General features: G+C 39.4%; 4 protein-coding genes across 10 annotated transcripts; 1 reads left to right on the top strand and 3 right to left on the bottom strand.

Moving 5' to 3' along the window:
• Positions 1-784: 784 nt before the first annotated feature.
• Positions 785-42,733, bottom strand: DDX58 (DExD/H-box helicase 58). 4 transcript variants are annotated; one of them, XM_027614409.2, is made up of 18 exons: positions 42,563-42,733; positions 31,016-31,150; positions 26,156-26,337; positions 25,028-25,175; positions 23,873-23,995; positions 22,307-22,405; positions 21,753-21,906; positions 20,941-21,199; positions 19,069-19,231; positions 17,476-17,595; positions 14,244-14,401; positions 12,884-13,019; positions 11,737-11,885; positions 9,460-9,550; positions 7,002-7,172; positions 5,648-5,799; positions 2,983-3,126; positions 785-1,357 (listed from the first exon to the last, which is right to left on the bottom strand). In XM_027614409.2, the coding sequence occupies exons 1-18, from the start codon at positions 42,603-42,605 to the stop codon at positions 1,040-1,042; spliced, it is 2,745 nt and encodes a 914-aa protein (XP_027470210.2). In that variant the 5' UTR covers positions 42,606-42,733; the 3' UTR covers positions 785-1,039. The 4 variants fall into 4 exon arrangements, 3 of the variants coding, with proteins under 3 accessions (XP_027470210.2, XP_027470209.2, XP_027470208.2); XM_027614408.2 differs by lacking the exons at positions 14,244-14,401; positions 42,563-42,733 and adding exons at positions 17,329-17,393; positions 36,348-37,771; XM_027614407.2 differs by lacking the exon at positions 42,563-42,733 and adding an exon at positions 36,348-37,766.
• A 4,031-nt stretch (positions 42,734-46,764) lies between these two features.
• TOPORS (TOP1 binding arginine/serine rich protein, E3 ubiquitin ligase) lies at positions 46,765-57,409 on the bottom strand. 3 transcript variants are annotated; one of them, XM_035723456.1, is made up of 4 exons: positions 57,122-57,409; positions 56,784-56,849; positions 55,409-55,603; positions 46,765-50,306 (listed from the first exon to the last, which is right to left on the bottom strand). In XM_035723456.1, exons 1-4 carry the CDS (start codon positions 57,122-57,124, stop codon positions 47,373-47,375), a joined length of 3,198 nt encoding a protein of 1,065 aa, XP_035579349.1. In that variant the 5' UTR covers positions 57,125-57,409; the 3' UTR covers positions 46,765-47,372. The 3 variants fall into 3 exon arrangements, with proteins under 3 accessions (XP_035579349.1, XP_035579350.1, XP_035579351.1); XM_035723457.1 differs by lacking the exon at positions 56,784-56,849 and having other exon boundaries at positions 46,766-50,306; XM_035723458.1 differs by lacking the exons at positions 55,409-55,603; positions 56,784-56,849 and having other exon boundaries at positions 46,766-50,306.
• SMIM27 (small integral membrane protein 27) lies at positions 56,917-57,722 on the top strand. The gene is made up of 2 exons (XM_027614417.1): positions 56,917-57,167; positions 57,507-57,722. Exons 1-2 carry the CDS (start codon positions 57,123-57,125, stop codon positions 57,618-57,620), a joined length of 159 nt encoding a protein of 52 aa, XP_027470218.1. The 5' UTR covers positions 56,917-57,122; the 3' UTR covers positions 57,621-57,722.
• A 456-nt stretch (positions 57,723-58,178) lies between these two features.
• Positions 58,179-70,614, bottom strand: NDUFB6 (NADH:ubiquinone oxidoreductase subunit B6). 2 transcript variants are annotated; one of them, XM_027614414.1, is made up of 4 exons: positions 70,203-70,530; positions 67,831-67,923; positions 62,030-62,074; positions 58,179-58,358 (listed from the first exon to the last, which is right to left on the bottom strand). In XM_027614414.1, the coding sequence occupies exons 1-4, from the start codon at positions 70,380-70,382 to the stop codon at positions 58,290-58,292; spliced, it is 387 nt and encodes a 128-aa protein (XP_027470215.1). In that variant the 5' UTR covers positions 70,383-70,530; the 3' UTR covers positions 58,179-58,289. The 2 variants fall into 2 exon arrangements, with proteins under 2 accessions (XP_027470215.1, XP_027470216.1); XM_027614415.2 differs by lacking the exon at positions 67,831-67,923 and having other exon boundaries at positions 70,203-70,614.
• Positions 70,615-116,096: the final 45,482 nt, after the last annotated feature.

The raw sequence follows: 116,096 nt of genomic DNA, 5'->3' as shown, positions 1-116,096 counted from the left end.
GATTGTGATTTATATAATAAATACATATTTGCCTTTCATCCCCATTTCTGGCACTGGGCTCCTACAACCCTTGGAATTTCCTAAGTGACACAAGGGACAAAGGTATCTCTTGTTACGCTAATGACATGACTTTTGGAGGGCACCTAAGGATGGGGCTGGTTGCCAGAACAACCAACTCTGATTCTAGGGCTGGTACTCTCAGTCCCACCCCCTGACAACTGGGGAGTGGAGCTGGAGGTTGAATCAATCACCAATGGCCAATGATTTGATCAGTCATGCTTATATAATAAAGCCACCATAAAAACCCAAAGGATAGGGTTTGGAGAGCTTCTACCTGGTGAACAGGTGGAGATTTGGAGAGGCTGTGGGAACTCCTTGTCCTTCCCCACACCTTGCCCTATGCATGTCTTCCATCTGGCTGTTCCTTAGTTATATCCTTTTCTAATAAACCGGTGATTAAGAAAATACAATGTTTCTCTGAGTTCTGTGAGCTACTCTAGCAGATTAATCAAATTCAAGGAGGAGGTCATGGGAACCTCTGACCTACAGCCTGTCAGTGAGAGGCACAGGTGATTACCTGGATCTGCAACTGATGCCTGAAGTGGGACGGGGTGGGGCAGTCTTACAGGACTTAAGAACAATTTCAGTATATTAAGGGCAAAAGTCAGTTTATGGTGGAAACACTTTCAACATTTCATTCGTTCATTCATTCATTCATTCCAGTGTGTACTGAATGGCTACTGGGTGTACACTGGCAGTCAGTTGTGAAATGAAGGATAGGAAAAGAAGTTAAGGCTTTTTAATTTCTCCCAAGTACTTAGAGCTCCACTGGCCTACAGAGTATTAGTGCTTTGATTCACTTGTGCTTTACATATGTGATACAGTTCAAACTGCTGAAAACAATAAACAGAGGGTGAAGGTAAGTGACATACTCAGTTTGATACAAGCTTGCGTAAAGTATCTTCACAGGGGTACATACAATCCATGACTGTACCCACTGGGGCTAATTTCTTCAGTCAAGGTCATCCATTCCCTGTAGCTAAAGACTGAGGTCCTGAGGTCCTTTGGACATTTCTGTAGCATCAAAGGATCTCTTCTCAAAAGGAAAATCCCTCCACTTGGCATATAGTTTCTGAGCTCCAGTTGTAATATCCTCCACCACAAAGCCTTCTATTTTTATAACTGGAATTTCAAATGTCTTATACTTCACATGGATTCCCCAGTCATGGCTGCAGTTCTGTCTGGCACAGAAGATCTTTGCTCTCTTCTCAAAATGCCCAAAGCTCTTTGGTTTGGGGTGTAATTTACTCACATAGCACTTCCTGAAAGCATCTCCCACCACAGTGTAATGGCAGTCCTACAGATGAAGGGATTGAATAACACACAAAACACAACATTAGAACTAGGACAGAACTGTGATTTTAAAAAACTCCACCACAATCTGAGATCCAGAGCAGGTAGGATCCCACTTATTTTACAGATGGGGTAGGAAGGAAATAATGCATTCACCTGAAGGCCACACTAGAATCCATACAACCGGACTCCCGGTTACAAGGGTGGGGGTGAGGATGCAAGTGAGGTGATAGGGGCCGTCTCGTGAAGAGGAGGACTAAAGTTTACAGGCAACTGAGCTTCTGAAAGTAGATACTCTTTATTAATTCAGAAACAAAAGGAGGTATTTGTTGAAGATCTCCAAAGCCTCAGTTCACCTGACAGACAATCCAAAGGATACAGAGAACAATGAAGGGTCAATGTGGATCTGCAGAGGGTCACAGACTAATGTGTCCAGAAACTCCACCTACAGCCAACTTTAGAGTCCCGAGAAAGGCCACTCTGTACAGAACAAATGCAGACCCAACGTACCAGCCCCTCAGGAAAACAGTCACAGAGGGCCATTTCAGTAGAAAAATCACTCAAATTGGAGCTGAAAGGACCTTTTCTAGATAAGCAGATTCATAAAGGCATGGGAATTTGCTAGTCCACCCTTAATATTCCGCGTCTCGCTCAAACAGATGGACTGATTAGAGACTTCAGCTTTCCAAAGACCAAGGAGAATCCTAGTAACTCATCATCTGAACCAGCCTCCCCTCTATCAGCAGCAATGGAGTTATAGCCCATTTTTGTCTCTGCAGATTTTTCTATCCAAAATTTTTAAGGAAAAAAAAAAATAGAGAAAACTAACCAGCGGATGTTTTTAAAATAAGGGGAGATATTTTGTTTTATTAATAAAAGTGATCCATATCCCAAAAGGAAAGTTTAGAAAACATAAAATAGAGAAAATCATGGAGACTCACTGTAAAATAGTAATACATTTTAATATATTTCCTCTAGTCTTTTTTTCTGAACAAAGATAGTTTTTTGATGTTTTTGTTGTTGATGGTGATGGTGGTTTTGTCGCTATTATTTCACACTCCTAAAGTCCCAGCATATTTACAACCTTGTACCCTTGTTATTTTTTCTACTTCACCATCGTTTGTAAGAAGTTTTTCATTATACATAAGCTTCATGATCATTTCGTTTAATAAACTTTACTTTGGCATCACTTTAGATTTATAGATAAAGTGCAAAATTGTCCAGACATTTCCTGTATCCCCTTCACCCAGCTTCCCTGAATGCTAACATCTAACATACCACAGTGTGTTTGTCAAAACTAAGAAATTAGGATTGGAACCTTACTGTTAACTGCAGATTTTTACCACTTTTTCTAATTAATATTCTTTATCTGTTCTAGGATCTAACAGGATACCCTATTCATTTAGCATGACCATTATTTTTAGTGGCTACATAATATTTAATTAAGTAGCTTCTTTTTTCTTCTTCATTGTTAAGGGTTTCCTTTCAGAAATTTTTTGGCTTTTTAAAAGATCATGGCCATGATAACAAAAATAATAATATTCTTACTGTAAATATCTCACCGATAGAGAGTAAGCTTTGATTAGTGCTAAAAAATGACCCAGTGCTCTTTGCTCAAAGGCTGCTTACCTCCACCACTCTGATGTCAGATGTATAACATGCAAAGCCCTTGCACTTTCTGCAGAGCAGCTTCTTATTTTCCTTATCGGGTACAGGTTCTACTTTTCCTTGACTATCCCTGATTAATTTTTCTTGAATCTGTATCTGGAGAACCTATATGCAAAAACCCAAAAACCAAAAACAAAATCCACTTCGTCAGTATAACGGGATAACTAGGAGGTATTTACACACACGCACATACACACACATGTATGTTATCATTCATTCATGTACAGCTTCCATGAACATACAGTGCCTGGCTTTGTTTATAAAAATCCCATAGGTAATTTTATTGGGTTCTCCTAATTCTTTGTTAGTCAGTGTTTACCTGTGACCTCCAATGAGCCTTTTTAATTTTTGAATCAAAGATGCCCATAAAGGGAGTGCCTGGGTGGCTCAGTCGGTTAAGCAGCTGGCTCTTGGTTTCAGCTCAGGTCATGCTCCCAGGGTCCTGGGATCAAGCCCCACAATGGGCTCCCTGCTCAACAGGGAGTCTGCTTCTCCCTCTCCCTCTGCCCCTCACCCCACTTGTGCTCTCTCTCTCTCTCGCTCACTCTTTCTTTCAAATAAATAAATAAAATATAAAAAAAAAAGAACCTGGACATTATAGATAAAATAAACCTAAGAAGATTCAGAAGGGTGAAGAGAGGAAGGCAGAGAGCTAGAAAACACAAAACCCTTAAGAACAAAATGGTGGTGAGCAACCTGGGTTTTCTTTTCCTCATATATCCCAGATATAGGGCTGAAGGAACTGGCAACCAGAAATGTCTACGGACACAGATAAAATAAGTGTCTCAACAGAAGCCTACTACTCTCTCTAGTCATAGGACCAGGAAAGGGGCAGCCTAGCAAGACAAGAAACTTTTAGACAATAGCTGTTCTACTCCTGCCAAACATCACAGAATAAAAAAAACAACTGTGGCCTAACTCCAACCCATGCCAGCAAAGACTGAAGGGGTACCTAGATTTCCACCTTAACGAAGCATCTCAACACTCCCACCTAATGGTGTCAGAGAAGGCCAAGCAGGGAGCCATGCTCTCAGCCCTGCCACACGGTAGTGGCCCTTGCCTGTGATGTCAGTGGAGATCCTGCAGGGAGCAAGACTGCCCACCCCCACCCACGGAATGACCAGCCAACAGGTCCCGGCTACACTGGTTCTGGGCTCCCGCCCATCCTTTACCACCTCTGCCCGTTTTCTATGGCTGTTAGGGGAGTACCAGATGCTATTCAACAGATGTTTAACCTGTGTTTTCCACTCCTTGTCCTGGTGAGCTGGCTACAAGAGAGTCTGTGTCTGGCTGAGCCTCTGTCTCCCTCAAAAGGCTTTTACTCTTTTTATCCTGCCACACGAGTCTACGTAGTTGGTCACCCAGTGGAAGAGACAAAAATTATGGCATGGATATTAAAGCTATCATGGTTTTAAAGACTTTACTGCCAACATCAACATACGCTACAAAACGGGAAGATGACTCTGTGAAAAGCCTCTGTTCTCAGTAAAATTCAGGAGGAAAATTAAGAGGAACTAAAAAATTTCCCTGCGGTTCTTCTCAATGAAAATGTGGAAGTATTTTTAAATATTTCAGTCTCTAAACTTTAGGAAGAAATGTTTCTAAAAACGAGTAAATACTGACATAAAGTTGTCATTTTATGTCCTAAAATAAGTGTTAATTTGCTTTAGACCACTGTTTCTCAAAACTTTTTGGAGCAAAGAGATTATGACTTTTTAAAATTATGGACACTATGGAGTTGGTCTAGTGAATTGTAAGGTTCATCTTTGTGAAGTTAAAGTCTGCCTCATGCCTCTGTCCATCACAATACTCATTTTTTGAGCATTTACTTTATTCCAGGCACTGTGCTGAGCAATGTATATACCCCATTTTATCCTCAAAATTGCCCTGTGAATTAAATACCATTACTTTCCCAACTTTACTAATGAGGAGACGGATGATTTAACAGTCAGTGTTAAGTACCCAAGGTCATACATCTTCCAAGTGGCAGAGATCCCAAGACGAAAGTCTCTGCAGAGGGTCTGGAGAAGGTCTGGAGAAGGTATGCGGTGCATGTGCGCCTGTGTGTGCATGTAGGTGCGTGTTTGTGTTTCTTGACTTTCCCCAATCTGGTTCCAAGCTTCTGTGTTATAAAGGAAATTACAGTAAAATGAAGGTCACTACCAAGAGGCTGAACTAAACAGATACACCACCCCACAGCATGCATTCATACCAATACCTACAAGCAGGCATTCTAACACATGCGCCGTGCACGGGGAGCTTTTCTCTGAGGACTCTGGGTGTTAGAGAGAGACAGATTTGAGGGAAAGACCGAGAAGGGCTGTGTTTTGCCATGTTAGGGTGCAGTCATCAAGATGAGCTGCCGACTTGAGGGTCATCTAACTCAGTTTGCCCTTTTATAACTAAAAACCTCACTTCAAGTATTAGCACTAATAACATATATTTTAATCTCATTGAGACCTAAAGCAGAATGAATCTGACGTTCACTGCAGGACAAAATTTTAAGCATAAACTTATTGTTCTCATGCAACACTCAGCAATATGATAAAAGGCACCAGCTATCCTCATATTCTGTTTGTTACTCATGGTCAGATTCTGCGTCAGTGACACAGATTAAAAGACTTACCTTTTCTTTAAATACTGCTTCATCCCACGTCTGAAGCCTTAAAATGGAATCATTCATCATGTTTTCTTTGTATATATTTATTTTTTCTTTTTCAATTACATCAGCATTGCTGGTCAGAAGGAAGCACTTGCTACCTCTTGCTCTTCCTCTGCCTATCAGAAAATAAATACCTTATTTGGTGTCTTTGACTTAAAACTGATAAATCTGAGAAGAGGTAAACAAAGGAGTACTCCTAAAATTCAACTTTCATAAGAAAGCTGAGCTGTTAGAGCATGGACTCCAATGCAAGTGTGCACCTCCATATTAAACTACATGTTAAACTAGGAGCCCACCTTAGACTGGCTTCCTTGGCGGGTCGGTCTCCAGACGGTATAACTGAACAGCTACATTATCAGAGAGACTGCCTTAAAGACAATCCAACATGAATACTCAGGAGGACACTGTGAGCACTGTAAGATGAATAATGAACAGATCTTCCCTCAAGAGCCTTCAAGGAGGTGGGGAAATAGATATGTTCACAGCCACCAGAATATAGGTGGAAATAATAAGTGCGATAAGGAAGATAAATGTGAAGGACTATGGGCATTGGAGAATTTTTTGCCAGCTGAGGGAGTCAGGGACAGGTGGGGATGAGAGGGAAGACGTAAAACAAGGATTATCAGTAGCAGTACATGAGCGCTTTCTTCAACAAGGAGAAAATGATGAAGGCAGGTCGGCAGAAGTGGATAATGAATAAAGAGGAAGAATGAGAAATAGGTTGGAAAGATAAGCTGGTGCTGGACTGTGAGCTTTTTACCACCACATAAATTGGGAATGACTAGAGACTCTATATAGGGAAGTGACATGCCCACAGCTGTTTTTCAGGAAGTAAAATGGGGCTGTTGTTATGGAAATTGGAAAAAGTAAGAGAGGCTAGTTAGGAGATCACCTAGTTCAAGTGAGACAGGAGAATTCCATGGAGTATCTCTTCCCGAATACAGGGGGCCCATCATTACCACAAGCACAACCATGAAAGGGCCACACCTTGGCTGCCAGAGTCTCAATGCAAGTGGGAATTATCTTTCCATAAATATGTCCATCAATGTTGGTCAAGTGAACCGTATTCATCATAAACAAGAATCAAAATAGGGTATATATTAGTGGGCAAAACTGTACCGACACAATCCTGATCAAATAGGCCACCGTCAGGGCCAAGGACACCAGAGTCCCCTATGCCAACGGTCATACAGCCACTATTGCTCGGTCAAGGCCAGAAGCACAATGACTGGGACAGAGTACGTTTCTAAATGACAGACACGCTCACGTATCAGACAAATTGGCAGCCATTTCGTCATGGCATCAAAGCTTTTCTCACCTCTGGTTTGGATCATTCTGATGACATTGCCCACATACTCATACAGGATGACCAAATTACACTGAGCAATGTCGATGCCTTCATCAGCAACTGAGGTGGCAATCAGGATCTTTTTATCTCCATCGGTTCTGAACGCATCCAGTGCACACTTCTGTGCTGGGAGCGTCATTCCTGTATCAGAGTTGGAGGGCATTCATTATACAACTCACCAAAGACGGAACTTTGCCCTCGAAAAATAACCAATAATTATGGAATGCTTACTATGTGCCCAATACCGTGATAAGTGCTTTATATTCATGACGTCAAAACAACCCTAGGCAGTAAGGCCTATTCCTAGCCTTGTTTTAGAGAGGACATTATGATGGTGTTCAACAATTTGGACTCTGCCACAAGACTACCTGAGTTCAAATCCCAGCTGTGGTACTAACCAGCTGTGTGACTTCAGTCATGTTATCTCAAAACAGATACTGATTTTTAAAAAAAAAAACTATCAACAACTATCAACAATTAATAGTTTCTTTGCAAAACTATTCATCACAATGCCTTTGCATGTGTATAGGACTTTATAGCTGGCAAAACAGTTTCACAACTACTTACTGGAACTTCACAAAGCCCTTTTAGGCTGATGTGGCAAGTGTTATAGTCCCCCTTTACAGATGAAGAACTTGAGGTTTTGAAAGTATGATAAACTGACAGGCTAGTTAGTGGGAGAACCAGGCCTTGAATTTAAGTCTGAGACCCTAACAGTGTGCAGTTCTCAGCCAGTGATACACTGAGAAGAGAAAAGAATTTCAGTGGTTTCCACCTCCAAGTTAATAGACTTTATAAAAGTTCTAATTTTTTCCAGTACACTGGCAGCCAAAATCTTCAGGTATATTTTGTTAAGGCCAAAACAATTTCTTTTTACCATCCTCTTCAACTGAACGATGGCATGCCCAAGACAGACACCATACTTCATGAATTTCTAAACTTACTCATCCACTTGTTCATCAAACATTTATTCAGCAATTATAGTTTGTCAGATAAAAATACATGGTTAAAAGGTCCATTTTTATCTACAAGGATCTCATGGAAGAAGGATATCAATAGGAAGCTATAATCCAAGGTGATGAGCAATGGGATGGAGGCAGAATTGCATCTATGGGACAGGGAGGAGAGACACCTCTACCAGTCTTGGGAGGTTGGGGAAGGCTCTTTTGCAGAAACTCAATAACTGGTAAGTTTCTAAATAAATGTGGATGGATGGATGGATGATGGATGGATAGGTGATGGATGGATGGATGGATAAATGAACAAACAAGAAAATGTCTTGAGTGCTGAGTTGTAAAGAAATAACAAAGTTTGAAAATCAACTCATGTTAGAGTCAGACTGCAGAGAAGTTTGAATCCCAACTACAATAATGTGGCATTGGACTTCATTTGGTAAGCTAAATTTTCGAAATCTGAATATACCTTTTAGATTCATGAAGTTTAAAATTTGCATAAGGGGAAAGTGCAAGAGTGATGACTGAGGACTGACAGGATGGAGACTGCTTATTCTACACAAACTAAACAGGAGGAGCAGAGTGAGGATCTGTCCCGGCTGGTCCCTGAGGGGTGGGGGGCACAGCTCTGAGAATGTCAGCTGGGGGCCGGCCACCCAGGGGTCCTGCTGGAGGATTACAGAGACAGCCCTTCATGCTTCAGCCGCTGTAGCTGGATTTCAGGACTGTGTGCTTGAACTTTTTTTTTAATTAAAAATATATATATTACACATAAAAGCATCTATAGCTTAAAAAAAAATAAAATGGAAACAGAACAGTTTTATTTCCAGCTAATCTTAATCTACTGATTGAGAATTGGAGAAAAAGAGTGACGTGCTCAAACAATATTTTTAAAAATAACTTTGGTTTTGTCTGTAGGACCTATGGGAAGAGATGTCTACAAGTTTTTGTCTTCGAACATTGTGATGGCTTTCGGATGTGTCAATGTGGCTAGGCTGAACTACAGTACCCAGTTATTGATCTAGGTGCTTCTGTGAAGGGAATTCGCAGATGTAATTGAAGTTCCTAATCACTAAACATTTAAGTTACAAAAGGGATTTCATCCTCAGTTGACCTGACATAATCAATTGACCCTCTGAAAGAAGGCTTAGGCATTAGTCCCCGAGCTCAGAGACTCCAAACAGCTCATGCCTGTGAGGTTCAGGCCTGCTCCTGACCACCTGCCCTATGGATTTCAGATTCACTTTGCCAGTCCAGTTGTGCATGCTAATTCCCAAATCCCTATGAGTTTGTGTGTGTTTGTGTACACACACACATAAACAACATATAGGTATATATGTATGTGTGTATAATCTCTTACTGGTTTTACTTCTCTAGTTGAGCCTGACTGACACAAGCATTAAAAAAGAGCTTGAATATATTATAAATATTCTTATAGATACAGTATCCTAACTCTAATTCACTATATATAGTACCTGTGTTGTGACTTGTTTTGCCACGTCCAGTCAATATGCCAGGTTTTAGAAAGCTGAGTTCAGAACTTTCTTCAATCCATTTCTTCAAAGCCTGAAAGTCAAAAGCAATTATCAGTTGGACACTATCTGTAGAACACATTTGTGTAACTATTAATTCAATGCTGATATATTGCAAGAAGAAAAAAAAACTTTAAGTTAGTAAACAGTTCAGTCAGTTGTCTGACTGACAAACCTGAGAATAAAAGCTTTTTGGAATTGAATTCTATGCAATAATTAACTATAATGGTTCAGATCTTTGTGATCTGATACAATTTAATCTCTAAGACATTATTTAAATGAAAAAAGCAACGTTCGGAATAGTGAGTGTATAGAACTAATAAGTGAGTTTTAGCAAGATCTCAGGACATAAGATCAATATACAGAAATCAATTGTATTTCTATTCACCAGCAACAAGCAACTGCAAGTACAATTTATAATAGCATTAAAAAATTGACACTTAGGTATAAGCCTAATAAAATATGTGCAGAATCTGTACGCCAAAACGACAAAACAGTGATAAAAGAAACCAAAGATTGTTAGGTGGCCTCTCGGTTGGCTCCCAGTAATCTCCACCTGCTGGTCTTCAGATCCCTGTGTAATCCCCTCCCTTCAAGTGTGACCTGCTTCTAATGAATAAAAAATGGAAGACATGCTCACTTCCAAGTCGAAGTTACGAAATGACTTTGACCTCTATATTAGGCATACTCTCTCAATCTCTCTTGAATCACTCACTCTAGAGGAGGCCGGCTGCCATGCTCTGAGGCAGCCCTGTGAAGAGGCCCACATGAGTGAGCTCAGAAGCACATCTTCTGAGGCCTGCAAATAGCCAGGGAGGTATGGTTGGAAGTTAAACCTTTCAAGTAGAGTCCGAGATGACTAGAGCCTGGGGAGAGATCCTGAGTCAGAAACATCCAGCTAAGTTGTTTCCAGATTCCTGATCCAGAGATATTGCAAGAGAAGAGTTTGTTGTTTCCAGCCACTAAGTTTTGAGGTAATTTGTTATCAGCAATAGGTAACTTATACAGAAACTATATAAATGAAAAGAGAGAGATATACTATGGTCATGGATTGGAAGACTCCATATTGTTAAGATGTCACTTTTCCCCAGTTTTATCTATTGATTCAATGCAATCCCAAACAAAATCCCAGCAGAATTTTTCATATATGTGAGTGAGCTGATTCTAAAATATAAATGGAAAGGCAAAGGAGGATAGCTAAAATAATTTTGAAAAAAGGAAAAAAGTTAGAGGACTCACACCATAAAGCTAATCAAGACAGTATGGGAAGGGTGAAAGGGTGGATGGATAGAGATGAATAGAACAGAAGAGAGAATCCAGAAATAGACCTCCATAAATAGAGCCAACTGATTTTTCAAAAAGTTACAAAGGCAATTCAATGGAGAAAGGACATTCTTTTCAACATATAGTCCTGCAGCAACTGGATATCCACATACAAAAAGAAAAAAAAGCATCTTAATTCGTAACTCAAAATGGATTGTAGACCTAATTATAAATTGCAGAACTATAAAACTTCGAGAAGATAACAAAGAAAATCTTGGTGATCTTGGGTAAGCAAAGGGTTCTTATATACAATACCAAAAGCACAATCCCCCAAAAGAAAAAATTGTTAAAATAGACTTTATGAAAAGTTAAAATTTTTAATCAGTAAAAGATACTGTTCAGAGAATTAAAAAACCAGAAGAAAATATTTACAAGTCACATTTCGGACAGAGGACTTTTGTCAGACTATATAAAAAACTTTTTAAACACTCAACAATAACATGGTAAACAACTCAATCAAATCCTATTTTAAAATGGGCAAAAGATGTGAACGGACACTTCACCAAAGAAGATATATGGATGGCTACTAAGTTTATGAAAAATGCTCAACTGCACTAGCTGAAATGCAAATATAGTAAAATGAATTTTCAAACCCTAGGGAGATACCATTACTTGCTCAGAGAATGGCTAAAATTTTTTTCAATTGACAAAAAAATTTTAAAAGTATGAAGTCCTTGTTCTACAGGTACAAAGACTTGCTATAAACCAGAGTGATGAAAACAGTGAAGTATTTGTATAAAGATAAACCAAGAGATAATCAGAACAGAATAAACAGCCTAGAAATAGACCCACACATATTTGGGTTGGTGCCTGACTGCAGAGCAGTGAGGAAAGGGCAGTCTTTTCAGTAAAATGGTACTGGGTCGATTTGGTATCCACAAGAAGGAAGAAGCTTACATCCACAAGTGCTCTGGTTTTCACAAAGAGGATGGTTCTACTCTCTGGGTTTAAGTGGTACTCCTCTTGCAAGATGAAGGAGAGATCTTGGAGTTTAGGGTTCTCATTGCTGGGATCCATGGAAACACTTTCCAGTTCCTCCAGCCTTTCTGCAAAAGAGGAACATTCTATAAATGGCTTATAAATTCTACAAATTTAGAACACACTGTGACCTTTAGCTATACTTCAGTTAATCTCTCAATCTTTGACCAGAATTCCAAGAGTAATAACCACTGCTTTAATGCATACATTAAATGCAGCAATAAATGCATACTTATTTTTCCCCAAACAGTTGGGTGCTCAATGCATAGCAGCACACCACTGGGCTACATTTATGTATACTAAATACTTTGATATAGTCCAAATCAATTTATTAGCAGTAATTACCTTTGGGAAAAGAATTTTGAGAGAGGTAGAAGGACTTACTTTTTATTTCAAATCTTCCTATATACTTCTTGATACAAGAGCAGTAGGATTATGGGCCAACTTGGTTTTCTTCTATATATAAATTTATATATAGTATATATAAATTATAATCTCTCTAAATCATTAAAACACTTTTTTTATACCTTTAAAGCATGGGAAAATTACTAAAAGTTGAACCAAAAAAAATGCCACTAGCTCTCAACCATGAGAGACTCCGGACTTCGGGAAACAAACTGAGGGTTGCAGAAGGGATACAGGGGGGCGAGGAGGGGGGCAGGGTAACTGAGTGATGGGCATTAAGGAGGGCACATGATCTGATGAGCACTCGGTGTTATACGCAACTAATGAATCAAAAACTAATGATGTACTATATGTTGGCTAACTGAACTTTAAAAAGTCTCTTATAGATTAAAAAAAAATGCCACTACCTATTATAATTTCTATGGGATGTATCCTTTGCAAATCTTGTTTTTCCTTTTTCAAAATAAGAAATAGTGTAAATAGCATATTTTTTCCATAAGTACCAGATTTCACTGAAGCTTAATAGTCCTGCTGTCTATAATTATCTTCTTAAGCCCATGACAACTCCCTGAGCATCACCGTACACTAAATATAATATGAGTCTCCTGCCACTGGAGTCACCAGGGTTCCAGTGGCTTCTTCCTCTAGAAACACCACCCACCTTCGAATCTCTGAGTGAGATGCTGCTCAATCTCATCAAATCCTGCAGCTCGGACATCAGTGAAGAAGTCTTTCAAGTAATCCAGAGCATCTTTCATCCGTGCATGCTCATTGATAATGAGGGCATCATTATATTTCTGTTTAGAATGAAAACTGAGTTTCAGTGTTTCCAAGGTCTAATGCACCTGCTGTACTGAAATTCAACTAGCTGTACATAGCATGGAATTAATTTTTAAAATAAGCTCTTCTTAAATCTATCCCAACTTAGTTTTTTAAGATGAGTGGTTTCTAATGGTACTGCAATAAAACCTTTGAACTAAATACTATTTAAAAAATCTTAATTAGCTAGAATCATTAATTAATTAGGATCATTTTGGAGTCTAGAATTACACCTCAGAAGAGAAAGAGAAAATTACAAGAAAAATGCATGTCAAAGATTAAAAAGCAAAAAACAAAAGCAAATCAACATCCGCATCAACTTGCCTCGTGATTCAGACATTCGACTTAATCTCCTCATACATCCAGAGCCATCAGTGAATTGCAGTGGCACCTGTTCAGAATGATGGCACTGACCACCTACCCCAAATATGCAACTAAGTTCATTAAAATTCTTTTTTTTAAAGATTTTATTTATTTATTTGAGAAAGAGAGAATGAGAGATGGAGAGCATGAGAGGGAAGAAGGTCAGAGGGAGAAGCAGACTCCCCGCTGAGCAGGAAACCCAACGCGGGACTCGATCCTGGGACTCCATCTTGGGACTCCAGGATCATGACCTTAGCCGAAGGCAGTCGCTTAACCAACTGAGCTACCCAGGCGCCCTAAGTTCATTAAAATTCTATAAATCCATGCTGACTGAGTGCATTTTTAAATACTTTCAACAGCATGATAAGCGGAGGTGATGGTTGTTGTTTCTTAACTTCTTGGTTAATCAGAAAACAACCAAAGACCCTAGGTTTCTGAGTGTGTGGCTTTGCCAAAGGTAAGAAAACACATGCTTCAAGATAAGGCAACAGAAGTCACTTACTGAATTTTCAAGATGACTGTCACCAATCACATATCTACAATCATGTTCATCATCCCCCAAATTTTTCTGATTGTGTCAATCATGGGAATGCTAGAGGCACATGATATAGAACACCAGCATCTGTTTCTATCCTGTGGCTGCTACTATGACGTTTCAGTAAGCTGACAGAGAAGATGCTGAATGGGATAACTTTAAAGTTTGCTTCATAGGAACCCCTCGGAAAGTTCCTAAGTGAGCTCCTGGAACAAGGTGAAAAGTTGATGTTCTCTTGGCTCCCAGAGCAAAGCTCCCAACAGGTACTACAACTAAAATATGTCGCTGCAAAGAAGCCACATACCCGCAAATGGGAAGTGTACAAATACAGGGCTTTACAAATCCTGCTCTCTTCATCTTTGTCGGGCAACAGAAACACCATGCATGCTTTCTGAACAGAAACGATCCATTGTTCATATTTCTGTGTTCCAAAATTCCTATTTTGAATTTGAGATACACTTTCTGGGGGGAGAAAAAAAAGTTTTTCATTGTGCTATAGATCAGTCATTTAAAGTTCTAAGCATGCCTCACCCTCAAATTTTCTTTCTTACTCTCTGTAAGCAGAGTATTCCTCCTAAAACAGTCGGTTTGCAGCAGTAGTGAATCTGTGTCGGCACGTGATTCCTTACTGAATACTTTGCACCAAGAATCAAAGTGTCTTACACTCAAATTCATTTCATTTTCACAGACCTCTGAGGTGGATGTTATATTTTACAGGTGAGGAAACCAAAGCTCAGAAAAGCAAAGTAATTTACCCAAAGTGACAGAGCTAGCATGTGGGGGGAGTGCAGGAATGCGGATCCAGGAGTGTCTGATACTGAAGGCTTTGCCAGCTCTGTGAGCTGACGGCCAAAGCAGCCCAGAGGCAAAATGATGGACATGAAAATATCTAACTTTGCCTCTAACAATAAAGCAGTGAATAAAAATAATAGGTCTCATGAGCTTCATCAGGAAGATATTTAAAAGCAAGAGAGAGAGAACTCAACACACTCTCTTCTACCTTGCTACGAACTTAAGCTGTCTGATCTCCACAGCACCATTTGCAGGGCCGAGCAAAAAACAGGCACTCAAAAGATGCTCGTCGTGGATGCTTCTGTTTGTGTGCATGTTCTAAGCTACGCCTCAGTTGCTCGGTCCAAAAATTGAGCATCAGCTGTGGTCCAGGCTGTGTGCAGGGTGCTGGCAGTAAAAGGATGCAGAAGACAGAATAAGCCTATTCTCAAGCAGCTCAGATCTCCAGGGTTCCCTGGGAAGAGCACAGTTTAGTAAAACTCACAGGCAAGAGCTATATTTCTGGGTTAAATTGCTCCTCTCACCCATTCATGTTTAGCTGGAGGAACAAAGGAGGCTATTCAGACAAGTAGCATTGACATGCTTCTTTTCCAGCTCCAACTACAAACAAGGTGGTCAGCAGTAAACCAGATGAATTAACAAGTATTTCTTGAATGTGAGTAGGTATAAAAATGAGCTAAGCAATCTGGAAATGAACAGCTGACAGGATGTAGACTGGGGAAAAGGTGGAGGTAGGGAATTAGAAGTGGGAGGAATAAGAAGGTAGAAATTCATGTCTCTCCACCCTTCTGCTACCTCCCTAGTTCAGACTACATTATAATGTTCCTGGAAAATATGACGGCCTCCTAACTGGTCTCCCTACTTCTTGCCTTGGTCCCTCCAATCCACTGCCCACTCAGCCACTAGAGAGAGAGTTTCCAAAATTGCAGATGAAATACTTTGCTACCCCACCACTTAAACGCCTTCAGTGGATTCCTCTAGCCAAAATCCTACCCAGCTCTCAGGATCCTCTGTGATCTAGCTTCTGATTCTCATCTCCAGCTGCTCTGCTTCCTGCATTTGACAGGACTAATGGAAGTCCTCATACCCTCTCTGCTTTCCTGGCCTTTGCACATGGTGTTCCCTCTGCCTGAAACACACCGGATCACCACCACCCACGTACCCTTATCCCGTTGTTTTATTATTCCTTATCTAACTTTGGCTTTATTGTTGTTCTGGAAATGCCGCAAGGGCAGGAGCTGTATCTCAGGGTCCATGCTATTGCCCCATCAGCTAGCACACTGCCGAGCACCAAGTGGTTGACAAGTGAATGAACATGTTCAAGGAACCCTAAATCAAAGGATTCGAGTAGGGAAGGAGTGGAAGGTAAAACTGGAAAGAAAAGTAGAACCAGATTGTGCAGGTAGGGCCCAGACTGGCAGGTTAGAGGCTTAGAGAGCTTTGCTTGTAAGGCAGATTCAAGCAGGATACTGACATGATAAAACTGGTATTTCAGAAAGACCAACCAGGTAACAGGGGGCCAAATGGAAAAGTGAGTGGGGGTGGGCAAACCAGCCAGACAGCAGTCAGCCTAAGTCCTAAATCAAGCTGTGAAAGAAGAGGAGAAGAGAAAAAGCAAAATAAGCGTGAGGAAAGGTGAATTCACAAATTCAACATCTCCAAAGCTGCTCCTAGTTCAGGAACCAGCACTCCCCACTGGTAAATCAACAAGTGTGCAAGCCAGAAGCTGGTGCAAGTCACCCTCACTTCCACCCAAAGCCTGCTGGCCATGAAATCTGAACACTTCCTGTTTGCAGCGCTCAGCACGAGCCTCCTCCCTCCATCAGCCTGTCTTGACTGCCTCTGGCCCTCTTTGTTCACTAGTAACCTTATCACATCGCGAATCAGTTTAAAATCTTCAGATGCTTCCCCCTGCTTTTAGGACAAAGCCCTTCCTGGTCTGGGCCCTGCCTCTCTAGCGTCACTCCTCTCTACTACTCATGCATTGGGAATACCACGAAATGCTTGCAATTCCTAAAACCTTTTCTTCCGTCAATGCCTGATGCCTTTTCAACTCACCATGGTTGTCTCTCCTTAGCTTGGCTGACTTCAAGACTGCCTCAGGCACCACCCCACCCCAGGAAGCTTCCCTGCAGCTCATTCCAGGCCAAAGTTCCCACGTGCTCTCAAGGCATCCAGGCCGTACCTCTGCCCTGCTGTGTGGAAGCTACTCACATCTGATTCTCATTATTGACTGTGAGTTCCCTGAGGTTGGGACTATGTCTTTAACCTTGTCCTTTCCATTAGCTGGCACAATGAGTATCTGGTGAATGAATGAAAGAACAAAAGAGAGAACAGAACTTGGAAACTTCATGAGAGAGTCTCAAAAGAAGAAAGAATCGAAGATCACTGCCCGTTTCAATCTGAGCCATCAGGGAAATGGTGGTTTCATTCATATAAACGGGGAAGTTAGAACTTAGAACTTTTCAAATTAGAAAGCTAATTTGAAAGCCATGAACTGATTTAAATATGGTATTGTTCAGGTATGTATGTCCAGAGATTTACTTTGAATTTAAAAAGAAAAAAAAAAAAGGAAAAGAGACTAAAGGAGGACTTACAGGTTTCCTGAATAACCTATAATCAGGAAGGTTAACCTCTTGATACGGTCTTGACCCTGTCTGAACTGCAGAGAATGCAAAAAGACACTAGTGAACAATATACGGTTATTCCTAAATGGAGAGAATACAAAATGAGATTTATCTCACCCAGAGTTACGGTACCGAGTTCGTCAAAGATATTCTTTGCCAGACTCTCTGTCTCCCTCATCAGCTGTGATATGATGCATTTAAATCTGTCAGTAGTCCGTGATTCCACTTTCCTGAAAACTAAAGCCATCAAAACAAAGTGAGTATTTTTCAGGAAGAACACATCATAGTTCAAAGCAGGCATCTGCACACCTTTCTCTGCCTCTGTTACTTCTGCAAGACCTGAGGCCCCAAGCTCACAGGCTGGTAGTCTAGATGATGTATCAAATGCTCAAAAACCTTGCAAGAGCTCCCGAGTGCTTAATGCACAGATTCTAACATCTCTGGGTTTCACGGTCTGGTTCTAATCCAACTTCTCATTCTGGTTTTCCTGTGACTCAGCATGGAGCCTCTACTCTGACAAGACTGGTATCCATCTTATCTCTGCAAGTACAACACTTTTTAACCCTCTCTTCTTTGATTTTCTCCTTTCCCACCCAACCCCCAGAAGTACTCACACTGTTCCTAAAATTCATTATTGCATTGTTTCTGCAGAAACTTAATAACTGTCTACCACGTGGCACGTTCTGGTGATAAACAGTTGAAAAGAACACAGTCTGTGCTCCAGAGAGGTCTGTGTTCTCAGGGGAGAGAAAGGTACATCAGCCAAATAACCATAGTAAAGTGCCATAACGTAAGTATGTGCCAGGTGTCACGGGGCACAAGGAAGAAAATTTCTAATTCTTCCAAAGGAGGAAATGCTGGGGGTAACTAGGGGGAGAGGAATGGAGGAAGCAAAGATGCACTTGAGGAGCCCAGAGGAATGCAGCACGATTAGACTTATAGGAGGGGGCGATGAGGTACAGAGGGCAGAGGGGACTGGATTCCAAAGAAGTTTGTACTTGATACTAAAGTTTAGATTGGGTACCTTCCCTAAACTCCTTACAGGCAACTCCCAGGAAGGAACTGAACTGCCTCTCCCTGGCTATTTAATGTGTGTTTGCTATGCATTATACAGTCATACACTATCCCCAGAGCAAGGATGAAGGCATATATGTCTCCTCTTCTGCTGTCTCTTGCTGGGTTAGTATAGCATTGGAATTTAGTAAACATTTCCTGGTCAATCTTTTTAAAAAATCATATTCTGATCTGCTGAGGAAAAATATGAACTCAGATTAATTTCATTTCAACCTGTATCATCAGATACATTATTCGAATAATGAATGATCACACAGTATCCTCCTCAGGCATGCAACTCAGGAAAGGACTGAGCCCAGCTCTTGGCCATTTACATGCTTTGATTTTCTCATCACGTCTCTCTCATTGTTAGTATCCTTATAAGAACTTTATCAAAAACAAAAAAAGAACTTTATTGAACTGAAGATTAAGAATGTTTGCTTTCAACAGTCCACACTCTTGAGGTTCACCCATTGCCTGAGGACAGGGTTTGATTGAGGAAAGAGGCATGAAATGTAATTACTTCCCAAGTTTGGGGTTAAATATTTTCTACTAAACAGAAAAGGTAAAAATTCAGTATTCACCCAAATGTCTCTGAACTAGGAAAAGCAGAAGGTAACGAAATTCTAAAGGGCTTGTTTACTGGATTCCACTTACACTTCTGGGGCTTATAAACAATTTCTTCCAATTCCTCCAAGTTGTCTTTGACTGTTGCTATCACTGATGTGTCAAGAGAAGCACACAGTTTGCAGATATATTCCATGGCTTCCATTGTGTTTTTGGCATCCCCAATGCCAACCGAGGCAGTCAGCCCAATGACCTGTGAGGAGCATTCCAAATTGTCAGACATCTGGAAAACAGCATGCCATTTCCACAATTCCCCATGCAACCCTTTCCTGCTAAAGTAGGGGTGTTTGTTTGTTTGTTTGTTTGTTTTACTAATTAAAGAGTAAGAAAACTAATTTTTTTCCCTGATATTCTCTATGACATTGCAAATGGAAATGTCCCCATTAGGCAAAGCAATGAATAGATGCAGGAGTCACAACTTATCAAATGAACACGAATTAGCAAAGAAACCAAGAGCAAAAACCCTTTCAAGGCAGGACTTCTTTCTTCTCTACCCTTGTGTCCCCCATGATGTGCAGAGCAACATACTAAAAGGAAAGGGACCAAATCAGACACAACTCCATTCTAAATGCAACCATGTCACACTGGCTGTGGATTCTTGGACAAGTATCTTCAGCTCTCTTTAAAGTTGGGAAACAATAGCTATTTAAAATGGTAGGTGTGTGAATTCAGTAAGATAACATTTGTAAAAAAAAAAAATTAGCTTAATGGTCACCTAATAATTTATGTCTTACTTGAATAGCCATTCAGTAAACTGAATAATTGACTCATTAGCAAGGAATCTAATCAACCACCAATTTTTTTTCTAGAAGAAGAAGCTGTAAGAAATGTGACTGCTACTGAATTTTGTCTATGGGTACCATACTGCATTTCTTCTAACCTATGCTTCCTAAACAGGTAGTTAGTAGGGCTAGAGAACTTTAGGTACTGTGATATTGGTATACCATAAATTCATGGTTTCCAACCTCATCTGGATCCTTAATGTAACCAAGAAATTCTTCTATATATTCCTTAGTTCTCTCATTTCAAATTCTCTCCATGTATCTTGAGCTCCATCCCCCATTCCTATCTTGATTATTCTCAGCAAATAATCTATCTTCCTCTCCTGCACATAAGAGAAGAGAGAGATTAAATGCCAGGGATTCCCTACCTTTCCTGTCCCCATCTAAGAACTACTCTCTGTCTTGACTCTTCTCACACCCTCACCTCTGATGACACCAAAACTGGTGTCCCATCTGCTCTCCTCTACTAATGCAAATTCCTGCCTACTTATCCCATACCCTCTGGTCTCTCCTAGCATCTTGTTCTATCGACCATTCCCTCTATCCCACTCTGCCTCACCTACTGCTATTTACCACTTCACATTCTACACTCAAATGCTATGGAAGACCTTCAGGACTCTCGGGCACACCATGTTCTCTCATACCTCTGTGCCTCTGGACACACAGTAGCGGTCCCTGAAAACCACCCAGTTATCTACCTTGTACATTCTTGTTAGTTTTTACCTAACTTCTGTTGGGTTTTGGCTTACTTTCACAGCACACTTACGAGTTTTCACTTCTGTTCTGACTACGCCTTGTACCCGTCTCCATAGTGTGCCATCACCATATATTATGACATAATTCTTACATGTCTGGCTCCCCATGAAACTTCAACTGTTTGAGGTTTATGTCTTTTTATATTTGTATCCCCAGTGCCTAGCACAGTGGATAACACAGGGGGGCACCTAATGCATATTTGTTAAGTGAATAAGTGAATGAACAAATAAAAATTAATCAATGAACCTATACAATATGGACTTAGGACCGGAAAAGAACATCCTCAGTGTGGTCAGTAGAGTAAGTAAATAGGATTTAAGAAGGTTATAGCTCTTCTGAGGAATCCACCTGACTCTGGAGATACCTGAGGCAGTAGGTCTGAAGATCCTCCAAGTTTCTGATCTAGATAATTAAACATGATCATATTGTAAGGATGGTGTTTACTGGTGTTGTGACATTCATCAAATATCATCAAAGTAAAGACAGAGAGTGATGGAAGAGTCCCATTTCTAAGGTTATTCACAAGAATCTGTGGAGTGAAAATGATGATGTCATTGTTCTCAACAATCTGTTCCACTAAGATATTCTCAGATGTTGCTCCAGAAACACCTGCAACTTTGTACCTGGGAAATGACAGAAATTCCCTATTACCAACCATGATGTGAATGAGGAACCATAAAGACATGAAACACTAGGTCAGAGCAACTGAGAACTTAACTCTTAACTGGTTAAGGTCTCCCTAACTCCAAAAGGAATATATGGGAGACAAGTGCTTAGCACCATACACATAGTAAATGGTCAATAACTGCAAGCCAGCTATAACTGCTAGCAGAGTATGTTAATTCCTTCAAGTCTTAAGAAAGAAAATAGTACTTAAAGGAAAGAGTAATATTAAAGAAGTTATAAATCATTAAAAAGTTAAATGTGTCATTTAAATGTAAAATTGATCTCAAGTCATTTACTTACTCTGCAAGAGCTAACCAAAGGAGTTTAGTATTTCAAGCATACCTAACAAAACAGACTTGCATCCATGAAAAATTAATTACATCTAGATTATATAAAAGCTATATCTATTATAAATTTTTGAATCCTAGCTTTCCAAAATTAAGCTAAGCTGAATACACACCAGTTACATGAAACTAGAGAAAAAGAAATGGAACCAACTGTTATACCTACCCAAGTTTTTCAAAATATTTGGAGAACACGGATTTCTGCTGTTCATACACTGGGAGTTGATTAGCAAAAAAGACAACTTTCCCCTTTTGTCCTTGTGGAAATTTTTTAAGATGATGTTCACATATAAGAAGGGAAACAAGGGTTTTTCCACAACCTTTTAACATACAAAGAAAAAGAAAACATGTAATTGATATTATACTAAAATATTTCTATAGAAAGGTAATTATTTTTGGCTCCCCTAAAACCACTGCACCAACTAATAAACTAGGAATGTCGACAGAATTTATACCAGGACAGAAAAATATCAAGTTACTTCCTAGGTAACATGCAAATAAAATAGTCAAGGCATAAAGCAAGATAAAACAGGGCATTTTTCTTTCCCTCCTCAGGTTCCTTAAAATACCTGGAGACTATATTAATGGGAAAGTTTTCTCAAAAGATATATGGAACAAGGAAAAAATGGAAACTTGCCCATTTTGTCCCAGTGTTCAATACAAGAAAAAAAAGGAAACAAACACAGAAACAAACCATGTAAGTAGTGACAATCAACTTACCAGTAGGAGCACATATTATTGTGTTTTTTCCTTCCTTAGCAGGGAAAGCCAGCTCTAGTTGGTAATTTCTTGGCTTCAGTGGGGTGCAAGTAGGAGAGGCTTATGTAATACAAAAGGAACAAAATTACCAAGTAGTTACAGCTCTGAGGAATCAAGAAAAGAGCTATCTGTCATCAAGTAGACAGGAATTCTGACTTTAGCAAAAAAAAGGGCCTCATTTAAGAAAATTTAGAATCCTTGACTCTTGTTAACCATTCCAGCCTCAGCACTGATGTGAAGAACAAAATTCTCCCTCAGTGACAAAGTCCCAATGGCAAGAATCCTTTGAAAAAGCCACAAAGATTTCTTTCTTAAATAACCTTGGAAGTTTAGTAAGGAGAAACTAAAGCAAGGATGGCCTAATTCAGGGCAAGACAGATGGCCACTGGTTAAAAGGAAATGCTATATGGAACAAAACAACAAATCCCTCCTAGATCTCTGAGAAGCAACAAACTATAAACAATGAATTCCCAGAACAATCTCTTATTGAAGAGCAACCATGCTTTATAATTCTGCAGGCTCTCCCATGGTATCTTCTCTCAATAGGACCAGAAGTTTCAAAAAATAACCAGAGGCTGTTTTTCCACAACAGATAAGCATATAGAATGTTACTGCTAGAAAAGACCTTAGAAGTCATCTATTGACTCCAAACTATTTTAAAGAACAGGAACATCTCTAAAAGGTTAAGTGAGCTCACTAAAGTCCCTTACATGTCAGAAAAGTTTAAAGCAATTTACATTCAGTAATTTTACTCTGAAATGACAAGAAAACTTGTATCATTTGGTCGCAGAAGTAATCTGTAAATCTTCTTGTGGTGTTATCCCCAAATCACACCTTTCTTCGCGCACTACCCAGTATTAATCAGAATGTCTTCCCTGATGTTCTTTTGTAAAAAACTTTTTACTGTGGCTCATTATGAAACTTTCTGGTCCCCTCATGAAAACATGCTTCTAGAAAGACAAGGTGGGCCTTATAACTAAGTTATACAGTGCCTTTGTGTGAAATTAGAAAAAGGAGACCCTCTGGAAGGATACAGCCCACTGTTTGGCAAATAGCACAGGCAGGATCTCGGTCCTCACTCAAACTCAGCTGGGTACATTTGTGCAGTGCACAAACTTCATCAACTTACACTGCAGCCCTGGGATAGTAAAAGGAAAGTGAGCAAGTGACTCATAAATATTAGTGTTTCTTTAGAGAGCAGAGCTGATTTTAGATTTCATAGACACTAAGTTTCTGGGAGGACCCTATGTGCATTTTCAATGTAGACATGCACATATGTTCTTAGTGACAAAAGAAAATAAAAGAGGCTGATGATGATAGCTTTGGAAGAGAGAGAATAATATGTTTTAATTATAGAAAAAGTATCTATTTTAATATAAATTATCTTTTCTTTAAAAAAGATAAATGACCTTTTCTTACATTTCCTTTAAAACCCTTTCATAACACTATGACTTCAGGCACTGCAGGCCATGTCCCCACACAAAATACCCAAAGAATACCATTATGGAAAAGAACAGTGCTGGGTACCTGAAGGTGGAGATGAGTTCTGACTAAGATTCTGGCATTCTGGTTCTTCCTTATAGAAAATCTGTATGTCAGAAGTTTCTATTTCATCATCCTCAAGAACTTTCGGTTCAGCATTTTTTGCATCTGTATGAGACCAAAAAACATCTTAGAATCTTGATCTAATCTGATGATTGTCTCAACAGCACAAGTCCTACAAAGAGGTCATAATCCTAAAATTTTCAACTCCATTAAGATTTCTCACAACCACTCCCTTCACCTTCTAAAACAATGAAAAGAATCTTTTTGAGTGTGATGTCTCAATTTGGAGTCTGAACTTCAATGTCATTTAGGACTTTATTATTCAAGTGTGGCACATGGGCCAGCAACTTCCAGAGCTTGTTAGAAATGCAGGCTGTGTCCCTACTAAGTCAGAATCTGCATTTTAACAAAATCCCCAGGTGATTCTCACACTCAGTAAAGAAGAGAAGCACCACTTAGCAGACATTTATGGCTTCCATTCCTGACTTAACCCAGGAAATCAGATGGGTATTTATATAGACATTTTCTAGAACAACTTGTGATGTAAAGAAGCCTAGGACAAGTGAAGACCATGCAGTTAGTTTACCAAACTCAGACTTTAAAACAATGCTCTGAGCAGAGGTTAGCTTCAGGAAATCACATGATGGCACAGATATTCCTTTTTCAATCCTGCTCTGGCTTAGTTCCCGATGGTTCAGGCAAGAGAAGTAGGCTATGTCTATTATGATTCTACTCTGAAAAGGGGGCAAGTCCTGGAGTTTGAACCTTTCACTCTAGAATTTTAAAGCTATTTCTCTGATAATCCAAACCCAGAGAGTGAGCTCAGATTCTGCCTTCCCCAAATCCTTTGGACCAGATGGGCTAATTCTGGATGAGAACAGTTTGCCCTGGTCCATTTTAGGGGTTACACACAACTGAATTACTTCTGTAGGCAAGTAGCCACTTGCTTCCCAGAACTCAGTTTCATACTGCCCTCTCACTAGAGATGGGGCCATGGGTCTCTGAAGGGCAAAATGTCTCTAACAGTGAGTGAAGGACAGGTAGGAATGAAAGAGGCCCTAAGTAGAACTATGAGAAAGGTAGAACATGTTTTCAGACCCTCCCAACATTTCAGAGCTCTTCCCTGGAATATCCTACCTTTGTCCACAATCCACAGTTGACTGAACTTGTTCTCGTCTATCTCCAAAGCAAGTTTCAAAGTTTTGGGCCAGTTTTCCTTGTCTGATCTGAGAAGGCATTCAACCATTTTCTCCGCACCTGCCATCAGCCCCTTGTTGGAACAAACCTAAGCAAGACAACTGCAGTTGATCAATCAATCATTTTAAAAGTCTTCCTTTTATGAGTTTTTATTGAAGAAATATCAATTCAAGCACTGATTTAAAATAATTGTATACTATGGTTCAATGGGTCTTATTCATGACCATTTTTGCCCCATCCAACACTGTCTTTTAAGACACCCTTTCCTTTGTCTTTACACATGGCATTGCTATGTCAAGCCAGGTGTTTTCACATCCTCTGAGACCTTATATGTATCATCCTCAGCAATATTAGGAAACAATCCATTTGACAACCATTCATAATATGGATATATTGGCATGGAGAGATATTTGGAAGAATGTAACAAAATATTAACAAAATATTAACAAAAATATTCAGGATAATGGGACCTATGTGGTTTTTATTATTCATCATAACTAAAAATTATTGAGCACTTGTTATTATGTGCCAGGCATATGTAACCACTTTACATATATTATCTCATTTAATCCCTCTAAAAATATCATGTTAATAAGGTACTATTATTATTTCCATTTTACATGAAGAAACAGGTTTAGAGAAACTAACCTGCCTAAGATCATACTACTAGTAAATGGCTGAACTAGGATTCTAACAAAATTTGTGTGCAGAGCCTGAATGCTCAACCATGAGAGTCTATAGCTTTTGTTCTTTTTATTTGCTAAAGTGTTCAACTTAAAATTTGCATAAAACATTATTCACAAAAGTAACAATAATTTTAACTGAAAATAGGGCAAACCTGAAAAAAACTCGTGACATTAAAAATTACTCAATTCACAACTAAAAATACTATTCTAGGTAATTATGCCTTAGATTTAAGGACTTTTGTGGATTTCAATGATCTTTCTCAGGTCTAAATCAGTGGAGAAAATAGAAGACATTTCCCATGTTCAAATTACCTCCCCCCAATTTAGCATTTTATATTAAATTAATTATACTTAATTTTGCTAAATAAATTAATTAAATTACCTGTATAATTTCTTCACATTCCTGACTAATTAAACATTCAGATATTTTAGGAAGGATATCTTTTGGATTAACTGTGGTTTTAAATTCTGGTTGTAAACGCTTTAAAAGCGCTCTATATTCCTCTAGACTTTCAATTTTTTGGAAATCCCAAGTTTCAATGGCTTCATAAAGTCCAGAATAACCTGGAAAGAAAGAAGAAAACAGGGGCTTTTATGAAACCAACTAAAAGATATTTTAAGATTGTTATCATAGGAATCATGTTTGAACGTATAGTAAGAGAACTCAGAAGATATCTGTAAATCACCTCAGTAATTAATGATCTTTCAAAAAGAAAACTCAATATTTATTATAGGCACCCAACATTTTAGGTCCTCTAACAAAGTTTATCATCTCTTAGGAAAAAGCGCTTAGGATAATGTGAAGTCTTACATTTGGTCTTAGTATAAAACTTTCCTTCCAAGTGCCCCATGGACTTCACCTAGAACCTCTGACTTATCTTCCAGTGAGTCAAATCATCATGAAATTATTATCTTCCCAGTGCAAAGTAGCAAAGTGGGTAAAAGGAAATGTAAGTCTTAATTTCTGCCCCTTAGGAAATTAAACTTCTACATTACTCCCAGAAAAGAATATTAAGTATAATGGGAAATATGAGGAGAAAAAAAATTATTTCCAACTATAATAATTCAAGAATGCTTCAATCTAAGTTTCTCAAATAAAATCACCAGATTTGTCTGACTATACAGCCCACATTCTTCTCATTTGGCTATAAAGAGCCTAACAACAAAATGAACACATGGGAGCGCCTGGGTAGCTCAGTCGTTAAGCGTCTGCCTTCGGCTCAGGTCATGATCCCAGGGTCCTGGGATGGAGCCCCACATCGGGCTCCCTGCTCGGCGGGGAGCCTGCTTCTCCCTTTCCCACTGCCCCTGCTTGTGTTCCTGCTCTTGCTATCTCTCTGTCAAATAAATAAATAAAATCTTAAAAAAAAAAAATGAACACATGGGAAGCCACTACCCAACTTAACTACAATTTCCCAATACTTTTGTGGGAGTGTGCCTTCTTTACCCCCACCTTTTCACCTCCCTTTAAAGAGACTACCATCTTAGAAAGCATCTGCCTTCTGCTCAGGTCATGATCCCGGGGTCCTGGGATTGAGTCCCACATGGGGCTCCCTGCTCAGTGGGGAGCCTGCTTCTCCCTCTGCCCCTGCCCCTTCCCCCTGTTTATGTGCATATGTGCACTCTCCCTCTTTCAAATAAACAAAGCATCTAAACATTTTTTAAAAATAATAAAGGCTTTAAAAAAATACATGTTTAGTTTGGCTTGTTTGGAACTTCATAATTACATCCTACTGAATGTAATTTTCTCTGCTTTTTAGAAAGTTTAATATTACATTTCAAAGCTTCAGCTGTGTTGCCATCTGTAGCTGCGTTCATACATTTTCACTGCAGTACAGTGGACCCATCATGTGACTATTACAGAATTTTATCATCCATTTTCTTTTTGAAGGACACTGGGTCGCTTCCAGTTTTGTTTGGTTGGTTGCTTGCTTTTGTTATGACAATTATTCTATGAACATTCTTGTATGTGTACGCTGCAATATATGTGCAAGAGTTTTTCTAGGGCACATGCTTAAGAGTGAAACTGTTGGAAACTGAGGGTTGCTGGAGTGGTGGGGGGTGGGAACAATGGGGTGGCTGGGTGATAGACATTGGGGAGGGTATGTGCTATGGTGAGCGCTGTGAATTGTGCAAGACTGATGAATCACAGACCTGTGGCTCTGAAACAAATAATACATTATATGTTAAAAAAAAAAAAAAAAGAAGGTAGCAGGAGGGGAAGAACGAAGGGGGGGAATCGGAGGGGGAGACGAACCATGAGAGACTATGGACTCTGAGAAACAAACTGAGGGTTCTAGAGGGGAGGGGGTGGAGGGATGGGTTAGCCTGGTGATGGGTATTGAGGAGGGCACGTTCTGCGTGGAGCACTGGGTGTTATGCACAAACAATGAATCATGGAACACTACATCAAAAACTAATGATGTACTGTATGGTGATTAACATAATAAAAAAAAGAGTGAAACTGTTGGACAGGGGGATACAAGAGAGTTAAACTATATTAGATGATGCCAAATTGTTTTTCAAAATAATTGTATTGATTTACACTCTGTATAGTGACACTTAAGATTTCCCATGATTAAATATCCTCTTCAAGCCTTAGCATTGTTGGACTTCCTAAGTTTTGCTATCTAGTAGTTAATAAAATGCTATCTCATTGAGTTCCTAATTCACAATCCCCTAATTGCCATTTGGGCTGAGAATCTTTTCATATGTTTATCAACCTTTCTTACTCCCTATTCTTTATAACGTCAGTTCACACTTTTGCCCTGTAGATGTTTTCTTTTTTGAAAAGATTTTAAAGCCTTTTTAATATATTATAGATATTAATCTTTTTGGTGATTATATATTTTGCAAAGATCCTCTCCCAGTTTGTGCCTTGTTTTTTTCACTTTGTGTTTGACAAACAGATGTTTTTAATTTTAATGTCATCAAATATATCAATTTGTCTTTTATGGATAATGCTTTAGTGTTTGTTTCAGAAATCCTGCCATACACCAAGGTCATAAGATATTATTCTATATTCTTTTCTAAAATTGTTAAAATTTTGCCTTTTAGAATTAAGTCTTTAATTCTTATGAATTGATTTTGTGCGTATGTGTGAATGGAATGAGCTAAGGAAAACAAATTTATTTTACATGGATATGTAATTCAGGGTTTGTTTGGTTTTTAACATTATCCTGTTTATAATGGCCCACTGCAATTTATTAAAAGCCCCTCTGTTCCTAATGATCCTCCTTTCCCAGTGATCTCAAATATATCAGGTTTTCATAAATATATGAGTTTAATTGAAGGCTCTCCATTCTATTTCATTGGTCAGTTGGTCGATGCCAGAACCAACGTTATGCTGTCTCAATGCCTAGCATAGATTTTGCTATTTAGAGGGGGAAACCCCAGCCTACTTAAGTCTTCTTCTTTAGGAATGTCCTGACTATTCTTGGATCATAATTCTTCCACTTACATTTTAAAATCATTTAGAAATTTGTCAAGCACATGAAAAAGCATGTAGGATTATTAAAATTGTATTGAATACAGAAATCAGTGTTGAAAGAGCAGATTTTTATGGCATCAAGTCTTTCCCTGTGTGTGGGTATCTATCTCCACTTAGATAGGACTTCTTTAATATCTTTCAATAACATTTTATCATTTTCTCCATTTGGACTTTACACATTGTTTGCTACATTTTTCCTAAATATATTACAACTTTTGTAACTATTCTAAGTGGTATTCCTTTTGGACTACATTTTCTATTTACTTCCAGTGGCTAGAAATGCAGCTAGTTTTTGTGCTTTATTTTTATTACAGTATAATTAACATACAGTGTTGTATTAGTTTCAGGCGTGCAACATAATGCTTGAACAATTCCATACATTGCTCAGTGCTTATTTTGATAAACGTACTCTTGATTCCCTTTATCTGTTTCACCCACCTCCCTACCTACTTCCCTTCTGGCAACCACCAGTTTGTTCCCTATATCTAGGAGTCTATTTTTAATTTGTCTCTTTTTTATTTTGTTCACTTTGTTTCTTAAATTCCCCATATAAGTGAAATCATAATGGTCTTTATCTTTCTCTGACTGATTTATTTCACTTAGCATTATACCCCCTAGAGCCATCCATGTTGTTGCAAATGGCAAGATTTCGTTCTTTTTTTACAGCTGAGTAGTATTCCATTGTATGTATACCACCTCTTTATTCATTCATTTATGGATGGACATTGGGGTTGCTTCCATATCTTGGCTATTGTAAATAATATTGCAATAAACATAGAGGCGCCTGCATCCCGTTGAATTAGTATTTTCGTTCTCTTTGGGTAAATACCCAATAGTGGATCATATGGTAATTCTATTTTTAATATTTGGGGAACCTCCATACTGTTTTCCACAGTGGCTGTAGCAGTTTGCATTTCCACCAACAGTGCACGAGCCTTCTTTTTTCTCCACATCCTCACCAACACGTATTAGTTCGTGTTGGCCATTCTGACAGGTGTGAGGTGTTATATCACTGTGATATCTCAGTATCTCATTGTGGTTCTGATTTGCATTTTCCTGATGATTAGTGACGTTGAGCATCTTTCTGTGTGTCTGTTGGCCATCTGTATGTCTTCTTAGGAGAAATGTCTGTTCATGTCTTCTGCCCATTTTTTAACCAGATCGTTTGATTTTTTGGTGTTGAATTGCAGAAGTTCTTTATGTATTTTGGATATTAACCCCTTACTGGATATGTCATTTGCAAATATTTTCTCCCATTCAGCAGGTTGTTTGTTTTATTGATGGTTTCCTTTGCTGGGCAAAAGCTTTTTATTTGGTGTAGTTCCAATAGTTTAATTTTGGTTTTATTTCCCTTGCCAAAGGAGATAAATCTAGAAAAATGTTTCTATGACTGATGTCAAAGGTATTACTGCCTATGTTTTCTTCTAGGAACTTTATGGCTTCTGGTCTTAAAGTTTTTTAATCCATTCTGAGTTTATTTTTGGGTATGGTGCAGAAATGCAACTAATTTTTGTATACTAATCTTATATCCAATGAACTTGTTAAACTCTCCCAATAATCTCTCTGCAGATTCCTTTGGCTATTTCAGGTAGGCAATTATATTATGTGACTGAAAATAATCTTTACGTTGCATCCAATTAAGAGACATGAGACACATGAGGATAGCTCAAAATTAATAGCATTTCACTTTTACAGCATTCTGAAACAGTCAAATAACATCCTCTGATTCATGAGTAAGAAGAATGAACTAACCTGCATGAACAAGGGCATCCAAAAAGCCACGGAACCAGCCTTCTTCCTGGAGCTCCAATAGGAACTTAAGAAAAAGTGAGGCAGCCTCCATTGTGCCCTTGTTGTTTTTCTCAGCCTGTATATGCTGTACCTCATCTACAAACAGAAGCAAGAGTGGCTCATCAAACTGCACAACCACTAATCACTGGAAGAAAAACCTGAAAAGGGTTGTCAGATTTTCTCAAACGGGGATGGCGACTGTAACAAATCCCAGCAATGGAAGGAACTGCAAGAAAGCAGCAAATTCTTTATTCAGGCAGATGATGCCCATTCTTCATCAACCGACCTTCCCTCCCACCTCCCATCCTCTCTAGAAACTTCTCCTAGTTTGGTGTGGAGTCTGGGAACATACTCCACAGCAATCCTTTAAAAAGGGAGTCTCTTAATGATGTGTGAAAAAGTATCCCCATAACAAAGGAGAAACCACCGTAACACTGAATTAGGTGGAGGAACAAAGCCTTCCTCCAACATCTGGATACTCCCTTCTTCAAAAGTCTGAATTAATTGCAGGACTACACAAGTGTGAGGATAGGACTACTCCATGGCATCCTTAATTACACCAGACTCAGAAAGCAGAGTTAGAAATAAAAAAGATGCTTTCGTGGTCCTCTTTCCAGGTTTTTGCTTAGACAGTACGAAATATGGGAGAAAAGAAAAAGCAAGAGGAGTTAAACAGAACATGAGGCCAGGGAGCAGAATGCTATCCACCAAACTGTTGGTGGTCACACGACTTTGTACACTATCTCCATGTCTGGGGCGGTGATGATCAAATGGTTGCCTACACATGACCTGACATTTGATAGTGTTCCCTTTTCCCCCCTTATTGTCAGTGGAATGTAAATTCCAAGGAATAAGCCAGTTGTCTGGTTAACCGTTGTATCCTCAGAGATTAGAAGAGGACCTTCTAGCACAAAATAGACACTCGACAAAGGTATACTGAATGAATGAAGAAAGGAAGGGATAGCTTCCTTCTCTGCCACGGTCTCTGTCTTGGGAACAATAAAATTAATCATTTCAATGTGTAAAACCCAATGGTTTCTAGAGTTGTGGATCTATCACCACTATCTAATTTTAGTACACTGTCATTACTGTAAAAAGAAATCTTGTAGCCCTTAGCAGTCACTCCTGTCTCCCTTCCCCTTAAACCCAGGCAACCATTAATCCACTTGGGTCTCTACAGATTTGCCTACTTTGGACATTTCATCTGAATGAAATCATACAATATGTGGTCTTTGTAACTGGGTTCTTTCACTTAGCATAATGTTTGCAAGGTTCATCCATGTTGTAGCTTAGAGCATTCATTCCTTTTTTATTGCTGAGTAATACTCCATTGTATGGGTACACTACATGTTATCTATCTAGTCATTAGTTAATGAGCATTTAGGTTGTTTCCACATTTGGGCTATTATGAATAGCAATGCTATGAACAGTTATGTACAAGTGTTTATGTGGACATATGTATTCACTTCTCTTGAACTTACGCCTAACTGTGAGATTGCTGGGTCATATGGTAACTCCATTTAACACTGTAAGGAATTATCAAACTGCTGTCCAAAGGAGCTGCACCATTTTACATTCCCACCAGCAATTAATGAGGATTTTGATTTCCACACATCCTTGCCAACACTTCTGGGTTTTTTTTCTTTTATTTGAGCTATCTATATTAGTTTTCTGTGGCTGCAGTAACAAATTAGCACTAACTGGTGGCCTTAAAACAATAGAAACTTATTCTCTCACAGTTCTAGAGACCAGAAGTCTGAAATCAAGATGTTGGCAGGGCTACACTTCCTTTGAAGGCTCTAAGGGACAATACAACCCTTATAGCTCCTAGTGGCCATTGGCCTTGATTTGTGGCCACAACAAATCTTTGCCTCTTTCTTCACATTATTTTCTCCTCTGTCTGTCTGTCTTGTGGCAGCATCACTATGATCTCTGCCTTTGTCTTCACATGACATTCCCTTTGTCTCTCTGTGTCTTCTCATGACTACTTCTTATAAAGACACCAATCACATTGATTAGGATCCCACCCTATTCCAGTATGATCTCATCTTAACAAATTACCTCTATAAAGATCCTATTTCCAAATAAGGTCACATTCTGAGGTCCTGGGGCTTAGGACTTCAACATATCTTTTTGGGGGAGGACACAATTCAACCCATAATAGCAACCTATCTTATCACCTATCCCAACTTTTCTGGGCACACAATTTAACTCTATTCCTTTAAGAGAGTTAATCCTGTTCCTAAACCCCATCCTTAGAGCTGGGTTGTTACTCCCAGGCCTCCCTGCTGTTTGTTCTTTCCTTAGACATGCTACCAGCCATTAATGACACTCCACATGGAGGTCCAGATATATCCCATGCACAGCTGAGCCCTTCCCAGTTAAACTGTCTTGCTGTATCAGGGGCAGTTTAGCTTTACTCTGCACATGGTCAGGCCCATCCTGCTGCTACCTGGCCCCAATAACTGCTTCTAAGTAGTGCTACTTTCCTCAAAAGCACTGGGAGTCCAGTGCAGGGAAAATTCTATTTTTGGCTGTCAGTATTACCTTTGCCATGCTGGCCACTCTGTGATGCCGTCCTCAGCTTCCCAAGATGGAATTTCTTGATCTCTTTTCTGTGCTTTCTTGGTCTTTTTACATGCCTCTGACTAGAGCACTGACACTGCATAGTATATAGTTAACTGTGTGAGAGTCTACCTTTTCCCATTGACTGTGATCATGGACATGTTGTATTCATTTTTGTCTTCATCTTTGCATTCTAATCATCAACAAAGTGCCTGGCTTATGCATGTGTCCAGAGAATGTTACTGAAGGAATGGATAAATACTCAGAATTCTGCTCCCTTCCAGAATACTACCAAGGGCCCCGCCAGGATAAGGGTTAGCTTTTGACTCCAAAGGGATACTACCAAAAATTTGTAGCCCACAATCTGGTCTACCTTCAAACATCCTAGATAATACATGAATAAGCAAAGCCCTGCAGTACCCTAGTCACCATGCAAGCTCTCCAGAAGAAACACGGCTTCGATTCTCCTTCCCCAAGATTCAACTAGTGCACAATATCCAAAATGTGGAAAGCAGGATTATGGTAAAAGACATATTGGATATTGCTGGTGTGATTTAAACATATTGGTATACTTGTGTGTGCATGGGGGAATGTATGGGCATAAGGAGAGTGTGGAGAAGCTCCCACTTATAAGGGCAAAAAAATGAGTCAAAATGTTTATATCCAGCCATAACACTCATGTCTCAGCTCCCTGACTGAATCCTGACTGACAGAATATACTTGCCACAATTAAGGTTAACTAATAGAATCCAGAGATTCCAAAGCATCCAAGAAAAAATTGGGCGATGGAGAAACTTTATCAATCTAACAGAAAACAGAAAAAGATGGGAAGAAAAAAGTTTATGGATACATGTGCACATGATAAAGTATAAAGAAATGAACAGGAAAGATTTAAGCCAACTAAATGACAACAGCTTCCTCTGAGAAGGAGCTAGAAATAAAACCTCTATGGTGTCTTTAACATTCAGAAATAAGACAGTATTACATATAGTGTTCTTCAGCTTGCTGTCTCTATTTATCTTTTGGTATTTTTATTGTGATTGCATTATAACTACAAATTAAAACTAATATATATATTAAAAAGTATGCCACATTTGCGCTCCCATAGCACACTATAGTTTTCTGGCAGAGCACTTCCGTTTTGTCATCTATGGTTTATTTAGTAACCTGCCTTCACATATGCACTCTGACCTCTAATACGGGCCATTTCTATCACACTCACCATGGATTTCTCAGTTCCTAATAGGACACTTCTTATTAGATTATATGTGTAGTTATATGTGTCAATTCTGTCCAATGCTAACACAATGCCTAACACATATGAGTTGCTTGAATCAACACATGAGTGCAAGAAAGAATGGGATTCACACCAGTTTTTAGTGTTTCGTTTATGACAAGATTTCTAAAAGATGTCCCGAAGGGGCTTACACTCTTCTGGGGCCCAAGCTACTCTGTGGTCATAAGGATGTTAGTTACCTCTCTCTGAGCACAGATAGAAAGCAGAAGCCCACTTTTGTTGGTGGTATTCTTTCACTCCTCACTCCACAACCTGTGGTTTTTGCAGAGCAATGAGCACTCAAATTACCTGTCTGCTTTCACACAATTTCCCAAAACTGCTTCACATCAGGAAAGATATTTAGGCACTTGGACCTGAAAAGGAGTTGCCAGATGCCCTCTCTCATTTCAACTCCTTCGAGGCACCACCTCCCTTTTCCTCTTTCCTCAAAGCCTCTGTGCATCTCCAGCATAGTGCACCTGGATTCAAATTTACAAAGTGGCATTCATCCATCAGGTGTCTCACAAGCTAGACAGAAACACCGGAAGTGAAGCCTGCAGCCATTCAGTCCAGACAGTCTTGCCCTCTCAAGCTTGTTATTCTTAAGTGCAAATAAGACCTGGCAAGAGTTAACTGTCAATTACCTTGTAGCTCTGACAGCATTTTGTAATCATTTATGTACATCTGTCCTCACCAGTATCCTGCCCCCAAAATCTTTGCCTACTGCAAAGTATTTTAAAGAAGAGCCAAGGGGCGCCTGGGTGGCTCAGATGGTTAAGCATCTGCCTTCAGCTCAGGTCAAGATCCCAGGGTCCTGGGATCGAGCCCCGCATCGGGTTCCCTGCTCAGCGGGAAGCCTGCTTCTCCCTCTCCTACTCCCTCTGCTTGTGTTCCCTCTCTTGCTGTGTCTCTCTCTGTCAAATAAATAAATAAAATCTTAAGAAAGAAAGAAAGAAAGAAAGAAAGAAAGAAAGAAAGGAAGGAAGGAAGGAAGAAAAAGGAAGGAAGGAAGGAAGAAAGGAAGGAAGGAAGGAAGAAAGAAAGAAAGAAAGAAAGAAAGAAAGAGAAAGAAAGAAAGAAAGAAGAGCCAAAAAAAAAAAAGGCCTATATCTTACTCCTGAATCTCTGTCAGTACAAAGCCGAAGACACCGGACACATAACCATTAGAGAAAATAAATGAAATGGACAATGGTTTGTTTCCCCAGCTTTGAACTTAAATAGATGTGCAATCCTACACAAGTCATTTCACTTCTCTGGGACTGTTTCTCCATCTGGACCTCCAAAGTCTCCTCAAATTCTCCTGGCAATCTCCAGTCTTAAAATGTTGTGAGGATCTTGCCTCAACACCCGCGTTCCTAGCGGGCTACTTAGCGCTGGATTAAAAGGCAGGGAAAATGAAGTCCCGAGTTGTTTCCTTGCTCCAAGGGGCAGGCGTCACTGGGGACCACTCACCGTCCTTAAACCAGGGGGCCATGTAGCTCAGGATGTAGGTAGGGTCCAGAGTCTTCGTGACATAGTCCCGGAAGGCGTGCAGATTCCGCCGATCCTCGGCCGACATGCTGGCGGCTTGGCTCCGGGTGAGGTCCCCGCCTCGCCCGCGTCCCACTCCCTTGAAAGCCTGGCGGCGGCGGGCTTCCACGGATCTTCTGACAAGAGGACCCAGATCCAGTGCTGAGGGGCGGAGCCGCCCGGGAACCTCAAGAGCAGACAGGAAATCGAAACTGCAACTAGCATCCTGCCGGGGCATGCCACAGCAGCTGGACTGCCGCAGGTCCCCGCCTCCCTGACCGCATTTTTCCGAGCTTTCGCGTCCTCTGGCTGCCTGGTTTGCCAACCTGTGGGCGTTCGCTCACCCAGAGAGGCCGTTTTTTTCATTTTGCTTTTATATCAGGAAAGTTTGGACTCAATAAAATGCAGATTTTAAGTGTGTAATTCCATGAGTTTTGAAAAATGTGTGTGGGTGTAACTGCTTCCTCCTGGTCGTGTAGGTCCTATGGTAAGTGCATGTTTAACGTCACAGAAGCCTGCCCCCCGTTTTCCAAAATAGATGTACAGTTTTGCATCCCCACTGGTAGAGTAAGAGCTCCAGTAGATACACATTGGTCAATTTGCCATTTTGGTCAGTGTGAAATGGTGTTTCATTGTGGTTTTAACTCCTCAAACGGTTAATGATGTGAGCACATTTGCATGTATTTATTGCATTCATTCATCTATCTTCTTTAGTGAGGTATTGTTCCCATCTTTTGCCTGATTGAGTTTTCTTTGTATTACGGATTTACAAGTTATTTATTCTGGATATGAGCCCACTGTCAAATATACGTATTCTAAATATCTCTTCCCAGTCTGACTTACATTTCATTTTCTGAAAAGTGTCTTTCAAGCAAACGTGAAATGACACAAAGAAAGCAAATGGAGTCATGTGACAAAATAATGGACGTTGGAAAAAACTATTTCAATATGGTGGTAAGGGCATATCTCTCTGGGTCGGTCACATTTCAGCTGAGTCCTTAGGAATGAGAAGGAATGAGCTATTGAAAAAAGAAGAGGGGTGCCTGGGTGGCTCAGTCGTTATGATCTCAGGGTCCTGGGACAGAGCTGCATCAGGCTCCCTGCTCAGTAGGAAGCCTGCTTCTCCCTCTCCCACTCCTGCTTGTGTTCCCTCTCTCGCTGTGTCTCTGTCAAATAACTAAATAAAATCTTTTAAAAAAACAAAAACCAAAAAAGTAAGAAGAGAGGGATTCCATGCAGGGGGACAGAAAGCACAAATGAAAAAACGTGAACAAGAGATATCCCTTCTTGAACAAGGGATAAATGGCAGACAGGGCTGCTGAATTGGTAAAGAGGGCCTTGTAAGGCAAGGAATAAAGAAACACATTGCAGGATTTTAAGCAAGGAGTAACATAATTTGATGATTTTTTTTTTTTTAATTTAAAGACTTTCTCTCTGGCTCCTATGCAGAACAAGTAGATCGATGAGCAGTGACTCAAGTAAGAGATGACGAAAGCACAGATAAGACAGTGGCGGTGGAGAATAAGAAATGAAATGTTTCAGATATAGAGAACTGAGTGAATGGCAGTGGAAAGGAAGAAAGAAAAAAAAAATATCAAGGCTACATTCCAGGTGTCTGGTTTGAGCAACAAGGAGACAGCAGCACCATGACTAAAATGGAGAAGACAGGTTTACAGCTTATTATATCCTAGTGTGGAAGACAGGCAAGAAAGTAAGTAACAGTAAGTTCAGAAAGGAGAAATAAAGCAAGATAAGGGAATAGAGTAATGAGGGTTACTTATATAAGATGAGCTAAATCAGGGAAGACCTAAAGGAAGTGAGAGAGAACGTCATTTGGGTGAAGAGCATTGTACTAAACAAGCAAGCAAAATGCAAGAGAAAAAAAGAAAAAGCACAAAAAAACAGGAGTGAATCAGGCCTGCAAAAGAAAAAGGAGGTGAGCGATCTCGCTAGAGTGAAGTGGGCTGGGGGAAAGAGAGAGAGAGGTGGCCAAGGCAGTTCACATGCAGCCTGGCAGACCACAAAAAGGACTTCGGCTTTGGTTTTGATTTTAAATATGGGGAACCATGGTAGGATTTTGAAAGGGAATATAAGATCTGTTTTTAAAGGATCACTGTGGTTGACTGGAAGAAAACAAGCTGCTGGCGGACAGGGTAGAAGCCAAGTAACCAGGTAAGAAGCTGGTACCAGCACTAGTCCAAGTGAGAGATGATGGCATCTTGGATCAAGATCAAAGCTGTGGAAGTGGTAAAGTTGCAGGATATATAATCCTAAAATCACAATGTGGTGATGAACTGGATGTAGGTCATCTGAGAAGTCAAGGAGAATTCCTGTTTAGCCTCAGCAGCTGCATGAATGGTGGTGCCATCCACTAACACAGGACACTGGAAGATGGGCAGGCTTGGAGGAGGAAATCAAGAACATGCTTGCTTGCCTGCCTGCTGATAAGAATGATCCACAGGCAGTGCTTCCCAAACATGAATGCCCACACAGGTCTTATTAAAATACAGATTCTGACCTCGTAGGTCTGAGACTGCATTTCTTACAAGCTGACATTGGTGATACTGATGTTTCTGGTCCACAGACCTCGTTCTAAGTACCAAAGTAACTAAAAAGCATGAGATAAAGGAAAAGGGAGGATAATTTAAAAATCAACATTCCTACTAAAGTGGGGGGTAAGTGAAATCCTGAGCACATGTGGAAGGAATGTCCTAGAACAGTGGTTCTCAAACTCTGGTTTGTAGGCCGATCGCATCAGAAACACCTGGAAACTTGTTAGAAAAGCAAATTCTTGGCATCCTAGATGTTCTGAATCAGAAACTGTGGGTGTAGGCCTCAGCAATCGGTTTTAACAAGCCTTCCAAGTGATACTGATGCATGCAAAAGTGTGAGAACTAAAGGCCTAGAGGAAGAGAGCTTCATCCACTGATGGGGTGAAGATGGACACTATGGTACGTTGAATGCAAAAATTGCAATTCCTCACTTTTCCCAATATTTACACCTTTGCTACAAAGGTAACTTTTTGGTAAATAGGGTTTATGTATGTTTACGTTCTGGCACTGGCCAGAACTGCCCTGCCAATATGGAAAGCATGTGGTAGAGACAAGTGGGAGGTTTGAGGAGGAAAAAGGTATGAAATAGACCCATCACACCAATGAGCAAGAACACTAAAGGAAATATTCCACTAACATATTGTATGAAGTTGAGGCTGGGGATTATGTTTCCATGGTGACACCAATCTGCAGTTACTAATTTCCTTCAAAAACACTCAGCAGGATGCATGGAGGCACAACTGAAGAGTTGGGTCGATCCAGACTGAGGTCATGCTAGGCCAACTATTGCTGCGGAATCTGGCATGTGACTTATTTTTAAACAGGCCAAAGCTAAAAATTGTTTTAACATTTTTAAAGTGTGGCAAAAACAAACAAAAAAACGACTATACAACAGAGACTACATATGGCCCATAAAGCCTAAAATACTTACTATATGGCCTTTGCAGGAAAAGGCTGCTGACCCCTAAACTAAGTGAACAAGGAGAGACATAAGGGCAAGAGAGTTGTAGGGTACTGCAAGGGAGTGATTTAAACATAATCTGGAAAATCACAGCTGAGCATGAAGGAAAGTATAGAGGAGGAGGGTAATTGATAGGGTAGGGTCAAAAGATTCTACTTCCTGATCCTGTATTCTAAAAATGGTATTAGATATTCTTGTAGGTAGCCTAATCTGCTTCACCCAGAGCAGAATTCCCTGATTCAATGACCACATGAAGGTAACAGTGACATGCTCCAAGAATTTAAAATGAACATTAACCTCTTAGAAATTCTGTTTATGTCCTACTGCATGCAGGGCACTGCATTTGATATTTAGTAGATAGAACATAAAACTGAAAAGGCAAGAAAGAGTATGGGACTAGAGGGAACACTTCTTGGTCTCCTTCGAAAGCTTTCCTTCTTTTGCCAGCCTCCTTAATCTTGTTTCTCTACAATCTTCACTTCCGCCTGCTCTTCTTGTTCTACTCTTCTACTCTCTGGGAGAGCTCATCCACTTCTACAACCTCACTAGCACTTCCTAGTTTCCCAGTGACTTCCAAATCACCTCCCTAGTCCCAATCTCTCCTCCAAGATTCATACTCCCATTTCCAGCTACCCGCTGGAATTCATCTCCCTAGATGTCCTCCATGCTGTCCAACAGAATTTTCTGTGATGATAGAAATGCTCTCTACCAGTATTGGCCAATATGGCAGCCATAAGCCCCTTAAACAAAATTTAAACTTCAGTTTCTCAGTTTTACTAGCCACATTTCAAGTAATATCCACGTGTGCTTGGTAGCTACTACGTTGGACAGTGCAGCTGTAGGCAGCTCTCTCTCAACCTGAACTCACTGTCCTCCCCAAACTATCCCTGTTCCTCTATTTCCTACCTTGGATATTATCACCAGGCATCTAACTCGCACATGGGGTTAAGAAAAATCTCATACCAGACTTTTCCCTCTTCCTTACAGCCCAACCTCCTCTACATGGTACCCAAACTGTGTCTACTCTACCACAGAAATTTACTGAATCCAGCCTCTTCACTGGATCCCTATTCTTCTGCAGGCCCTTCTGATTTCTGGCTTGAGCTACTGCAGAGCTTCTTAAGCAGTCTCACCGAGGCTTTCCCACTCCAAACTTTCTTCTACATTACTGTTTAAGAACAAATCTCATCGTTCCATTCCCACCTTCTTTAGAATTCCTGTTGGTTCCTACCCAATTCATTGTTATACCCCTAGCATTTAGCACAGACTTGAGCCACATGTACTTGGTGTTTGATGAATAAATGAATTTTACAGACAGAAAAGCACAGAGATACCCTTTTCCCTAGGAGAGAACTGTTTACCTATCTAAACTGCAGATGGTCAGAGAAGCAGCTGACTCCAGGCAAATACTAGATACCTAATTCTGCCCCCTCGTGTCTATATAAAAGTCCATCATCTAATGTGGCAAACATCACAGCTGCAGCTTCTATGGGGATAAATGTATCGACTCAGACCTTGGCCTAACTGGACTTCCCTTACCTCTTGCTTTTCTCAGGCACAGATCCAGTGGATTTACCATCCCCCAATATCTTTGCAGGTAAAGTAAGAATTTCCTAATTTTCATGACACTGTAACAACCGATCTTACTGTACTTTCTGAAATGGTCCTACTGTGTGGTTTTCTAATACCTAAGTGGTCCAGGCATTGACTAAAAACTCAGAATGACAAAATAATCAATTCTTTACCAAGTTTTTATTACCGCCTCTGTACATGTGCCAGCCGCTCCAGTGGAACACAAGCACAGTTGTAATACCCATGAATAGCCAAAATACCCTTTTCTTCTCCATCCTTTATCTGCTGCCATCACCCACAGCATCTTCCATGTACACTTCCAGCCTCACTGATCACTATCAATTCCAATCACCTTCACCTCCACCTCTACCCATTCTACTTACTTCCAATCATGCCTAGAATTACACTCTTTAAAGTATTTCTTCAGTCTTCTTACACCTACCTGCACTATACCTACTTGAACCTCACTGGAAAACAAATGCTTTGGTATCTCCCTGTTCTTTAAGTATAATGGTCACCTCATAGCTTCACCTCCTTCCCTACACAGCCCAGATACCAGAATGCATCAATTCAACCATACTCACCAGTATCTCAATTTCCCTTGCCCCTGTTGTTTCACTAGTCACATTCAGCAGAACTCCAACCGTAAGCCATCCATGTATTCATTCACTGTATAAATACTGAACACATACTAAATGTCCATTAGTTTCTGCTTCTACTCCCATAGTGCTGAATGCTACCAGGACAAAATCACAAATCTTGGTTACCCATACAATATGCCATGTCTTAAGGGGAAGCCTCAGGCCTCAGCACTCATCAGTAATTCTTAGCTAACCCTCTCTCCATGCCCCTCAGTGGCCATTTTCTCATTCTTCTCCTCAAGCCCAATCTTACTTATGACCCACCTTTCTCAGAAGTTGGCACTGCTTCCTATTTCATGGAGAAAAGACAAGCTTTACAGCGTGAACCACCTCATCTCAGATGTACCTACTCACGTTTCTTCGGGCATTAACTTCTTCTGCCACTTGAGAGTAAGATTTGCCTCTGCTTCTATCCATTACCAATTCACTTACCTGTGTTCTTTGCTTTGCCATTCAGGAACCCTGCTGCATCCATTACCACTCTCCTTTGCCTTCAACTTTTCCTGCTCCAAGGTCTCCTTCCCAGAAAGCTTGTCTTCCCTCCATCCTAAATTTAAGAAAAAAACTCTCCTTTGATTTTATACCCCTCACAAGCTTGCTTCTGAGCATGGAACCAAGAGCAGTTGTAACTGTGTATCTCAGGTTAAGATCTCAACAGGCCAGGCCTTATAAATGGGATGAGAACACCTCTCTAGTGACTCTGGCTCTTTCTCACAAAGTGGCTTTAATAATTACTGCATGTTTGCCTTTGTGACTTTTTTTCCTTTTGCTGAGTATACATAACTGAAAACTGATTGACACATCAGGTAACCTTGCAGGCCCACAGAGGCAATTTTATTAGCTTGTTTTGAAATTTCAAACTTAGAGAAACTACAAAAATAGACTTTTTTTACCCTCAACTTTCAACATTTTGCCACAATTCACTTTATCACTGTCTCCATCTACATATGTAAATTTTTTTCTGAACCATTTGAGAGTAGGCAACATACACAATGATCATGATTTAGCTTCCCATGTAGGTTTTTCTAAAGGCATCAATCCCTGGACAGGTCTATATAGTAGTGCCCCCCGCCCCCAACTGCCGTTTTGCTTCTCATGTTTCAGTTATCTGCAGTCAACTATGATTCGGAAGCCTTTTGAAGCCTCTTGAGGTCAATCAATAGTAGCCAAATGCTACAATGCCTAGGTCATTCACCTCATTATGTAGGCATACTACCATCTTACATCACAAGAAGAGTACAAGTTATTTTGAGACCACATTCACGTAACTTTTATTATGGCATATTGTTATAACTGTCCAATTCTTATTGTTAATCTCTTATTGTGCCTAATTTATAAGTTAAACTTTGTATCATAGTTATCTATGTACGGAAAATACGACAGGGCTGGGTACTATCTAGTTGCAGGCATTCACTGGGAGGATCTTGGAACTTACCCCTTCCAAGTAAGGGGGTACTAAGTTCTGGTCTCAGTGATAGCACATTATAGTAATATAATGTTAACTTTCAATTGCACATAGTTTTATGAACTTAATATTAGAAATGGACCCATGCTCAAAATTCTGATGAAATCTGGTTTGTGAAGAGGAACGCTTCTCCTCTACTTCCCATCCCCTGCCCCCATTGGTGGGAACACCAGGGCTGGCGACAACCCAAACGAGGTTACACATGGTTTCTGGTATCCTAAAGAACTTTCTGAAAAATTTTCTGAGTCTAGGGATGTGCTGACTGGCTCATGGCATCCATACCCACTAGCAGAGGATTGCAATTATTCATGATGGAAGAACTCCCAGTAAGAATGGGCCATCAGCTTACCTTGAGTAAGTTGTTGCCCCTTTATACACACAGCCCATCATTATTACACATTAAATGGGTTGGGGAGGCCCTTGGAGCTCCCACAGAGCTTCCTGAGAATGGGAAGTGAAAGTAAAAAGTTTCCCCCTCGTCAATCTGAGGATTCATGAAGGAGCAAGTGAAAATGCTTGGCTGCATTTCCTTTAACAAAAAAGTTGCAGGGCGCCTGGGTGGCTCAATTGGTTAAGCGACTGCCTTCGGCTCAGGTCATGATCCTGGAACCCCGGGATTGAGTCCCACATTGGGCTCCCTGCTCAGCAGGGAGTCTGCTTCTCCCTCTGACCCTCTCCCCTCTCATGCTATCTCACTCTCTCTCTCAAATAAATAAAATCTTAAAAAAAAAATTCAATTCTGTCCCCACCAGTCCTTTCACCTTCCAGGCAGTGAAATAAAGGTAAATCATCAACACCAGTGAGAATCTCCAAAAAACATAAAGTTGCCCCTGATTTTGTGAGGCTACTTTTATAACTTCTGAAGTGGGGTGTTAGGAAATATCCTTATTCTCAAATAGAATAACATTTTGTGTATGAATTTTTAATTTTTCCCTTTTGACACCAAACCATTAAATTGAGCTCATGTGATTTAAGGGAAAAAAAAAAAGATAAGCTGCCTAAGGATGAGGTTAGAGTCGGAAGGAAAGGGAACAGCTGCTGAGGATCTGTTTGTTCCAAGAACCATCAATTCAGGGGACAAAGCAGACTTCTCTTTATCCTGAGTTTATCTGGTTTGGATATTGGCAACATTCTCTCTCTCAAATAAATAAAATCTTTAAAAAAAATACTATATTCTAAAAAAAAAAAGTTGCAAAAGTCACAAAAACACAAAACCTGAGGTAAGATAAAATGTCTTATAGACACTGAATTCAGATGAACAGAACAGTATCAGGCTAAAAGCTGACAGAGAGTGGAGCCCTCTGAAAGCAGAAAGCAGGTCTTGGCCAATTTTTAAAATCCCTACCACCTGGTCATCCATCCAGTATGTGCTTCAAGCACTTGTTATGTGAAAGAAAACAGAAGGGATTTACCAGTACACATACATGCAGTTGCCAAAGAACTGCAGACTGGTGAGAGAACATTTAATAATCAATTACTACAGAAGGAGTCCAGGATTATTAAGGGAGCAAGTAACTGAGGGGAAATAGTGGAAGAGGGGCACACTTTACCAGAAACCTCCTTTAGCTAGGATGGAATTCAGTTCCCAGCAGAAGACAAATCCACATATGAAGGCTCTGCACTAGCAGGGAGCAGCACCTCCATAGACCTGAAGCAGGTTAGGATGGCCAGAGCACAAGTGAGGTGAGAGAAAAGCTGAAGATGAACCAGAACCTGATTAGGCAGAGGTATGTAAACCATATTATGCTGGATTTTTGTTTGCTTTTATTAAGTATCCTAAAAACAAAGTTACTGAAGGATTTTAAATAGGGGAATGAAAAGACAAAAAAATTTTTTAAAGTATCTTTTGAACGCTACATCAAGAATGGTTGGAGGCAAACAGGTAGGTGTAGAGCAACAGTGGATGCAGGCAGACCCATTATAAGAGCACAGGTGAGAGCTCATGGCTGCTTGGATTGGATGGTACAGACACATTAGAAACACATTAGAAATATCTAGTGACCAGGATCTGGGGATTCAATGAGAGGGCTGAAGGAGGAGAATCAAAGACTGGGAAATTTTTGGCCTGAACACCTAAGAGATTGATGTGATGGTGCCTGTATTAAGATGAGTTTCATGGGTTCAACTGAAAACATTAAGATAGGTTTTCACTAAATGTTTAACTAAAAATACCATGGAAAATCAGAAAATGAAAGAGCATTGTTTTTTAAACTTAAGAAAAAACAGAATCGTGTCATAATTTCAAAGTACATTCCTTGATCAACTAACTATAGCCTTCCCGTAATTTGTGTCTGAGCTTACTAAAAATTGCTGATATCAATTTAGATTGTCATTTTTCATTTTAAAAGTTTCCTACTGTCATGAGGACAAATACAAACACGACCTACAAAGCTTGGTCCCACACTCTTTGCCTTTTGGTTAACTTTGCCTTCTTTTAGTTCTTGGACTATGCTAGGCTACTCTTCTGCTTTTGGATCTTTCGACATCTTTTCCTTTGCTAAGAACACCTCTACTCCTAGCTAACATCTACTTGTTTTCTGAATTTCAATTCAGCCATTACTTCCACATGAGACTAGGCCCCCATTGTATGTTCTTATAGGAAATTATACTTTCTCTTCAGAGAATTTATGGTTTGTAATATTTATCTATGTCCCATGAAGGCGAGGAGAAGATCTGCTTTGTTCTATCACTGAAATCCTAAACACATAGTATAGAACCTGTCACACTGCAGGCATTCCAACTTCTGTCGAACAACGAATGAATATGGTAGCAAGGCAAACTGAAGGCTGAATTAGACTTAATCCAAGTTCTGTTCTCCCCTGGCAATCTTACTTTAGGCTAGATGGAAAGCACTTTGTCATCTCTAAAACAGGATGAAACATAAACATAACCACTTTGTGTACAAGAACTACCAATGTAAAAGAAGTTTGGCAAGGGTTTTTTGTTTTTAGTAAGCTAAGCACTACATAGCTGCATTTTGTTGAAGACAGATATTCCTCATAATCAGATTAAAGAACTAAATTAAAGCTGTGCAGTTAAATGCAGATCACCTGCAATTTAGTATTCACAAGTATATCCTGAACTATTTTCAAGATTTTAGCTCCTCTAAAATAGTTTTTCTTTTAAAGGCAATACTGCATAGGAAAATTTCTGGATTCTTGTTTTAAAGTGTTACTATTTTATTTTTTATTTTGTTGAATACACATTTGTTTCACTGGCAGTCCAGATAAACAAGAATATAAAGGAAATATTTAAATTTTTCTTTTGGTAGATGTCAAGATAAACTGTGCAGATTAAAATGCCTCAATTTAACCTGAAGAAATGGTTTTGAATCATACAAATTTTTAAGAAGAAAAATAAAGACTGTCCAAAGGGATTCTCCTAGCTTATAACACATTTCCAGAATAACTCTCAAAAAAAAATTCAAAAATACTCATTGACTACTTTAAAAATATGTCAATACCATATGGCTTTATGAAATAACTTCTAAAATTTATATTTTTTTATTTAAAAAGGATCCCAAGTTTTAAATAAACTGCTAGCAGTATCATTTTCCTCACTTAAAAGTGCATATCTCTGAGGGTAGGACATACATACTTTTTGAATAATGATTTTTACAAATTTATAACACACACAAAAAAAATCACTTAAAATATTTTTAAGAGGGAAAAGAGTTTTCACCAAAAGTCATCTTTAAATAGACTGCAGTAGATGACACTGGTCTTTTTTCTTTTTTTTTAATACCATCAGAATTCTCAAAGAGATGCTTTGGCAGTTTTAAGACGTATCATGGTCTCTACCAAGAGACACTGACATTAATGATGTCCGTGGAGATGGCAATTGCCTTGATGACTCAGTTTGAAAAGAGACATTACTGGGCTGATTCTCCAAATCGGAGGCAAAAGTACTCTCTTCTCTTACATCAAGAGTTTGTTCAACTGAAGCTGCCTGGGGTGGAATATTATCCATAGTTTTGTTGGCATTATTCAAGTTGTTATTAAGTGTGGTAATACTACACTCCTTGTCCAGGATGCCAAATTCATCTTCTATTGTAACTACCTCTTTAGCTTCAAATGGTTCCAAGGGAGGAGGCAAAAACTCATTTTGTAGAGAGTCCTGAGGACCACTATTGTCACATTCTGTATCCTCCTTTACTTCTGAATCCTTATCACTATCACTATCAATGGTAATTACAACTGGCGAACGTGAAAGATTGTCCCCATGGTGTTTCTTATGTTTCTTCTTGTGCTTCTTCTTTTTCTTTTTATGATGTCTAGTTGTATCAGTAGCTTTCCCTTCATAAACTATCTCTACACTGAGGCTCCGGGTCCTCCTTTTTTTCCTCTTGTGTTTTGTCTCTCTGTCTGATGATCGGCTGTCTGAGAAGCTGTCACTCTCATTTTTGTGGTTGCCATCCAATTTTGATGAGGATTTTTGGTAATGACTTTCCTTTACTTTAGAAGCAAATTCACGAGAAGGTTGAGCCACTTCATTAGTACCCTCCAAATGCCGTGTCTTGTATTTTCGTTTCCCTCCGGGCTTTTCATTTCTTACCCAGTCAGGGCCTGTAGATGCAGTCTTTGATCTATTACTGGATAGGCTCCTTGATCTGTGCCTTTCATAGTAGTAATACTTTCTTTCACTGTGATTATTTTTCTTCCTAGCATTTGTTCTTTCAGAAAAGGACTGAATTCTAAATTCTGGACTTGAAGATTGTCTGGAATAATGAGCTCTGGACAGAGTCCTCCTCCTATAAGATGATTCATAGCCATCCCTGTCCTTGTTTCTACTATAGTAAGTATACTCCCACTTATATCTGCTTCCATAATTATTTCTTAAATAATAACGATCTCTATTTCTGCTCCGTGATCTTCTTTTACCATGATCACTGCTACGAGATCTTGATCTGCTGGTACTTTCACTACTGAGAGAGAGAGTTTGGCTTCTTCTTGACCAACTGCTATCTCTAGTTCTAGATCTCTTCTTGTCTCTTCTACCTCTAGGTCTGCTACTCTCCCTGCTTCTGGATCTTTTGCTTTTCATCCTTTTCTTTCCATGATGCTTTCTACGATTCTTCTGATCATGCCCACTTCTACTCTGGGAACGGGAATCTGAACTTCTTGATCTTCCCCTCCTCCTGTGTCTGCGGTTATATGGGGAATATACTCTGTCTCCTCTGATAGATGAGCTCAGGTCTCTGGGAGATGACAAGGACGAAGAATGTTTCTCTTCCTTTTTTGACTTGATTCTTTTACCAGAACCGCAATGACCTTTATTCATTTGCTCATCCTTTCCAAGGACAGAGCGTGGAGATGAACATCTACTAACATCACTATCACCAGAACTGTAAGACTGTTCTTGTGTCTTCACAGTCTCCATTTTCTCATAAGAGCCTAACTCCTCAGAATCAGAGGACAGTTCAACAAGTTCTGGGGTCCTCTCAGCTAGTGGTTTAACAAACCCAACAATGACACAATTATCTGAAGAAGAATCACTATCATTATTTAGGTCTTCATTAGTTTGTACTCCTTGTATCTGAGACGTGGCTCTTCCTGTTCCAAGTTCTTCATCTGAACTATCAGAAGTATTTAAAAGGGAAGACATAGCAGCGTGCACCTGCTCTGAGCTTGAGTAAGATGGCCCTGGAGTTTCATCATCCCATGGTGCCTGACTAACAGTGGTTACATTGATATCCAACTCTTGGGTCTCAGCTTCATCAGGAGATATTGTTATGACTGAAGAATCAGAATGGCTACCTTCTTCATATGAAGGAGCAGGGCAATCATAATTAGCATGCTGGTCAAAAGCTGCCATGTTAAAAGGAGATCGAGCAAAACTGATAAATTCATGTATAAAATGCTCAGTCCGATTAAGGAGAAACGGTCTTAAGTCAGACACAAATTCCCGACTCTCCAAGTCATAGCGAGTAACATTACTCATGATGATGTGCTGGACGATATTCACTAAAGATCCATGAGCTCCAAAAAGAACTGTAAGTTCACGTTTTAACCAGGGGACTAATCTGTGAAGGCAAGCTGGATTTCTACGGAAAAATTCAGCTGAAATATCCCTGCAGCGACCACCATCTTCAATATTTCTAACACGGGCACCGGCACGGTACAGAGTTCGCCTAAAATTAATAATGTCCTGTTCTTGAATTTTCCGCAAAGATCTTTCATCTGCAGTAGTTGGCCTCCTAATTGCAATCTGTCTCATAAGTTGAGGAATTTCACCATTTCTAGGTCTTGTTGAAATGCCTAACCCTTCAAATAGTACTCCACTATCTGGTGGAGTTGTTGTTCTTCTATTCATGGTATTATTAGGTGAATAAACAGAAGCACTTCGATCCCTTGTCATAGTTGTACGATAGCGAAATCGTGGAACATCAGGGGTTGCAAAGGAACCATTATATGAAGGCCTTAGGACATACTCCTTGAAGTCATCTTCTGCCCTCACAGAATGGAAAATAGAATCAAAGGGCTGTTTACATAGTGGACATTCAGCTTTGTTTTTTGACCACTCCTGTACACAGCGAAAACAAAACTTATGTAAACAGCGATCTAAGTAAGACACGTTATCAAATCTATCCAAACATATAGGACACTTAGAATCAGGAGATGCATCAGCTGGTACTGTCTGTTGCAATTTGCTAGTACCAGCTTTAGGTGAAAAGTTGTCCATTTTAAATTCCTTAGCAGCTGATGCCATTATCTGTAAAAGGGAAAAAAATACATCAGTAACCGGATAAAAAAATAATAAATCTGAAAAAAAAAAAAGTGCAAATAATGACTGTGAAACATACTTTGGTGAAAATAGTTGAGTAGCTCATTATCCTTGTAATACGAAGGGGCAGTGTAGCACAGTAATACAGTACTTAAAACACAAACTCTAAAGTTAGATATTTCCTGGGTTTGAATCCTGGTTCTATACCAGCAGTGTGACTATGCACATCAGCAATAACAGAACCTGCATCACAGGGTTTATGAAGATATAAAAAGCCCTTAGAAAAGGTGCCTGGTACATAGTAAGCTCTCAAATATTCTGTAGCATTCTATTCTTTTAAAAGAGAATTTAATGGAGAAATATTTAACTGAAAATAACTGAGAAAAGAAAATCCACCAACTACCCATGTATCCACCACTCAGATTTAACAACTTAACATTTTCTCATGGTTATTCCAATTTTTTTTAAATGTCCTCCTATCCTTCTCTAGAAAACAAAAACCCAAAACACCACAGTCCTCAGCAGGTGTTATTTCTATGTATGGTTTTGATCTTTCATACATATACCCTGAAAAATATAGACTATTGACTTGTTTTATTTGTGGAAAGCACTGTATATGCACCTTTAAAAATAACTGTAGTGAGATAATTTGCGTACCAAAAAGTTCACCCGTTTAAACAAATTCTGTTTTAGTTTAGTTTAGTTAGTTTTTAGTGGAAGATTCTTTCACACACAAAAAAATTATCTTTTAGTGAAGACTAAATTAAATAATTGTAAAAGCATTCAAAGATAGTTCCTAACTCCTAGCAACTACTGTGTACATGTTAGCTGCTGTTATTATTACTATACTATTGTTACACTACCATATTCAATTCCTCACTGATTCCTTAACAGCATCCCTAAAAAGCCTTGCTTAGCTTTTTTATTTAAATCCAAAATCAGCCACAAAGTTTCTTGAAATAATGCTTCCAGGGCCCTTCCCTTATTTTTTCCTAAAAGGATTGCTAAGATGTTAACGATTAGTTTTGTTTTCTTTAAATTTATCAGTTTATGTTGACCCATAACTTTCAAAATAATTTGCCAGAGCTGAAATTTGGTGTGCATCACATTTGTGGCCTTGTTATCTTATAAAATCACTCTTTAGCTGCATTCTATACTAATCACTGAGTATATATTAAGTATTTGCTTCTTCCTTTATGTTTCCTGGGCCTATTATTCATCTGTCTCCTCCTCTTCTATCACAGGAAGTTCCATCAGTGGTCAACTGCTATCAGGTTAGTCAAATAATAGAATTATAACTTTCTAAACGCTGGCCATACCGAACTCTAACAAAAACAAAATCCACAACAAAAATTCATGACTGTGAAATGTTAACTATTTCATCATGGTTTTCATATTAAACTTAGCTCATCTAGGGCATCCTAACTTTCTCAGAGACATAACTTAACTGGAAATCAGTTAATGCTGAACGAATGCTTCTTCAGGCATCCAAGTGTTTCTAGTCTTCCATTTTCTAGACTAGAAATACAGAAATCACCACTGTTCTTAAACAGCATATAATTATAAACTGCTTTTATTAATATACTGAACTATATACAATACTAATTGTTAATATATTTAAACCCTAATATTACATAAATTTCTCAGCATTTCCCCCTACTTCTAACACTTTTATTCTCCCTCTGATGGAAAAAAAAAAAAAAGCCTAAAAATAAAAATTTTTAGGATCACAGAGTCTGTACATTAGGGGAAGGAAGAATGGAGAGGAAACTGGATAGGTTATCGGAGAACCTGGATTGAAGAAGAGGTTTCCCCTAAAACTAACTCTATAAACTGGAAACATCCAATTAGATCTAGATTTCAGTTTGCCCCTCTATATAATAAAGGAATTTTTAGACTTTTTCAAAAGACTGGTGAATTTAAAGTTAATACATTGTATCTCAATTTGTCTTGGAAATACAGAATTTTAGTGCTTACTGAACATTTCACATAAAAATTATAACCCTGAATGAACTTTATTAAAGGAAATTAGTAGGTAGTAAACTTGAAGTTCAAATAAAACAAAATCTCAACTAAGAATTTTTTTTAAAAAATGGAATCTTATGGGCACCTGAGTTCAGTTAAGCATCTGCCTTCGGCTCAGGTCATAATCCCATGGTCTTGGGATCGAGCCCTGCATCGAGCCTCACATCAGGTTCCCTGCTCAGCAAGGAGTCTGCTTCTCCCTCTCCCTCTGCTCGTGCACTACTCTTGCTCTCTCCCAAATAAATAAAATCTTAAAAAAAAAAAAAAAGGAATCTTAGTCTTCCCTTCCCTAGTTTTATAAGCCTGTTAACCACTTTGACAGCACAGCATAAAGCTAAAGAATGATCAGTAATGTCATCCATAATAGATAAAAAGAATAGAGTTGTATTTCTCACAGTAGTATCTTTAGATATAAAGAATGGTATTCATCAGAAACATCAAACAACAGCAATGAATGTACATCATCAAATAAGAGATTTACTCCTTCAAAAGCATCACTAATGCTAAAATTAAAGCATTTGCTAATGGGGCATCAGGCTGGCTCAGTCAGTAGAGCTCGTGACTGACTCTTGATCTCAGGGTCATGAGTTCAAGCCCCACACTGGGTATGGAGATTACATTTTTAAAAAATTTGCTCAAATATTTGCTGAGATACAAATGAAGTAGGATTACCATATGACTCAAGAAATCAACACCTATCCAAAAGAAATGAAAACTTGTCCCACATAAAAACTTACACGTGAATATTCACAGCAGCATTTGTTGTAAGAGCTCAAAAATGTAAACAATCCTAACAACTGATGAAAAGATAAATAAAATGTGGTATATCCATACAATGGAATATTACTGGGCAATAAAAAAGGATGAAACACTGATACATGCTACATGAAGGATGAAACTTTTCATTAGGCTAAATGGAAAAAAAAAAAGTCACAAAGACCACATGTTATATGATGAAAATGTCTAGAATAGGCAAATCTAACACTGGAAACAGATTGGTGGTTGCTGGGAGAGGGAGAGGGATTACAAAGTTTATTTCTGGAATGAAGAAAATGTTCAATTATAGTTGCACAACTCTTTAAATATACTAAAACCCACTGGATTATATACTTTACACTGGTGAACTTTACAGATGGAATATAAATTATATCTCAACAAAGCTGTTTTAAAAATACAGATTAAGACATAAAATAAGAATGGCTAGGAGACAGATTAAGATTCGTAGGTTTATAAATTCTGGGTTTAGATAGTAAAGGTGGACCTGATGGTGGATTTAGTGCTCAGGTTCTAGAAGCCTGCAATAAAGGTTTCTCTATCTTAACACTCTAGGAATTGGGACTTTAAGTTAATTTCTCCATAGGCATAAAGATGAAATCAATTCTTCTGATCCTATTTCCTTAACCACCTCCCAAATTATAAATAAAGTTTACTCTATCTTTAAGATACAATGATTAAGCCAAACCTTCCCAAAATTTTCAAATCTACTGGCTTTAACAGAGATAAGAATCCTTCCCGTCACGTTTTGGGGGAATTTCAGATAATTAACGATCATACTTACCTAGGGAAAAGGATGAGAGGGAGTAAAGAATCAAGAGGCTGGAGTCTAAATTATAGACTGGACATTTAAAAATGGTGTTGATTACATACAGGGAAGTGACATTTATTCTAATGCAGAGCCAGGGTTGAAAATCAAAAACCACTTATCAATGGTCCGATCTGGAGGAAATCATTTAATTTCTCAAATTAAATTTTCTCAATTCTAAATTGGGTTAAGTACCAGTTCCCACCTGAAAAGGTGGTTGTGTGAAGGCATATATTCTATGTAAATTCTTAGCACAGCGATTAGCATGCAGTAAGAATTTAATACTGTTTCCCCATGTTATCTGAAAATAAAGTTAATTTTAGTCCTTTCCATCACCTATAACTGATTATAAAGACCCAGAAAGTTGACAGCCTGTAACAATTCTTTTAATGTTATTACTGTATTTAATATATCCAGGCAAAGTGGCTAAAAAGGGTTCGCAAGTAGATGAACTAGAATAAACTTCAAGTATTAAAAATAATCTGGGTCCTATCTCTCATGACCTTTGAGAACATTAAATTACTGCAATTTAATCACCAGTTCCTAAAGATCATACAGATCTTACAGGATCTATTAACCAGATCCTATAAATATTAATTCCAACTCCAACCATAAAAAGAACTGCTTGGGAGCCATTCCTTGCTAAAGCCACTCATTCCAGCTAAGCCTTGATTGTTTTTGGCTGACTACAGCTTTGAATTTCATTGACTTAAAACAAAATAAAACAAAAAGAACCCAACCCTCACCATTAACTTAAATGTCGGGTAACTCTTAATTTAACTTAATATTCTTGAAAATTACCTATCAAAAATTCTGTTCACTTTTGCTCTTAAAACACTGTTTGCTCCATCTCAGTACTGCCCCCTTCCAGTCTAGGAATCAGCAGCCCACGAGGAAAGCTGAACTGGATGGATGGAGAAACCACAGGCAAGTGAGCCCAGCCCACAACGAGTAACACAGCATAGACAACTCTAAGAGTCACGGTGATAGTGGCTTCCTTGGGTCAAGAACGGCCACCGGCCAAGATCGCAGATAAGCCCCACGTGCATTACATAATCAGAACCAACTAAAACACTGCTACTCCCATTGGACAGGCAGACAGTGAGATTAGGGCACCTAACCTAACCTCTGGCACACCTCTGAGAGAGGCGATGCCACGAATGAGGCACGAACGTTTTGTTTTATGGGTTTTTTTTTTTTTTTTTCCTCCCAGAGACCAAGCTCTTTCCAGTACACCGCTACGCTCGTGCCCCTCGGGAAAGGTTCTAGGAAACGCAACCCTCCCCCGCCCACCCGCACAACTCCACAGGTGCGCCACCGGAGCCGCCGGCCCGCCCGCTGGGGGCCCCGCCCCGCCGAGGCCCAGACGGCCCCTGAGGCCCAGACCGCAGGTCCCAGGTCCCTGGGCCTTATTCCAGGCCGGGAGCGCCAGCCCACCCAGCCCTTCCGACCCCGGCGCCCCATTGTTCGGGATCTCACCCACCTCGGAGGATACCGGCGCAGTCCCGGCCGGGGCGCTTGTGCCAAGCTCCCGGCGGCCCAGAAAGCTAGGTCGGTGACGGCAGGATCCGCGAAGGCGTACCCGGCGACTTCTCCGCCGGCCTTCAGGAGCGGGAGCAGGCGGGGGCGCTTCACCCTCCTCGCGAGACAGCGGAGACCCTGGCGGCTGCTGCGACCCCTGTGACGTAAAGCGCTCATCACCAATGGCAGCTTGGGGGACGGCAGCAGAAAGCGAGACCCACTCCGCAGCCCCCCGCGCGTCAAAACACAACACCCGCGTGCGTAACGCATGCGCGGCAGAAGGCCGCCGGCACTGAGGGCGGAGCCTAGAGTGCTCGGCCAAGCCCGCCGCGCCCTTCCCCCACCGTCCCCTCCATTCCTGGAAGAACTACGAGAGACCCTCTCGGGCACAAATCACTGCCATCACTATCATTCTTGTTACCAGTAGTTGCTGGGGGTTACAGGCGTAATACTTCATGTTCGCTCCTAAATTACGCGGAAAACACGATAACTAGGTTGGTCTCATTTAAACCTCACCAAACTCTGCGAGAAGTTACTAAAATTATCTTTAGTGTATGAAGAAATGAGTTATTTGAAGGTGAAGTGACCGCCTCCGGTTGCACAGCTAGGTCATAACACGGGGATGCGAATGGAATCCAAAGCCAGAGCCCAACCAGTGTCCTACCCAGTCTTCATAAAGAAATCTACTCCAGTCTAGGGATAAACAGGGATTACCTAAGAGAACAGGGCCTTAAAATCTTCCCAAGACAGACGACATTTTTCTCTCAAAGGAATACTTTTCCCCTTCCCCATTCCCCGGAATCTGGATTAAAAACCTCTTTAGGTGATATCTGAGATGTATAGTGACAACGTCTGAGCCTAAAGCAGCCCATTGCTCCACCCTACCCACAGGCCTCAGACGGGAGCGTCCCAAACATTCTACAGCTAAACTAGGTAGAAACCGCCCACGTACAAAATGCTGTCTCTGGCTTATTATCTGACACGTGCTACCGTTCTAAGCACATCATAAACGCTCAAAACACACTTGTTGATTGGCAGGTACATTAGGCCAAGTAATTCGTGCTACGTTATTTCTTCTTAGAAGTACCATTTACATCCACAAGCAACTGCGTTCTCAAAGACTTGTTTCTGGGAAGGGCTCAATTAACAGGCACTCCCACAACGATTCGTCGCTGTTATATAAAAGTGGGTGGTACCTGTTTAAGTCGATGACTATACGAACGTCTCTCTGTATTATGTGGAAACAAATGCGGGAGGAAACGTTAATCCCTCCAGCGTTAGAAGCCCGTGTAATATTTAAAATGAAGATTTTTTCAAATAAATTTTTAAATGCTTACGACGGTACATCTTGCGTGACTACCGCACTGCAACTGAAAGAAGACCGGATCGCAAGGCACGCCCATCTAAGTAGCAAAAAAGGTCGTTTTTAACATGTTTTCTCCTTTATCTCATCCCCTCTCTCCACCGCAAGCTAGGCCCCCGTATCACGTGAGCCCGCCCCCAGCTCCGGGCGGAAGAGGCCGGCCCGGCTGATGGGAAATGCTCCCGGAGGCAAGGGGCGGGCGCTTGTGCCCGGCTGAAAGATGGCTGCCGCCGCTCGGCAGCCGCCGCCCCGGAGGTTACTCTAGGGCCTGCAGTTTCCCTTCGTTACCGCGGGCCGCCGCCGCCAACTTACCATGAAGCCAGTGAGTCGCCGCACCCTGGATTGGATTTATTCAGTGGTAGGTCCCTGGTCTGGCGAGGCTCCACGGTGTCGACTCCGTAGGCCCGCAGGCGGAAGGCCCCCTATTTCTTCAGCGGCCAGAAACTCCAAAATCCATTCCTGTATTAAGGCTTTCACTCTCTCACCTCGACTCCGCCTCTTCCTGGAAGACACGCTCTTCCGCTTCTTACGTAAGGGCGGCTGGGAGTACTCGCCTCCGGAACCCCATTTATTCGAGTTTTTCACTGTAATTCCCACCTAAGCAACGTACGCGGCAGCCTGTTGGGGCGAGGGGAGGGAGGGAAGTATCACTTACAGTAATTTTTTTTTTTTAATTTCCCCTCTTGCTTTTTTTTAGTTGCTCCTCTCGATCGTGTTGCTCTCCTGGGGATATGTCATCTATGCATCAACAGTGGCCGCACGACGACAGCTAAGCAAGGAATACCCAGACAGAAATCTCGGGGATGAATGAAAATTTGTAGTTTCTCTGGATTTAATTCTGTGCACACAGTTCTTTACCTGATGCTTATCTGGCACGTGTCTAGATTTAAAGTAAAATCCATTATGCAAAGTTTCTGAAATTTATTTTTGCAGTCCTTTATAATAGCTACTAATCTGCTAATTTTCACAGAGGTGTGTCTTCTACATTCTTATATAAAACAAATCAACCTAAATCTGACAACATGTGAGTACTGGATCATAGGTGGAATGACATGCTTTTCAACCTAGAGTTTCTAAATAACCTCTTAAAATGCCTCAGTCTTCTCTAAAAGCGTGTGGAATTGCTGTTCTTATATTTGCTTATTGCAACATTTCATTCTGTTGCATACTTTCACATAAGATTAGATTAAGTTTACTGTGTAAGGAAAAAAACTACCACGTGACTACTTTTCTATCCTGTTTTTCAAGTTAAGAATGGCCAGAAAAAGGTGATCACTCATATTTCTTTAGCTTACCCAATTTTTACTTACTGTTAAATAATTCAAAGAGTTGCAAATTGTACAATATTTGTGAAGAAACAGACAACACATATCTCAAAGTAAACTTTATTAAAGTTACTTTTCCAGAAAATATATTCAGTAAATACAGTAATACAGCAACAAAGTTGGCCTCATACGCCTTTGAAATTTTAAAGTAATCTTCAATGATGTTGATCAGGAAATTCTTTCATTGGTGGAATTACTTCTCCAGTCTCCAGAATTGTATCACCCTAAAAAAACAAAGATGCATTAGTAGAAGAATCTCTGTCTGCAATGATGATAGTTCCACTTGATCAGATCTCACATGGAAAATCTAGTTCAGTTCTGGCATTCACATTTTGAAAGGGACTTAGACAAAGTAGAAGCTGTCTAAAGATGAGCAATATTCAGAATCTAAAGGTATAAGTGAAGTTTCACTCAAACAAAATGTCCAGAAAGGGCATGAAAGTGGTTTTCATAAAGTGATAAAAAGATAATGTTTATTTTGCATGGCCCCAAGAAATAGGAAAGGCCCTAAAAAAAGTTACAGGGAAACATCTTCAGTCCAATATCAAGAGGTAATGTACTCCCAGCAACTGAATGTGTTAGGCAACGTTTACCACTTGGCTCAGATGTGAGAGACAGAATGCAAACTTTGGTAGCTGATTTAGGTTATCTTTTCAAACCTAGATACAATATGTGTGGTAGAAAGGGCATGGGCTTTGGAGCCAGAACCAAGAGGTGAGAATCCTAGAACCTTCACTAAGAAGCTGTTATTATTTTAGGCAAATTACTTAGCTTTAGTTTCATCTTTGTGTTTAAGATAGCAGATTTTGTGAGCCTAACAGTCCATGAATGACTGGGTAAAGTAGAATTATCCCCATCCCCACACTTGCCATTCCCTGACCCCAATAGTGTTCAGGACTATTATCTGATGAAGAAATAAGCTTTTATTATGTTTAAGCCATTATACATTTGGGGGGTAATTCGTTACTCAGTTGGCATTACCGTAACATAGCAATTAGTACTCTATAAAGTGGTACTAATGCTGCTGTAATAAAAATCGAACCAATGGCACTGGCTTAACAGTGGAGACAAGGTAACTGGCATTGGAGGCTAAAAGATGGGGCAGTAGTAACTTGGAAACAGTGTCTAATGCATTGAGGTTCTAGGAGAAGTAGCTGAAAAAAAATTGTAGTATCTGTTTGACTACTACTAGCTGCCTTGGGAATGTACTTTAAGAAACATAAGCTCAGGTAGGAAGAGGCTGATTTAAGAGGAGAAATAAAAATGGAAAGAATAAAAAAATGCAGGACCTTACAGTATTGGAAAATCACGTTGCTTCTGGTTCTCTAAATACTAAGAGTTAACAACGAAGAGATCCTGAGATAACAGAAGCCCAATAAAACTCAGAGGGACTCTGTCCCATGGCAAAGATCAGACTTATCTTGAGCCAGTTTTTCTAATGTCTTTCACCTAACTGCCACGGAGTTAGAGGCAGTTGCTTGAGTACAAAGAAATGAGAGAACCCGGTAACTACACAAAGCATAGATGCATATGGGGCTGACTAGAAGCAAAAAGACTCCCATCAAGTATTTTTCTTTCCTAACTACCAACTGTTGTGGAAAATAGATGGTCAAAGAAACCAAACATATATGCAACAAAAGCCTGTGAATGTCTGAGCTTAAAACAACCTCTGGCACTCGGGCACCCAGGTGGCTCAGTCATTAAGCGTCTGCCTCTGGCTCAGGTCACGATCCCAGGACCCTGGGATCGAGCCCCGCGTCAGGCTCCTTGCTCGGTGGGAAGCCTGCTTCTCCCTCTCCCACTCCCCCTGCTTGTTTTCCCTCTCTCACTGTGTCTCTCTCTCTCTCAAAAAATAAATAAAATCTTTTTAAAAAAATAAAAATTAAAAAAATAAAAAACAACCTCTGGCACTCAACCTATGAGAAGGAGGCAAATTTTAAAGGCTATACAACCCTAAGAAGGGCATGCTTCCCATACCCATTTTAGAAGTGGTCTAGGTTGAAAATGGAAAAGAACAAAAACAAAAAAACCCAAAAACTCTGGACAAAGCCAGGGGCCAGGAAGAACAATGAACAAAGGTATTCCAGAAAACAAAATCAGTGCCCATGCAGGTCACTTACTGCACACGGGGGTTAGGAATCTTTATATCTGACCACTGGGATTTAAGAATTGCCAAGAACTAATAACTGAATTCCACCACTGAGCAATGGGTGTGTTTGGGGGTGGTCTGGGGGAGACAAGGCATGCAGTTAACTGGCCTTCTTAATTCACTGATCCTCAGATCCCAAGAGAAGTCACATCATTGTACAGCAGCCACACTACTGTACAATATCTGGAGGTCCTACATTTGGGGCTGGTTGCAGTGAAGGATGGGACTCTGGGATTTATCCCTAGGGAAGGAACTGTGTTATATGTGTTGGGAGAAGGAAGCAAAGAGCTACCTGGTAATTAGAGGGATGGACTGTGGCACAGACTCCAGGCATGGTAGGCTGGGAAATATAAAAAAGCACATAGATATGTGGGACAATGACAATGAGTTCTGGCCAACAGGATCTGAAGAGAAGTGATGTAAGCTAGTTCCAAGCTTAGACCTTAAAATCCTCCTGAGATGTCCATCCCCCTCTTTCTCTTAACATGATCTTTGGAAGCCTCATATTCCAGATGGTGTAACTGTAAGATTGTGGAGAATGCCTGATTTATATCAGTCTATGATGTCAATAAGAAACAGACCTTTGTTTTGTTAAGCCACTGAGGCCTGAGGGTTTGTTACTGCCTATCCTCTTCTAATATATGTACAAATGAGCATTCTTCAGGTCCTCATAGGGGAAGCTTCTTAAAGGGTCAATGTCACAGAAACAGAACCACAATGGCAAAAAAGTAAAATAAAATACAGAACTAGGCGAAATGTTATGGAATCACCATGGTCTTCTAAAGAGAGCCTCACCCTTCTTTTCCTTTGAACAGCAATGGCAAAATAAAGTGATAAACAAATATGTCAATGGAAGATTAAATAAATTACCCAGCTGGTGAAACCAGTAACATAATTTCCTATTCTGAGACTACGTAGGCCCTGACACACATTAATTATACACAACAAAATAACAGAAGAAATCTCCTCTTTCCTAAAGCTGAGTTTCAACTGAAGGATTAGTTAATTTTGGTGGTTCACCCTTAAATTCCCTTCTGTTGCAGACGATTATGGATTATTGTGACTATGTCATTTGATTGAAGCAAGAACCAACACTGAGTTCTGTTTTTTAAAATTACAGAACTTAGAGATTGATGGTAGTTCATTATCTATGACTAGAAATAGGACAAGAACATAATCTGCATTTTGCTATGCTTTAAACAATAACCTTACAAAACCAGTAAAAATACCAACTGATGACTAAGTAATCTTTTAATGCTCTAAAGACTCAATTTTAAATTAGGATAATAGCTTACATAGTCACACTACAAAACTTAAAGAACACATTAACAGGATTTTAAATTCACAGGTGGAGAGGTTAAGGTCAAACTGCCATAAGAAATGGCAGTTTGGAATTAATAACAGGAATTCAGTTGCTGTTACTATGCTCAAGTGTCTGCTCAGGCTAGTGCCCTAAGTCCTTAACCCTAGATGAAACAGGGTACCAGTGAAAAACTGATGGTTTCTTCAATTCACTTTAGGACTACAAAGGTTATACAAGTTTTACAGCCAGCTTCAAAAGAAGTATGCCCACCTCCCATTTTCAACTGTAGCTGCTGCCTCACAAAATTTCCTAATTTTTTTTATAAGAATATACAAAACGCACTTACAATGACAGTGAGGAGAAAGGAGCACTATAATGATCACTTAGGGAGGTAAAGGAGGGAGAAAACTAATAAAAGAAAAATCACATATATTAAGACTTACTGGGAATATTCTGGGCTTCCTTTCAACAATGGCATATGGTTTTGCCTGCAATAAAAGTAATGCTCTGTTAATTATGGTTTTAGAGTTTCTTCTAAAATAAAATAGATCATATCCCAAATTTTTAACTAAGCCCCAAACTTTCACCAAATTCCAGACTGAAACATTTAACTCAAGATCTTTACTTGGCTATCTCTACTAGTCACCTCAAACTTAACCAGGTCCAACTTATAACATCCCCCAGCCCCAAATGGTTCCCTACTGTAGCAAATGGCACTTTCATTCTCCTAGTTACAAAGGCCAAAAACCTTGATTCCTCAGCAGATCCTGTTGTTCCTTCTTGAGATTGTATCATGAATCCAACCGTTTCTCACCACCTAGTATTACTACCCTTGTTCAAGCTTCTATCCTTTTTTTTTTTTTTTTTTTTTTTTTTTTACCTGTTAGTGTCCTGGCATCCACACATGCCTTCTTAGTCTATTCTCCACACAGCAGAGGTGAGTGATTCTTTTAACATGGACCACTCCTCTACTCAAAGTTTCATAACTCTTAAGAGCAAAGGCCAAAGTCCTTGCTATGATCTCTAAGACCCTACACAATCTGGCCCTTGGCCACCTCTCTGATCTTCTCTCTTTCCCTCTCTCTATTGTAGCCACAGTGGTTCCTTCACTATTAGTCTAATCAGTTGGGCCAGCTTGGGCCTCAGGGCCCTTATATGTAATGGTTCCTCTACCTGAAATGCTCTTATAGATATCTGCTTGATCCATATCATCATTTCATTTATGTTTCTCTTCAAACAGCCCTTCTCCAGAGAGACCTAGTCTTTTACCCTGTTTAGTTTCCCTTCCATAGATTATCACTTCCTGTAACACTACATGCCTCTTCATTTACTGCCAGTCTCCAAGACTAAAATAAACACCTCATGAGAGCAGAGACTCAATCTGCTTTGCTTACTGCTATATCCCTGTGTTTAGAACAGTGCCTTGCACACAAGAGGTGCTAAAAATGTTTGTTAAATAAATGTATTTATTAAGCATATACATCTGCACAAGATACCACATGAACAAAATTTTATTAAAAGAGATTGGCAAGGTGGGAGAGAGGCCCAAGGCGAGGTATGGGGCAGGGCTGCTGTGCCCCCTCCAGGAGCCCCATCCTCTTTAAAAAAAAAAAAAAGAGAAAGAGAGAGAGATTGGCATTCTGTAAGACACGAACTGGAGCCAAAAGCAGGAGATAGAGCCAGAATACAATGTAAATACATTAAAATGTCTCTCAGGACTGGGACCAGTGGCAAGAAGACACTGAAATGTCCTTAGAAAGACTGTAAAATTCAATTGGTCAGTAAAGGTGTTAGCTGAAGCAAACTGGCTACAACATTAATGAGGATGCAGACCTACCCAAAACCAGAGAAAAAATAAGGGAGAGGTTTTGGAACCTCTATTGACACAAACCTTTAATTACATCCAACTGTGGCTTAGGAAAAATCACCTGGAAGTATGACTTCCTCAGATAAACAACTATATTAAAGTCTTGAATTGTCAAACCAGTAACTGCACCTTATTAAATCTGCTTCTCTTAGAAGGTAAGTGTCTTTTCAATCCTAGAAAAATTTAGTTAAATACAGATATAACAAAGATTAAACGTAGAGAATACATAAATGTCAAATTTAATAAGTTCTTAAAACACTGGGATGATCCATATATTGTTATTTAGAGCATTTGTGATGTTTAAGGTAATCAATCTGGCTATTAGAGGTTCTAAAAGATTAGTTTTAGGATTCTAGTTACAATGCATAATTGATTTAGGCTTGTGATTTTAAGTTTAAAAAGATTTTGCTTCTTAGGGTCATTAATTTGCCCTATAAATACTTAAAAATAAAATTCAACATATAAATATAAAATGTATAAATGCAGCTTAAAACATGAGAGAATATGATTATGTTTGTAAGTGGAATTGTTTTCAGAGAGTTCAACTTGAATTAATCCAAAGATAATAAGAACAAAGGAGACTGTTCATATTTTACTAGATGTGTAAGTAGTTTAACAGAATTTTAAAACTGAATATAAAGAATTAGGAAAAAAGGAGGTTTTTAAAATTGAAACTAACAAAATGAATTTAAATTTATATTCCAGGTAACTGTGAACAGTTCTTTCTGCATGTAAAAACCACTCTTGGCTGTTAAAAAAACTTGCACTGACAGTAGTAATATATTTTTCTCCTCTAGAGTCTTGCATGTTAAGACAGTAAAAAAATAACAGACATATGATGATATGAAATGGCCTGTGGACTTGCAGGTGAACATAAATATAAAATTTGGTTTAAGCCTATCAACAAGAGAAACACACTATACTCTGACCCTTAGACATATAAATTATTAGCCCCTTTTAATGGTTGCAGAAAGATTTTGTTTGTTTATGAAATGAAAACACTACACTTCAATTCTAATTCCTACTAGCCTCCACTAATTTCATATTTCTAACACATAAGACAAGCCATGTCCACTTGGACATCCCCAAAACATGTTGACAGCACACGCTCCTACACAAATTGACCTTTCCAAAACCCTACTTACAACTTCCAAGGCTAGAAATTTTAGAGTCATAAATACCTCTGAATTTTGGTTTCATCCCCAACTTGAGCTATGTCTTCCTTAAATAATGTCTTCTGTCTTCACTTTTCTTTTCCATTCCTGCTACCTTCATCCTAACCAGATTCTCATCAGCTAACATCTACTAAACTCCAACAGCCTCTAGCTGATCTACCTACCTGATGTCAGTACTTTACTCCCTCCAATTACCCCATCATATGAATGTTTATGTTTTCCTAAATACAGCACTTTTATCAACTCACTCACCTACTGAAAAATGGAAAGCTTTCCATTGCCTAACAGATAAGGTTCAACCTCCTCTGCCTAGCTTTCAAGACCTTCCATTAAATGGTCCCAGCCCACTGGGCCAACAGACCTGCAATTCCAGTCACCTCCTCAGTCTTGGGTAGATATGACATGAACATTACTGACTCCTTACCTTTCCTCCTAGCTGGAATAACTTTTCTCCTCCATACTCTTACCCAAATCATAAGCATCTTCCAACTTTACTACAAACTCCAAATCATACCCATCTTCCAACTTTACTACAAACTCCAGGAATTTTATCTTGCATATTCTTTCCAGAGCAATAAAGGAAGATGACATACTAGCCACTCCATAATTTATTGATGAACAAACATAATCTGCTTAGTGAAGAACAAAAATGATGTCAGCAGCCAGAATTTTAAAAAGACCATGCAATAAAGAAAGAACAAGTTATGTTAAAGGGAATTTTCTGAAAACACCAATTATTTATTTCACACTCCTTTCAACAAGCTAACAGAAAGCAAACCTCAATTGGATTATCTACAATTTGTTTGGGGAGTCCCTAACTTTTGTTTTATCTTGAAATAATTTTAAACTTACAAAAAGTTGCAAGAATTATAAAAATAATTTTTTTACTGAATCACTTCAGGAAAATGCAGACTGGTTTATTACTTTAGTATTTCCTACAAACAAGAACAATATTCTTAAAATAATCACAATACAGCCATCAAGATCAGGAAATTGATCTGTTTCATTACTGATACATTACTACCTTCTAGCTAAAGAACCCATTCAAATGTTACCAAGTGTCTCAATAATTGTCTGGAATTCTCAGAAAATCCCCTTACATGACTTGTTCCTCATTGTGTAGGCTCTAAAATTCTGAATGCCAATGCCATCTTTGTTCTTTTAACTAAACAGATAATGCCATTAATCAAGAATTACATTTAGCTGACATGCCTCTTTAAGTCCTCTTCAATCTAGAACAAATTTTCAGTCATTCCTTAACTTTCATGATCTTGACACTTCTGAAGGTAACAAGCCATTTACTATGCAGAAAAGTCCCTTGTTTGGTTTGTCTTATGCTTCCTTATGATTAGATTCAGGTTATGCATTTTTGGAAGGGAATAACGCAAAATTGATGCTGTTTTCTTACTGTACCTATCAAGTAGTACACAATTTCAGTTTGTCCCATTATTGGTATGTATTTAAGTGTGTATTATTTAAGTATGTATTTTATGTTAATTTAGATTTCTTGATGGTGTCTACCAGGTTTCTCCACTACAATTACTGCTTTTCCCTTTGTATCAAGTAAGTATGCGAAGTTCGGTATTTTGAGATTAATTTTAGCAACTTTTGATATTCCTTGACTAAAAAAAATCTTACTTTGATGATTCTCAAGTGGTAGTTTTTCTAATTTTATCAGTCCTTGTCTATTATTTAGCAATCCGTTGTACAAAAAAGCGCTGTCTCTTCTAACCATTTATTAATTGTTTATATCCATATGGACTTGTGGATTTGCATTTTATTCAGTTGGCTATAATCTATAACTATCATTAGTTATTTTGATGCTTAAATTGTCCTGGGGGAGTCCTCTCAAGCTAACTGTGTCCTTTTGGTAGATCTCCAACATTCTTTGAACACTTCTTTACTTTCTGGCACAATAAGCTCATCATGTACTTTCCCAGCTCCAGCCCTAGAATTGGCCATTTCTCCAGATAGCTCTGGATCCTTTCAGTGGAGAATTGGGTAAGACTAGGCTGCTAGATATGCTAATTATCATGCAGTGGCACTGCTCCCAGGTCTGTCGGTGGACAGACGTAGACTATCCACATTTACATCTATATAGAATTCTGTATCAATACATATTAAAAACCATGAGTTCATACCAATAATTCCAATTCCATTCCAGTACCACAAGGTTTTCTCTCTTTCCATGTGTGCAACTCTCTTTTCTGACAATGAGAATTCTGGGTTCTGCTATCATCGATACATGTACTTACTTGATCAGTCTTCCTATATGTAACCAATCTCCTGTCACTACCATCACACGCCAGTATAAATAACCTCACCTCATTCAGGTCCTGGTATCTTACTATAGATAGCCACCTCCATCATTGCCCCAAACCACCCTTCTTGCGGATGTCCTCCTCCCCTTGCTCAGGTTCCAATATTCTACACCAGGTTACTACCACTGCTGTTCTCCACACAGGTATACTCACCAACTCCCCTCCACCCCAACGTCCCCCTCTCCCTGAGACCTAATATCCTCCCTGGGTACCAGAATGCCCTCTTCCATCTGTTTGGGTTATGACACTCCATGCTGGGCAGCCGCCACTGTTCTCCCTTCTATACCATTCCCTCAAATGCACTCCTTCCTCATATTGCCTTCGATCCAACACCAGACTATCCCTTGGCTTTAAAATATGGCAACTGCCTCAGTTCAATCACCACACGCAAGATCTTTCCATGACAAAGTTCAAGCTTTTGGACATCCTGGATTCTAAAGAAAGAAAATGGTGAAAAATCAGACAGAATGAAGGAAAGGGAAATGGGATGATGACAAAGACAACCTTTGTCTAATTTGAATTTATCTTGTATCTCCACTCAAAGAAAGGAGCAGAAATTCTTTGCTCCATTCCTATTTAGAACCCCAAGTTTACACTAGTATTATTAGGTCAACTTCATTCTGATCATTTAAACATTGTTTTTAGGAGAAAATGTATTTCAAGTTGTAATCAACTAATATAAAGATTAATGAAAAACTGCACTTTACTTAAGTTTCATTAAATCTTTTCCTTGACTACTTTATTCAAAGTACTTCAAAATCAGTTATAAGTGGCAGATTATTTCTACTAAATAACGCAGGGTAAGGCATGCCCACATAGGAAATAATTTTGTACAATATTAAAAATAAATTCTGAAAAATACATACTTAAAACATACTTACATTCACGTGATATTTGATATAATAATGAATAATCCAGGCAGGTATAAGTACATGAGTAAAAGCAAAGATACTGTGTCGGTATGCCTTATAAATCTGGGGGGAAAGAAACATAAACAAGATATCCCTTTTTTTTTATGTTTGTGGCAGAAAAAAAGCATCAATGATATAATAATGTCATGATTATTTTAAAATGTCTACCTGCTACATACTTCCTTACAGTCTTTAACTAATCCCACCCATTCAAATATTTTTATTAAACATAGGACCTGTGGCACCTGGGTTAAGCATCTGTCTTCGGCTCAGGTCATGATCCCAGGGTTCTGGGACTGAGCCCTGCATCGGGCTCCCTGTTCGGCAGGGAGTCTGCTTCTCCCTCTCCTGCTCCCCCTGTTTGTGTTCCCTCTCTCGCTGTGTCTCTCTCCGTCAAATAAATAAATAACATCTTTAAAAAAAATAAACATAGGACCTGCTAGGGGATACCTACAGAGTTCAGAGCAAACGAGGTTTAAGACAAGTAACATTTTGCAAAGCTACAGTAAGGTATTCATAGATATATATAAATATTTTAAAGACTTCTAAAAATATCCTTATTTTAAGTTTACTAAAGATAAACATGGCATAAATAATGAAAGAATAATTTTAATCAATTTAATTAGCATAATCAAACCTACAAAATTTTTCAGGAACAGTCAACCCCCTAATTTATCAATTTCAATACCCACAATCAATATCTAGGTATAAGGCAGACAACCTTGAGCTCTCCAAAGCTCGAAAAAGAATGTTTTACATACTGGGATAGGGGTGTTCCAAGATTACTTTGAGATGCTTTCAGGCACATTATTTTATTTTATTTATTTTTTTAAGATTTTATTTGACAGAGAGACACAGTGAGAGAGGGAACACAAGCAGGGGAAGTGGGAGAGGGAGAAGCAGGCTTCCAGCCGAGCAGGGAGCCCGATGTGGGGCTCAATCCCAGGACCCTGGGATCATGACCTGAGCCGAAGGCAGACGCTTAACGACTGAGACACCCAGGCGCCCCAAAGCACACTATTTTAAAAGAGAAAGGCAAAATAGAAATGAAAATGGAACTTTTCCGTGGCAGCCAATCTGAATGAAATACAACCATCTAACCAACGATAACTAGATTCTAGGTGTTATAGTATATATGATTATGGAAGAAAAATTAACTCAAAGTAAGGAACAACAGACTAAAATACTTATTTACTTCCTTACATCACTGGCTGATGGCTGGGATGTCAACTTTCAACCAGAAGCTGCCAAAATCAACAAGTAATGTCAGGGATACAAAAGGTGAGACTAGGGTTGAATTAGAGTGTAATTTTACCACTTTAAATAAGTATCCAATACCACTTTCTCAGAAAATTTTGCACAAGACTTGGTAGCACAGTCAGAAAGTAGGTACACTTGGATCTCAGTGTGAACTCCTTCAATTCCTAGCTCTGTGACCACGGATAAATCACTCAATTTTTGTAGGTCTCATTTTCCACACATTTAAACTAAGGATTAGGAGTAGTTTCTACCTTACAGAAGTAAAAGAATTAAATAAAGTAACACATGTCAAACCCTCAGCAAAATGCCAGGCAGAAAATAAGTACTCAAGTGTTACTTAATAGTATTATTACGATTATTATTAGCCAATGTCATAGCTTATTGAAAACAATTCTGAGATATAGTGTTCATCAGTTAAATTGATGTAATTTAATGACCTCAAGAAAATGTCCAGAGACCCTGAAAATAAAGGGTGATCTTAATAATATTCAATAAATGAGTGATTTTCTGTAGTGTAAAGTCTAGAAATGCACTTTTAAACTAAACTGTGTTAAAAGAACATAGTGGTAGTTCAGAAAGGTGGCTCTTGAATATAACTCATTACGGAAAGCAGCAAGACCCTATCTTTTTCATGGTGATCACATGGGGCTGTACAACCAATCAGAGACTCCCCGTGTCTTACGGTAGGTGGGTGTAGTGTTATTCTCTGTAACCTCAACCTTAAAAAAGCAGACAGGTGTCCTTAAATACTAAAATCACAGATTTTTCACTCAAGTGAATCTTTCTATCATTCTGTAAAACCTAAGCAAAGATTCGCCTCCTTCTCATCACACTTGACAGCAACAGGGTAGACTCTCCCAAAGCCATACTTGTTCCTGAACTCCAGAGCTCTCTTGGGACAAGATAGCGTCCCTTCTAAACCTAAGTCTCGGCTGAACCCGGTTCTCCCTCAGGGAACTACCGGGACTTGCAGGCCCAGTGATGTCAGTCCTTGGTGTGACTACAATTAGCAGGCATCCAGCATCCAGGCCGGGGGTTGTGACGGGGTGTGGGCATCAGGGCGAGGGAGGCCCGTCACTCACCACGTTCTTCCACGGGGTCTGGTCCCGCAAAAAGTGATTCCAGAATCTCTCCATAGGCCATACCCGCTGCGGGGGCAGCACCGGCTCCCGGGAGCTCAGCTCCTGGTCTTTTAGCCATCGCCTTCTCAGCTGTTGGAGCTGCTGCAGCCGCAGTTTCTCGTCTGGCGTGTACCCCGACATGCTGCCGCTGGTACCAAGGCCGGACACGGCGCGTCCCTGATCAGGGTCTTGTCACTTACGCGCGCTCCCCGCTTCCGAGGCGACCTTGCGAGGACGCCCGGGAGCGGCGCGCCGTTAGGACGTCATTCAGGTCCTGCCTCCGCACCGGCTGCAATCGCCGCGTTAAGGCTGGGCTTGCGCAGTCTTCATCCGCCCAGATTAGCCGGGGGCGGGTGGGGCCGCGTTTTAGTTGTGGGAGAAGCGGGGGAAAGGGACGGAAAGAAGAAAACCGGAGAGGGCAGAGGGCTGGAGTGGTGTTCTGGGACCTGGAAGGATGAGAATATGTGATCCAATGAATGTGATGTCCAATGCAAATTCTTCACCTCCCTCTCCCGCCTGGGTACTCGTCTTCCCATGACCTAGAGAGTGTGGAGAACGTTACTTCCAAGTTTAAATCCCAGCTGTGTCAGTGACTGATAAAGTGACCTTGGGCAGTCTCAGTCTGTTCCTTCATCTGTACTGCGGAGGCTAAAAGAGTAGTTTAATAGCTAACAGAATTGGACACATTCATGCTTTGTGACCCAGCAATCCCACGTCGAGGATTATATCCAAAAGATGTAGTGCTAAAAATATGAAAAGAATGTGCATGAGTATTCACTGCCGTACAATAAAAAAACTGGAAATTAGCCCCAAATTCCTCAATAGTGGACTGGTTGAATAAATTATGGTACAATAACGCAATGAAGTGCTCTATATTACAACCGTGGAATGATCTCTATATTGTTAAGTGAAAAAAAACCAAATGAAGTGCATATAGTATGCTACCTTTTATCCAAAAAGAGAAGAGTGGTAGTAATACTAAATATATACACGTTTGCTTAAATTTTAAAAATAAAAGGAGGGAAACTATTGCTTTGTTTTAAAATGTTACCAACGGGGGGGGGGGGGAAGGGAATAAGAGGAAACAGAGATAGAAGCTAGGCATCTCTGAATATATCCTGTGTAACAGATTTTACTCTAGAACCATGTAAACATTTTATATTATTATAAAACAAAATTAAGTTTACAAAATCTCCTCTAAAAATCAAAAGTAAAAACACATGAATCTAACTGATCTGCTAAGTGGCATAACCCCCCACACACCATTTCAAGTAAGTTTAATCCATCAAATTATTGTTCATCTATATAGAAAGAGATACCTCGAAGACAAAGGAAACTGCCAAAAGAAATTTTTTTAAACTGTTTTAGGTAATTATATTGTTGGAAATGGTGGTAATATTAATCTGACACTGAAAATAAGCATTTATGCTGGAATTTTTGTAATGGGAGAAAGATACAAATGTAAATTGTATGAGTTTAAGTAAAAACTCTGAAGTTCTGAATTTGAATCAAAAGACTCAGTAAAAACTCATGATGTATTTTATCTTTAAATATATTTATCATTTTATCTTAGCTCTGCCCATTGAAATGGCCTAAAAATAATTGCCAATCCAGTAACCATGAACATCTCTAGCTCTTAGATTGTGACTTCTAAATACCATTTTCCATTAGAAGAAGCCAAGACTCCTGGGAACAGCAGTTCTCAAACATTTTGCTTCTCAAATTTCTTCAAACTCTTAAAAACTGTGGCTCCTGGGTGGCTCAGTCATTAAGCCTCTGCCTTCGGTTCAGGTCATGATCCCAGGGTCCTGGGATCGAGCCCCACATGGAGCCCCACATGGAGCCCCACATTGGACTCCCCGCTCCACGGGAAGCCTGCTTCTCCCTCTCTTGCTGTGTCTCTCTCTGTCAAATAAATAAAATCTTTTAAAAATAAAATAAAAAATAAATAAAAACTCTTAAAAACTGTTGAGGACCCCAAGGAGCTTTTGTGTGTATGGGTTATACCTATTGATGTTTACTGCATTATAAATTAAAAGAGATTTTAAAATAACAAAATATCCATTAACAAAAATTATTTAATGAGAAGAGTGCCATTGTTTTACGGTTTTGTAAATCTCTTTAACGTCTGGCCTAATAAATGACAGCATATTTTTTAAAACCTCTTCTACATTTAGTCATAATATCCTACACCAGGTAGCCCTTGGGAAACTCTATATACATTTGTGAGAGACTGCAAATTAAAAAGGGGAAATAGCATCTTAGTATTAGTATGAAAATCATTTTGGCCTCACAGACCCCATGAATGCATCACAGGGACTCCCAGGGATCCCCCGATCACACTTTGAGAACAATTGCCTTAGAGAAATAGCTAATCCCAGGTCTGAGTGAAGAAATGTAAAAGAAACCAGGAACATCTTGTCTTAGTAGGAAGCAGGTAAATTTCTAAAGACAGGCTCATGTCAAAAGGATTCAGAAGCCAACTTAAATAGACTTCCTTTGGTCAAAGATAAAAGAATTTGAGCATCAATAAATATAATGACTTCAGTGGAATGAAAAATATCAAATAGATTCACAAATAGATTCAAAATACCGAATAGGGGTGCCTGGGTGGTTCAGTCGGTTGAGAGTCTGCCTTCAGCTCCAGAATCCTGGGATTGAGCCCCGCATATGGCTCCCTGCTTGGCAGGGAGTCTGCTTTTCCCTCTCCCTCTGCCCCTCCCCACTGTTCATGCTCTCTCCCACTCTCTCTCAAATAAATAAATAAAATCTGAAAAAAAAAAGAGATTCACATACATGAGTTCATAATGATTTAAAAAAAACTCATTGGTCATTTTTGGATGGTGTTAGGGAACCAACTCATTATTTTGAAAACTATTAAGTGAAGGGGAAAAAAACAAGCATTCTTCTGGCATCTCTATATAAACTGCATCTTCGAGTAACAAGATAGTTGGTGAAGGAAAATTTAATCAAAGAAGCATAAAAACAGTAAAAAAAAGAAGGGATGGCTGAAGTAGAATATCACTATTCTGCAACCATTATTTTGTTAATGAATCAATACAGTGATCACCAAAAGCTGCTCACGTCTCAGTGGGTAGAGCATGGGACTCTCAATCTCAGGGTCGTGAGTTCAAATTCTACATTTGGACATGGAGCCTACTTACAAAAAAAAAAAAAAAGCTCCTTATGTCCCAAAGAGAACATGTGCGCCTCCTGGTGGAAGACAGCCTTACTGCCTGTAAAGTGTCCTTGCCAAACAAAAAATCGAACTGAATCTGATCAAGTTTCTAGATCTAACTACTCATTTAAAGGAAATACAGGGACAGACTCCTCTAACTCCTATACAACACCAAAATGATACATTCAGAAAAATCCTTATCATCGAAACTGTAGACAAGTGACTCTGTTTCTTGAACAAAAATATATTGAAGGGAAAGACAAAATGAGAGAGGGAGAGAAAGAGAACTCATAGATTAAAAGAGATGATAACTCAACAGTAAGAAAATGAACAAGCAATGTAACAAGTGGGTCAAAGATCTTAACAGACACCTCACTAAAGAAGATAAACAGGAGCACCTGGGTGGGTCAGCCGGTTAAGCATCTATCTGCCTTTGGCTCAGGTCATGATCTCAGGGTCCTGGGATGGGGCCACAGGTCAGGGTCCCCATTCAGCAGGGTGTCGGCTTGCCTCTCTGCCTCTCCCCCTGCTCGTGCTCTCTCTCAAATAAATAAATAAAATCTTTAAACAAAGAAGTTATACAGGTGGCCAGTAAGCATATGAAAACGTGCTCCAGATCATATGTCATCAGGGAAATGCAAATTAGAACAATGAGATACCATTATACAACCATTAGAAGGGCCAAAATCTGGGACCCTGACAAGACCAAATGCTGATGAGAATGTGGAGCAACAGAAACTCTCATACATTGTTGATGGGAATGCAAAATATTACAGTCACTTTGGAAGACTGTTTGGCAGTTTCTTACAAAACTAAACATACCCTTCCTATATGATCCAGCAATCACACTTCTTGGTATTTAAGTAAAGGAGTTGAAAACTCATCTCCACACAGAACCCATATACGGATGTTTATAGCAGCTTTATTCATAACTGCCCAAATTTGGAAGCAACCAAGATGTCCTTCTGTAGGTGAATGGATAAACTGTGGTATCTCCAGACAATAGAATATTATTCAGCACTAAAAAAGAAATGAGATACCAACCAATGAAAAGACATGAAAGAGCCCTAAATCCATATTATTAGGAAAGAAGCCAATCTGAGAAGGTTGCATACTGTATGACTCACACTATATGACATTCTGGAAAAGCCAAAACTAGGGAGGCAATGAAAAGATCAGTGGTTGTCGGGCCAGGGGGGCAGGGAGTGGTGTATGAATAGGCAGAACACAGAGGATTTTTAGGGCAGTGAAAATATTCCTGTGTGATATTTTAATGATGGATATATGTTATTATACATTTGCCCAAACCCATTGAATGTACACCAAGACTGAACCCTAAGGTAAACTATGGACTTCGGGTGATTATGGTGTGTCAATGTAGGTTCATCCTTGGTAAAAAAAATATATATATAATAATAATAATAATAAAAATAAATAAAATAAAGTACTATTCTGGTGAGGGATGTTGATAATGGAGGAGGCTATGCATGTGTGAGAGAGAGCAGGGGGTATGTGGAAAATCTCTGTACCTTTTTCTCGGTACTATTGTAAACCTAAAACTAAAGCAATCAGGTCTTTTTAAAATGAGAGACAATGAGGGAAATTTGAACACTACCTTGATCTTTTATGATATTGAGGAATAATTGTTATTTTTTACATGATGATATTGGGGTAATATTTTTAAAGAGGAGTTCTTATCTCTTAGAAATACCCTCTGAAATATTTATGGGTGGGAGGGTACAATGCCTGGAATTTACTTCTAAATAATTGGAGAGGGAGGAAAGAGGTTTGAAGGAAATAAGATTAGTAATGAGTTGGTAATTGTTGATGCTGTCTGATAGGTAAATGCAGGGGATTATACTCCTCTCATATACTATTTTGTGTATGTTTGAAGTTCTTCCAAATAAAAAGTTTTTCAAGATGTATGCCTTGAAGTGGTAGGAAAACTATGCATTTAAGCTATTATCAATCCTCAATCTATCTTATAATAGCTATATTTTAGACGAAAATTCATCATCCTTCTTAGGCTAGAGCTCTCAGCTCTGTTCTGATGAGATGCAAACAACTGATAGTCAAGTGACAGTAAATCCATGAGTGCTTACTCATTCCAGGAAGGATATAGATCCTCAATGAGGCATTTGACAACCCACATAAATGTTTCTTTGGTGAGTAGAGTTAAAGACATCTAGTAATTCCTTGAACTTGGGACCTTCATTCTGACTTACTCTGTACTTTCCTCACCTTCTAACACCACTATATTTAAAAAGAAAAAGAAAGAAAGAAAATCAATATTGTTTTGGAAAATATATTCTTATATCACTGGCTACCGCCTACCATATTTCTACACCTTCCCGTTTACCTATGGCCATGACACCCATGAAGAAGATGAGCTGAATAAAAATAAAATACAGTGAGGGAGCATGTTCAGCTTACCACACCTGGGAAATGTGGACTCATGAATTCAGATAGTTGGTAGTACCTGGATAACTACTGGATATTCCCACAAGAGGGCACTCTAGCTTGCTGGAAAATTATAAATACTGTACAATTAAGTTGAGCTTTATATAAAATCTCATTAACCAGTCCACAAAACCAGGAAGGAGCTACAGCACACTGGGCAGGGAAAAGGAGCCAGGAGATAAGGTGACAGGGTGTCTTCTGTCAATAAACTCACGTCTTCAACTGAGGATCTAATAAGAGCCTAATACTTCCAGGTATGTTTTTAAAAGCCAGCTTGGTTTGACACCTGAAAGAGTATACTAGTCGGAGCAGACATGAGATTGAGGCCATGGATTTCAGGTGATGTGGGGCAGATAGCTGAACTGAGTGCAGGACCCCACCACCAGACTGAATTTGCAGCCAGGAACTGAGATGCAAGTTTCATCCAAGTTCCCTTTCAAACTTTCAGTCAGAAATGTAAAAAGCCTTTGTGCTGTCTTCATTTTAAGCACTTATTTAAGATATTTAATTTCTCTATAAATTCCTTTATCTTTTAGTAGGTTTCTTTCATCTTGTTCTTTTGCTTTAAAAAAAAAAAAATTCTATCACCCTACCGTACAAAGCATCATTATTTCCAAGGGGACGAGGGGGGAAAAAGATACTTGCTCATGTTGATTAGAAGATCCATAAGAGGGAGCATTTTACATCCTGACTTTGAAATTCTTCAAAAAATCAGTGTCTTAGTGGTATACAGATACTAATATAATCAGCAACTTCATGGCAAAGTTCATTACTTACAGCGGCAGCAGGTCACATGCTCTGTGCCAGAGATGGAGCTTTGAGCTGATCATTATAGTTTCCATCTGTGGGGCATAGTTGGCATGACTACAACTGTCTTAATATCCTATGATTAGTAGAGCAGAATAAGTTGTTTGACTTCTTAAGCCTGTAAGTAGTCCAAGACAATGTCCATTTGCTCAAGTTTTTACTTCTAGTTGGATCCCTGCACTTTCAGCGGCAAGTGATGCCAAACAGAGACACTCTAGAAAGAACAATTGATTAAAATCATTAACTCCACATCGTAGAAGGTGCCCTCCAGTTCTCTACAAGAATTTCTAAATTTTGTGTTTTCATTTCAACAACAATTTAAAAAATTTCGTGGAAGCATATTCTAGATCAACCACCTTATAACCAAATACCCAAATTTGCATGTGTGTTTACAATTGCGTGGAGCCAAGTGGAGGCCATGTGATGTTATGGCACATTATATGAATAAAAGTTTCTCAGTCATTCAGAAGTAGGGAAGTGGTGAATGGAGCCACCTCACAAACACGGCACCTCACAGCAAAGATTCCATCTTTCTTTATATTGACTAGCAACCGTTGATTTGGGGAGGTAATAAACAGGTAAAATGAAGAAGTTTCCGTTATATCTCTTTATTCTTAGAATATTTTGTTTCTATTGCATTTTGTAGGCTGCTGTTAAGCAAATCAGCCCAATAAAACAATTAATTGGTTTGAAATTAATGCCATTGTTTAAAAGGAAAGATAAAAACAATGTTCAATGACTCAACTAACATTCTAGCGTGTTAAAAATCAAGGCAATAAACAATGAAGCAGAAAATCCCAAAATGCATATTTCCACTACACATCATTGTTTTTGTTTTGTTAAAACGTATCCATTATTTGAATTTTTTATTGTTATATTTTTTTGCACATAATTTGTAATTTAATTTCAGTTCTATAGATGAAATAGAATATAGACAACAAATTTATATGTAATTTGTGTTTGTAAATATTTAAGTAAAGTTATAATGAAAATTACTTTATTCGAGGAATATGCAAGAATTTGTTTTCCCTCCTTTAAAAGGGATTATTACATTACTTAAATTTGTAAAGAAAATACAGGTTTATTTCTTTTTTGTAAAGTTATGAATGACCAACAGGGAATAAACTAAAGAAAGAACAGTGAGCATGCCTTCATAAGAACATCTGCACTGCCTTTTGGGGACTAGATTGACAATTAACTTTTTATACATGCTAATATTCCTAAATGTAAGAGCTCATTCCATAATTTCAGCCTAGTAAATTTTATTTCATAAATTATACATTTCACAAAACATTGGGGCAGTGTTAAAGCCTAAAATTTTCTGAAGACTCCCCAGAAAGACAATTTTTCTTTCCTCCCTTTTGTTTCCTTTTCCTTCATCCTCTAGGAAGCAACCAGTTTTGTCTTTTTCTCCTCAATTAATTGTAGCTGGTTTTCTTGAATAAAAGATATGGCTTTGGGAGGGAGGGAGGTGGAATCTGAATCATCCCAGCCGATAATAATGCAAATTTATATAATAACTGATAAACTGTACCTTTACTTTTTACTTAATAGATCTGACATAAGAGTCTTAAAGTCCTTACTAGTAGTAAGAGGGAAAAGTATTACTTTAAAATTTTTTAATTAATTAAAAAAATTTTAATTAACATTAAAACCCTTCATTATTATGAAAGTGCAGCTGTCTTATGTTTGTATTTTTTTTTTTTTGAGAGAGAGAGAGAGAGAGAGAGAGCACCCGCACCCGCAAGTGGGGAGCAAAGGGAGAGAGAGAATCTTAAGCAGACTCCACACCCACCATGGAGCCCAGCATCAGGCTTGACCTCATGACCCTGAGATCATGACCTGAGCCGAAACCAAGATTCAGACGCTTAACCAAGTGAGCCACCCAACTGCCCTGTTTGTATTTTTTGAAATAATATTTTATTTTTTGCTGTTCATAAATTATCTTTGATCTTCACACACCTGCTTTGGTGTACTTATGGGTATCTGTAATGACATGAGTGATGGGAACATTTGGATGGCTTTTTTTTTTAAGATTTTATTTATTTGACAGAGAAAGACACAGCGAGAGAGGGAACACAAGCAGGGGGAGTGGGAGAGGGAGAAGCAGGCTTCTGCCGAGCAGGGCACCCGATGTGGGGCTTGATCCCAGGACCCTGGGATCATGACCTGAGCCGAAGGCAGACGCTTAACGACTGAGCCACCCAGGTGCCCCTTGAATGGCTTTTTGTTCTCTTTTCTGTACTTTTGCATTTCATTAGCATGATGATGCAATGGTCATAATCCAGAAGAGTATTATTATTATATATCATTTGAACTAATGAGATGTACCTTCCTTCAACAGTCCCTACCATGGCTGGGCTCAGCATACCTACTTCTATCAGATGGAGGTCATTTCCTCACTGGCCCATATCCCTCAAGCCTACTACTTGAAACGATGGCTTACTTTTATTGGCCTATTTATTCACAAGAACTGCTCAGAAAAGCAAGAGACTAATTACAATGGGATCAACTTGGTTTATCTTATATAGGGAGAAAAGGCTTCAGTATCAAAACCCAAAATATTCATGTGGCCAGGTGCAAAGTTTTCTGTAACTTGGTTACTTCAAGTAATATGTCAAAATAATATTCTAAATATGCTCCACTTTCAAGTTTGTGTATTACTTCTTCAAGTTTGTGTTTTACCATACGTGAATATGTAAGCACTCTTCTAGCAACTGTTTATTTATAGTAATATACTTTTTAAAGATTTTATTTATTTATTTGACAGAGAGAGAGACGGCGAGAGCAGGAACACAAGCAGGGGGAGTGGGAGAGGGAGAAGCAGGCTTCCCACTGAGCAGGGAGCCTGATACGGGGCTTGATCCCAGGACCCTAGGATCATGACCCCAGCCGAAGGCAGACGCTCAACAACTGAGCCACCCAGGTGCCCCTATAATAATATATTGTTTTCATGTATCAAATTCCTTCCAAAATATCATACCACCAAATCTTGGTAATTTGTAAGTGTTTACAGCAGGAACCATCCATGCATCCATTCATTCAGCAAATATTTTACTTAACGTTTTATATATGCCAGACACTAAACTGTGCAGAGAATAAATTTATGAGCAAGACTCAAGGAGACTTACAATCTAATAAAGGAAGGCAGTTATTTAGACAAATACGTTGTACATAATGGCTGTGGCAAATGTGTGAATGAAGTCTCCAGCCTTGGGAAAGTAAATCTATCTACCTCTCATTCATTCATCCATCTGTACATTTACCACGTATTCATTTTGAGTACCTACCAGATGGTAGGTAGGCCTTGCCTTCAGTGTCAGGGATATAGAGTTCAGGAAGATACAGCCCCTGCTTTCAAGGAATCCATTGTTTAGTGCGGGAACCAGGTAAGTAATAAATACTTGGAATAAGCAGGAGATAGTAAAGGCATATGTCTGGTACCATGGCTGCACAAAGGAAGGAGTGATCAGCTACCTGGGTGGGGCTTCAGGGGAGCCTTTGAAGTGTAGAGTTCAACAGAACTGGATCTAGAGAGATGGGACAGTGTCATCGAGCAGACAAGGAGGGGGGTAAGGAGGACAGATTAATACTTTTCATTATCCCTGAATGTTTAGATTTAGGAGCTGTGTGTTCAGTCAGATCCTCTCTCAGACTGAAATGCCCATGAGCATGCCATGGGGGAAACTGAGTGATGACAGGTACAAGAAAAAAATGTTTGGGTAAGTCCAGCTTGTCTAATTAATCATATTTGATTGGCCTGGGAGCTCTGGACTATAGCTTCAAATTCAAGTCCCCAGAATGGTTTTCAAGGTTCTTAAAAGCCTTCACCTTGTCTATGCTGCCTAATTCCATCCACTTTCTCTACCTCCGTCCTACGTTATAGGACCAATCACCTTTCCACCCCCCAACAATGTCTCCTTATTCACTCGTCTCTCTTCACCTTCTGCCACCAGTCATGCTTGCCTCCTTCCTCTCTGCCCATCAACAGTTTAGTTCAAGTCCTACATCCTCTGCAAAACTTTGACCTCTGTGGTCCAATGATTTCTATTTCATTTGCCCACTTTAAAGGTCTCCTTCTGTATTAAACTTGTGCCATGTATTGCTTCCACAAATGGCCTAAATGAACAATTTTGCTAAAATCCCACCCTGCCTAGCCTGAATATACCTGGAATACCTATTATATGGACATGGCACATGTCAATCATATCTTGGAGAAGATCCTGGAATAGAGTTAACTGAAAAGCTTAATTAGCATAAAACGATGTATGATAACATTAGTAAATGTCCGCCAGCTAAAGCTGACAAGCCCTGTTCCCCAGTTTCCCATATGTAATCACTTCATGCCACGTTCACCATGTCTCAAGAAGTGGGGAGGATCTCTGTCCAAACTTCATCATCTCCATCCACAGCCCGCCTTCCTAATCCCATAAGCTCAAACCCTGTCAGGAAGCATTCTGTGGTTCTACATTCTGCGGTATTGCTAGATGTTTTCAGAATGTATCAACCACATGCTTACTCTGAAAGCTGGAGAAGAGTCAGAATGCTCACAAATGTCTCCAAAGGAAATATGGACCTTATTGCCTTTCTCTCACATTGTCTTCTTTCCTTTCTTCCAGTTGTTTCTTCTCTCCTGTGCTAATCAGGGTAATGAACAATCCTCAAATCTCAACGGCTTAAAGTATTGAAAACATCTTTTGTGTCCACGTCACAGTCTGTGGCAGGTTGGGGGGATTAGGGAGCAGGGGTAGGCTCTACACAGGCATCAAAGGACCCAGGCTGATAAAGGCTTTCTTAGTCTGCCTGGGCAATGACATCCACTGGACGGAGGGTGAGGAGGGGAGATAAAAGAAACATGGGACGTGATGCAGGACATTTTAGGAGCCAGAACTGGGAAAGTGTATATATCTCTTCCATCCACGTTCCATTTGCCAGAACTCAACCACAGGGCCCCACCTAACTGCAGGTGGGGCACATAGTGAGAAATGTGATTTAGCTATGTTTCCAGGAAGAGAACAAAATGAATTTGGTAAACAAACCCTCCAGTTTTGTGAACAAACCCTCCATGGGGAATTTATATATATCTTTCCTTAGAGGCCTTTTGTCTCCAACCAGTCCAAGAAAACATACTTTCACATCACACAATTTCAACAATGTGTTTAATGGGTCCTATACAGTCTAGTTACATTCATAACAAACATCTTGATCCTATATCATACACTGTCTTGTATAATTCTCAAATTGTTTCACCTATATATATTAATTCTTCAATAAGATTTCATGGTGGAGGGGGTGGTAGTGTAAGAAGAAGCAGACTAGAAAGAGCTGTTTTTCATAGGAAGAGGGAAAAAAGCAAACAACTTAGAACTTTTAGAAACCTAACTGAATGTGTATTGACAGATTAGGATCTTATCAATCAGTGTAAGAACTTGAGGGGAAATGTATTTATTTCTGAGCAGACTATATCAGGGACAGGGAATTTGGATTTAGAAGCAATAAAACAGATATTTTTAAAAACCTGAATGTAAGGTCTTAGAGGATGCACTCATGGTTTCACAGTTAGGGGATGGCCCACATTTCCACTAGATGGCCCTATTTCAAAATATTACAAAGCTGGCAGCTTTCTGATTAACTGCAACTCTCATAACTTTTCAAGTATTTAGGGCACTTCATTATCAATTGTAGCTGGTTTCCCTAAAATACTATTGATGTGGCAAATTTCATCTTTTAGTATGACATGGAAACTGTTTTGGTAAAAGAATTTAGCCCAAAGTTTTCTTAATAGAGAATATTTTGTTCTGAACAGATAATTTAAAATGAACAACCTGGTGTAGTGAAATGACAACCTGTCTCCCAAAGTGCAGAATCAGCAGTGATGTCGGGAGAGTCCCTAAAGCAACCCAAGCTACAAATTTCCTTGGTCCAAGTGGATTTTAAAACCAACACACATTCTATTCCTCTTTTTCTTTTTCCCAGCTCTATTTTGAGACACACATTTCAAAATCCCTAAGTTTATTCTACTATGTTATATGGATTCTGACAACTCCAAATAAGTCAAAACCATCCAATTAAAATATGCTCTGAAGCTAAAATTAGATGATTATAATAAAAAGCTGCAAACCCAGTCTTTAACAACTAGAGCCAGGTAGTTGCCATTATAAGGCATCTTGAGATTCCTTAATCTCAAGACATTAATGTCTTCTTTCTCATGCATCCATTAATCCTGGCATTCTTTGTGTCAGGTGCTAGGTCTCAATGTAAGAAGGAAGTTCATCTGATCAAAAATAAAAAAGTCAAGGAACTAGCTCATTCCCTTCCTGTCCTTTCCCAACCCTCAGTCCCACTGAAAGTAGACCAAGGGTAAGATCTCCTACCACTTCTGCTCTCATCATCCTTCTAAGCAAATCTGATAGTAGCAACATTGGTTCATTCCCATAAACAAAGGAAGTCAACACCCGAGCCTTCTTTCTCCTTTCTTATCAGCCTTCAGGAGTCTTCCTACATTGAAATAGAGCCCTCACACTACACTCAACATTACGAAACTATTCTAATACACATCCACAATTGTAGATAAGAAATAAGAGTACTATATTCAGGCTAAAAAAAATTCCCATCACTGTTGTGGTCACATGAGTTATCTTCAATATTAAATTGAAAACATTTCCCATCCTGGTTCTTCCAAATTATGGCAGTCATATATTTCCTTGTCCATTAAATTCCAGACCACAAAAATTGCAAATGTGTGTGTCCAGAGAGTTAAGGGATTAAGTATGGAAAGCTAATGTGTATATAATGCCACTTCTGACCATGATGAAGTAACAGACACTGGATTTACTTTTGTGCCTTAAACAATTAGAAAATCAGGGGGAAAAATGTATGAAGTTTTCAGACACTGGACAACAGGTAATGTAAGACTGTGATCCCTGAGAGAAGGGAAATAAATGAGGGGAGCCCTATAATTGCCCCAGTTTTCTGCCTGGAAGAAATTACTAGTACAGGAAGTGATAACCCAGAGTATAGTAGTCTCACTGAATTGGGAAGATAGAGATTGAAGTTTGAAGAAGCCAAGACAGCTAGACTTTCCCTCTGAGAGGAGAGAGCTAACACAGAGAGCTCTGAAATCTTCCCCTGGATAATGATCTGTGCCTCTGTAAAGGAAAACTACCTGAGGCCACAGAAAGAAGCCCAGGAAATCTGTACACCAAACAGTGCCCACAGCTCACTCAAGGCTGAAAATAGTTCATTTTCCTACTGACCAGAGTGAAAAGAACTGAAACTACAAAAGACATTAGGTACTGACTTGAGAAGAGTATTGCCCTCTTGATAGTAGAGCTACTCTGGATCCATCCTAACAAAGCTTGAAAGCAAACCTTGAAACAATCCAACTAATTTAAATAATTTAACTACACATCAGAATAAAAGTCCAAGACTATATAAGGCATACAACAAAATGCATCATCTAAAAAAGTTAATAACACATTGTTCAGAATTCAATACTAAAAAAAATTACCAAGAATGCAAAGGAGGAGGAAAATAAAATCCATAGCCAGAGAAAAATCAATCAATAAATAGAGCCAGGAGTGATGGAGATAATGAAATTAGCAGACAAAGATGTTTTAAAAAGTTACTATAAACTTGTTCCATATATTGAAGAAGGTAGAGAAAAACATAAGAATGGTTAGGAGAGGAAGGAAAGATATAAAAATGAGCCATGGAACTTCTGGACAATAAGAATACAATATCTGAAATGAAAAATACAATGAATGAGACTAGCAACAGCTTAAATACTATAGAATAAAAGATTAGTAAATTTGAGACACAGTGCTAGAGGCTGTCCTGAATGAACAGCACAGAGAAAAAAATACTGAAATAAACAGAGTATCAGTGACCTGAGGGACACTTATCAATATGTGACATCAGAGTTCAGATATACTATAACATACTGTAAATATAAAGACACAGATAGATTGAAAGGAGAAGAATGGAAATGGTATACAAGGCAAAAAACAATATTTTTAGACAAAGTAAATTTCAGAACAAGGAATATTACCTGGAACAAAGAGAGACATTTGATAATGATAAATATATGTGTACCTAATAAGAGTTCAAATGCATGAAGAAAATTTCATAGAAATGAAAGGAAAAATAGATAAATATATAGTTATAGCTGGAGACTTCAGCACTCCTTTGTCAGTAGTTAATAGAAACAAGCAGCAGGAAAACTAGTAATACATAGAAGATCAAATAACACTACCAATCAACTTAATGTATTTGATATTTATAGAACATGTCACACAATGACACCAAAAGACACATTCTTCTCAAATGCATGTGGATCCATTCACTAAGACAGACCACAGATAAAATAAATCTCAAATTTAATGGAACTAAAATCATACAAAATATATTCTCTAACCATGGTGGAGTCAAACTGATGTCAATAATAGAAAAAATATTGGAAGATACTCAACAAGTTGTACATTAAGCAGCACATTTCTAGATATCTCATGGGTCAAAAAAGAAATCACAAAAAAATTAGAAAATATTTTCAGCTGAAAGTAGAAAACAAAACCCATCGAAATTTGTGGAATTCAGTTAAAGCAGTACTCAGAAGGAAGATAAGACAGAAAAAGAAACACAGAAAAAGAAATCAGTGAAATTAACAATTGGTTTTCTTGAAAAGAAAAAAATAGTAAATTATAAATTTCAAGCCAGATTGATGGAAAAAAATAGAGAGAGAGATCACAGTTTACCAACATTAAGAATGAAAGAGAAGAGATCACTACAGATCCCATAGACATTAAAATGAAAAGTGTTATGAACAGGGGCACCTGGGTGCCTCAGTGGTTAAGCGTCAGACTCGTGATTTTGGCTCAGGTCATGATCTCATGGGATCAAGCCCCACGTCAGGCTCCATGCTCAAGGGGGAGTCTGCCTGAGATTCTTTCCCTCTCCCTTTGCCCCTCTCCCCACTTGCATGTGCTCTCTCTCTCTCCAAAAAAATACATAATTCTTTTTTAAAAAAAGAGTATTATGAACAATGCCATGCCATAAATTCAACAACTTAGATGAAATGGACAAATTCCTTAAAAGACACATACTCCAAAAACTTACACAATACCAAGTAAATAACATGAGTGACCCTATTTCTATTAAGGAAATTGAATTTGAAGTTTAAAAACCTCACCATAGAAAACCTCAGCTCTATATAGCCTCACTGGTGAATTCTATCAAACATATAAGGAAGAAATAATACCAATTCTACACAAACCATTTCAGAAAATAGAAGGGGGGGAATACTTCCGAAAACATTCTATGAGGGAAGGAGTACCCTGATACCAAAGACATTATAAGAAAACACAATTATAGACCACCACTGTCCCTTATAATATAAAAATTCTGAACAAAATTCTAGCAAATCACAGCACATATTATATAAAATGATAAAAACATCATGACTACATAAGATTTATCCAAAGAGCACTGGGTGTTATACACAACTAATGAATCATTGAACACTACACTGAAAACTAATGATGTACTATATGTTGGCTAATTGAATTTAAATTAAAAAATAAATTAAAAAAAGGATTTATCCCAAGAATTCAATTTTGGTTTATTCCTCAAAAACTGATGGGCTGCAAGCTTGGTTCAACATCCGCAAATCAATGTGATACAATACATTAACATAAGAAAGAACAAGAACCATATGATCCTCTCAATAGATTCAGAAAAAGCATTTGACAAAGTACAGCATCCTTTCTTGATTAAAACTTTTCACAGTGTAGGGATAGAGGGTACATACCTCAATATCATAAAAGCCATCTATGAAAAACCCACAGCAAATATCATTCTCAGTGCGGAAAAACAGAGCTTTCCCCCTAAGGTCAGGAACATGGCAGGGATGTCCACTATCACTGCTGCTATTCAACATAGTACTAGATGTCCTAGCCTCAGCAATCAAACAACAAAAAGAAATAAAAGGCATCCGAATCGGCAAAGAAGAAGTCAAACTCTCACTTTTTGCAGATGATATGATACTTTATGTGGAAAACCCAAAAGACTCCACCCCAAAACTGCTAGAACTCATACAGGAATTCAGTAAAGTGGCAGGATATAAAATCAATGCACAGAGGGCGCCTGGGTGGCTCAGTTGGTTAAGTGACGGCCTTCGGCTCAGGTCATGATCCTGGAGTCCCAGGATCGAGTCCGGCATCGGACTCTCTGCTCAGCGGAGAGTCTGCTTCTCCCTCTCCTGCTCCCCCCTCTTGTGCTCTCTCTCTCTCATTCTCTCTCCCAAATAAATAAATAAAATCTTAAAAAAACATCAATGCCCAGAAATCAGTTGCATTTCTATACACCAACAACTAGACAGAAGAAAGAGAAATTAAGGAGTCGATCCCATTTACAACTACACCCAAAACCATAAGATACCTAGGAATAAATCTAACCAAAGAGGCAAAGGATCTGTACTCAGAAAACTATAGAATACTCATGAAAGAAACTGAGGAAGACAAAAGGAAATGGAAAAACATTCCATGCTCATGGATTGGAAGAACAAATATTGTGAAAATGTCTATGCTATCTAGAGCAATCTACAATTTAATGCAATCCCTATCAAAATACCATCAACTTTTTTCAAAGAAATGGAACAAATAATCCTAAAATTTGTATGGAACCAGAAGAGACCCCAAATAGCCAGAGCAATTCTAGTGGCATCACAATTCTGGACTTCTAGCTCTATTACAAAGCTGTAATCATTAAGACAGTATGGTACTGGCACAAAAACAGACACATAGATCAATGGAACAGAATAGAGAACCCAGAAATGGACCCTCAACTCTATGGTCAACTCATCTTCGACAAAGCAGGAAAGAATGTCCAATGGCAAAAAGACTATCTCTTCAACAAATGGTGTTGGGAAAATTGGACAGCCACATGCAGAAGAATGAAACTGGACCATTTCCTTACACCACACACAAAAATAGACTCAAAATGGTTGAAAGACCTAAATGTGAGACAGGAATCCATCAAAATCCTTGAGGAGAATACAGGCAGCAACCTCTTCGACCTCAGCCACAGCAACTTCTTCCTAGAAACATCACCGAAGGCAAGGGAAGCAAGGGCAAAAATGAACTATTGGGATTTCATCAAGATAAAAAGCTTTTGCACAGCAAAGGAAACAGTCAACAAAACCAAAAGACAACTGACAGAATGGGAGAAGATACTTGCAAATGACATACAGGTAAAGGGCTAGTATCCAAAATCTATAAAGAACTCATCAAACTCAACATCCAAAGAACAAATAATCCAATCAAGAAATGGGCAGAAGACATGAACAGACATTCCTCCAAAGAAGACATCCAAATGGCCAACAGATACATGAAAAAGTGCTCAACATCACTCGGCATCAGAGAAATCCAAATCAAAACCTCAATGAGATACCACCTCACACCAGTCAGAATGGCTAAAATTAACAAAACGACAGATGGTGGCAAGGATGAGGAGAAAGGGGAACCCTCCCACACTGTTGGTGGGAATGCAAGCTGGTGCAGCCACTCTGGAAAACAGTATGGAGGTTCCTCAAAAAGTTGAAAATAGAACTACTCTATGAACCAGCAATTGCACTACTGGGTATTTATCCCAAAGATACAAATATAGTGATCTGAAGGGGCACATGCACCCCAATGTTTATAGCAGCAATGTCCACAATAGCCAAACTATGGAAAGAGCCTAGATGCCCAACAACAGATGAATAGATAAAGAAGATGTGGTGTGTATATATATAATGGAATATTACGCAGCCATCAAAAAATGAAATCTTGCCATTTGCAGTGACGTGGATGGAACTAGAGGGTATGATACTAAGCTAAATAAGTCAGTCAGAGAAAGACAAGTATCATGATCTTACTGATACGAGGAATTTGAGAAACAAGACAGAGGATCATAGGGGAAGGGAGGGGGAAAATGAAATAAGCTGAAACCAGAGAGGGAGACAAACTATAAGAGACTCTTAATTTCAGGAAACAAACTGAGGGTTGCTGGAGTGGAGGGGGGTGAGAGGGATGGGGTGGCTGGGTGATGGACACTGGGGAGGGTATGTACTATGGTGAGCGCTGTGAATTGTGTAAGACTGATGAATCACAGATCTGTACCCCTGAAACAAATAGCATGTTATATGTTAATAAAAAATATTTTAAAAAGTAAAAAAAAAAAAAAAAGATCAGTGGATCAGTGGACAAAGTATAGCTTCTTAAAGGCAAAACCAGGATTACAATACAAAAATCAGTGCACAGTGCTACTGAAATATCAAAAGGAATCTATCTATTTATCTAAAAAATATTTATTAAGTACTAATTATATTCCAGGCACCGGAAGAGCATCTTCAAATACAATGATATGTGAGATAGCCACAGAACTTCCTCTCCTGGAGATGAAATAGCCATTAATAAATGAATCACACTGTACTATTCATCAGGATTATTGGTTATAAAAATGAAACTGACTCGGGCCAAGTTAAGCAGAAAAATAACCTCCTGCAAGAGTATCAGATAGTTCAAAGAACTGGTAGAAATATTAGAGAACCAGACTAAGGTAGGAACCAAGGGAGGCCAGACATAATCAAGATTCTGCTAAAGGAGGTAATATCTGACCCTGATGATGGCCACCCCTGGTTACTTGCTACCATGACACTGCCCAGCCAACTCCGCCCAGCCAACAATAATCCATTATGTGTTTTTGTAGTATTTCCTCAAGATTTATTTCTTGTCCGGGCTAAGGTCATATACCTTCCTGGATGTAGGGAGAAGGAATGGCCTTCTCCCCCCTTGAGTTTTTGTAGCAGGACCCTAAGTCTTAGTTAATTGGCTGAAAAGGAAAGAAAAGAGTGTTGCAAGCAGAGGAAACTGCATGTTCTGAGGTCCCACAGTAGGAGGGAGCATGATGCATATCAGGCACTGAAAGTAGGATGGACCATGCAGCATCACAAGGGCCACATCAGAGGACTTCAAGATTTCCAGGAGCAATGGGAAGTCATTGTGGAATGTTCAGCTAGGAGGGACCATTGAATTTGTTTGTCAAAAGGATTACTTTGTACTCTGGAGAACAAATTAGAAGAAACAAGAAGCAGAGAGATCAGTTACTTGGCTACTTCAATGATCCAGGTGAGAGGCTGATGCAAGTGGTGGCAGTGGAAATGGAGAGAGGAGGACTGTCAGGAGCTATGTAGAAGGTATTCAGGACAGGCTGTGATGACAGCAGATGTGGGAAGTGAGAGAGAGGTGGGTCTAGGATGACACCTAGGTTTCTGACTCGCACAACTGCACCAGTGGTGCTGCCAATCACTAAGATAGGGAACACTAGGGAAGAGCCAGTTTGGCAAGGAAAATAATGAGTTTTAGTATTCAACCTGTTTAATTTGAAATGGCTTGAGACATCCAAAAGGAAATGTCAGGTAAGTGAGAGACCCCCAACTCAAATGAGTTAAAAAAAAAAAAAAGAAAAGATAGAGGAGGGTGAGTGATGCACAAATTGCAAAAGAAAGATCATGGAGATAGGTCATCAGACACAGCTGGAGTCAGAAGCTGAAATAATATTAATGTGGCTCATTTTCTCTCCTCATTGCTCAGAAAAGGCAATATTAATCCATTCAAACGAAAAATAAAAATACTTCTTATAAAAAACCAACTATGAATTCAAACATGTCCTCGAATCAAGTAGGAAAGAAAGATGGATGGGCTGAATGAACTTCAAAATATTATCCAACCCTAAGATTCTATTATATTGTGTAAGTTTTTGAATTGTCTAGAATATAGATTTATTTCTATTCAAATAAACTGGTTCCATTTCTTTCTTAACAGTAACACTATTATTATTATTATTTCAAACAAGCTATCTCAGTTCCCTGATGTAAATATTCAAGAGGCAGTAATGATATGTTGGATAAAAATATAAAGTTTAAGGGCACAGAGTCCTAGGTTCAAATTCCATCAAACATTAATTAGTTGTGCAAACTTACATAATGCATTTCACGTTTCTGAGCCTCAGTTTTCTAGTTTTCAAAATGAGAACAATAATAGTGCTTGCATCATAATTTTATGAAGATTAACAGGGCTCTTGAATATTAAAAAAGGCAGTATCAATTAGATGATTAGATATATTGAGTCTGGAACTCAGAGGAAAAGTCTGTGTGGGAGATATAAATGTGTGAATTGTATACAGGTCAATAATTGAAGCCATGTTATGGATGACATTTCCTCAGCAAAGAGGATATGGAGAAGAGCAGGGCAAGGCCTAGGACCAGCCCCAAGAAACTCCTGAATTAGATTTCCTGGGCATGTTAGAGTAGCAAACTTCTTTTTTTTTTTTAAGGTTATTTATTTATTTATGAGAGAGAGAGAGAGCATAGAGAGCAAGAGAGAACATGAGTGGGGAGGCAGAGAGAGGGAGAAGCGGACTCCCTGCTGAGCCGGGAGCCGGATTCAATTCAGGGCTCGATCCCAGAACCCTGGAATGATAACCTGAGCTGAAGGCAGATGCTTAACCAACTGAGCCACCCAGGCATCCCTAGAGTAGCGAACTTCTTGACAGACTTTGAAACTATGAGTAATTATTTGGGTAGAAAAGGAAGGAAAGGGTATTTTGACAAAGCATGAACAGTAGGCAAGAGGCCTCTTAGGAAAGGGGACATGCTCACTGAGGCTGAAGGGTGCACGAGCGAGCAACAGATGCTGGGGCTGGCACAGTAGACACTGAATGATGGTGTATATCAAAAAATATAGGCTTTCCTGTAAACCAGCCCATCAAATTTTATAATCAGAGCAACAAGGTTTATAAAAAGAAAATCTGCCCAAAAAAAGGAGGTCAGCCAAGAAAAGGAAGAGCTTAGAGGCAAAAAGAACCAGTCAGGAGGCTACAAGGAGTTAAGAGCTCCTCTGAAGCAGTGGAAGGGACATATGTGTGACATAGGTATGAGATATTTCAGAAGTAGCATCAGCAAGACTTGCTAATGAACTGAGTGTGAAGAAGAGAGAGGCTTTAAGAGGGGGGAATTCAGGTCCCTAGAGAATCAGGTTAAGGAGATGCACACATCCGACAATTAACATCATTTGTGAACAGCCTCCCAGAGGAATCAAAGCAGAACCATCAACTCTAATTAATGAGGTCATCCCATGAAGTTGGGCTATAGGTAGGTCACTGTCTGTGGTGCCATAAGATCTGTCCTGCCTCTGAAGTTCTTGGATGCGAAATCACAGATGGTAAAAGCAGCAGCGTTGGACTATAGACTGTATGCCTGGTAGACAGTGGAGCCAGTAACTAAAACAAGGAATACCACCCAGCACTGTGCACACCTATAAAATACAAAACACTTTCTAGCAGCTCAAAGAGCCAGTGGCCACTGCACAAGAACATTAGTGCCTTTAAGGGAGATATGGGGAGCAATTAAGATTCCAAGAGTAACCAGAGGGGGAAATGCTCCTGGAAGACTGTAATTTATGCACATGGATGTTTAGGAAAGCAGAAGAGTGCCTGTCTTGGGAGAACTGAACCAGAGTACTGGCAGGCAGGGGGACTCAAAGAGTGAACTCTAATACTTTGGGCTGGAGATCTTGAACCAATGAGCAAAACAGATCTGGCAATTTCTGAATGTTAATGGGGCTTGGGAGCCAATGGCCGAGCAGAGTTACATTAATCTACATATGTCTTTATATTAAAGTAGGTTTCTTGGGGGCGCCTGGGTGGCTCAGTCAAACATCTGCCTTGGGCTCAGGCCACGATCCCAGGGTCCTGGGATAGAGCCCCACTGTCAAGCTCCCTGCTCACTGGGGAGTCAACTTCTCCCTCTCCCTCTGCCCTTCCTCGTGCTCTCTCTCAAATAAATAAAATCTTTAAAAAATTTTTTAAAAATAAAGTAGGTTTCTTGTTGACAACGTATAGTTGTCTTGTTTTTTGATCCACCCTGACAACCTCGGTCTTTTAATTGATAGTATTTAGACCATTGACATTTAGTGATTATTGACCCAGTTGGATGAATATCTACCATATTTGTCACCACTTTCTATTTGTTGGTGTTTTTCTTTGTTCCTATTTTTATCTTTTTCTGCATTTTATATGATTCCATTTTCTCTCCTTCCTAATCATTTATAATTAATGTCAATGTTACTTTTTTTAGTCATTGTCCTAGAGTTTGCAGTATACATTTATAATTTAATCCAAGTCCACTTTCAAATAATGCCATACAACTTCACAAGTAATGCAAATACCTTGTAGTAACAAAATATTCCTCATTCTTCTCTCTCAACCCATGTATCATTGCTGTCATTTATTTCACTTATACATAAGCTATAATCATCAAATATATTGTTATTTTACCTCAATCTGTTAGATAAATTAAGAAGAAAAAAGTTTTTATTTTACCTTCACTCATTCCTTCTCTAATGCTCCTCTTTACATAGGTCTGAGTTTCTGATCTCTACTATTTTGTTTCTCTCTAAAGAACTTGATTTAATATTTCTTGAAAGTGAGGTTTACTGAAAATTCCCTCAATTTTTATTGTCCAAGAAAATATTTCTCCTTCATTTTTGAAGGATAATTTTAAAAGATGCAGATTTCTAGGTTGTTTGGTTGTTGTTCTTGTTGTTTTTCTCTCAATACTTTAAGTATTTCACTCTTCTCTCTTCTTGCTTGCCTGGTTCTTTGAGGAGAACTTGGATATAATTCTTACCTTTGCTGGATTCTTTCAAGATTTTCTTCTTTATCTGTGATTTGCTGCAATTTGAATATTATATGTTTAGGTGTAGTTTGGTGGGGGGCAGGGAGGGGCATTTATCCTATTTGGTGTTTCCTGAGTTTCCTGGATCTGTGGTTTTCTGTCTGACATTAATTTGGAGAAATTCTCAGTCATTATTACTTCAAATATTGCTTCTGTTCCTTTCTCTCTTTCTTCTTCAGATATTCCCATTACGTGTATGAGAGAGGCAACCCAGGATTGAAACCTAGTTCTAATGCCAAAGCCCATGATTTTTTCCCATGCTAATTTAAGAACAGTTTACTAGCAAACATTTAGGTTGAAGCCAAAAATTACTGAACCTGAAAAAGTACAGTGGCATAAGAATATAGAGTGAGCCTGAGTGAACAAAACCAAACCTTAGACAACAGTGTATATGGCAAGGATTGGGAATGGATGAGAGACTGAAATTACAGAGCACTTAGAATGTATCAGGTTCTGAGGTCCAGCCTCACTATATTTTTTTCTCTTTTACTTCTCCCAACAGCCCTGTGAAGCAAGGATTGTTTTCTGCATGTTATCAAGGAGGCTATGGAGCACAGGGATGGTTAATCTGATGCAAATTGTCAACTTCATAAAGTTTGACTTTTATGCTTTGGTTCCCATTTCTCACTCCTCAATCCTCCTCCTTCCTCATGCTCTCAAGTAGGTGAGGTTTCCTTTGCAATTTGAAAATTGAATTCTTGACAATCTCAGAAGAAAAGTTAATAGAAAAAATTAGGTGATTTAGCTTCACCTCTTGAATGGCTTGATTTTATAGTCAAAAAAGTGTATGGTGTGTGTGTGTGTGTGTGTGTGTGTGTGTGTGTGTGTGTGTTTAAAATGAGTATTACCTTCCTTTCTCCCTTCCTTCCTTCCTTCCTTCCCATCTTCCTTTTTTCTTTCTTTTTTTTTCCTTCGGTTTTTTGTTGTTTGTTTTGTTTTTTGCTGTGTGTTTAAAAATGTCTGCCTTTTGCCTTGCCACTTGAATGACAACTTGGCTTAGTATAATAACGTTGGGTCCCACTTTCTTTCCTGCAGAAACCTGTAGACACTGCTCACCTGTCTTTTGTAGAAAAGTAGGAGGCCAGCCTGACCTTTCCCCCTTGTGGGCGGCTAGCTGTTTCTGCTTGGATGCCTCAGGAAAGCTTTCTTTATCCCTAAAGGTAAATACCTTAATCAGTCTCAATTGTTTTATATTAAATAGTTTCTGAGTATATGGTGTACTCTTTCAAGAGCAGATTTCATTCTTTTACCTTCAGGGAAATTTTCCTTCATTATATTTGAGAATAATTTTTATCTTCTATTTTGAGTATGCTATTTCAGGGACAATAATTATCTGCATTTTGTATCATCTAGATATGAACGCCATGTTTGGTCTCATTATTTTAATTTCTTTATAATTTTCTGCTGTGTTCATAGTGATTATTCCAAGTCTTCGATTCCACTAACTTCTTAGTTCTGTCTAGACTGTTCTTTGATTTCTAATTTATTTGTTAAGATCTGTAATAGTATTATTTTGGTTCCAATTGGTTTCCTTAGCCCTGCAATTTCTCTTTTATCTCTTTCTGTTGTTTCAGCATTTTGTCTTTGAGTTCTTATTTTACTGATAGCCTGTTTTTATTAAGGTGTTTTTTGTTTGTTTTTTTAGCACTAAGTCAATCTGGGGGAATTTTCTTCCTTTTTTTTTATTTAATTTTTTTCTTTATCTGGACTATTTCCTTTGCATCTGTACTTTCTCTCTCTCTCTCTCTCCCCCTCTTCCTGCCCCCACCCCCTCCTCAGTGACACATTTACAAGGTTGACATGCCATATATTTTTGTTTTGCTTAAGATACAGTTGGGCACAATAGCCAAACTGTGGAAAGAGCCAAGATGTCCATCGACAGATGAATGGATAAAGAAGATGTGGTATATATATACAATGGAATATTATGCAGCCATCAAAAGGAATGAGATCTTGCCATTTGCAACAATGTGGTTGGAACTGGAGGGTGTTATGCTGAGTGAAATAAGTCAATCAGAGAAAGACATGTATCATATGACCTCACTGATATGAGGAATTCTTAATCTCAGGAAACAAACTGAGTGTTGCTGGAGTGGTGGGGGGTGGGAGGGATGGGGTGGCTGGGTGATAGACATTGGGGAGGGTATGTGCTATGGTGAGCGCTGTGAATTGTGCAAGACTGATGAATCACGGATCTGTACTTCTGAAACAAATAATGCAACATATGTTAAGAAAAAAGAAAAAGAAGAAGATAGCAGGAGGGGAAGAATGAAGGGGAGTAAGTCAGAGGGGGAGACGAACCATGAGAGACGATGGACTCTGAGAAACAAACTGAGGGTTCTAGAGGGGAGGAGGGTAGGGGGATAGGTTAGCCTGGTGATGGGTATTAAAGAGGGCACGTTCTGCATGGAGCACTGGGTGTTATGCACAAACAATGAATCATGGAACACTACATCAAAAACTAATGATGTAATATATGGTGATTAACATAACAATAAAGAAATTTTTTTTAAAAAGATACAGTTGGGCAGTTCTACATAATTCTTCAGTTTCCCTGATCTACAGTAGTTCTTCCTGACCTTCTTCTCTTCCCCGGAAACTAGTTATCACCCCTGTGGACAACAACTTGGAGGCTGGATGTCATTTTCTATTTACTTTTTTGTATCTTGAGACTTGAGAGTGGGAAGGAAAAGAGCCCCTCTGGAACTGCCTGCAGTCCTTGCTGGGATCCTGGACTGCCTACTCTCTTCTGAGTCCCCATAAATGTCCTTTACTGGGGTCAATCTTCACAGCAAGGGCCAGGAATTTCCTAACCCAAGGGCTCTTGTTCGTTCCTCCAACTCAGCAGTGACCTTGGAAAATGGCTGGTCCTCAGCCAGGGTCTGCAGTGGTGCAGAAAGAAGCGTGTGAGTTCATAGTCTCCCACTTACTCATCCTTCCGGCGACTTCTCTTCAAATCAAGGTGAATTCAGGATATTGGAACATTCCTCAATTGTTTTCTGGGTAGCAGGTGTGGTAAACAAGGTTGAGAGCCACTTTTCAATTTTGATTCTGCTGATAATTTTTGGCCTTTTGAAAAGAAACATTTTTGTTCATTTCATTAGGTACTGGGGGAGAAATGTTATTTGATCTGACTTCCTCTACCCCAGACTTTCAGAATAACTTTTAAGCAAGCACTGCTGATTCTAAACAGGTGGTTCATGAACAACACTTAGAAAAAAACCAAAGCATGAAGTTCAGAGTCAAGGTAAAAATAAAATTAAGGATGGGGTGGAAAGCAGAGAGCATTACTTCATGTTGGCTTTAAATATTGAGATGGTTCCTAATTTTATATTTACTTAAATAATATATTTATGCATCCAAGAGCTAAAAAGGGAATTCGTTTTTACCTTTCCCAATGTTAAAATGCACTGAAGGTAAATAGTTGCAGGTTCAAAACCTCATATATTAAATATATTTTAAAAAAGAAACCTAAAGCATATTTATAATCACATAAGGGTATCAGAGGGGCATTAAAATGTGTCCCCAAAACACAATATCCTTTCCCCAAGATGTCTCTGCAGCTGAGCTGCACATCTCTGACTTCACCATACTTCACATTTATCTTAAAGAGTGAATGAATTCTTTCATTACTTTTAGAGATTAATTCTGTGTGCTGACTTCAACAAGACTTGATTTCCATTTGTGCTCAGCCACAGTTTAAGCAACACCCTGAGAGATAGAGTCAGTGCTGTGTACAGGAATTTCACTGCACAGTTCACATCGAGATCAGCAAAAGGATGGATAAATCCCTAGGTGCAGTTTTAATTTTGTTGTCAGGGGGGAAAAAAACAACAACAGCAGTGTTCAGGGTCCATCAGGCTTAGCTTCTCGGATGTGCCTCTTCAAAATGCAATAGGCAGGGCGCCTGGGTGACTCAGTTGGTTAAGCGACTGCCTTCGGCTCAGGTCATGATCCTGGAGTCCCGGAATCGAGTCCCGCATTGGGCTCCCTGCTCGGCGAGGAGACTGCTTCTCCCTCTAACCCTCCCCCCTCTCATGTACTCTCTCTCTCTTTCTTGCTCTCTCAAATAAATAAATAAACCTTTAAAAAAAATGCAGTAGGCAAGAAACAGAACATCTTGGCACCTGACCACCCCCCTCCACCCCGCTTTGAATCACAGCTGCCAGCCAAGCTCAGGAGGCTTGGTCCTTGGAGTTCAGGGATCACACTGCCCAGCGTTGCAGGTCACGGGTTCCTGAGGGCTGCTTATCTTCTTTTCAGCATTTGGCAGGTGTGCTTTACCATTATCTTAATTCTCCCTGTGCTTCTTAGATGATTCACAATGATAGCTCCATATGTCACCTTAACCTACTGAGCAAATTTGTGAGAGTTGTTTTATTCTTTTAAAGTATAATAATGCCCCTTAGTCACAATGGCTGAAGAGGCCACACAGGCCAACAGCCTTTACTGTAGATTTCTTGATATACTGCACAATGACTACTTAGGGATAAGCTATGGGGGCAAAGTAGCAGCTGTTAAGCACCTGCGCTCTGGACTCAGGAATCTAAATCCTGGCCCCACCACCAACCAACTGCATGACAGGGTTCCTTATCTGTAAAATGGGGGTAATAATGGTACCAATTGGGAGGATTTTTAAAAAAAGTGAATGTATGGGGGAATTCTTAGCCCTGTGCAAATGATGCAGCTGCCAAAGATGATTATCATCTTACTATTTTATTAGAGAAGGCTTCTACCTTTGAGTTTATACATTTAAAATTTTTATTGACTTGTTTTACCAGTGAAAATGAATACAGTGAAGTACTTCTGAAACCAGATGCTTTCTCTTTTCAAGATTTTATTTATTTGAGAGAGAGAGTGTGTGTGAGTGAGAGAGAGAGAGAGAGAGCACAAGCTGGGGAGAGAGGCAGAGGGAGAGGGAGAAGCAGACTCCCAGCTGAGCAGGGAGCCTGATGTGGGACTCGATCCCAGGACCCCGGGACCATGACCTGAGCTGAAGGCAGACGCTTAACCAACTGAGCCACCCAGGCTTCCCTATTTTCAAGTTTTAAAAATTTATTTTTCACTATATAAAACCACCTTATTTTATGGATGAGGACACAGAGAAATACAGAGACTTGCCTGAGGTCACAAAGCTGACTACAGATAAAATCAACACTAAATCTCCAATAACCTTAATTTGAGTCCAGTGCTCTTTTCACTGCATTCCTGTGCCTTTCCTTGTGTGATCATATTCATCAGTGAAGACTTTCATATTGTAGCCATGTTCCTACATAGGCTTTCTACATGTTGGTAACTTCACATTTTGGCTGTTATAACAGACAGCCCCAAAATAACCCTGGGTTAAAAAAGATATTTATCTCTCATGTTAAAGTTCAGGTAAGCAATCCAGGGCTGGTATGGTGGCCTCACAATCATCAGAGACCCAGGCTTCCTCTATTTTGACGCCCTTCCCACTGCAGCACATGGTGACCATCTTTGGTCCAAAAGGGCGACTCCAGCCTTTACCATCATTTCCACTTCCCAGTAAAGATGTGTAGAGGGGTAAAAAGGTGTGCTCAATTCTTCTCTTTAAGAGTACACAACATTTTTGTTCATAGCCCATAGCCCATAGACCTGAACTTAGCCTTATAGCTACATGTAGCTTCAAGGGAGTCTAAGACATGTACTTTTTGGTTAATTCTATTTCTATGTAAGAAGGGAACACTAGATATTGGAGTATAATTAACAGTCTTTGACCACACACAATAAGCTTTAAGTAGTATGATATTTTCACAAAAGTACAAGAGTTCCTGGATTTTATTTTTTTACATAAAAAAAAATTTTTATATATAGATATATATATGGGGATGGGGCAGAAGGAGAGGGAGAGAGAATCTCAAGTAGGCCCCACCCAACACGGGGCTTGGTCTCACAACCCTGAGATCAGAATCTGAGCCAAAATCAAGAGTCAGACACTTAACTGACTGAGCCACTTGGGCACCCTTGGAGTTTCTAGATTTTCATACAACAGCTAAAAGGAATATATAAGTCCTAAGCTTCTACAAAGTATAATTAATCTTTTTCTTGAAATGTGGTTCAGGATAGCACTTCCACCTAAGGATCTAGGAAGGTGGCATGGGGTACCACACAGTCTTTATAATATTTACAGAGCCAACTGATAAAAAGATAGATAATAACAAGTGTTAGTGAGAATGTAGAGAAACTATAACTCTTGTACTTTGCTGATGGGAACGCAAAAGGGTGCAGCTGCTCTGTAAAACATGTGACACTTTATTAAAATGCTAAACACAGAATTACCTTATGACTCAACAATTTCACTCCTAGTTATCTACCCAAGAGAAATGAAAGCTTAGGTGTACACAAAGACTGTATATGGATGTTCATAGGAACATTAGCCATAATATCCAAAAAGTGGAAACAACTCAGGGCGCCTGGGTGGCTCAGATGGTTAAGCGTCTGCCTTCGGCTCAGGTCATGATCCCAGGGTCCTGGGATCGAGTCCCGCATCAGGCTCCCTGCTCCTTGGGAGCCTGCTTCTCCCTCTGCCTCTCTCTCTCTCTCTCTCTCTCTGTCTCTCATGAATAAATAAATAAAATCTTTTAAAAAAAAAAAAAACAAAAAAACAAAAAGTGGAAACAACTCAAATGTTCATCAACTGGTGAACAGATAAATAAAATGTGGAATATCTATACTATTTCAGCAAATAAAAAGCAATCCCCAATACTGATAGATACTTCAATATGAATGAGTCTCAAAAACATCATGTTAAATGAAAGAAGCCAAATACAAAACACCACATATTGTATGATTCCATTTATATGAAATACTCAGCATAAGCAAATCTATAGAGGTAGGAAGTAGATTAGTGGTTGCCTGGGACTGCAGAGTAGCAGAATAGGGTGCTGACTGCATAGACACATGAGGGATTTTAGGGTGTTTTTTTAGTATAGGTGCTGCTGAAGCCAGCACACATGAGCATTTGTGTGTGTGTGTGTGTGTGTGTGTGTGTGTGTGTGTGTGTGTGTGTGTGTGGTGATAGAAATACTCAAAAAATTTTATTGTGGTAATGGTTGTATAACTCTGTAAATTTACTAAGAATTATTGAATTGTATGCTTTTTAAAATTGAAGTATAATTAACATACAAGGTTATATTGATTTCAGGTATACAACATATAAATTGTATGCTTTGAAAAGGCCAGTGGAAGCAGCACACATATCTTCAACTGGCTCACATGATGGGCTAATTCAGGAGAACCAGGCTAGGGCTAGGGACAAGGTAGGTCCTGAAGATACCAGAGATGAAAATACTTGTTCTCTGTTTGCGAAGGGCTCACATCTTAGAGGTTGTCAGGAAAATTTCATTGAAAGGATTTTTTTATTCCACATAGTGGATTGGATAAATTAAGCAGAACATTTGAAATTTCATGACTTTCAAGGTTTAACATGTATTCTAGTGGTATTTATTCTCCTATTTGAAAGGTTCATGACTTTTTACTTCTCATGTGTTCATCTTCATAGGATGACTGCCTTCAAATCTGATAGCTTTACCTCAAATGGTGTCTTCTGTTTTCTGATAACCACACTCAGGCCTCTTGAAATATAGTCTTAAATGAATTTGTTCTTGTCATCAGCTCAGTGGTTTCTTCAGTCTACAAAAGGAATGAGATAGGTTTGACCAGATGTTCCAGAACATCTTCTAGATGTAGGCTTCCATGAATCTAAGTGTGTTTTTCATTTGCCGTGTAGCCTAGGAAAATCTAGAATTTGAGGACACACTTGATTATTTGCTGGGGAACTTAAGTGGTTAAAAAAAGCTCAGGGATGGGAAAAGGTAAGCCAGGAGAGTGGCAGCAAGCAATGGGAAGAGAAAAACCAAGAGTTGATGATGTTGGACTTTTGTATGGAGAATAAACATGTACAATTTAAGAGGGTATAAAGGAGAGTGAGCCAAGCATGCAGTGTTCAGAATGTATTCCTAAAGTCTGTGAGGGCTGTAAGACCAAACCACACTGCAAGAATAGATATTACTAATCATTCATTCATCTATTTTCTTCACATTTTTACCAACCAATATGTTTTGATCCCCCCCTATTGCCAGGAGTAAGGATGTGCCTAAGGGCCCTGACTTGGCTTCTATTCTGCCTGTATTTCAAGCGTAGGGGTCATCTCAGAACTTATAAAATATACTTATGAAAATATCTTCTTTTCATGTTTTTATTTCAGAGTCTATATGTTCTTGAACATTATGAAAAAAATTAAGATGAGGTCTAAAATTAGCTTCTCCTGCCTGTAATAAACATTTCCAGAAGGTACTACCTTCCCATGTTTCTTGAGCACTTTGTTTCCCTTACTTAATATTACACAGTACCTTCCAAGTTCACATATATAGCCACAATATACAATTTTAGACTTAAATATGAGAAAAACTTTAAATGACCATAACTGATTCAGTCATCCAATATGAATACCAATAACAAAATTAAAAAATGATCAAAGAATTCCCTCCAAAAGAATCCCCTAGCCTCAGATAGCTTTGTGGGTAAGACTTTCAAACTTCAAAAAGCACATGATTCTCAACTTTTATAAACTGCTTCAAAGATTTAAAAACAAAAACAAAAACATGGAAACTTATCTAATTAATTATTAAAAAAGTAAAATTACATTGGTAACCACATTTAAAACAATAGCAACAACTATAAACCAAACTTACATATCAATATAAATGCAAAAATTTGAGGTAAACACCTACAAATTAAACTTTAAAATGTATTTAGAGAATTCCCACAATGTCCAAGTAGGATTTCTCCAAGAAATGGGAAGATTTTTTAAAATTAAGAAATATACTAATATTGAAGGGGGCAGAGCAAGATGGTAGAGGAGTAGGAGACCGGGATTTCGTCTGGTCTCAGGAATTCAGCTGGATAGGGATCAAACCATTCTGAACACCTAGGAACTCAACAGGAGATCGAAGAAAAGAATAGCAACAACTCTCTGAACAGAGAAGCGACCACTTTCTGGAAGGTAGGACGTGCGGGGAAGTGAATCCGAGGCGATATTCGGGAGGATAGACGGCGGGGGAGGGGGTCTCCGTCGGCCGCTTCTGGCAAGTTCTAGAGCCGCGGAGCACAAAATCGGAACTTTTAGAAGTCGGCTCCGCTGAGGGACGTCGCTCCAGTGGCTAAGCAAGGGGGTAAAACCCTCATGGGACAGTCTGGTCTCAGGACCCTCAGGGTCACAGAAAGACCGGGGGTGCCTGAGTGTGGCAGACCTCCTGGGTATCGGAGTGGGGAAGCCAGCTGCAGAGATGGAGCTGAGGCGCGGGCTCTCAGCTCAGGGTTGCCATAAACTGTGATCCATGGCACAGTTGGGCCACTGCTCCTCCAGCAGGGACCCAACAAGCGGCAGATCCGGGGAGACTCCCCTCCCTCGCCCGGGGGGAGCGGTGCAGTAGCGCACCGCAGGGATCTACTGGGCTTGGAGACTCCACACCGAGTCAGGTGCCAGAGATAGAAACACTCAGTCACAGGCCAGGTGAGCATGGAGTGCGGCCGGAGACCGGGGAGACAGGAGGGATTGACTGCTTTTTTCTGGGGGCGCACTGAGGAGCGGGGCCCCGAGTTCTCGGCTCCTCCGGGCGGAGATGGGAGGCCACCATTTTCACTCTCGTCCTCCAAAGCTGTACCGAGAGCTTGCAGGGAACAAAACCTCCCGAGAGCAAACCCGAGCAGATTACTTAGCCTGCACCGGCAAGGGTGGGGCAATTCCGCCTCCGGCAAGGACATTTGGGAACCAAGGCAACAGGACCCTCCCACAGAAGATCAGCAAGAACAGCCAGCCAAGACCAAGTTTACCTATCAATGAGAATGGCATTGGGGAATACTGCACATAGAATTCATGGCTTTTTTACCATGATTCTTTAGTCTTTCAAAGTTAATTTTTTTAACTTTTTTTTTGAATTTTTCTTTTTCCCTTTTTCAACCAACATCTTATCAATCCCTTTTTTAAAAAAACATTTTTATTTTTCATTTTTAGAGGCATATTCTATCCCTTCATAGTAGTTACCCTTATTTTTGGCATATATATATAAGTTGTTCTCTCCTTAAAATTTTGAGATACAGTTTCTTCTAACAGATCAAAATATACCATAAATCTCTAGAGTATGGCTTTGTTCTAGTGTCCTGCCTGATCACATTCTCTCCCCTTTTTTTTTCTTACTTTCTTTTTTTTTTTTAAATCCTCTTCTTTCTTTTCTCAAACTTCTTATCAATTCCTTTTATAAAATTTTTTATAATTTTCATCTTTACAGTCATATTCCATCCCTTCATTGTATCAACCCTTATTTTTGTACATATATAAGTCTTTCTTTCTTTAAAATTTTGGGAGGCATTTTCTTCCAACAGACCAAAATACACCCAAAATCTAGTGTGTGGCACTGATCTATGCACCAGCCTGATCATATTTGATCATATTCTGTTTCTTTTGTTCTGTTTTTGTTTGTTTTTATCTTTTTCTTTTTTTTTTTCTCTTTCTTTTTTCTTTCCTTCCCTTTCTTTTCCCCTGCTTTCAGGTCTTTTCTGATTTATTTAGAGTATATTTTCTGGGGACGTTGTTACCCTGTTAGCATTTTGTTCTCTTATTCATCTATTCTCCTCTGGACAAAAATGACAAGACAGAAAAAAATCACCTCAACAAAAAGAACAAGAGTTAGTACCGTCTGCCAGGGACCTACTGAATACGGACATTAGTACGATGTCAGACCTAGTGTTCAGAATCATGATTTTTTTATTGTTATGTTAATCACCATACATTACATCATTAGTTTTGATGTAGTGTTCCATGATTCATTGTTTTTCCGTAACACCCAGTGCTCCACGCAGAACGTGCCCTCTTTAATACCCATCACCAGGCTAACCCATCCCCCCACCCCCCCTCCCCTCTAGAACCCTCAGTTTGTTTTTCAGAGTCCATCGTCTCTCATGGTTTGTCTCCCCCTCCGACTTATTCCCAGAATCATGATTTTAAAGATACTAGCTGGGCTTGAAAAAAGCATGGAAGTTATTAGAGAAACCCTTTCTGGAGAAATAAAAGAACTAAAATCTAACCAAGTCGAAATCAAAAAGGCTATTGATGAGGTGCAATCAAAAATGGGCACACTAACTGCTAGGATAAATGAGGCAGAAAAGAGAATCAGTGATATAGAAGACCAAATGATGGAAAATAAAGAAGCTGAGAAAAAGAGAGATAAACAACTACTGGATCACGAGGGCAGAATTCGAGAGAGAAGTGATACCATAAGATGAAACAACATTAGAATAATTGGGATCCCAGAAGAAGAAAGAGAGAGAGCAGCAGAAGGTATATTGGAGCAAATTATAACAGAGAACTTCCCTAATGTGGGGAAGGAAACAGGCATCAAAATCCAGGAGGCAGGGTGCCTGGGTGGCTCAGTTGGTTAAGCGACTGCCTTCGGCTCAGGTCATGATCCTGGAGTCCCGGGATCGAGTCCTGCATTGGGCTCCCTGCTCAGTGGGGAGTCTGCTTCTCCCTCTGACCCTCTTCCCCCTCGTGCTCTCTATCTCTCATTCTCTCTCTCTCAAATAAATAAAATCTTTAAAAAAAAAATCCAGGAGGCACAGAGAACCCCTCTCAAAATCATTAAAAATAGGTCAACACCCCAACATCTAATAGTAAAACTTACGAGTCTCAGAGACAAAGAGAAAATCCTGAAAGCAGTTCGAGAGAAGAGATATGTAACCTATAATGGTAGAAACATTAGATTGGTAACAGACGTATCCACAGAGATCTGGCAGGCCAGAAAGGACTGGAATGATATATTCAGAGCACTAAACAAGAAAAATATGCAGCCAAGAATACTATATCCAGCTAGGCTGTCATTGAAAATAGAAGGAGAGATAAAAAGCTTCCAGGACAATCAAAAACTAAAGGAATTAGCAAACACGAAACCAGCCCTACAGGAAATATTGAAAGGGGTCCTCTAAGCAAAGAGAGAGCCTAAAAGCAGCATAGACCAGAAAGGAACACAGACAATATATAGCAACAGTCACCTTACAGGCAATACAATGGCACTAAATTCATATCTTTCAATAGTTACCCTGAATGTAAATGGGCTAAATGCCCCAATCAAAAGACACAGGCGATCAGATTGGATTAAAAACCAAGACCCATCCATATGCTGTCTGTGAGAGACTCATTTTAGACCCAAAGACACCCCCAGATTGAAAGTGAGGGGGCGGAGAACCATTTACCATGCTAATGGACACCAAAGGAAAACTGGGGTGGCAATCCTTATATCAGACAAATTAGATTTTAAACCAAAGACTGTAATAAGAGATGAGGATGGACACTATATCCTACTTAAAGCATCTATCCAACAAGAAGATCTAACAATTGTAAATATCTATGCCCCGAACATGGGAGCAGCCAATTATATAAGGCAATTAATAAGAAAAGCAAAGAAACACATTGACAACAATACAAAAATAGTGGGGGACTTTAACACCGCCCTCACTGAAATGGACAGATCATCTAAGCAAAAGATCAACAAGGAAATAAAGACTTTAAATGACACACTGGACCAAATGGACTTCACAGAAATGTTCAGGACATTCCATCCCAAAGCAACAGAACACATTCTTCTCTAGTGCCCATGGAACATTCTCCAGAATAGATCACATCCTAAGTCACAAATCAGGTCTCAACCGGTACCAAAAGATTGGGATCATTCCCTGCCTATTTTCAGACCACAATGCTTTGAAACTAGAACTCAATCACAAGAGGAAAGTCGGAAAGAACTCAAATACATGGAGGCTAAAGAGCATCCTACTAAAGAATGAATGGGTCAACCAGGAAATTAAAGAAGAATTAAAAAAATTCATGGAAACCAATGAAAATGAAAACACAACTGTCCAAAATCTTCGGGATACAGCAAAGGCAGTCCTGAGAGGAAAGTATATAGCAATACAAGCCTTTCTCAAGAAACAAGAAAGGTCTCAAATACACAACCTAACCCTACACCTAAAGGAGCTGGAGAAAGAACGGGCAAATAAAGCCTAAACCGAGCAGGACAAGAGAAATAATAAAGATCAGAGCAGAAATCAATGAACTAGAAACCAAAAGAACAGTAGAACAGATCAACAAAACTAGGAGCTGGTGCTTTTGAAAGAATTAACAAGATTGATAAACCCCTGGCCAGACTGATCAAAAAGAAAAGAGAAATGACCCAAATCAACAAAATCATGAATGAAAGAGGAGAGATCACAACCAACACCAAAGAAATACAAACAATTATAAGAATATATTATGAGCAACTCTATGCTAGCAAATTAGATAACCTGGAAGAAATGGGTGCATTCCTAGAGATGTATCAACTACCAAAACTGAACCAGGAAGAAACAGAAAACCTGAACAGACCTATAACCACTAAGGAAATTCAAGCAGTCATCAAAAATCTCCCAACAGCAAGAGCCCAGGGCCAGATGGCTTCCCAGAGGAATTCTACCAAACATTTAAAGAAGAATTAATACCTATTCTCCTGAAACTGTTCCAAAAAATAGAAATGGTAGGAAAACTTCCAAACTCCTTTTATGAGGCCACCATTACCTTGATCCCCAAACCAGACAAAGACCCCATCAAAAAGGAGAATTACAGACCAATATCCTTGATAAATATGGATGCAAAAATTCTCACCAAAATACTAGCCAATAGGATGCAACAGCACATTAAAAGGATTATTCACCACGACCAAGTGGGATTTATCTCTGGGCTGCAAGGTTGGTTCAACATCCGCAAATCAATCAATATGATACAATACATTAACAAAAGAAAGAACAAGAATCATATGATCCTCTCAATAGATGCAGAAAAAGCATTTAACAAAATACAGCATCTTTTCTTGATCAAAACTCTTCAGAGTATAGGGATAGAGGGTATATACCTCAATATCATAAAAGTCATCTATGAAAAACCTACAGTGAATATCATTCTCAATGGGGAAAAACTGAGATCTTTCCCCCTGAGGTCAGGAACACGGCAGGGATGTCCACTCTCACCACTGCTATTCAACATAGTATTAGAAGTCCTAGCCACAGCAATCAGACAACAAAAAGAAATCAAAGTCATCCGAATCGGCAAAGAAGAAGTCAAACTCTCACTGTTTGCAGATGATATGATACTTTATGTGGAAAACCCAAAAGACTCCACCCCAAAACTGCCAGAACTCATACAGGAATTCAGTAAAGTGGCGGGATATAAAATCAAGGCACAGAAATCAGTGGCATTCCTCTACACCAACAACAAGACAGAAGAGAGAGAGATTAAGGAGTCAATCCCATTTACAATTGCACCCAAAACCATAAGATACCTAGGAATAAATCTAACGAAAGAGGCAAAGGATCTCTACTCAGAAAACTATAAAATACTCATGAAAGAAATTGAGGAAGACACAAAAAAATGGAAAAGCGTTCCATGTTCATGGATTGGAAGAACAAATACTGTGAAGATGTCAATGCTACCTAGAGCAATCTACACATTCAATGCAATCCCCATCAAAATACCACCCACTTTTTTCTTTTTTTTTTTAAAGATTTATTTATTTGAGAGAGCGAGAATGAGAGAGAGAGAGAGTGAGTACATGAGAGGGAGGAGGGTCAGACGGAGAAGCAGGCTCCCCGCCGAGCAGGGAGCCCGACGTGGGACTCGATCCCGGGACTCCAGGATCATGACCTGAGCCGAAGGCAGTCACTTAACCAACTGAGCCACCCAGGCGCCCCACCACCCACTTTTTTCAAAGAAATGGAACAAATAATCCTAAAATTTGTATGGAACCAGAAAAGACCCCAAATAGCCAAAGGAATGTTGAAAAAGAAAAGCAAAGCTGGCGGCATCACAATTCCGGACTTCCAGCTCTATTACAAAGCTGTCATCATCAAGACAGTATGGTACTGGCACAAAAACAGACACATAGATCAATGGAACAGAATAGAGAGCCCAGAAATGGACCCTCAACTCTATGGTCAACTCATCTTTGACAAAGCAGGAAAGAATGTCCAATGGCAAAAAGACAGTCTCTTCAACAAATGGTGTTGGGAAAATTGAACAGCCACATGCAGAAGAAAGAAACTGGACCATTTCCTTACACCACACACAAAAATAGACTCCAAATGGTTGAAAGACCTAAACGTGAGACAGGAGTCCATCAAAATCCTAAAGGATAACACAGGCAGCAACCTCTCCGACCTCAGTCTCAGCAACTTCTTCCTAGAAACATCGCCAAAGGCAAGGGAAGCAAGGGCAAAAATGAACTATTGGGATTTCATCAAGATAAAAAGCTTTTGCACAGCAAAAGAAACAGTCCACAAAACCAAAAGACAACCGACAGAATGGAGAAGATATTTGCGAATGACATACAGATAAAGGGCTAGTATCCAAAATCTATAAAGAACTTATCAAACTCAACACCCAAAGAACAAATGATCCAATCAAGAAATGGGCAGAAGACATGAACAGACACTTTTCCAAAGAAGACATTCAAATGGCCAACAGACCCATGAAAAGGTGCTCAACATCGCTCGGCATCAGGGAAGTCCAAATCAAAACCTCAATGAGATACCACCTCACACCAGTCAGAATGGCCAAAATTAACAAGTCAGGAAACGACAGATGTTGGTGGGGATGCGGAGAAAGGGGAACCCTCCTACACTGTTGGTGGGAATGCAAGCTGGTGCAACCACTCTGGAAAACAGTATGGAGGTTCCTCAAAAAGTTGAAAATAGAGCTACCATTCGATCCAGCAATTGCACTACTGGGTATTTACCCCAAAGATACAAATGTAGGGATCTGAAGGTGTATGTGCACCCCGATGTTTATAGCAGCAATGTCCACAATAGCCAAACTGTGGAAAGAGCCAAGATGTCCATCGACAGATGAATGGATAAAGAAGATGTGGTATATATATACAATGGAATATTATGCAGCCATCAAAAGGAATGAGATCTTGCCATTTGCAATGACGTGGATGGAACTGGAGGGTGTTATGCTGAGCGAAATAAGTCAATCAGAGAAAGACATGTATCATATGACCTCACTGATATGAGGAATTCTTAATCTCAGGAAACAAACTGAGGGTTGCTGGAGTGGTGGGGGGGTGGGAGGGATGGGGTGGCCTGGTGATAGACACTGGGGAGGGTATGTGCTATGGTGAGCACTGTGAATTGTGCAAGACTGTTGAATCACACATCTGTACCTCTGAAACAAATAATGCAATATATATTAAGAAAAAAAAAAGAAGATAGCAGGAGGGGAAAAATGAAGGGGGTAAATCGGAGGGGGAGACGAACCATGAGAGACGATGGACTCTGAAAAACAAACTGATGGTTCTAGAGGGGAGGGGGTTGGGGGGATGGGTTAGCCTGGTGATGGGTATTAAAGAGGGCACGTTCTGCGTGTAGCACTGGGTGTTATGCAAAAACAATGAATCATGGAACACTACATCACAAACTAATGATGTAATGTATGGTGATTAACATAACAATAAAAATTTAAAGAAAAAATTTTTAAAAATATATACTAATATTAACATTTCTACAGACTAAAATAGCCACAAATTCCTCGACATTCCACCTATTGAGAGGAAGGGCCTTATTTGGCCTCATTGAATCTAGGATGATCTGTGACTTCTTTGATCAGTTTAGAATGGTGGAAGTAATATTATGCCAGTTCTGAGTCTAGCCTTTGAGAGGTTCAGCCACTCTCATTTTGGTTTCTTGGAGCCCTGAGCCACCTGTGAGAAGTTGGGCCACCCTGCTATAGACTCCACATAGAGAGGCTCTGAGGCTACACAGAGAAGGACCAGAACCCAGCTAAGCACCCTTCCAGCTATCCCCACCAATATGCCACGCAGATGAGTAAAGCCATCTTGGCCCCAGCAAACTACCTCAGGCACCAGCTCCAGACCATCAAATGACCCCACTGAACATCAAATGGGAAGAAGAGTCATCTGGCTGAGTCCTGCTTAAATTCCTAACTCACAGGGCACCTGGGTGGCTCAGTTGGTTAAGCTGGGCATGGAGCCTGGTTAAGATTCTCTCTCTCCCTCTGTCCCTCCCCACACTCACTCTCTCTCAAAAAAAAAAAAAAAAAAATTCCTAACCCACAAAATCACAAGATACAATAAAATGGTTGTTGTTTCATCTTGGGTAGTTCGTTAAACAATTGGATAAACAATAGATAACTTAAACAATGGCACAACAGCATGTGAACTGACAATTCACATAAAAAAGAAAATACCTAATTTATATACACAAATCTTTAATCTTACAAGTACAGCATAGGAGAACCCACATTACTCTACTATTTTTGGGTGCAGAGTTCATGTGATCTTTTTGGCAATATGCATTCAAATATAAAATTTGCAGACTCTTGATCTAGAAATTTCACTTCTAGGCATTCTTTCTAAGGAAATAACCCATTAAGGGCACAATGATCTATGTATAAAGATATTTTCTGTAGAGTTATATATAACAGAGAAAAATTGTTAACAGTCTAAATGCTCATCAGCATAGGACTGGTTAAATAAAATACACACATTCCTCCAATGACATTGTATGCAGGTACCAAAATGGATGCCTGGGCGATATAAACCAAAATGGTTATGTTTATCTCTAAGTCCTAGAATTATGGGAGACTTTCACTTTCTGCTTTATACCCTGCCCCGTTATATATTAGTTTTATTTAAAAAAATAAAAGTTACAATATTTGAAAGGAGACTTCTATATAGTTCGGCCTAATTGGAGTTCTGTCCTGGGGCTTGGGACCCATTCTCAGAGTCATAAAAACTCTCCAGTTGCCAGGCTTGTCCTCTGTGTATATATGCCATTTCCTCTTAGGATCAAGCAGGGACTGGTTTGGCAGGGAGTAGGGTTCAAGTGTTTAGCATCTGATATCCTAGCCATCTGCCTCTCAATTTATAAATATCTATTGACACCCAAAAAAATAACTGTGTATGTATACATTCCATCTACAGTTTGAATTTGTAAACAGAATAATTTCATACCTCTCAGGCAGCCCTGGAATTAACAACTTAACATGAAGATCTTTCTCTACCTAAATTCTGAATCTGTATCTGTATCATATCCTTAACCAATGTCTTTATTATCCTACTTCCAGCTCCTTGACTGGGTTTCTCTTAGGGTACCAGTTCCCCTGTCACTTACCTCTATGTTGCATGTGTTTCTTTCTTTGTGTTATTCACAAAGTTGAACACAAGCAGCCCGAGGCACTGTCATACTCAGACCAGCAGTCTCTGGGCTTCCAAGGCCTCCAAACATTTCAAAGTTCCTCTCCAAATCTTGCTTAAACCTACTCCAGGAGCGCCTGGGTGGCTCAGATGGTTAAGCATCTGCCTTCAGCTCAGGTCATGATCTCCAGGTCCTGGGAGAGCTCCCAGCTCAGCGGGTAGTCTGCTTCTCCTTCTCCCTCTGCCTCTCCCCCTGCTTGTGCTCTCTCTCTCTCAAATGAATAAATAAAATCTTTAAAAAAAAAAAAACCTACTCCAGTTATCTAGAGAACTGGACAATCCTTTCTTATTGGGATTGACTTTGACTTGAACATGTAGCTATGGTAACAACTGAGCGTTGGTGATAAGAAGAAGCCTTATTTGAAGGAGAACTCTTTTATTGTCAAAGCAGCTGTGTGTGTGTGCCTTCTTATCTGTCTGAATCAATTATTCATTCCATTATTAAACAGAGCTTCTTCTTAAACTGTATCAGAAGCAGGCTGATACATATTTAAAAGAGACACAGAATCACTCTATCTCTCTCTCTCCAAAAATAAATAAATAAAATCTTTAAGAAAAAAGGCGGGGGCTCCTGGGTGGCTCAGTTGGTTAAGCCTCTGCCTTTGGCTCAGGTCATGATCCCAGGGTGCTGGGGTAGAGTCCAGCATTGGGTCCCCTGCTCAGCAGGGTCTGCTTCTCCCTCTGCCCCTCCCCCTACTTGTGCTCGGTCTATCTCTCTCTCTCTCTCTCTCTCGCAAAAATAAATAAATAAAATTTTAAAAGAGACATGGAATATTCAGAATGGAGGGAAAGCAATCCAGGTGAAGTTGGAAGCACTGAAGAGTAGATGGGAGACCAGCAGGATGGTAATGGCACTTCTTCTGGAGGAGACAGTGATGGGTAAGGAGCCCACTGTTTGATTTTAAGGAGTTACCAGTCAAGAGCTATTTTCTTTTCTTCATAAAAGTAGAAATATCTTACTTTTTCTTGAATACATGTTTACTGCTAAAATTCATGTAATACAAAGGAATTTATAGTCCCCTCATACCTCATGTTTACAATCCCATACCCTAGAAATAAACACTGTTACCAGTTTATTCTATGCACTTACAGATATTTTATGCATATATGGTTGACATACACATTTTTGATATGTATGTATGTGTGCATGTGTATATATATTTAATTTTTAAACACAAATGGGGTCTATATCAGTTAGGATTAGATTTGGCTATATATAACAGAGAATCCTAAAAATATAATGTGAACAAAATAAATGGTCACTTCTCTCTCACAAGAAAAAAACAAAAAAACAAAAACAGGAGGTAGGTAGTCCAGGGCTGATATGGTGGCTCCATAGTCATCAGGAAGCTGGCACCTTCCATTTTCTCGTTCTATAATCCCTACAGTATGGTTCTTGTCTTCATGGTACAAGATGGTCCAAACCTCAACCATTACAGTCCAAGCAGCAGACTGTAAAAGATGAGGAATAAGGACAAAACTGTCTTTTTCAAGGAAACTTCTGATTACACCTCATTGACCAGAACTTAAGTCATATAGCCACATCTTTGCAAGGGAGACAGGGAATATAATCTTTTAGCTGAGTGACATTGTGCCTAGCCAAACAAAAGGGTCCCTTGATTGGAAGAAGTGGAAGGTTTTTTGGCAGGGAACTGACATTCTCTCCCAATGTCATACTATTCTTAATGTTCTGTAACCTGCCTTTTTTGCTTAATATATTTTTAATAGCTGAATAGTATTCTATAATTATTACATGACTATTCTATGCTGTAACTGGTTTAAATCCTTATCAATGGTATCTCAGTTGTTTATTTCTTTCTTCCCCCCCCAACAAAGATATTTTCTACTCCTTGTATGTGAAAAACATAGATGACAATTTCCATGATACCATTAACTTCTGGGCTCGCACCTCTCTCAACATTTCTAACTTTGCGCTCAATTCAACGCAATGTGCACTTATTGGAAGCCACTTTCCTTTCCTGTACTTTATATATAATACTCCTTGAGGCTCTGACCAGAGCCCCTTCTTATCAATTCTTGTGGCTTCAAATCTCATCCCTCTGTCTGTGGGTCCTAAATCTTTAGCCCACTTGTAGGAATTTGTCCTACAGATAAACTTTCAAATGTCAAAAGATATATATTCATGAATTCTCATTACACCATTATTGGTAGTAACAGCAAAAACAACCACAAAGGCAGGAAAAAAAGCCCGGTTTTCATGAGATAAATCAAATAAATTCTGCTACTTTTACGTAATGGGATACAATGCAACCGTTAAAACCCATTGATCTATGTGTACTACTATGGAAAGCTATCCAAGACATATTACTGGGGGTAAAAATAAGATGCGAAGCAATATGCATAACATTACCACATTTGTGTTAAAAAATAAACAAAAAAAGTATACAAACATATTCTGTAAAACTTGACCTTCATATTGTAAGTAGAGTCTAAAAAACTCAGTGGCCCAAGAAATGAGTTTCCTTTACTGTGAGGTTAATGAAATGACCCCCACCAGGAGTTAAGTTCCAGTTTGAAAACCCAAATCCTACCTAGTCCTAACTGCAGTTTGGTGCTACCTGGTGCCAGTAACCCACTCCAGTTTAAATATTCTTGGATGCAATTTCTGGAACAGCAGTAGTGCTTCCAGAAATCCTGTGATTAATTGGCTGCATTTTACCTAGGGAGATTGGGCCCAGAAAATAATGAGAATATGGAAACCCATTTTTTTCCCTCCCCATTTCCTGAGATAGGGCAGCCTGTTGACTTCCTTTCTTTCCACCCACCATATCTCACCTCTCTGCCCTAAAGCCTGGGCTGAGATAGAACAAGAGCTAAATTCATTGTGTCAGAATCTCAGCTCCCCCAGGGCCGCTCTGCCAGTTATATTGCATATGCTTCCATTTACAACAGTTATGCTGTTTTCTTTACATTAGTTTGTCTTTTTAAAAGTAAAATTAGTAGACCTGGAAGGAACGGTGGTTATGAACAGATAAGCTATGGTTGAAACCACTTGATTAGTAGTATTTATTTTTAAAAGATTTTATTTATTTATTTGCGAGAGAGAGAGAAAGAGAGAGGCAGAGGGAGAGGGAGAAGCAGACTTCCTGCTGAGCAGGGAGCCTGATGCGGGACTCTATCCCAGAACCCTGAGATCATGACATGAACTGAAGGCAGATGCTTCATCAACTGAGCCACCCAGGCTCCCCTGATTAATAGTATTTAAAACACACATGCACTCACACACAGGATGCATATCAAACTGCTCATGCTGGAGGCAGGGTCACCCCAAGGGGGCAATGAAGAGATTGACAAAAAGCTTCCCCACAGTCCTAATTGTCAAATCTCCAGCTTCTCTGATGACAAGTGACACAGAAAGGACATCAACAGACCTTACCAAAAAGCTAAAGGGAGGATTTGTTGATTCAAAAACCCTCATCCAAAGATGATACAGGTCCCCAAACTTGCTACTTAACATCTCCACTGACCACCAGACATCAAGAACCATAATGATTTGGCGGGAATTAGGAGTTTTTTTTTTTTTTTTAAGATTTTATTTATTTGACAGAGAGAGCACAAGCAGGGGGAGCAGCAGAGGGAGAGGGAGAAGCAGGCTCTCTGCTGAGCAGGGAGCCCTACTCGGGGCTCGATCCCAGGACCCTGGGATCATGACCTGAGCTGAAGGCAGACACTTTACCAACTGAGCCACCCAGGTGCCCCAGGAATTAGGAGTCTTAACATGATTCCTGCATAGCGAAAAGACAGAAAGCTGGCAATGGAACGTGTGGAAGGCATCCCAGTGGACCACAGTGAAGTCACCTTCATACCACCACTTCAGGGTGACACGAACAGGCTACCCACTCTGTTTCTGCGGTTACCAGGCCATAGTAACTGTATGTGTGATAGAATGTATGAGTAGCAGAGTATATTGCAATGACTCAATGATCACAGACAGGAGATATGGTGTATAACTCAAATGTCTATGGAAAATTGGAAACCATGGTTGAGTGACCTTCTGTCTTAAGCCTTTTTTTCTCATTTCTTACATTTGAAGAAATAATATTCCCACTTTTTCTCAATTCCTTTTCTTCTTGTTCTATTGTGTTTAACAATTATATTAAGAATTGCTTTTCTTTTTCCTTGTTTCCCTTAGGAAATTAACAATAGGTGTTTAAATCAAAAGACATACAGATCACTTTCTAAAAATCATGTGTTAGCATAGTTAATCGTGGAAATACTCTTTAGGCAAAGCAGTTACTTACTTTTTTTAAAGGTGACTAGTATATATATATATATATATATATACATATATATGTCATACA

This window comes from Zalophus californianus, chromosome 13 (assembly GCF_009762305.2).
Source record: "Zalophus californianus isolate mZalCal1 chromosome 13, mZalCal1.pri.v2, whole genome shotgun sequence".
NCBI lineage: Eukaryota > Metazoa > Chordata > Mammalia > Carnivora > Otariidae > Zalophus > Zalophus californianus.
Note: the sequence above shows the minus strand (reverse complement) of the source record. Positions and strands in the feature narration are given on the sequence as shown.

Bases quoted from the DNA above. Each gene is read 5' to 3' on its own strand.
- DDX58 (XM_027614407.2), bottom strand. From the start codon at position 36,642: ATGCCCCGGCAGGATGCTAGTTGCAGTTTCGATTTCCTGTCTGCTCTT. The intron at 21,907-22,306 runs GTAAGTTGATTG...GTATGTTAAAAG, and splicing joins AATAATATGTGCTCCTACTG to GTTGTGGAAAAACCCTTGTT. The intron at 7,173-9,459 runs GTACTATATATA...ACTCTGATACAG, and splicing joins CAAAACAAGTCACAACACAG to GAATGACGCTCCCAGCACAG.
- SMIM27 (XM_027614417.1), top strand. From the start codon at position 57,123: ATGAAGCCAGTGAGTCGCCGCACCCTGGATTGGATTTATTCAGTG. The intron at 57,168-57,506 runs GTAGGTCCCTGG...GCTTTTTTTTAG, and splicing joins TGGATTGGATTTATTCAGTG to TTGCTCCTCTCGATCGTGTT.
- TOPORS (XM_035723456.1), bottom strand. The intron at 55,604-56,783 runs GTAAGCATTTAA...TTTACGTCACAG, and splicing joins GTCACGCAAGATGTACCGTC to GGGTCGCAGCAGCCGCCAGG. The intron at 50,307-55,408 runs GTGGGTGAGATC...TCCCTTTTACAG, and splicing joins CTGCGCCGGTATCCTCCGAG to ATAATGGCATCAGCTGCTAA.
- NDUFB6 (XM_027614414.1), bottom strand. From the start codon at position 70,382: ATGTCGGGGTACACGCCAGACGAGAAACTGCGGCTGCAGCAGCTCCAA. The intron at 67,924-70,202 runs GTGAGTGACGGG...CTTTCCCCCCAG, and splicing joins AGACCCCGTGGAAGAACGTG to ATTTATAAGGCATACCGACA. The intron at 58,359-62,029 runs GTAAGTCTTAAT...TTGTTTTTTTAG, and splicing joins GGAAGCCCAGAATATTCCCA to GGTGATACAATTCTGGAGAC.